Source organism: Ascaphus truei, chromosome 15, assembly GCF_040206685.1.
Source record: "Ascaphus truei isolate aAscTru1 chromosome 15, aAscTru1.hap1, whole genome shotgun sequence".
Taxonomy (NCBI): Eukaryota; Metazoa; Chordata; class Amphibia; order Anura; family Ascaphidae; genus Ascaphus; species Ascaphus truei.
Window position 1 is genome coordinate 3716575 of NC_134497.1, and position 144179 is coordinate 3860753.

The 144179-nt window shown below is 47.1% G+C and overlaps 1 protein-coding gene across 1 annotated transcript; it reads left to right on the forward strand.

Annotated features, from left to right (window-relative positions):
• The first annotated feature begins 60954 nt into the window (after window positions 1–60954).
• On the forward strand, window positions 60955–110829 carry LOC142466415 (thyrotropin-releasing hormone receptor-like). Its single transcript, XM_075571302.1, has 3 exons — window positions 60955–61137; window positions 61656–62554; window positions 109745–110829. The coding sequence occupies exons 2-3, from the start codon at window positions 61751–61753 to the stop codon at window positions 110153–110155; spliced, it is 1215 nt and encodes a 404-aa protein (XP_075427417.1). The 5' UTR covers window positions 60955–61137; window positions 61656–61750; the 3' UTR covers window positions 110156–110829.
• The last annotated feature ends 33350 nt before the right edge of the window (window positions 110830–144179 follow it).

A 144179-nucleotide genomic window follows, 5' to 3' on the forward strand; every position in this document is an offset into this window, starting at 1 on the left:
AGCCTATCCTGGCATTGGGGCCGCATGCGCGCCTTTCCTGCGCAGGCGCGAGCTATCTGGGGCTTCCTCAACCTTTCCCTACTCTGTTCTGGCCCTCGCGCGACTTTCCCTGCCTCTGGCGGCTGTACTGCGCATGCGCGACTCTGTTGGCCTACTCCTAAACTCGCGCGATCACTGCGCATGCGCGAGTGGTTGCGTAATGGCGGCGCTCTCCTCGCCGGCCGCCGGGACCTTAGAGACGCGACCGCGGCCTTAGCAACGGCCCGATCGCGTCCCCGGCAACCGGCCTGCTCGCGGAGACAGCGCACCGCTCCCTGCAACGGCCCCCACCCTTGGGATGGCCGTCGGGTCTGCCGCTGGCCTCCGGCAGTACCCGGCATCGCTTGTGCCCACGGAGGCTCCCGAGGGGGTCGCAGGGGGCAAAGGGTGACCTGGCTACACTAGTATTACCTCTCTGGGCGTGTATGTGTATACCGGTATTACCTCTCTGGGCGTGTATGTGTATACCGGTATTACCTCTCTGGGCGTGGATGTATATACCGGTATTACCTCTCTGGGTGTGTATGTGTATACCGGTATTACCTCTCTGGGCGTGTATGTGTATACTGGTATTACCTCTCTGGGCGTGTATGTGTATACCGGTATTACCTCTCTTGGTATCTATGTGTATACCGGTATTACCTCTCTGGGCGTGTATGTGTATTCCGGTATTACCTCTCTGGGCGTGTATGTGTCCGGTATTACCTTTCTGGGCGTGTATGTGTACCGGTATTACCTCTCTCGGTGTGTATGTGTATACCGGTATTACCTCTCTAGGTGTGTATGTGTATACTGGTATTACCTCTCTGGGCGTGTATGTGTATACCGGTATTACCTCTCTGGGCGTGTATGTGTATATCGGTATTACCTCTCTGGGCGTGTATGTGTATACCGGTATTACCTCTGGGCGTGTATGTGTATACCGGTATTACCTCTCTGGGCGTGTATGTGTATACCGGTATTACCTCTCTGGGCGTGTATGTGTATACCGGTATTACCTCTCTGGGCGTCTATGTGTACACCGGTATTACCTCTCTGGGCGTGTATGTGTATACCGGTATTACCTCTCTGGGTGTGTATGTGTATACCGGTATTACCTCTCTGGGCGTGTATGTGTATACCGGTATTACCTCTCTGGGCGTCTATGTGTACACCGGTATTACCTCTCTGGGCGTGTATGTGTATACCGGTATTACCTCTGTGGGCGTGTATGTGTATACCGGTATTACCTCTCTGGGTGTCTATGTGTATACCGGTGTTACCTCTCTGGGCGTGTATGTGTATACCGGTATTACCTCTCTGGGCGTGTATGTGTATATCGGTATTACCTCTCTGGGCGTGTATGTGTATACCGGTATTACCTCTCTGGGCGTGTATGTATATACCGGTATTACCTCTCTGCACACAGTGACCTGACCGGCTTGGAGGGCTGCAGGATTTCTCCGAGCAGGCAGAGAGCAGGGCTGCTGCTAGGGGGCTGGACAGATTCTTCCATCCTGATTGGCTGCTGCTGGGAGCCAAAGAGAGGAGGAAACAGCATGGAGCGGAGAGAGGTGAGGTGTGTGTTTGTCTCGAGCACGTCGTACCTTTCACCATTGTGTCCAATATTTCTGGGGAAGCCTCCGGGCACCCCTATTATCGATAAGTATATGTTTCCTTGTCTGATCATCCTACCAAACTAACACAACTGAAGAGTCAAATATTCTTCAACCTAATAATTAGCAGCAATTGCAAGTAATCCTAATGCTGACAAAAGGATTGACAGTAAACAATGATCATACATACAAAATCACTAATGGCAGCATTAGTCAAATATATATTCTGAATCCGATTGTTAAGCATGTAAGTTTATGCAGCCTCGACGCCAGTAAAAGATCACAAATGTTACACAGTATTTGATACATCCAATTACAATGTCTGTCACGTAATTTCCACCACCGCTCCTTCCACTGACGTTCCCCTAATTGCAAGGTGACAGGGCAAACGTAGGAGCTTAGAAAGGGAAGAACAACCACACACTCTGCAGCAGATTTGCTCCAAAATTGTCTCTATACATATTCAGCCCCCGTAGAAACGCGACACGCACGAGCTCGGAAAACCGGCACGTTTCATAAAGTCAGCAATATTTGGAAATATTCACGCAATTCGTTTGGATCTCACTTACTCCAGAGAATGGAACCGGGTAACACGGGAATTTAAATGTAGCATTTCTGTGTCATTTTGGCAAAACGTCTGAATATTGCGTGATTTCAATAAAAAAACGGCATACAGGGAAGATTGAAAACACACACACATATCTGAGACAGGTCCACATCCTACCAACCTCCGTAGTCAATCGGCATAGAATGCTTCCACTGCTGCCAGGGATTCTGGGTAATGACATGCAAATGAGCATTCACAGTGTTTCACCTTTTTACTTCTTATCCATTTTAACATGGGACCCCTATAAGCCTATGCCCTGCCGTAATACACAGTTATTCAGCACAGCCTGGGTTAATGAAGTGCAGTGCCAGTAACCTCCTCACAGACAGGTGTTTGAGCCTCTTGGGTCTCTGTGAGGAGGGTTACGGACCTTGAATTGTGAAACTGGCAAAATCACTCGATTCTGAATAGCGCCGCACTAATAAAGTTTTTTTGTTTTATTAAGAAATTTGTTTAAAGCAATTGGTAACCAAAGACTGAGACATTTGCAGATCTCTATTATCAGAGGAAGCGACTGTCACGGGATACATTGTAAAACCACTAGTGGGATCCATGAAAACACTGCACCAGGAGTGGGCAACTGGCATTTCCCAGACGTGCATGTTTGGAGGGCCACTGTCCCCCCCCCCCCTCCTCTCTCACTCACCCTATTCTTTCACTTACTTCCCTCACCCCCTCCAACACCCTCATTCACTCCTCCCTCCCTCCTCCTCTCTAATTCACCCTCCCTTTCTCTCTCTCTCTCTCTCACCCCTTCCCCCTCTCACTCACCCGCTCTCCTCTCTCACTCACCCCCTCCCCTCTTCACCCCCTCCCCTCTCAATCCCCCTGCTTCTACTGTCTCACTCAGTACCCCCCCCCCCCGTCCTCCTCTCTCTCACTTAATTATCCCCTCCTCACTCAATTCCCCCCTCCTTGTCTTTCACTCAATTTCCCACGCTTCTCACTCAATTCGCCGCCCTACTCTTCTCTCTCAACCCCCCCTTTCTTTGTCACTCGATTACCCCCCCCCCCCCCTTCTCTCCTCCACCCTCTAAGAATGATACCTGGGGGGGTGGGGCCTAGCAGGCAAATGCAGAAGTTGGACCCGAAGTTTCAGCCCCCCAAAACGGCTGATCCCCGAGTATCATCACGCTGGGCGCTCTAAATCCCCCCGGGTGGTCCTACCCCACCCCCCTCCTGTAACCCTCCCCCCCTGCACTATATACGGTATTTTAATTATTTTGTCCCCCCTGAATTATACCCGTACTATTTTGTAGATATCTTTTTTTCTTCTTCTTATTGTTCTGAGTAATTATAATCTAAAATCAAAGAGTCAATAAAAAGTTAGTTGCAGACCGACCTTGACCGTTAACTGATTACAAAGCCCGGTGAGCTTAATATAGGCTACTAAAAATAATGTCATTTTATTGATCACAATGCCATTTAATGGAAAAAGTTCACAGCGCAAAACCTGCTAAACAATAAATTAGGGTTTGAGGATTTACATTTTTTTTTACTTTGAATGGTCAGTAACTGACCAGGTTAAAGGTCAGCCACTTGTATAATATATATTCATGAAGCCGCAGATGTGGTGCATATACTTATCGTGGATTTAGTGGGTTGACATTTAGCGTGTTTATTAGATATTGAGAAGCCTTAATCAGTCCCAGAGCACCTGTGCCTGTATATAATTAGTGTATGTATTTTTGCATATCCGAAAAGAAAAAGAGCCAGAAATACCCTGAAAACTAATTACAATAATTACGTATGTTCACATGTAAGAAAAAGATCTCTAAAACTTTGCAAAGAATTTCCCCTTTTTAAAATAAAACTCACACATTTGCAGACACGATCACTTCTATTTTCATGTAGAGGTATCAGTACCGTGTTAGCCGAGCGTAATAATCAAAAATGAATAGATGATACCGTTCTGTGGCTAACTAAATGCTTTTATTTGTGCGAGCTTTCGCGATACACTGATCTCTTCTTCCCGCGATGTTACACTGATCTCTTCTTCCGGCGGTGTTACGCTGATCTCTTCTTCCCACGGTGTTACACTGATCTCTCCTTCCCACGGTGTTACGCTGATCTCTTCTTCCCACGGTGTTACACTGATCTCTCCTTCCCACGGTGTTACGCTGATCTCTTCTTCCCACGGTGTTACACTGATCTCTCCTTCCCACGGTGTTACGCTGATCTCTTCTTCCGGCGGTGTTACGCTGATCTCTTCTTCCCGCGGTGTTACGCTGATCTCTTCTTCCCGCGGTGTTACGCTGATCTCTTCTTCCGGCGGTGTTACACGGATCTTTTCTTCCGGCGGTGTTACGCTGATCTCTTCTTCCGGCGGTGTTACGCTGATCCCTTCTTCCGGCGGTGTTACGCTCATCTCTTCTTCCGGCGGTGTTACACTGATCTCTTCTTCCCGCGGTGTTACACTGATCTCTTCTTCCCGCGGTGTTACACTGATCCCTTCTTCCGGCGGTGTTACACTGATCTCTTCTTCCGGCGGTGTTACACTGATCTCTTCTTCCGGCGGTGTTACACTGATCTCTCCTTCCTGCGGTGTTACGCTGATCTCTTCTTCCCGCGGTGTTACACTGATCTCTTCTTCCCGCGGTGTTACACTGATCTCTTCTTCCCACGGTGTTATACTGATCTCTTCTTCCCGCGGTGTTACGCTGATCTCTTCTTCCCGCGGTGTTACACTAATCTCTTCTTCCGGCGGTGTTACACTGATCTCTTCTTCCCGCGGTGTTACACTGATCTCTTCTTCCGGCGGTGTTACACTGATCTCTTCTTCCCGCGGTGTTACACTGATCTCTTCTTCCCGCGGTGTTACACTGATCTCTTCTTCCCGCGGTGTTACGCTGATCTCTTCTTCCCGCGGTGTTACGCTGATCTCTTCTTCCCGCGGTGTTACGCTGATCTCTTCTTCCCGCGGTGTTACGCTGATCTCTTCTTCCGGCGGTGTTACACGGATCTTTTCTTCCGGCGGTGTTACGCTGATCTCTTCTTCCGGCGGTGTTACGCTGATCTCTTCTTCCCGCGGTGTTACGCTGATCTCTTCTTCCCGCGGTGTTACGCTGATCTCTTCTTCCGGCGGTGTTACACTGATCTCTCCTTCCCGCTGTGTTACGCTCATCTCTTCTTCCGGCGGTGTTACACTGATCTCTTCTTCCGGCGGTGTTACACTGATCTCTTCTTCCGGCGGTGTTACACTGATCTCTTCTTCCCGCGGTGTTACACTGATCTCTCCTTCCTGCTGTGTTACGCTGATCTCTTCTTCCCGCGGTGTTACACTGATCTCTTCTTCCCGCGGTGTTACACTGATCTCTTCTTCCCACGGTGTTACACTGATCTCTTCTTCCCGCGGTGTTACGCTGATCTCTTCTTCCCGCGGTGTTACACTGATCTCTTCTTCCGGCGGTGTTACACTGATCTCTTCTTCCCGCGGTGTTACACTGATCTCTTCTTCCCGCGGTGTTACACTGATCTCTTCTTCCCGCGGTGTTACGCTGATCTCTTCTTCCCGCGGTGTTACGCTGATCTCTTCTTCCCGCGGTGTTACGCTGATCTCTTCTTCCCGCGGTGTTACGCTGATCTCTTCTTCCGGCGGTGTTACACGGATCTTTTCTTCCGGCGGTGTTACGCTGATCTCTTCTTCCGGCGGTGTTACGCTGATCCCTTCTTCCGGCGGTGTTACGCTGATCTCTTCTTCCGGCGTTACGCTGATCTCTTCTTCCGGCGGTGTTACACTGATCTCTTCTTCCGGCGGTGTTACACTGATCTCTTCTTCCGGCGGTGTTACACTGATCTCTTCTTCCCGCAGTGTTACGCTGATCTCTTCTTCCCGCGGTGTTACGCTGATCTCTTCTTCCCGCAGTGTTACGCTGATCCCGTCTTCCGGCGGTGTTACGCTGATCTCTTCTTCCGGCGTTACGCTGATCTCTTCTTCCGGCGGTGTTACGCTGATCCCTTCTTCCGGCGGTGTTACGCTGATCTCTTCTTCCCGCGGTGTTACGCTGATCTCTTCTTCCCGCGGTGTTACGCTGATCTCTTCTTCCCGCGGTGTTACGCTGATCTCTTCTTCCCGCGGTGTTACGCTGATCTCTTATTCCCGCGGTGTTACGCTCATCTCTTCTTCCGGCGGTGTTACACTGATCTCTTCTTCCGGCGGTGTTACGCTGATCTCTTCTTCCGGCGGTGTTACGCTGATCTCTTCTTCCCGCGGTGTTACGCTGATCTCTTCTTCCCGCGGTGTTACACTGATCTCTTCTTCCCGCGGTGTTACGCTGATCTCTTCTTCCCGCGGTGTTACACTGATCTCTTCTTCCCGCGGTGTTACACTGATCTTTTCTTCCCGCGGTGCTACACTGATCTCTTCTTCCCACGGTGTTACACTGATCTCTCCTTCCCGCTGTGTTACGCTGATCTCTCCTTCCCGCGGTGTTACACTGATCTCTTCTTCCGGCGGTGTTACGCTGATCTCTTCTTCCGGCGGTGTTACGCTGATCTCTCCTTCCCGCGGTGTTACACTGATCTCTTCTTCCTGCGGTGTTACACTGATCTCTTCTTCCTGCGGTGTTACACTGATCTCTCCTTCCCGCGGTGTTATACTGATCTCTCCTTCCCGCGGTGTTACACTGATCTCTTCTTCCGGCGGTGTTACGCTGATCTCTCCTTCCTTTCCATTTTAATGCTCAGCGCTGGTATCTTTACCCAGTAATAAAAAATATGCATTATTTTATGCGGCAACAAGGATCTGCCCTCTACAAATAATGCATATGTTTTGCTGATAACTCTGATCATGTCAATTATCAATGTTGGCTGACTTGAGGCCCAAGAGATTACTGATATTAAAAATCGGGGAGACTGGCTCCAAGTCAGGGAGTCTCGCAGAAAATCAGTGAGTGTTGGCATGTCTCGTTAGCTGTTTATCGACTGTAGCCATGATAAATTCCCAAACGTGCCGGTTTATCAGCGTAGAAAATGGTCTGAAGCAGGATATTCAGAGAGGTAATATAAAACGCTGGGATCCATTCGGATCGGGTTGGGATCCATCAAGCAATAAAAAATAACATATTGATTTAGCAGATTGCTTCAATACATTAAACAACACACAGAACCCCAAGAAGCTCATTTTGGGAACCCCTGAGCCCCCACAAAAATATATATATGTATATGTGTCAAAAAGGAGAGCTACTGAGCGTGGCGGATGCATAAAACAAAGAACAAAAAAGCCCAATGCCCCTTCCAATATAACACAAATACACAGTAAAATACGAAGTGGCATTGGGCTTTTTTGTTCTTTGTTTTATGCATCCGCCACGCTCAGTAGCTCTCCTTTTTGACACATATACATATATATATTTGTGAGGGCTCAGGGGTTCCCAAAATGAGCTTCTTGGGGTTCTGTGTGTTGTTTAACTTATTGTCATCTGGTCTCAGCTGTTGGAGGTTAGGGGCGCCTCCATCCCAGGTGTCGGGCTCACCCCTCCCCACTGCCCCAGTCAGCAGGTCTCTTTCATTTTACTGGATATTGGCCCAATGTTGGTCTTTCTCCCTCCTAATAGAGGTAAATGAGAATTTTATTCCTAGTATAGGTGTATTAGTATTTTATCTGTTAGTGTTAGGACCTGTGAGCTGGGTCTGCCTTGATGTGGGTCACAGGCTTACGACACTTTGGCCAAAGGGTTAAACTAAATGACCTTTTTCCAAGAGAATATATACGTATTTTACTTTGTATTTTTGTCACATTGGAAGTGGTGTTGGGCTTTTTTGTTCTTTGCTTAAATACATGTTTGTGTTTTTCCAGAGTTGTATAATCGCTAAATAATTTAGATGTGTGATTGACAAAAAAAACGAAATATAAAGCTTTCAATTACATGTAATTACGCATCTAATGTTGAATTTATCAAGAGCTGTAAACATTGCTTTTAATTAAACGCAGTTGCTCTGGAAACTAAGTAGCAGATGCTGAAGAATTGAATGCAAACAGATAATTATTTGGCAATTGCTAGCGAAAAAGTTCAGTACTAAATCCAACATATCTGCACTATTTCTTCACTAAACCCAACATATCTGCACTATTTCATCACTAAACCCAACATATCTGCACTATTTCATCACTAAACCCAATATATCTGCACTATTTCATCACTAAACCCAACATATCTGCACTATTTCATCACTAAACCCAACATATCTGCTCTATTTCATCACTAAACCCAACATATCTGCACTATTTAATCACTAAACCCAACATATCTGCTCTATTTCATCACTAAACCCACCATATCTGTACTATTTCATCACTAAACCCAACATATCTGCACTATTTCATCACTAAACCCAACATATCTGCACTATTTCATCACTAAACCCAACATATCTGCACTATTTCATCACTAAACCCAACATATCTGCACTATTTCATCACTAAACCCAACATATCTGCACTATTTCATCACTAAACCCAACATATCTGCTCTATTTCATCACTAAACCCAACATATCTGCTCTATTTCATCACTAAACCCAACATATCTGCACTATTTCATCACTAAACCCAACATATCTGCACTATTTCTTCACTAAACCCAACATATCTGCACTATTTCATCACTAAACCCAACATATCTGCACTATTTCTTCACTAAACCCAACATATCTGCATTATTTCATCACTAAACTCAACATATCTGCACTATTTCATCACTAAACCCAACATATCTGCACTATTTCATCACTAAACTCAACATATCTGCACTATTTCATCACTAAACCCAACATATCTGCACTATTTCATCACTAAATCCAACATATCTGCACTATTTCATCACTAAACCCAACATATCTGCACTATTTCATCACTAAACCCAACATATCTGCACTATTTCATCACTAAACCCAACATATCTGCACTATTTCATCACTAAACCCAACATATCTGCACTATTTCATCACTAAACCCAACATATCTGCACTATTTCATCACTAAACCCAACATATCTGCACGATTCCATCACTAAACCCAACATATCTGCACTATTTCATCACCCGGTGAACCTGCTAATGAAAGGAGCGGAGATCTCCACAATAGGAGGTAGAAGGCGTTATTGATATACTGAATATTGACCCCAATTTCTACTATGTATCACTTAATATCTATCTCCTCAAGCCCCCCCACAACAGGACAGGTCGTCAGGATATCCCAGCTTCAGCACAGGTGGCTCAATCAGAGACTCAGATGAAGACTGAGCCTCTGATTGAGTCCCCTGTGCTGAAGCCAGGGTGGATTAACCCACCTGTGCTGAATCAGGGACTGATTGAGCCACATGTGCTGAAGCAGGGGTATCCTGAAAACCTGACCTGTTGGGGGAGGGGGAGGGGGTGCGGTCACGCTACGGGGGTTACCATTCTGAAGCATTTTTCTGCTTTTATTACGTTTTTTCCCATCATTTGGTAAAAATTAGTTTACAATGCACGGCTACATGTAGCATTTATACCCATATCTAGAGCCTTTTGTATTTGTTTGTTAATTTTAAAAAAGGGGGTAGAAGCATTAATGCAGCAAAATGGGTTTCACTTTAAAGTATTTTATTTATTTTTTAATTACAGTATTGAAGCAGGGGGTCTCCGGAGCTGCACGGTGTTAATTTCAGCTCTGGGGACCCCCTGCATCCAGATATACATACCTCCGTAGGGGGTGCCAGTATCTCTGGATTAAGAGGAACTGTGTGCCTAACATAATGGTGGCATTTCCATTTCCCGCAGCACGCTGGCCAATAGGAAGCTGTGATGTCATCCGGTGCGGCTTCCTATTGGCCCGCGTGACCGGGACATTTAAACTGAAAAGGGATACTGGCGCCCCCTACCGAGGTAAGTATCTCTGGATGCTGAGGGTCCCTCGAGAGGAAATGAACCTCAGCTACGGAGACCCCCTGCTTCAGTCCTGTAATAATTACTAATATTTTATTAATAAATGAAACCTGGATGGCTGCTTTAAGTTATTGGCAGAATATTACAGAAGATCATTTTAAATGCATTCTACCGTGATCCATTTCATTAGTCCAATGTTTTAGTGAGTCAATTGGGACTGCTGAAATACACCCCAAAAAGTCACCGATTTCTGGCTGCACCGGGTTAATAATCTCATACAAAGAGGTTCCAGAACACAAATATCTTACACACCATTCGACCACGCTATGCTTATATATGTTCAATATACAGAACACCTACAAGCTCATATTGAACCCCCAAAATACCCACAACATATATATAAGCATATAAGTTTCACAGAGGCATGCTACTGAGCATAGTAATATATATATTTTAAACCAGAGACATAACATAAAACACAGACAAAGCTCAGTGCACATCCAGAAAAACTTATATACGGTACAGTGCCTAAATATACATGTATAAATAACTAATAAATAAAATGGTCTTTTAGTTTAACATTTTTGCCAAATAGTTATTTATACATGTATATTTAGGCACTGTACCGTATATAAGTTTTTATGGATGTGCACTGAGCTTTGTCTGTGTTTTATGTTATGTCTCTGGTTTTAAATATATATATGTTCAATGGCAGAATAGCTGGGTTTGAAAGGGCAGTAGGCATATATTTATATTCAACTAGAGTGCATTCAACCTGCTTAAAAAACATTAACTTGCTGCGGTAGTGTACTACGACCCACCATTTGTATTCTATGTGGAGCAGTAATGGAAATGGTGAATGTCACACTAAAGGATTGCTCTTCTGTAACCCGTTAGTTAGAAAAGACTTGAGAAATAGCTGCTGTGCTCCAGCATAGAACACAGGTGTGTGTGTACTTCGCTCATCAAGCTATATGCCATCATCAGTGGCAGAGCGGTCACATGATCGGAGAACCGGAGGATCCGTGGCACTCCATGCAGGGTTACCCTCTTCAAAGGCAGTGAAATTAGCACTGAAGGAGTACCATATATCCCTACCATATACCCCTTATCATATACCCCTTACCATATACCCCTTACCATATATCCCTTACCATATATCCCTTACCATATATCCTTACCATATACCCCTTACCATATACCCCTTACCATATGCCCCTTACCATATATCCCTTACCATATATCCCTTACCATATATCCTTATCATATACCCCTTACCATATATCCTTACCATATACCCCTTACCATATACTCCTTACCATATACTCCTTACCATATACTCCTTACCATATACTCCTTACCATATACTCCTACCATATATCCTTACCATATACCCCTTACTATATATCCTAACCATATACTCCTACCATATATCCTTACCATATACCCCTTACCATATATCCTAACCATATACTCCTTACCATATAATGAGGCCCCTTGAAGAACGGAACCTTTCCCCCTAACTTGGGAATGAGAATGATATACAAACTAGGATACTACAGGGAACCAGGGAAATAAGAATCTGTAATGAAGGGGTTAAGTCATTGTGTTTTGTACAAATTGACACAGTGACAAACCATGGACAAATCTTGCTTAAGATTTCATTGATAAATCAACGTTATTACGTTCTGTGTGGGCACCTAAACAAGCTTTTGTTCTATATACAGATGCAGCGGCCGTTATTCGAACACTTCACGCGGTGTATACCTCGGAATACCCACGTCATGGCGCGTGATTTCTTCCAGCCGAACCGCCTTAAGACGCAAGTGCGGAGAGTGCGGAAAATGACATTTTAGTGTTCTGGTTTTTAAACACCTGAAATTGACACAGTAGCACAGTAGCACAGTGACACAGTAATACAGTAACACAGTGACACAGTAGCACAGCGCTGTACACATTGCAATTCATTAATTTGATTGCACACAAAGAAAAAGAATCCATGAAATTCAAACAAAGCAACCGCGATAAACACGGGTGCCTGGGGCGATTGGCCGCGTTAATGCTGCGTGGAATACAGCAGCGCACGCGAAAACGGCCGCTGCATCTGTACATGCTGAGTTTTTGTAGAGAGGTAAATTCCTGACTATTTTGTACAAAATCAGATTTGGTTGCAGCTTTGAGCAAAATGGACTGGATTTTCCGATCAAGATTAAAAAATAAAAAATCCTAATATTTGCCAAAGAGCTTTCCATTGAGTCTCCTTTTGGAATATTTAATGAGGGAGGGGGCCGACTTACTAACTTAATAGTATCTCCAGTTGTATATATGTTCCTAAAATATCCCTCCAAATAAATTAGGGGGAGACGCCTGTGCTGAAAAAGGAACATACCTGGAGGTACCTTGGGAGATATGCTAATGTGTATACAAAGTATCTTTAAACGGAGTCACACCTCCTAAAATATATCCTTGTGATGAAGGAGGCAGCCTACAGGTCTCCTTATCTTGGGGGCCCCAAGTTATGTGCCAAGTTGGTAATCCGACCCTGCGCGCGCTATACTGTAATTGTGACGCGGTTAGCGTCCCATTGGGAGAAAAGCGCTATATGAAATAAAGTTATTATGTGTACTGTATATGACATATGAACACACACACAAACCTTAATTCTATTTCCAAAGCACCCTTAATCCCAAAAGGTTATATGTTGCATTAAAAGGGTTAAGGATAATTCTCTATATAACACAAAATCCCTATTATCCCTGTAATACATTCTTCCGAAGTCAATATTACAGCCTTTACGCATCCCATTTTCACCTTCCCAATGGAAACTGGCACGGCTGGTGACAATCTCACTTCCTCCTGTTTTTTTAAGTAGAATACATGATTATTATCTGTACATTTTTCAACAGCGAGTAGACCGGTATCAGTCTGTAATGACTGCCAGAGAAATGCCAACATGTGATGGGAATTGAGTAGGGCAGGTGAGAAATACGGCGTCCCTGATCACATCCAGAGCACTATGTCACACGTGTAGCGGTCAGCGTATAAACAAAGATAGAGAATAGGTCACACCAAAACATTGAACTCTAATAACCCTAGCTAGACGCGAGATATAGTGAAACGCGTTATAAATCTTATTGTACTCTCACTCAAAACAATACAGAAATTAGACAAGTATAATTTTCTTGCTGTATTGTGAATGATAGTGAATATAAGGCGCTAACAACTTAAAATAAAATAGTGGTTGCGTGCAAGTTAATAGTGCAATATACAATAAAATATGTGCTCAATTAATATATCCCTGCTCAAACCCTCTGGCAGAACGTGTTTCCCGGGTTCCAAGTAGAATGATATAATTCAGACAATCCAGGAGGAGCAAAATATGGGGAAATAAAGAAACAAAAAACAATGCAAATTTAAGTGCAGACGTTGAGACTAAAATCCAATCAGATGTCAATATCTTGGCTCTACCGGTCTATCTACTCACAAGATGTTAGTGGTATATATGCAGTTGGCAGATTGGGCTGCCACCCCAGGTGGATGCTGTATACTGTGTAACTCCCTCCAGGCTCGTCTCATCAGTGTGGCAATGATACATGTAGAGGAAGAAACAGAACTACATAGCGCGATCTCTCTTGAAATAGACTTTATAAAAAGTATATAGGCATATAAAATGTGCACTTACAATGTGCCAGAATTAAAATCGCATTTTTCACATTAAGAGTGAATCTAGGGGGTACTCCGCCGTTCTCACCACCTCCTCTCTGGCTCTGGATCTCCTCCGTCTGCAACCTGGGACTCTGAACTCCATGTCTCCTCCGGTGCATGTGACGTCACTGCTCAGTGGATGGTACAGCTACGGATCCCTCACTAGACCAAAACACCACTCAACGCGTTTCGCCCAGCTCTTGCAAGCTGTCTATGGCTTCGTCAGGAGTGTGTGAGTTGTAGGGTTAATAGGTGTCCATATATACCCTCTCTGTTCTTATTAAACAATTAATACAGACAAGTATATCAGCGCTCTGCTTTCGAAACGCGTAGGGTGGCGATTCTAGCACTCCTGCACCTTAGCCTTTGGTGATTTCCCTCCACGCATTGCCGAATCTGTGTTTGCTGCTAATCAGCTAGTCTGCTGTTTCCGACGGAGAGCCGAATCAGCTTTTGCCGTTCCTAACCATCAGGGCGTCCTTCCCAGTGTGCTGCGAGAGATCCTGCATGCAGACCAACACACACGCATCTACGGAGACGCCCGCCAGCAGGAAGCAGCTTACCGAATCGAGAGGGGATACTCTCAAAATTATCCACTGCCTGCTTACTTATCCCATCTGGTGAGTGGGCATTGCAACTGTCACCATCGGTGTTGCGGAGCACTTTAATCAATATTTCATTTTTAATCTGTCCATATCAATATATGTCCATGTATATTATGAATTATTATTAATTGTTATTAAATGCTTTTATTGTGTAATTTCACCCAACTGTTTCTCTGCTGTTATATGTTGTCTTAAGTGTTGTTTGTCTTATTATCAACAGTATTACGCTATGTGTTGTGCTTTCTTTTTCTTTCAAAGCACATCGTGAGGAGCTACGTTCCATCAGCCAACAGGCTTGGTTTTCATATATCCTTTTTGTATTAATTGTCATTCTAGGCGCCTCTAGATACATACCTTTTTCTATGCTAAATTTAGACAACAGATACTTTATCCTATATCTATACTTAATTATTGATCCAGAGGAAGGCAAACAAAAAACCCCATTAAGGGGAAAAATTAATTCCTTCCTGACTCCAATGTGAATTTTTCTCTGTACTGTATGTATGTTTAATCCACACAGCACGTGCAAGGAAGATACATGACTATGGCACATTCTTGATATATTTTTGAGCTCTGGAGATAATTTCTGTATGTACAGTATACATGAGTGCAAGCCCTATCAGGGTCTGTTATGGCCATATAGTGAGCCCATGTCACTGTACAAAGCTCCACTTTGTGGACCCTTGATAAGTCTGACACTTGGTACATTTCCTTGTATACACTGTACCCATTTTGTGAGGTAGGAACGGTGACTCCAAGGTCGATGAAGAAGGATTTTGGGGCAACAGCAACCGCACAAAAACTCCCACTCAAGTCAATGAGACATTCCACCCGGTGCTATCACAGATTATTGAATAAACCCTATTGTGGCATAAAATGGTTATTGACAATGTCATGAATGTAGTATTTGCTTTCCCCTCCCCCCCCCAGGCCGGTACTTTCCCTGTGTGGTTTCTGAGAAACAACATGTTTACTTTTCCGTAATATTAAGGTCAACGAGCTCTGAACGAGGCAGCTTCGGAAAAGCCAACTAATAGCCACGGAGAAAATGCTTGTGTCCTTTCAGGCAGTGAAGTGTTTTCTTTGCGATATAAGATTAATGCGTCAAGTCTGTCTCCTCTTGTTCAAAATCTTCCTCTGGGTTCCTGAATCCTTAAAAGGAGTTCAAAGTTAATTAGAGACAACACTGCTAATATATTATATATAAATCGATACTTATATATAAATCTATACTTTATATATACATATATGTACATATATATATATATATACATACACACACACACACAGACAACCTGTGGTTTATACAAAGAGAGTGACGTTGCTTCAATCCTACGTGAAAACGCGGTGTCCCTTATTCTTTGACTATGCTGGAGTCCTGCACCAGCGCCTTACATACTGCGCTTACATACTGCACCTACATACATACTGCGACCTCTAACTAGGTTAAGAGCTAGCTGGCCTCTTGGGAGAGAGGCCACAGTGGACGCTGTTTGTATCTTGGACCTATACCTAGTGGATACTGGTCCTACAAAATCCTATATAAGCCATCTCCTGTCCAGGGAATGGGTGTAATCTGGGGTTTAAGTGACTTTTGTTGCTAGCTCTGTATACGGGTGGGTTTTGAATATTTTTCAGGCGGTGATTGCTGCATTAAAATGTGCATTTTCCATGGCGCATGCACTGCTTTGCTCCTTTTGTAGATATTTTTTCTGGATCTAGTTGATCCTTTAGAAGCTGCACTGACTCCTGTGAATATCCACTCTCCCTTTGGAAAGCCTAATGGTACTTTTAACACAATTGTGAGAAAATGTATGGTCCAATTACTAATAAGAATGTTTAAATATTTATTCAATCATACATATGTTTTGAGTACTGTATATTGTGTTATATACTGTATATATAGTGGATAGTCAGATGCGGCTTCAGGCGCACACCAGCATGAGAGAGAGGCCCAGCGTGGGAAGCGGGGGCAGCTGGGGAGAGCCGGTGGCAACCAGAGGTAAGTGTACTTGTGGGGGGTGGTAAGTGTATTTGTGGGTTTTGGAGGGGGTGGTAAGTGTCTTTGTGGGGAAGGGGGTAAGTGTCTTTGTGGGGAAGGGGGTAAGTATATTTGTGGGGAAGGGGATAATTGTATTTGTGGGGGGTAATTGTATTTGTGGGGGGTAATTGTATTTGTGGGGGTAATTGTATTTGTGGGGAAGGGGGTTAGTGTATTTGTGGGGGTAATTGTATTTGTGGGGAAGGGGGTAATTGTATTTGTGGGGTAGGGGGTTAGTGTATTTGTGGGGAAGGGGGTAATTGTATTTGTGGGGTAGGGGGTTAGTGTATTTGTGGAGAAGGGGGTTAGTGTATTTGTGGGGAAGGGGGTAATTGTATTTGTGGGGAAGGGGGTTAGTGTATTTGTGGGGAAGGGGGTAAGAGTCTTTGTGGCGAAGGGGGTAAGTATATTTGTGGGGAAGGGGGTAATTGTATTTGTGGGGGGTTAGTGTATTTGTGGGGGTGGTGGGAATTGTATCTGGGCCTGTAGTAGTGTTGATTGCGGGCAGGGGGGGGGGGAGGTTGTTTGTACCTGGCAGTGTGTGTAGTGTGTCTTTATTTAGGGGAGGGTAGTGGTGTCTGTATTATTGGGGGTGGGTAGTTCTTTGTATTGTGTGTGTATTGGGGGGGCTGTGGATGTGTGGGAGGGGGAATTGTATGGTCATTGGGGGAAATAGTGTTTGTGACCTATGGAGGAGGGGGTAAGGGGGGACTGACTGGGTAATTAAGTTATAGTGGAGGGCGGGGGAGAGTGAGGAAAAGGGGGGAAGTGTGAGAGACAGAGGGGGGAAATACAGGTGTGTAAGGGGAGGGCATGCAAGGCTGCCAACATGGGGGGGAGGGTAAGCGTGGGGGCGCCGGGTGAAGCTCTAGTCCTGGGCCCCAGGAAATCTGTCTGCAGCCCTGGGTACAGAATGTAGAAGTCAGGGTGGCAGAGATACACTTTGTATTTAGACACAGAAATATTGAAGTTCAGAATTAGTGTGATAAAATACTGTAGCTTTTGATTGTCTAAACTGTTCTGTTGGACCTTCTTGTGACCGACTCAGTCTATTGTTTTTGTTTCCTCTTTAATCGTTTTGTCTCATCTGATACGGTCTTATCCTTTTTTTTTAGCGATTCCGCCAATTTCTTTTTTTTTGCGCTTTCAATTACAATCGTCACAATTAGCTGTAAAAGTGTCCCGGTGCATTTCCAGCGATCTGAAGTCATGTTCCTGCTCTAGTGGAAATGTTCTGCCTTTATTCTTCAGGTGACGGATGTTGATTGTCTTTGTCTTCTTTTTAATCAGTGTTCTCCTTTCCATCTTTCCGTCTGATATAATTAGCAGCGAACCCATGCGTGATCACTCCTTGTGCCAGAACGGGTGCGGACACGGTGCAGTCTTCAATCACATGTCCTTGTTAGCTAGGATATAGTCAATGTCATTCTTTATTCCATTGAGTCCACTCCATGTTCACGATGTACAAGTTTTCACATTCTGCTGATATTACCAATCTGTCTCCACGTTCACTCCGAGTACCGTAACCGTTCTTACCAACTTATGCTTCGTCTTTCTGCTGGGTACCAATCTCTGCATTAAAATCTCCCATAGTGATCTTATGTTGACAATTCCCTTTGTTAAGTTTAGTTGATTTCGTGGTGGACGTCTTCCACAGCATTGTCCATGTGACTTGATGTTGGGTCACACGCTTGGGTAGTTTGGGTAGTATCTCTTTGTCAAATTTGGCTGCTCTCTCTGATGAGCTTTCCTATTGTACTACATTGTGTCTCCATTTCTTCTTAAAGATGAACCATACTTCACTGATCCTTCTATTTTCTGTACCTCTGTAATAGAATAGAGGTTTTGAACTTAATGAGGCCTTCCTCTTTTCTTCTTACTTCACAAAGGCCAACAATATCCCATTTAATCTTTTCTAGCTCGTGTTCCAGTTCTTCACAGGAGAGAATCCAGCAGTTGTACTGTAGGTAGCCAGACTGAGGTTTGAATAACCTGGTTATTTGGTTACCCTCTGTGGATTCTTGGCACCCCCTGCCTTCATGCCTTCTTCCTGAACGCTGTCAAGCCCATGGACAATCTGGATTCTGACGAGTAAGGGCCATTGTTTTTTCGGAGTATGGAATATTGGGGGTTGAGGTCTTGCTGGCATGGCACATAAGTATCTCTCCCACTTTAGCTGTGTATATTGTTCGAGGTTTCATGGTACGGTTGAACCTACTACCAGAATAAGTGCCACTATGCACCTTCTTGAACACGTGTTGCCTCCCTCCTGCCATTTTGAGTCCATGAGATAAGGATTTGAGATAAGGATTTGAGGGAAGGAAGGTGGGCAAAACCAGGTATGTGAAGTCAGTACAGATATACGCTTGAACCTGGGTTTCAGTTTTGCTAAAACTCGTCAAAGTTTTCGTTTTGAATTACAGGTTAAATGTAAATGTGGTAATCTGTAACCTGGAGCTGTTTTTTGCTTCCAATTTAAAGAATTTACAATCTAGTTCGCACAAATAATGATAAGAAATGATAATGGAGTTTATGCCTATTCTTTCCATTGTCTGGCAAAGAACAGGACGAGGTAAAACAGATAGGACAAGACTAGTTAGAAACAGGAGACCATTTTTGAATTGACTGGGCAATGTTGGTGATGGAGCGCGTGATGCTGTTTCCAAGTAAGACACGACAAGACTACTAGTTGGAGAAAGAGACCATTCAATCAAATTAAGTGGCGACTTGCATGAAGAATGCTGGTCACCTCGTGACCTTGACTCTTGACCACTTCCTCTTTCATGCAGGACTAGACCCCACTGCTGCTGCAGCAGTAAAAATAAATCACAGGTACAATCATGTATATGTCTGTTGTAGGTCAATCCCTCAAACCCTTGTGTCATAGATCAAACAGACTACATCCAGAACAAACCAAACACTGTACCCACATGGATGTTACATCTGTGACTGGCAATGTTATACGTCATCTCAAATGAAATTATGCCACTGGCAAGTTTCCAAATGGCACTGATCATTTTATGGGCAGGTTGGCACTGATGATGAGAGTGGTGGTGGTAGGAGCATGCTATGGGCAGGTTGGCACTGATGATGATGGCAGTGGTGGTGGTAGGGGCATTTTATGGGCAGGTTGGCACTGATGATGGTAGTGGTGGTAGTAGGGACATGCCATGGGCAGGTTGGCACTGATGATGATGGCAGTGGTGATGGTAGGGGCATGCCATGGACAGGTTGGCACTGATGATGATGGCAGTGGTGGTGGTAGGGACATGTCCATAGGTAGGTTGGCATTGATGATGATGGCAGTGGTGGTGGTGGTATGGGGCATTTTATGGGTAGGTTGGCACTGATGATGATGGCAGTGGTGGTAGTAGGGGCATGCTATGGGCAGGTTGGCACTGATGATGGCAGTGGTGGTGGTAGGGGCATTTTACGGACAGGTTGGCACTGATGATGATGGCAGTGGTGGTAGTAGGGGCATGCTATGGACAGGTTGGCACTGATGATGATGGCAGTGGTGGTGGTAAGGGCATGCTATGGGCAGGTTGGCACTGATGATGATTGCAGTGGTGGTAGTAGGGGCATGCTATGGGCAGGTTGGCACTGATGATGATGGCAGTGGTGGTGGTAGGGGCATTTTATAGACAGGTTGGCACTGATGATGATGGAAGTGGTCGCAGTAGGGGCATGCCATGGGCAGGTTGGCACTGATGATGATGGAAGTGGTCGCAGTAGGGGCATGCCATGGGCAGGTTGGCACTGATGATAATGGCAGTGGTGGTAGTAGGGGCATGCCATGGGTAGGTTGGCACTGATGATGATGGCAGTGGTCACAGTAGGGGCATGCCATGGGCAGGTTGGCACTGATGATGATGGCAGTGGTGGTGGTAGGGGCATGCTATGGACAGGTTGGCACTGATGATGATGGCAGTGGTGGTGGTAGGGGCTTGCTATGGGCAGGTTGGCACTGATGATGATGGCAGCGGTGGTGGTAAGGGCATGCTATGGGCAGGTTGGCACTGATGATGATGGCAGTGGTGGTAGTAGGTGCATGCCATGGGCAGGATGGCACAGATGATGATGGCAGTGGTCGCAGTAGGGGCATGCCATGGGCAGGTTGGCACTGATGATGATGGCAGTGGTGGTGGTAGGGGCATGCTATGGACTGGTTGGCACTGATGATGATGGCAGTGGTTGTAGGGACATGCCATGGGCAGGATGGCACTGGCTTGTAAGTCAGCCCCCAGCTCTCACCCACTGCTGTGGCAGAAGTCACAAAACACCGGTCTGTACAGTGTAGAGCACATGAATACATTTCCCACAGGGGGAAAGAGGAGAATGTCCTTGGGCCTCCCACCATTGTGTCAATATGAAGCGATTACCATCCAAGCTTGCCCATACCTTCTCTTTCGCCAATAATTTACAACCATAAATTATTTTCAGTCTAGAGTGTGTGTGTGTGTGCGCTCACTTAGGCTGCGGTCGCAGTCATCACTGTGGCACGCGCGCCCGACAGGGGGGGGGAGGGTGGCACGTGCACAGCGCTAACCGCGATCTTTTGGATGGTCCTCACGCGGCTGGTTTGCCCTCATTGACTGAACCGCCGGCGGGGGTGTGGCCACGCCTCCTTCGCAAGTACCACATACAATTTTTTTGTATGTGAGAAAACATGCAGTACATCGTGGCTGCTACATGCGCACCAACGCTTGTACTTGACCCGGATAGATTGGGAGGTGGTGCTTGAGCGCACAGCACACGCCGAGGCGTGCGCTGTAGAACGCACTGGGACCGCAGCCTTAGGAAGAGGCCCCGGTGTCTGCGCTGCACACACGCCTGCCAGGCGCATGTAGCTGTGATCCCCGGTCTGCGTTGAGCATCAGGGGGAAAGACGGGGGGCTTGACGGAGTGTGGCGGGGTGGCGCGGCCATGACATCACCCGGCAGGTTCGCTCTCATTGGCTGAGCCACCGGGGGCGTGGCCAGCGCTCCGTCGCATGTCCTGAACACAGTCTTCCTGTCTTAAGAGAAATCTGCTTGTGCAAAGCAGCGGCGAAGGCAGGTAGCGGCCCCGGACCAATTGAAGGGCGGTTCTTGTCTCTGCGGCGCCTGCCATAGCGCCCTGCAGCAGGCACCGGGGAGCCAGCCTCACAAGCTTGCTGTGCTAAATACTCCTTTCCTCCCAATAAATAAACAGACTAGCTCTGCTGTCAACTCTTTCCACTAGAATAATCTCCCGCCATTCTAGAAACGCAGCAGGTCGTTTTAATCTTAGCAGCAGGTGTTTTAGGCCTGACCAGATATGGTCTGCCTCTGTATCACTATCTGACAGCTGTGTTCCAGCGGGGTTATAGTTCAGTCTTTGTTGTTGTTGTTGTTGTTGCTTGTTGCTGATTGGCACCAATAAGTTTACGAAGAGCAGATGACACATCAGTTTTAGGAGATGCAGAAGAACGAGGTACAGGTGACTTTTGGGTTGACACCTTAACAACAATGAGCTCTTTGCAGGTCTTTACATACAGTGTAGACAACATAGTTGGCGCTGCTGCCTCTCGCGGTTACGAGACCGCAATGGAATTTGTAACGCTGTATTAGGCCTTGTACATGCTGCCTGCAGGCGCGAGAGAGAGAGCTGCGCGATGAATCACATTGGGGTAATGTGATCATTTAAGGTGCGCGTGTTGGCCGGAGACCTGCTTGCGGAGACAAATTATTTCGTATTTGCGGCGCGACGGCCGGATCATGTGAGGTCGAACTAGCTCTGTGACATCCCGGCCACGCCCCTCCGAAACGCCCCCAAAAAGACCACCCGCGCACAACAGCTCAGTTTTTTACAGTCCAGGAATCGCCTCTGTTGCAAGCAAGCGCAACGTTACGGCGCTCCGTCTCCCGCTCGCAAGCAGGCACCATGGACGCGGCCTAACATAGGTCAACAGATATGGGTGTTACTGTTAATGGTCAACTCAATTGGAAATGATTATGTAGTACAGTAGGAGACAGGTCCTATGACGCCACGGTATATCTCTGATCACCTATATAATTACTCAAGTACCCAAAACTAAGGAAGGATTTTGAGTGCAGATGGTTTTCTTTGTAGTTTTTACGGATGTAGATCTATCTTTGCACTTCTGCGCAATGTAGCTACCGGTAAAGAAAATATGAACACTAGGAAATCTGTCTGATACACTTGAAATAAAGCGAGCTGGTTTGGAGTGTGGTTCTCCTTGATTATTATTAAAATTGCTGCCTCAGAGGATGTCAGGAGAAATGTAAGACGTCCCACAAGGCTCCAGTGTTATAATCTCAACACCATCTGCTATGTTGTACAACTTGATGTATTCAAGGACTGGCTTTGGTGTATGAAGTGCATCACACATGCATACCTTTGCGTTCAGCCTTACGGGAACGTTATATGTATCTGAAATAATGACAAGCTGTTCTTTTGGAAGTCAGCCAAGAGACCATGTCCTTCCCCATTGGCTGATACTGTATAGCCACAAGCTAGTTATTTGCAAAACCCCCGAGAGTTATATGTTGCATATTTTGACAAAGCACCAACGCAGGCGTGAAACTCGTGAGAGATCTACCTGCTTCTGTGTGTCCATTTCTCTATATCTGCTGAATAAATGAACTTTTAACTTTATTTTTCCACTCTAGCCCTTTTTTGATTCTTGCTGTGAACTGCTTTTTTTCCTTGTATAATATACAGCACAAAGATGCACGTGTCTGTATCACGGATCCCACATCCCCTCTTCCTCCTACACATGTGTCTGTATCATGGATCCCACATCCCCTCTTCCACCCACACATGTGTCTGTATCACGGATCCCACATCCCCTCTTCCTCCTACACATGTGTCTGTATCATGGATCATCCCCTCTTCCTCCCACACATGTGTCTTTATCACAGATCCCACATCCCCTCTTCCACCCACACATGTGTCTTTATCACGGATCCCACATCCCCTCTTCCTCCTACACGTGTGTCTGTATCACGGTTCCCACATCCCCTCTTCCTCCTACACGTGTGTCTGTATCACGGTTCCCACATCCCCTCTTCCTCCTACACGTGTGTCTGTATCACGGATCTCACATCCCCTCTTCCTCCTACACATGTGTCTGTATCATGGTTCCCACATCCCCTCTTCCTCCTACACGTGTGTCTGTATCACGGTTCCCACATCCCCTCTGCCTCCTACACGTGTGTCTGTATCACGGATCTCACATCCCCTCTTCCTCCTACACGTGTGTCTGTATCACGGATCCCACATCGCCTCTTCCTCCTACACATGTGTCTGTATCACGGATCTCACATCCCCTCTTCCTCCTACACGTGTGTCTGTATCACGGATCCCACATCCCCTCTTCCTCCTACACATGTGTCTGTATCACGGATCCCACATCCCCTCTTCCTCCTACACATGTGTCTGTATCACGGATCTCACATCCCCTCTTCCTCCTACACGTGTGTCTGTATCACGGATCCCACATCCCCTCTTCCTCATACACATGTGTCTGTATCACGGATCCCACATCCCCTCTTCCTCCTACACATGTGTCTGTATCACGGATCTCACATCCCCTCTTCTTCCTACACATGTGTCTTTATCACGGATCTCACATCCCCTCTTCCTCCTACACATGTCTGTACCACGGATCTCACATCCCCTCTTCCTCCTACACGTGTGTCTGTATCACGGATCTCACATCCCCTCTTCCTCCTACACATGTGTCTGTATCACGGTTCCCACATCCCCTCTGCCTCCTACACATGTGTCTGTATCACGGATCTCACATCCCCTCTGCCTCCTACACATGTGTCTGTATCACAGATCTCACATCCCTTCTGCCTCCTACACATGTGTCTGTATCACGGATCTCACATCCCCTCTTCCTCCTACACATGTGTCTGTATCACGGATCTCACATCCCCTCTGCCTCCTACACATGTCTGTACCACGGATCTCACATCCCCTCTTCCTCCTACACATGTGTCTGTATCACGGATCTCACATCCCCTCTGCCTCCTACACATGTGTCTGTATCACGGATCTCACATCCCCTCTGCCTCCTACACGTGTGTCTGTATCACGGATCTCACATCCCCTCTTCCTCCTACACATGTGTCTGTATCACGGTTCCCACATCCCCTCTGCCTCCTACACATGTGTCTGTATCACGGATCTCACATCCCCTCTGCCTCCTACACATGTGTCTGTATCACGGATCTCACATCCCCTCTGCCTCCTACACGTGTGTCTGTATCACGGATCTCACATCCCCTCTTCTTCCTACACATGTGTCTGTATCACGGATCTCACATCCCCTCTTCCTCCTACACATGTGTCTGTATCACGGATCTCACATCCCCTCTTCCTCCTACACATGTGTCTGTATCACGGATCTCACATCCCCTCTTCCTCCTACACATGTGTCTGTATCACGGTTCCCACATCCCCTCTTCCTCCTACACATGTGTCTGTATCACGGTTCCCACATCCCCTCTTCCTCCTACACATGTGTCTGTATCACGGATCTCACATCCCCTCTTCCTCCTACACATGTGTCTGTATCACGGTTCCCACATCCCCTCTTCCTCCTACACATGTGTCTGTATCACGGTTCCCACATCCCCTCTTCCTCCTACACATGTGTCTGTATCACAGATCTCACATCCCCTCTTCCTCCTACACATGTGTCTGTATCACGGATCTCACATCCCCTCTTCCTCCTACACATGTGTCTGTATCACGGTTCCCACATCCCCTCTTCCTCCTACACATGTGTCTGTATCACAGATCTCACATCCCCTCTGCCTCCTACACATGTGTCTGTATCACGGATCTCACATCCCCTCTTCTTCCTACACATGTGTCTGTATCACGGATCTCACATCCCCTCTGCCTCCTACACATGTGTCTGTATCACAGATCTCACATCCCCTCTGCCTCCTACACATGTGTCTGTATCACAGATCTCACATCCCCTCTTCCTCCTACACGTGTGTCTGTATCACGGATCTCACATCCCCTCTGCCTCCTACACGTGTGTCTGTATCACGGATCTCACATCCCCTCTTCCTCCTACACGTGTGTCTGTATCACGGATCTCACATCCCCTCTGCCTCCTACACATGTGTCTGTACCACGGATCTCACATCCCCTCTGCCTCCTACACATGTGTCTGTATCACGGATCTCACATCCCCTCTGCCTCCTACACGTGTGTCTGTATCACGGATCTCACATCCCCTCTTCCTCCTACACATGTGTCTGTATCACGGATCTCACATCCCCTCTTCCTCCTACACATGTGTCTGTATCACGGATCTCACATCCCCTCTGCCTCCTACACATGTGTCTGTATCACGGATCTCACATCCCCTCTGCCTCCTACACATGTGTCTGTATCACGGATCCCACATCCCCTCTTCCTCCTACACATGTGTCTGTATCACGGATCTCACATCCCCTCTGCCTCCTACACATGTGTCTGTATCACGGATCCCACATCCCCTCTTCCTCCTACACATGTGTCTGTATCACGGAGCTCACATCCCCTCTTCCTCCTACACATGTGTCTGTATCACGGATCTCACATCCCCTCTGCCTCCTACACATGTGTCTGTATCACGGATCTCACATCCCCTCTGCCTCCTACACGTGTGTATGTATGACGGATCCCACATCCCCTCTTCCTCCTACACATGTGTCTGTATCACGGATCCCACATCCCCTCTTCCTCCTACACATGTGTATGTATGACGGATCCCACATCCCCTCTTCCTCCTACACATGTGTCTGTATCACGGATCTCACATCCCCTCTTCCTCCTACACATGTGTCTGTATCACGGATCTCACATCCCCTCTTCCTCCTACACATGTGTCTGTATCACGGATCTCACATCCTCTCTTCCTCCTACACATGTGTCTGTATCACGGATCTCACATCCCCTCTTCCTCCTACACATGTGTCTGTATCACAGATCTCACATCCCCTCTTCCTCCTACACATGTGTCTGTATCACGGATCTCACATCCCCTCTGCCTCCTACACATGTGTCTGTATCACGGATCTCACATCCCCTCTTCTTCCTACACATGTGTCTGTATCACGGATCTCACATCCCCTCTTCCTCCTACACATGTGTCTGTACCACAGATCTCACATCCCCCCTTCCTCCTACACATGTGTCTGTATGTAGGATCTCACATCCCCTCTTCCTCCTACACATGTGTCTGTATCACGGATCTCACATCCCCTCTTCCTCCTACACATGTGTCTGTATCACGGATCTCACATCCCCTCTTCCTCCTACACATGTGTCTGTATCACGGATCCCACATCCCCTCTTCCTCCTACACATGTGTCTGTATCACGGTTCCCACATCCCCTCTGCCTCCTACACATGTGTCTGTATCACGGATCTCACATCCCCTCTTCCTCCTACACATGTGTCTGTATCACGGATCCCACATCCCCTCTTCCTCCTACACATGTGTCTGTATCACGGATCTCACATCCCCTCTGCCTCCTACACATGTGTCTTTATCACGGATCTCACATCCCCTCTTCCTCCTACACATGTGTCTGTATCACGGATCCCACATCCCCTCTTCCTCCTACACATGTGTCTGTATCACGGATCTCACATCCCCTCTGCCTCCTACACATGTGTCTGTATCACGGATCCCACATCCCCTCTTCCTCCTACACATGTGTCTGTATCACGGATCTCACATCCCCTCTTCCTCCTACACATGTGTCTGTATCATGGATCTCACATCCCCTCTGCCTCCTACACGTGTGTATGTATGACGGATCCCACATCCCCTCTGCCTCCTACACATGTGTATGTATGACGGATCCCACATCCCCTCTTCCTCCTACACATGTGTCTGTATCACGGATCCCACATCCCCTCTTCCTCCTACACATGTGTATGTATGACGGATCCCACATCCCCTCTTCCTCCTACACATGTGTCTGTATCACGGATCTCACATCCCCTCTTCCTCCTACACATGTGTCTGTATCACGGATCTCACATCCCCTCTTCCTCCTACACATGTGTCTGTATCACGGATCTCACATCCTCTCTGCCTCCTACACATGTCTGTATCACGGTTCCCACATCCCCTCTGCCTCCTACACATGTGTCTGTATCACGGATCTCACATCCCCTCTTCTTCCTACACATGTGTCTGTATCACGGATCTCACATCCCCTCTTCCTCCTACACGTGTGTCTGTATCACGGATCTCACATCCCCTCTTCCTCCTACACATGTGTCTGTATGTAGGATCTCACATCCCCTCTTCCTCCTACACATGTGTCTGTATCACGGATCTCACATCCCCTCTTCCTCCTACACATGTGTCTGTATCACGGATCCCACATCCCCTCTTCCTCCTACACGTGTGTCTGTATCACGGTTCCCACATCCCCTCTGCCTCCTACACGTGTGTCTGTATCACGGTTCCCACATCCCCTCTGCCTCCTACACATGTGTCTGTATCACGAATCTCACATCCTCTCTTCCTCCTACACATGTGTCTGTATCACGGTTCCCACATCCCCTCTTCCTCCTATACGTGTGTCTGTATCACGGATCTCACATCCCCTCTGCCTCCTACACATGTGTCTGGCTGTAGGATCCTACATCCCCTCTGCCTCCTACACGTGTGTATGTATGACGGATTCCACATCCCCTCTGCCTCCTACACATGTGTATGTATGACAGATCTCACATCCCTTCGTATTCTTTTGAACCGGTTGCTGAATCCGCGGATTGGATTCTACAAATCTGTCCCCGGGCGGCAGAATCCACGGAGCGTATTGGTAATAATAATACAAAATCCGCAAAACGCTAATCGCCCTTTTTGAGGTTGATCCGTGGAAATCCGCGGACCACAAGGAACCGGCCGATCTGCCGCGGATCCAGTATGTCGGTGGCGCAAAGTGACACGGATAAAGATTTCCACTTTGTGGGTTCAAATGGCCCGATCTTGACCCATATCTCCCCCAAATCTCTTGAATCTCCTGCATAGCCAGCGACTGTCACCCTCCTTGGAAATATTATATCACTTTTTTGCACATTACGTTAGTGTTGTTGTGCAGTTCGCACTACTACAGTATCTGTGTGTGATGGTCACGCTTGGCGTTTAGCATTAGTTCTTTATTTTAAAACATGTACTTTTGCGATACTAAAACCATTTTCCTGCAATACTTTTGTATGAATAGCAAAGTACCGTCTTTATCCAGTGTAAGGATATTGTGCGGCACGCTTTTATCGCTGCTGAACAATACCAGGACACTCGGCTGATTACATGCTGGGCTTTTTGTAACACTTGTTTGCTACATTCTTCCCAAGCAAACTTCTGCTCTCTACCATTATATACTGCTGAATATCTTGACGTCACTCTGTTTCTAATCGACGACCACTTTTCTACAGGCAGGAAAATGTCTGTTCCCTAACTGCTTTCCATCAATGCCATAATCTTTGTTTTTGCCCTCAATGAACCATATTATATGAGAAGCCCGGTCTAGTCACAATGTTTCAAACCACCATTTACTGACGTGTCAACACTCCAGCACTTTTAAAAAGACTGACATGTCATTCTCAACAAAACTAATTAATAAATAGACACCTATGGCTAAAGTTGTACTGCAAGGGACCTTATAGCCTATTTAATTGATTGGGCTGGGAGGTGACAATGGTCAGCATCACTAATTTAGTATGGCCATTAAAGTTATAACCTTTAATAAGATTTTTAGCAAATCATATTTCTGTCGTGAAAGCAGTCTGATAAATGCCTAAGATGCCTCCAATTTACCAACTTAAAGTAGCAATCCAGGTTTAATTTAAATGTATTTTTGATAACAGGATTGAAGCAGGGGGTCTCCGTAGCTGCACCGTGTTAATTTCAGATCTGGGGCCCCCCTGAGTCCTGTCATACTTATCTCTGTAGGGGTTCTGGTATCTCTGCAGCCAGGATAAAAGTTGTAGATCTTACCACACTTAGTTTAGATAATTACAGTGGGTGTAGTTTTTCTTTATAAGGTGCAGGCAGTTGAAGAGTGGCCGGGATCCCACTTCTAACACCTGCAAATAAACAGTTTATTATGCTAAAATGTTTTGTCTAAGACTTTGTTAGAATCGTGCGGCAACCGAGATATCAAGCTCCTAGTACCTCTGCAGCCAGGCAATCTGTGTGCCTAATATAATGACGATGTTTAAATATCCCGCGTCACACAGGTCAATGGGAAGCTGTCACATCACATGCTGATTCCCATTGGCCTGCGTGACCAAAACCTTTAAAACTTGCCAGAGATAGCAGCACCCCCTATGGAGGTATGTATCTCAGGAAGCAGAGCTGAAAGGAATGGGGTTCCGCTCCAGAGACCCCCTGCTTCAACCCTGCAATAAAACAAATACAAAAATGAAATCTCCGAGCACTTTTAGCCATGTTAACGGGGATACTTGTCTCCCACTTTCTTTGCCCCATTTAATACACACCCCAGAAAATCTTATTAACGCTATTACTTCACGAAATGCAGGCTCAGCAGCAATGCGTCATCCTTCGTACATCTGTGTTATTGATCAAAAAGTCTATGTGGGTGATTCATTAAACTGCAATAGTGCCAATTGGGGCACGATTGCAGGGAATTCCAAACTCAAGTCAATGGGAGTCATAGTGCCCCGATCGGCACTATCGCAGCTCAATGCATAACCGCCTATGATTAAAAACAGTATCCTCAAACAAAGGTTCGATGGTCATCGCACACATCATGACGAAGTTAAAGTGAGTATTTTATTGTGGATCATTGAGACTGAAGGTTAATTACACAACATTTTGGGGGAGCAACAGACCCCTTCGTCAGAGAGATGACCATCTAATCTTTGTTTATTGACTACATGATGGGTGGTTTGGAGAGTTCCTGCCCCAGTCCTATCGGCACCACTGAGACTTACTCTTTACTACTTATAAGATGTCGGAGTGTAAATTCCTAGCATCATCTTAAACATTTTTTACTTTATTATACACAGCCTTTGATTACCTTTATTTAAAATGAATTACCTAAGCTTCCGATTGATTTGTTCTCCCGTGATCAATCAGCAAAGATACTTCTTCCCAGGGTTCACTAAATGGCTGCCTTTCAGTTTCAATCAATCCGTCAGTCAGTGTAACTCAGCAGCTACAATGTATTCTTATATTACTAAAGTAACATTATCTATTGTTACAGTCTGCAGCTCAAACTGCTGGGAACATTGGCAACAAATCATCACAAACAGGAAAGTGTTACAAATATCTTGCACTGCTGGGGAGATGATCAAAGGATGCTCAGTATATTAAAACTCATTAAAATGGCATTACGAGTTGAATTAAATAAATTGCAGTAAGTATTATCTAATACTACAGAACTATAATGAAGGAACATGCTATTATTAGTATTATTATTATTATTATTATTTTTATTATTATTATATTGCATAGATTTCTCCTTTTTATATGTTTTCATTATTTTATTGATTATTACTTAGGCTTTTCTCTATATACCAAGCACACATAGTTATTACCTTACATGAAAACATTCAAATGATCGTTTTGCCTACGTTGGGTGCAGCCTGGCAATCAGCATAATTACTAACATCTGGATGCTTCTGTAGAGTGAACGTATTGGATATTTTAAGAGTTTAATGGCATTCAAAGTACAGTCAGAAAGCGGACTGCTGATTTCTCTGGCATATAACATGGAGTATTTGATTTGCAAAGCCTCCTATCAGAATTCAATTCCACACTCTGAGAAACAGAGTTGATTTAATATATATCATATCTTTTTTTTCCCATAGAATAGGTTCAATTTCATGCTCTGGAATGAGAATTAAATGAAGTACTAGTTACATCGCAGTTCAAGCAATCGCCTCACAGAGCCCCATAATGCAATTTAATACCAGGAATCTAGCCTGCTATGTTATATATCCGCAAAGTTCTGGATATATTTTCCTATTCATAGGAACACAAATGTGCTTTCTTTTGGATCACTGGGAATTCAATCAGGATATAGTGGTTGAAGATGTCACATATTTTCTGTTTTCTGATAAGAAATAGTGCGACACACAGGGAACCTTATTTGTAGTTTTTCCTACGAGCTCTGTTTTTGCTTTATAGATTACTAGCTGAAAGTATCCCACCGCTGATCAGGAATTCTAAGAAACCAAAAAATAATGAGATTTATAAATGAATAATAATTTTTTTTTCAGTTTCTTAATGATAAATGTTTTATGGATTTTTATTGTAATGCTGTTGGGTAAACTAGAAGTTAGGCGCAAAAACACAGAACATTTTTCCAGTTCCCACTGTGGAACATAAAGTTGAACAATGTGCAAAATATGGATTTTCCACTTACAATCCTGCCGAATCTGGTTAAAATCAGTGCAGTTTTGAAAGGTTCAGTACACCATCTTGATTCAAAATGGCGTCCAGTTGTATTTAAAACAGAGAAAATCCTGCTCCTTGATCTCAGGAACCATCTTGCAAAATGTGGTTACGAGATGTTAAGAGGTGTCCAAATGTACAGCGACCAGACAAACAGTTTTCCAAAATATATAGTAGATTGTCAAATTGAAGAATACATGTCACTATGCGAACTATATATCACTATATCACAACGTCAATTTAAATAAAACGGCCTCTGTTAAAACCTGCATATATTAAGAGGGCCGCCATAAGGCAGTGGTACCAGCTAACTGTCCTGGGCTCAATGGCAAAGGGCGTACTGGCCCGCTGAACCAAGAGATTGGGTCCAACCCTGGAATTACAAAGCCAACTTCCAGTCTCTGCCGGGCCAACCAAGCTGAGCAAGGGGGTATCCCTCCACTCCACAACCTCGCAGCAGGCACCCCACCTCAACAACATTGATGCTCTCAGATAATGGTTCTACCAAAAATGATTTTTATTTAACACTAAAAGAATTAGGACTTCAGGAATAGTTCCCATTATCAGAAAATGAACCATAAGAGATGCTTCCAAAAGGTTTTCGTTTTTTATTTAGGTCCAAATGAAAGAACTGATAATGGTAATGACTAATTAGACTTTGTCATGAAACGGTCTCTGCCCTCAAAGCATTTTACTCTTAGACACAATAGTAATTGCAGGGTGTAGAGCAGGTGGCTGCGTCCAAATGACTGAGTCACCTGTGCTGAAGCAGGGATATCCTTAAAAACTAACCTGTTGGTGGCCTTTGAGGACTGGAGTTGGTCACTCCTTGGGTGTGTGAAATATACTCCCAGATCTCAGGGGGAAAAACTGAAATGCAAATACAGTAATACAGAATAAATGCAAACTGTGTATGTTCTGCACCAAAAGAGGGTTTCATCGCATGTTTTTCCCTCTCTGTGCCAAGCGAACCATATCCTTCTGCGGGAAAGGACTGAGGCACAAATGTTCGCTCATTTGCATTGAATATCGATCAGAATAAATTGTAATGCAGATTTTGACATGTTACACGCTCTTTAAATGCTCGTGGCCAGAACGTGTGCATCTGAAATGTATTCTCTTATTTCTTCACAGCATCTGGTAACATTCGAAATCATCTGTCGTCTTTCATCTTTTCTAGGCGTATGTCCGCCCCATAACTGCGTTACTTCGCTATTGAAGCAGCATTTCTCTTAGTTTACCTTATTGCATCACTAATATAGATGGGCGAATTTTGGGGGCGAATTTGGTTCTACCGCGGTTAGGCCGTTTCCTTTGGTCCACGGATTTCCGCGGATCAATCTCTAAAAGGGGGATTCCACGTTTTGCGGATTTTTTATTATTATTATCAATGCACTCTGCGGATTTGGCAACCTGTGGACAGATTTGTATAATCCAATCCGTGGGTTCAGCAATCCGTGGGTTCAGCAATCCGTGGGTTCAGCAATCCGTTGGCGGATTCTTACAGATCCGTCCACGGGTTGTATCCAATGGCGGTTTTGGATGAGTCCGCGCGGATTAAAACCGACCAAATCAGTTTCCGCATTTTACACCGCAAAATTAATTTGAGGGAAAATGCGAGAAAATCCGTGAAACGGATTTGGGCAGATTCGGACATCTCTAATATGAATATTATTTTCTCTTTAATAGAGCATTATGAGAATTGCTATGGATCATTAAAATGTAAGCGCGCTCTCCTTCATTTTAAAACTGTGGAATATAACTTCAGACTCTTGCTCAGTACAGAAGTGGATTATGGGTAAGAGACCCCGTTACCGCAAATCAATGTATTTCAGTATGCTGGTTAACCTTAGAAACTGCTGTATTGTCAGGTTGCTTATCTAATTATAAACGGTCTTTCTTGCTGGCTGGATTTCTGCTATCACTTCTTTCTCACTATACGGAGGATAAGCCGGGAGCCGCCAGGCACAGCGTTTGCCCTTGGTAGTAGAATAAACATTTTGTCCTGTTTAAGTGTTTAATTTTTATTTAGCTCAGCCTGCAAACCATATGCCAATTTGTGTAGCAAATAACAGTGCCGGAATCGCAAAGTTAATGCCCAGTGCTGTGAGACATTGTGAAATTCTGCATTCACGCCTAGGCTATAGAGTAGATATGTTAAGAATAAAGATTCAGTGCCTATGTTACTCAGGCTCATGACTGACTATTTTATATGTACTCTTGCTGTAGCTACGCAATATGTAATACAACTCTCTGATAGACTGTTACTCTAAAGTATGTGACTGGGGTTTTATTTCTTCCACAGAACAAAGCAAATGAATGAATAAAGAGTCCACTAGGTATAACTGTAATTAGGACATTTATACGGCGTCAATGCAACTTTACTGAAGAAATGCCTCAGTCCATTGAAACATATCATAACCTATTAATAAAAACCTGTATGTTTACAGAAATTAAATGGCTAAGACTGTGTTAATTTTGTAATTAAATTAGTTTTGCTTTAGTAACTCCTTTGGTATAAATGTGTCAGAATAATTGTATGGCTTAATCTCTTAATAACCCAATCTAGATGCATTGAATAGAAAAAGTTTGTTTTTTTGGCTACTCCCACATCACTGAATGAGCGTGCTGATGCATGAAATGAATTCGAAGCATATAACGGGGGTTTCAGCTGCTTCGCTGACTTCAAAGGTTGTTCTGTGTATATAAATAAGCAGGCCAATGAGTCAATAGGTCCTCTGAAAAGTTATAAAAACGGTGTTGCTGGAGAGTCTTTGCTTTATATAATTACTAGCTGAGAGACCCGGCGTTGCCCGGGATGTAAATGCGTAATAGGTAGTATTATTTATAAATCGTGGAACAATAGGTGACTGTTTGTTGTAAAGGTTGGATAATAATATTGAAAAGAAAGATGGAAGAAAATGTAATACGATGTTGTATAAAAATGGTTTATTGTAACCACACCACAGTACAATGTATATTTTGGTGCCATAAGTGATGTAAAAATCTGAGTCGTGTGTCCTGCTAGGGTGTGAGGCGGCGGGTGGCGCGTGGGTTGTGAGTGCTGTCTGCGAGTGGGGGTCCTGCAAGGGTGTGAGGCGGCGGGTGGCGCGTGGGTTGTGAGTGCTGTGTGCGAGTGGGGGTCCTGCTAGGGTGTGAGGCGGCGGGTGGTGCGTGGGCTGTGAGTGCTGTCTGTGAGTGGGGGTCCTGCTAGGGTGTGAGGCGGTGGGTGGCGCGTGGGTTGTGAGTGCTGTCTGTGAGTGGGGGTCCTGCAAGGGTGTGAGGCGGCGGCTGGCGCGTGGGTTGTGAGTGCTGTCTGTGAGTGGGGGTCCTGCTAGGGTGTGAGGCAGTGGGTCAGTGATGTCGGTACGTAGGGGCGGGAGGCAGCAGGTGTGTGTGGCGGCAGGTATGTGTCGAGTGTGGCGGGTGTCTGTTGAGTGCGTGCAGCGGCTGTGAGGCGGTGGGTGAAAGGCAGATTTGGCCGGAGTAAGGGCGGGTGAAAGGCAGAGGCGGGGGTGGGGAGGCGGTAAGGCGGGCATGAAGGCGAAGGGCGGCGGGAAGGGGAGGAGGGGGTGGAGGAGGGGGGCAAGGGGTGGAGGAGGGGGGCAAGGGGTGGAGGAGGGGGGAAGGGTTAGAGGAGAGGGGGGAAGGGTTAGAGGAGGGGGGGAAGGGTTAGAGGAGGGGGGGAAGGGTTAGAGGAGGGGGGGAAGGGTTAGAGGAGGGGGGGAAGGGTTAGAGATGGGGGGGGAAGGGTTAGAGGAGGGGGGGAAGGGTTAGAGGAGGGGGTGGAAGTGTGGGAGGGGGTGGAAGTGTGGGAGGGGGTGGGAGGGGAAAGGGGAAAAAGAGGTGGAGGGGGGGGGAAGAGGAGCGGAGGGGGGGTGGAAAGGGGAGCGGAGGGGGGGAAGGGGAGCGGGGGGGAAGGGGAGCGGGGGGGAAGGGGAGCGGGGGGGGGAAGGGGAGAGGGGGGGGGAAAGGGGAGCGGGGGGGAAGGGGAGCGGGGGGGAAGGGGAGCGGGGGGGGGAAGGGGAGCGGGGGGAAGGGGAGCGGGGGGGGAGGGGAGAAGTGGTGGGAAGGGGGAGGAGGGGGGAGGTGGTGGAAAGGGGGGAGGTGGTGGGAAGGGGGAGAAGGGGGAGGTGGTGGGAAGGGGGGAGGTGGTGGGAAGGGGGGAGGTGGTGGGAAGGAGGAGGAGGGGGAAGGTGGTGGAAAGGGAGAGAAGGGGGGATGTGGTGGGAAGGGGGAGGAGGGGGAAGGTGGTGGGAAGGGGGAGGTGGTGGGAAGGGGGGGAGGTGGTGGGAAGGGGGGGAGGGTGGAGGTGGTGGGAAGGGGGGGAGGTGGTGGGAAGGGGGGGAGGTGGTGGAAAGGGGGGGGAGGTGGTGGGAAGGGGGGGGAGGGGGGAGGTGGTGGGAAGGGGGAGGAGGTGGGAAGGGGGAGGCGGAGGGAAGGCGGGGGGTGGGAGGTGGGAAGGCGGGGGGTGGGAGGCGGTGGGATGGCGGGGGGTGGGAGGCGGTGGGATGGCGGGGGGTGGGAGGCGGTGGGATGGCGGGGGGTGGGAGGCGGTGGGAAGGGGGGGGGAGGCGGTGGGAAGGGGGGGGAGGCGGTGGGAAGGGGGGGGGGAGGCGGTGGGAAGGGGGGGGGAGGCGGTGGGAAGGGGGGGAGGGAGGCGGTGGGAAGGGGGGGGAGGCGGTGGGAAGGGGGGGGGGGAGGCGGTGGGAAGGGGGGGGGGGAGGCGGTGGGAAGGGGGGGTGGGAGGCGGTGGGAAGGGGGGGTGGGAGGCGGTGGGAAGGGGGGGGAGGCGGTGTGAAGGGGGGGAGGCGGTGTGAAAGGGGGGAGGCGGTGGGAAGGGGGGGGAGGCGGTGGGAAGGGGGGGGAGGCGGTGGGAAGGGGGGGGAGGAGGCGGTGGGAAGGGGGGCTGGGAGGCGGGGAAGGGGGGAGGCGGTGGGAAGGGGGGGGGGAGGCGGTGGGAAGGGGGGGGGGGGAGGCGGTGGGAAGGGGGGGAGGCAGTGGGAAGGGGGGGGCGGTGGGAAGGGGGGGAGGCGGTGGGAAGGTGGAGGGGAGGCGGTGGGAAGGGGGGGGAGGCGGTGGGAAGGGGGGGAGGCGGTGGGAAGGGGGGGGAGGCGGTGGGAAGGGGGGGGAGGCGGTGGGAAGGGGGGGAGGAGGCGGTGGGAAGGGGGGCTGGGAGGCGGGGAAGGGGGGAGGCGGTGGGAAGGGGGGGGGAGGCGGTGGGAAGGGAGGGGGGAGGCGGTGGGAAGGGGGGGGGGAGGCGGTGGGAAGGGGGGGGAGGCGGTGGAAAGGGGGGGGGCGGTGGGAAGGGGGTGAGGCGGTGGGAAGGTGGAGGGGAGGCGGTGGGAAGGGGGGGGAGGCGGTGGGAAGGGGGGGGGGAGGCGGTGGGAAGTGGGGGGGGAGGCGGTGGGAAGGGGGGGGGGAGGCGGTGGGAAGGGGGGGGAGGCAGTGGGAAGGGGGGGTGGAGGGGAGGTGAAGGGGGGGTGGAGGGGAGGTGAAGGTGGGGGGGTGGAGGGGAGGTGAAGGGGGGGTGGAGGGAGGTGAAGGGGGGGTGGAGGGAGGTGAAGGGGGGGTGGAGGGAGGTGAAGGGGGGGGTGGAAGGGAGGTGTGAAGGGGGGGGTGGAAGGGAGGTGAAGGGGGGGGGATGGAGGGGAGGTGGTGAAGGGGGGGTGGAGGGGAGGTGAAGGGGGGGTGGAGGTGGGGGAGGTAAATGGGGAGGTGAAGGGGGGTGGAAGGGAGAAGTGGAGTGAGGGGTGGTGAAAGGGGGTGAGGGGAGGTGATGGGGGGTGAGGGGGGGGTGAGGGGTGGGTGAGGGGATGTGAAGGCCGCTCACTCACCCGTCCGGCAGGTCCCACGTGGATCTGAGGCGGGAGGCAGCGTGTTGTGGCCGCTCTCCCGCTGTGTCCCGGGCGCTCGCTCGCTCCCCCGCTGACTGTAGCGGCGCCGGGGGGGGGGCGTATCGGGGAGACACTGACACTGGAGAGGAGGGGTCGTGGAGGAGAGGTGAAGGGGGGGTGGAGGGGAGGTGAAGGCCGCTCACTCACCCATCCGGCAGGTCCCACGTGGATCTGAGGCGGGAGGCAGCGTGTTGTGGCCGCTCCCCCGCTGTGTCCCGGGCACCGCCATCTTGGGCACTCGGCGCCGCGAGGCAGCCTGCCTGGCCACTGGCTGTTCCCCCGCCGGGGAGGGGTGAGTTGTAGCGCCGGGGAGGGGGGGGCATGTATATGTGTGGGGGGGGGGGAGAGGTGGGAGATACAGAGGGGGGGTCTCGCACGGCCGCTGACACTGGGTGGGGGGGGGGGCGCTGAAGGGGTAATAATAGTGTGTGTGTCCCGCTGACAGTAGCGGCGCCGGGGGAGGGGGGGTCGGGGTGAAAGCGCGGGAGACACAGGGAGAGGAGGAGGTGCGCGCGGGTGCTGCTAACTGTGAGCCCCGCTAATGTATGTAACAGTGTGTGTGTGTGTGTGTGTGTGTGTGTGTGTGTGTGTGTGTGTGTGTCACTGTGTGTGTGTGTGTGTGTGTGTGTGTGTGTGTGTGTGTGTGTGTGTGTGTGTGTGTCACTGTGTGTGTGTGTGTCACTGTGTGTGTGTGTGTGTGTGTCACTGTGTGTGTGTCTGTCACTGTGTGTGTGTCCGTGTGTGTGTGTGTGTGTGTGTGTGTGTGTGTGTGTGTGTGTGTGTGTGTGTGTGTGTGTGTGTGTGTGTGTGTGTGTGTGTGTGTGTGTGTGTGTGTGTGTGTGTGTGTCTGTCACTGTGTGTGTGTGTGTGTGTGTGTGTGTGTGTGTGTCCCTGTGTGTGTGTGTGTCCCTGTGTGTGTGTGTGTCCCTGTGTGTGTGTGTGTCCCTGTGTGTGTGTGTGTCCCTGTGTGTGTGTGTGTCCCTGTGTGTGTGTGTGTGTCCCTGTGTGTGTGTGTGTCCCTGTGTGTCCTTTGGCCCGTCACTCCGCCTCAGGCCAATGAGAGGTGTGCGGGGGCGGGCGGGCCAAGGGACCAATGAGATTTCCCCTAGGGACACCGGACATCCAGGCAGGCAGGCAAACATACAGTGCTTTCACTAATATAGTATAAGATCTCTGTGACTCTCACATTGACACAGCATAATACAGTACGTGACCGTTATTTTAATCTAAATTAGTTTTGTAAGCCAACACGTCCTAAACTGATGAACTCTTTATGAATTAAAATGAAATGTACTTCAGAAGATTTCTGCATCAAGTGACATTATAACCGATTCAATGTGGAACTTTGTAAAAATGGTTTAAGATACTTTGGACCTGAAACATTGATGTAAGTGGCACATATCAATTTAATTCTTGCCATAATTTTTCCTCCATAAAATAGTGTTCCTTTTTATTGACATTTATACTAGACCTGTAGTAACAAAAGTAGGAGAGGGAGGACGGGGTATGATACCTTTTATTGGACAACAACTATTTGATATGTTACAAGCTTTCCAACCTCTCAGGGTCCTTCATCAGGTCAAAATGGGACTTAAGAAAAGCAAATGTGTGGTGCTCAGAAAAAAAGCCTCAATATGGTACTTAAAAGAAACCACAATAAAGTTCATATACTTGATTGAAGAGTCCTGCAGTGTGAACTCCCTGGTGGAAGGGTAAGGGATATTAACCCATAACATGTAGAACAATCACAACTCCATTATAATCCGACTAGTGGACTAGGGTCCCCCACAAGCAATGTAGTAAGAGACCTCACAATAAAGTGACCCAACATATTTTGTATTGGAATGGAGAATAAGCAGGTGATATGAATAAATCACTTTGAGTAGTATGTGTCCTCAAGACTGTCCAGTCCTCATCCACAGCAGGGGGTGTGCTTCTGTTTTTTCTGGGGTGCTGGCAAGAGAAACAGTAGGAAAAAGCAGGCACCAGTAACACAGGAAACAAAAAATAAATAAAGGATATCCAAGAGAGCGTGTGCCATTAAAAAATGAATTTAATGGAAACTACAAAAATAACAGCAGCATTACGGGGTACAGGGCCCCCCACCAACGCGTTTCAAGCGCAAGCTCTTTTCCAATGGGACTTAAAACACTTCCCAATTGCAATCTAGTGCGCTATAAATTGTATTGTACAAAGGATTTTTACACACAGTCCCTGCCTTAAAAAAAATCTGGTTTTGGTGCCCGAGGCACGAGGAGATAAAATGACTTGCCCAAAGGTCACAAGGAGCCAACACTGGGAATTGAACCAGGTTCGATCCCAGGGTCAGTTCCTTCACTCAATGAGCTGCTCCTGCAAGCTTATAACATTGGCCCTTATATATGTACTGTACATGATCGATATTAAATAAAAGATCAAAAACAGATGTATCAGTCTTAATTTTTCCCTTCAAGTGGGATATGTTGCCATATTCTGTACCAAAACTGCCATTTAATCCCATTGAAACTATAATGCTCTGCATTGTAAGGGACACAATAGTTTATCTAGTGGAACAATAACATTTGATAATAATAATAATAGCATGTTCTTATATAGCGCTGCTAGTTTTACATAGCGCTTTACAGAGACACTTTACATATATACATTCACACTTGTATATATTGTATTGCTTTTGTCTTGCAAATAATTAGTTTTGGTTCAATGGTTTTGGTTCATTTCTTTAAAACACAAGACGCAGTGGTTTGCTGCAAATGATTTTGTTATTTTGGGCAAATATGTTTATATGCTTCTGCATGCGCCTTTCCTGAATAATACATTCATATATACGGTAATTGGAAGAATTTTTGCCTATTACTATGTTCGTTTTCTTCAGCTTTCTTATGGAACGGGTTGAAAGGTAAAGAATGTATATGTACAGAATGTATATGTACAGAATGTATATGTACACATTGTATACCTTGTGTTCAGGAGACAAGGCGATGGTTTCCTATGATTGTTTTACTGGAGGATTGATGTTTTCTCTTGGCAGGAACTTCTAGCGTTAAGCATGTGTTTTCTATTTTACTGCCCTGATATTTTCATGTAACTTGAAAGAGAAAATGGAATTAATCACAGTGAACAGGAGCCCGACGAGACATTTTCTGGGAATATTCCTGAAATGTTTATCTTTACAAACCTGCTAATTAAATGTAAATTAACTTGTGTATTTGTATTGTTTCATCTGAGCTCTGCTTTTATATTGGGATAACAAAACATTGTGTCCATCTTTTGTTGACAACATTTGGGTTGACTGTGAATTAAAGAAGCAATTTTGTATATTTCGCGAAGAATTGTCAAACCAATATATACAACGGAACCTATTAATTAAAATGTGAGAATGATACGGTATATAGTAATGCTGAACAAAAAGACATCTGGATGTTCTTACAGGTCCAAATAATGAGAAAAGCGGGTTTTGGAGTAGCAGTTTGTTAGTGTTTTGTAATGATAAAGAACTTTTCAGGACATTCACTTTTCTGACAAATCCCAAAACCTGCTTTAACCCGTAATCTCACATCACACAGCGCTTCCACCCCAAACCTGTGTCACCCTGTAATCCCACATCACACAGCGCTTCCACCCCAAACCTGTCACCCTGTAATCCCACATCACACAGCGCTTCCACCCCAAACCTGTCACCCTGTAATCCCACATCACACAGCGCTTCCACCCCAAACCTGTGTCACCCTGTAATCCCACATCACACAGCGCTTCCACCCCAAACCTGTGTCACCCTGTAATCCCACATCACACAGCGCTTCCACCCCAAACCTGTGTCACCCTGTAATCCCACATCACACAGCGCTTCCACCCCAAACCTGTGTCACCCCGTAATCCCACATCACACAGCGCTTCCACCCCAAACCTGTGTCACCCTGTAATCCCACATCACACAGCGCTTCCACCCCAAACCTGTGTCAACCCTGTAATCCCACATCACACAGCACTTCCACCCCAAACCTGTGTCACCCTGTAATCCCACATCACACAGCGCTTCCACCCCAAACCTGTGTCACCCCGTAATCCCACATCACACAGTGCGTCCACCCCAAACCTGTGTCACCCCATAATCCCACATCACACAGCGCTTCCACCCCAAACCTGTGTCACCCCGTAATCCCACATCACACAGCGCTTCCACCCCAACCCTGTCTCACCCCGTAATCCCACATCACACAGCGCTTCCACCCCAAACCTGTGTCACCCCGTAATCCCACATCACACAGCGCTTCCACCCCAAACCTGTGTCACCCCGTAATCCCACATCACACAGCGCTTCCACCCCAAACCTGTCTCACCCCATAATCCCACATCACACAGCGCTTCCACCCCAAACCTGTCACCCCGTAATCCCACATCACACAGCGCTTCCACCCCAAACCTGTGTCACCCTGTAATCCCACATCACACAGTGCTTCCACCCCAAACCTGTGTCACCCCATAATCCCACATCACACAGCGCTTCCACCCCAAACCTGTGTCACCCCGTAATCCCACATCACACAGCGCTTCCACCCCAAACCTGTGTCACCCCGTAATCCCACATCACACAGCGCTTCCACCCCAAACCTGTGTCACCCCGTAATCCCACGTCACACAGCGCTTCCACCCCAAACCTGTCTCACCCCGTAATCTCACATCACACAGCGCTTCCACCCCAAACCTGTGTCACCCCGTAATCCCACATCACACAGCACTTCCACCCCAACCCTGTCTCACCCCGTAATCCCACATCACACAGCGCTTCCACCCCAAACCTGTGTCACCCCGTAATCCCACATCACACAGTGCGGCCACCCCAAACCTGTGTCACCCCGTAATCCCACATCACACAGCGCTTCCACCCCAACCCTGTCTCACCCCGTAATCCCACATCACACAGCGCTTCCACCCCAAACCTGTCTCACCCCATAATCCCACATCACACAGCGCTTCCATCCCAAACCTGTGTCACCCCGTAATCCCACATCACACAGCGCTTCCACCCCAAACCTGTCTCACCCTGTAATCCCACATCACACAGCGCTTCCACTCCAAACCTGTGTCACCCCGTAATCCCACATCACACAGCGCTTCCACCCCAAACCTGTGTCACCCTGTAATCCCACATCACACAGCGCTTCCACCCCAAACCTGTGTCACCCGTAATCCCACATCACACAGCGCTTCCACCCCAAACCTGTCTCACCCTGTAATCCCACATCACACAGCGCTTCCACCCCAAACCTGTCTCACCCTGTAATCCCACATCACACAGCGCTTCCACCCCAAACCTGTGTCACCCCGTAATCCCACATCACACAGCGCTTCCACCCCAACCCTGTCTCACCCTGTAATCCCACATCACACAGCGCTTCCACCCCAAACCTGTGTCCCCCCGTAATCCCACATCACACAGCGCTTCCACCCCAACCCTGTCTCACCCCGTAATCCCACATCACACAGCGCTTCCACCCCAAACCTGTGTCACCCCATAATCCCACATCACACAGTGCGTCCACCCCAACCCTGTCTCACCTGTAACCCCACAGATATATATCTTATACTGTATATAACGTTTTGTGCAAGACAAAGAACAAGTGTGGTTCAAATGTTTTATTGTGTTGGCTGCGATAACCTGGTGGGTTTTCACGGATCTGCTGCCGGCACCCTATGAAGATAAATAGGGACTGTGTTTCTCTATATGAACTTTGCCTATTCTTTTTGAGTGACACACACACACAAACACACACTTTGCCCAACTAGACCTGACTGGTATTTAAGTAAACTATTATAATCTGACAGATAGGAGACGGCAGTGTTCATGTTGGACTTTAATTATACTCTTTTTGTACAATTAATTACTGTGTACTGTATCATCATTTGTCCATAGCTTGGCTTGGGTAATGCAGCGTGTGTGTGTGTGTGTGTGTGTGTGTGTGTGTGTGTGTGTGTGTGTGTGTGTGTGTGTGTGTGTGTGTGTGTGTGTGTGTGTGTGTATTTTATGTTATCTCCTAACACAGATAAGGGTATTAGTTGTTAGCCTGTTATATACAGGGAGGGCAGGTCATATGCTGGTGGTTGTGGTATTAAAAAAAAAACATAGACTCAGTGAACATAAGTCACAAGTAACCAGGTAAGCCAGACATACACAACTGATCTCACTCATGCCTCCCTGCCACCTCTTCCCCTGTAAATGGTGTTAACCTTTTCATTTAACACCGACCTTCCTTACATTTTACCCCACAAATCAAGCATCCCAATAGCCTGCACTCATGGTTACTGTCCCACACTCAGTCACCCCTACCACCCATTGTGACCAAGCACTGCCAACTACAGCACTTACTCCCCCACCTGCTGTCTCTGTGTAAGTTCCCCATTAAACCTCTTAGATTGTAAACTCTTCGGGGCAGGGATTTCATTTCCTATTGTTTGATTTTGCTGCACTTATTGTATAATTATAATTCCCTGTACTGTATTTTTTGTGAAGCGCTGAGTACACTTTTGGCGCTATATAAATTAAGACATACAATACAATACAACCAGGCCCAGATAGGACTGGAACAGATGGAGACAGGGCAGATGGTGGGGGGTCTGTACCTGCCTTACATTTAGACCCTGCTGTATAGTATAAAAGTAGTATAACAATGTAATTAAATGATAAATTAATGAAATGTAGTGTCTGCCTCTGCACCTCTCTCTACACACATTCCACACTCTTCCTTCCCGATGTGAAATAACTGCATGGTAACCGAGTGTCACGTTCCAAAACCAAAATACTAAACTCAAAACCCTTAAGATTTTTAGAACCAAAACTCGATTTAGAACTAAAATAAAAATCAGACCAGACCAAGTGCCCATCTCTACAGGGGAGTTTAACATTCGGGGGGTTTCCTAACATTTCTTTTTTTTAATTCTTTCAAGTTTAAGTTATTTTATTTTCCAGCAGTTTCCGCAGTTTTATACTTATTTGAAGCTTTTTGTCATGCTTGGCCGTACTATTTCTCTGGCTTATTTTGAGGTTTTTTGTCAATGTTTTTGGTAAAATTGAAAAGGCAAACAAGTCAAGTTGTGGCAAAATCAGAAACAAAGCACTAAACCTTTTTTAGAACCAAAACCATGTCCAAAACACGCTTTTTTTTAAAGTACCAAAACACAAGTGAAAGTGTCCACTCCACTTCTCAACTATTTTTGTGAATTTATAAAAATGTGGCGCAGACGCCTGACATTAACGTTAATGTCCGCTAGTGGTAATGATATGCACAAGAGGTGTGGAACATTACAGTTAACGCGGGACTCAACCCTTTAGTTTTTAAGATCATACTAAAGCTGTCTTCTGGTGCTTCCAACACTAATGCCTTGTCATGGGCAATTTTGGGGCCTTGTCCAGGGTGCTGAAGTGGCCAGGCAAGCTGGGTTGACAACATCTGTGATGTCATAACCAATGGTGGTACTCATATAAAAATAAAGGTCAATGACGTCCGGAAGAATACAGATAGGAGACGTCTCCAGGATCAGATGAGAAAATGAATTACAGTATAGCGTGTGGTACGCAGCATATAAAAATGTTTAGAGACAGTCAGACAGACCAAGTGTACAACCTATGTTTTTGGTGCCTGAGGAACCGGGAGATAAAGTGAATTGCTCCTGGAATTGAACCAGGTTCCTCCAATTCAAACTCAGTGTCACTGTTTACACAGTCAGTGTCTTCACTCACTGAGCTGCTCCTTCTCCCTGTAAGAGTCTGCAATAAGAAATACTTACAGATGAACACTATGCAGTCAACTGAAGATCGAAGGTGTTGATGAAGAGGATAATTCCTTGATGCGAGGCCAAGGATGGCCACAGGTTACAAGTAGGCCATTGAGCCCATATAGGTTTAACTTTTTGCTTTTTTTCTGGCCATCGGGCCTTTCATTTAATATTTATAACTTGTTATTGTTAAAAAAGAAAAGTGGGGGCACGAAATTTTCTGGGTGAGCGTGGAACTTACAGAGGTCATGCGCTCTGCCCCATAACATTTAAATAAAATGCTGGGGGAGCGCGTAAGGCATCTGTATGTCAGGGAGTTTACCTGCTCTCCAGCGGCTTCTGGCGACGTGTCGCCATGACAACTCAAGGTCAAATGATGTGACATCAAATGACGCTGCCAATGCTGGAGAGAAGGTAAGGAGGGATGAGCAGTGGGGGAGAGCAGGCAGGGGAGCGCAAAGAAAAACGTTTGCGCACCCCTGCGGTACTGTAAGTGTTAAATGTCTGATTGTGTTTCACTCAAATGCCTGCTTAAAGGGGGAAGTCTTGAGCCTGTTTTTGAAAGATTTTCAGGGCGGGGGCTTCTGACCGTACAAGGGAGAGACTCCCAAAGAGCAGGGGCAGCATAACTAAAAGTTTGTGTCCTCTTTTAGATATACCATCAGCGATGGCATCTTTAATAAATGCTATAGAATCTGTGGTTTGGGAGCAAGTTGAGAAAGAAGTAGAGTGGTAATGTGACTGCCTTTGCAGTGGAATAACCGAGCTCTGTGCCTGCATCTCAGTCCATCTCTATGTTAATGGCTGTGCAAACGCAGCCAGGCTGCCCAAGGCACTTCAAGAAGTGATGCCAATTTTTTCACAGCAACGGAAAATCTTATTGGCGTAATTTGTACTCAACCTAGTTTCCTTCTGTGCCAGGGGGTTGCACGCATAACTGCTATTTAATGCACTTAAACCGTCTAGCAGTGTTAACACTTTCCCTGCCATGCATTGCCCTGGTAGTGACAAGGTTAAGTAACCAACAAGAGTAAATGCATTAATAACACTCACAAATCACAACTTCTTTACAGGTTTTTTTTTTTACAAAATTTGATTATCAGACGGATATTCGTAGGTGGTTTGGACAGTTAAAAATCCGAGTGAATGCCCCTGAGGCTAGGGAGAGAGAGGGCTATTTTAATATAGTCCCAAGTGCCATATACAGTATATATATACTGAGAAACCCTTTTAAACATATGGAGAGACACTGTTCTAGAACACAAATAGGATATGCAAAGTAATGACGCCTATTAGCATATGTTCCAGGTACAGTAACTCAGGTGTGCTCTTTTTAACACAGGTGTCTCTACACAAGTTGTCTGAAGGGATTTAGAATTACAAATACACAAGCTTAGTGCGCTCACAGTATTATTTATTTCCATATTTATTTGTACCAGCCAGAGCGCTACAGGGGAAGGGACCTCAGGTATACAACAGTAAACAAACAAGCTACAATGCATGTACAATGTGGCAAATTATTTAGTTGATATGTATATAAATTTTCTTCTCATATGTATGGGCCATTTAGTTAAATCTTTTGGCCAAAACATGTTACGCTGCATATTGGTTGGAGGAGCCAATAATACAGAGACTACGTCACAATAAAGCCTTTGAGAAGTGATTATGCCTATTTCATTTTTTAGGCTCTAAAGATGACTTGTGTTTTTCATTCCTATAAGATCCTAAATTATTTGCTTTGTTCCTGTCTACCATGTGAATAATAACATAGTAACACAGTAACACAGTAACGTAGTAATACAGTAACATAGTAACACAGTGACACAATAACACAGTAACGTAGTAATACAGTAACATACAGTACAGTAGTAACATAGTAATACAGTAACACAATAACATAGTAACATAGTACACAGTAACATACTGTGGTAACATCATAGAGTTGATGTAACAAAAGGCATCCAGATGTACAGAAGCTGATGCTATTGCCCTCCCTGTCTCACAGTCACACATTTCCGCTGGCTGGACTTTCAATGCGTTATTGTACAAGGTGCTACTGTTTTTGTGCAATTTGGAATACAAACTAATAGAGGGGTAACAAGCCAAGTGGAGCAATTTTGCACACTTATTGCTCAACTTTGCTCATTATCATACAATAATACGTGCAATAATGCATGCCGTTCATCTGTATGTCCATCGAGTTTCACCTTACTAACTTGGAGAGATACCCATTATTTATAGGTATATTGATCCAGAGCAAGGCAAACACCCCCCCCCCCCCCCCCGAATATGTTGCTGAACCTGTACTTAAACACATGGCATGAACATAATGTATCCGTCCACAAAATAAACAAACCCAAATTTGATGGAAAACAATGGTTGCCTGGAGGTAATTGATAGCTTTGTATGTACATAATCAATGAATTGGAATTTAAAGAGAGCTGAATAGGTCAAGATGACGTTAAGAAGATTAGGGAACAAGACATTCTGCGCTAGTGCGTTGGAGCGAAAATGTAATAGGATAATGATGCATAATTTAGAGAGATCAAGGGATGCTTCTGTAGAGCAGATTTGACAAGGGCAGGAAGGAGGATTGGAAGGGCTGGAATAAATGGAATAAACTGGAGCGATGAAACAATTGCTTATGAAAGGAAATGCCACAATTGAGGTCTAAGGGTCATTATATGAATGGATGCAGGATGCTGTAGTTCAGGGGCTTCACAAGCAATCGCAATCCAAACAGGTACAGTATGTACTTGAATTATGTCTCGTGCGATACAATTGGGGAGGTAAATGCTGAAAGACATGTACAAGCACGTTGCACCATCACCAAGTGAAAGCAGAGAACACTCAAGAGTGTATTTCAAGGTCTCGAAGGAACCTAATCCTGTTTCAAGCAATAGAATGACATATGATGCAGCGCGTAGAAAGCAGTTATCATGATTTGGGGTGTCTGGACATGAAAATAAACGTGAACGAAAACCGTCCATCAGCAATGTTATTCTGTAGAGTTACCAATAGCAAAAGGGAAATGGCAGAGCTAGGGGGAAATTATTCAATGATGGAAACTGTTAAATTGCCATTTGGGGTATATTGATGCTACTAGAACCATTTGGAACATACATTGGGCCATATATACTGAGACGTTCAGGTGAATGGGTGAAAAAGGGTCACATTTGAAAACAATGTTACTTCACAGGACACCTTCCGGAGCAGAAGATATTTTACAGGCCATTCCTTGTACAGACTATAAAGAGCCATATTCACTAAGCAGTGACAGAAAGTGTCTTTGTGGAGTAGCGCTGCATAGGAAATATGGCCCAGTATGTCTCTTAGCATCAATGCACTAAAGTATCACCGTAGGTTACCCAACAATTGTGCGCAAAAGCTCCAATATGGGGATTTTCTTTTATACGGTGGATCATTAGTTGGGGTGGAGTGACATAATAATAATACTACGTTTCCTCAGCTGATTTTTATTGTGTTAGGAATATCTAAAAATATACATTTTCTGTCCAGGACCAAAAACCCCACCGAATAACAAATCTACTTCAACCTGAGACAATTGATTGACAGGTCTATTGAGATTTGATTTGGAGGTTTGCGACTGAACACAAATTCATGTATCCCAACACCGTTTTTAGAATGCTAATACAGTACGTAGGGCATCTTACTCTACGCCAGGGGGGCTCAACTGCAGTCCTCAAGCTCCCCAAACAGGTCAGGTCTTCAGCATATCCAAGCTTCAGCAGAAGTGGCTCAATCAGTCCCTGCTTCAGCACAGGTGGCTCGAACAGTCTCCGCTTCACTACATGTGGTTCAATCAGTATCTCCTTCAGCAGTCGAAGACTGAGCCTCTGATTGAGCCACCTGTGCTGAAGCTGGGATATGCTGAAATCCTGACCTGTTGGTGGAGCTTGAGGACTGGAGTTGAGCCCCCCGCATTAATAGCACACTACAGAGCTGGGCTTTAGGGGTCTGGGCATGAAAAGGAGCTATATTGGGCTGAAAAACTTTGCCGAACCTTTACTTTATACGTCTGTCATTGTATTAGTATGTATGATACTATATGTGCTATGCCATTTGCGCCAGCATTATGTAAAGCAGGGGTGAGACACTCCAGTCCTCAATGGCTAACAACAGGTCAGGTTTTCAGGATATCCCTGCTTCAGCACAGGTGGCTCAGTCTTCGAGTGCTCCTGATGTAAGGTATGTGCTTGATTATGTAGCTTGATATATTCAGATTTTTCTACTTGCGTTTGTAAATAACATTTGGCACAGTAACCTTTTTTTTGGCACTATTGACACTGTAGTCTCTTTTTGCCATATGTACGTACTCTATTTTTGCATGGTGCCCCTGGACATCTCTATATTTGTAGATTTTAAGTATTAAATCAATTGGCAGCTGTTCCCCTACGCCCACTAGTTAACTCATCATTTCTATAAACCAAATGATCTTGCACATCCCCTCATGCTGTATAACCTGCATGTTCACACAACATGATGTTTATAAGTGTGTTCCTTGCGGTTAAATTATCGCACTTCTTCCAAACTTGCATTCCACTCACTCAATTCCATAAGTGCCAGAATTTAAAAACACAAAAGTGAGAAATTCAAAGTTCGGGACCATACAGTAAAGCAATGAAGTTTTAAAGGACCCAGTCTGACTTTAATGCCTCAGAATGCTCGTGAATCACCAAGCAACTGTTTTTTATTTGTCAGATGTGTTCTTGCTTCCGAGAAGGGAATTATCATTCATACATTTATTCTCCCTGGTTGTCTAGTGGCCGGGATTCGGCGCTCTCACCGCTGCGACCTGAGTTTGATTCCCGGTCACGGAAAGCGCTTGCTTAGTATGTAATAGGCAGTGGGATAAATTCTCCAAGGTATCCCCTTAAGAGATATCATTACTGTAGATCGGGGGGTTTGCAACCCCCACAAACAAGACAGGTTTTCAGGATATCCCAGTTTCAGCACAGGTGACTCAATCGATCTCTGCTTCAGCACAGGTGCTCACCTGAGCCACCTATGCTGAAGCAGGGATATCCTTAAAACCTGATGTGTTGGGGGATGGGTCTTGAGGGTGGAGTTGAGACCCCCTGAGTTAGCGGCTTTCTTTTGGGGACACAGTGGTGATATTTGTCTTGTTTTGCCAGAAACCTGCACACATTTTTAAAATCTAGTTAACCTGCAATTGGGGGGTCTCTAGAGCAGAATGCATTATGTTAGACCACCCCCCCCCCCCCCCACACACACAAGATCTATTGAGGTTAAAGAGAATTGAGATGTGGGGGAATTGGTGCGTTAATGCTGGTTATCTAACATTTCTTTGTAGGTTTGCTGTTATAGTCTTTGTTTTACATGAATTCTTAGCCCATCCTTTTCAGATCTGTAATTACAGTATGTTTACCTCGTTCTGATGTATTGTGTTACAACAAATAGTTGGCTATTCATCCCTTTCAGAAAAGCTTTTTACTCCATAAGACGCGAGCCCTCTCTGTCATTGCAAACATAGCCCTTGTATTGTCTCTATTTTTACTCGCAGTGATTTCCTCTCAGCAGCAGAAGAGAATTCTACCCATTCTGTATATAATGTGCTGGCTCAGTTTATACATGATCACATGAATATGTAACGCATTTCTTACAGTACAGCAGGCCTGCACAACTCGTAAAGCGAGAAGGGCCGAACTGCTCCAAGGAAAAAAAAATTGGGCCGCACGGATAAAATCATCATCATCATCATCATCATCATCATCATATATCTCCCCCAGAACCCCTCACAACCTTTGCTATACTCCCCATCTATCTCTCATACCCCCATCTCTCCCCCTCACCCACACACATAATACCCCCTCTCCACATCAAACACACAATACACCCCTGCACACCACACACATCCCACCCCCCTGCACCTCACATCCTTCTCCCCCCGTGCACCTCGCATCATTTTCCCCCCCATACACCTCACATCATTTTCCCCCCCTGCACCTCACATCATTCTCCCCCCCTGCACCTCACATCACTCTCCCCCCTGCACCTCACATCACTCTCCCCCCTGCACCTCACATCACTCTCCCCCCCTGCACCTCACATCCTTCTCCCCCCGTGCACCTCACATCCTTCTCCCACCGTGCACCTCACATCATTCTCCCCCCCATGCACCTCACATCATTCTCCCCCCCTGCACCTCACATCACTCTCCCCCCTGCACCTCACATCACATCACTCTCCCCCCTGCACCTCACATCATTCTCCCCCCCCTGCACCTCAAATCAGCACCTCAAATCACCCCCCATGCACCTCAAATCAAAAGAATGTATAATTCCTTGGGAACACATACACACACACACACACGGACTCAGTGAGCAGCGTGGCACTGCAATGGAGGACAGGACAGCACCAGGTGAGGCAGTGACATGTACCTGGCTTCAGTAGAGACTTGGGCTGCAGGCTGGAGGAAGTTGCTCACAGCCGCGCAGTGCGGGAGGGCCGCTTCCAGCAGCGCGGCGGCGCGTACCAGGCTGGGGCCGTGTTCCGAGCCGCGCAGCCCCCAGGTGCACAGCCTGCGGTGTCCTGCAGCACAGCGCCCCCCTAGTACACACGCAGCCCCCTGGTCCACGCAGCAGCTGCCTCTGCCAGCGAAGGAGGGCGAGAGGAAACACAAGAGGGAGCGCCGGGGAAGGACTTGACTTGCGAGTTGGGGGCACTTAAGAGTGCGCGCGCACAGCACGCTCTACCACAGTCTGCCGCAGAGGAGCTGGCTGTTTTACTTCCCCCTCCGTCCCACATTGCGAGCGTGGGAGGGGGAGCAGGGGGGGGCGGGCCCTGCGCATGCGCGCCGGGAGGGGAATCGCCGCCATTTTTTAAACTTTTTTTTTTAAATTTAATTAATTAACTGGCGCCCGACTGGAGTCATCGCGGGCCGCACAGAGAGGCCAGGCGGGCCGCACAGAGAGGCCAGGCGGGCGCACAGAGAGGCCAGGCGGGCCGCACAGAGAGGCCAGGCGGGCGCACAGAGAGGCCAGGCGGGCGCACAGAGAGGCCAGGAGGGCCGCACAGAGAGGCCAGGAGGGCCGCACAGAGAGGCCAGGCGGGCCGCACAGAGAGGCCAGGCGGGCCGCACAGAGAGGCCAGGCGGGCTGCATGTTGTACAGGCCTGCAGTACAGCATACATGCAACTCATCTTTTGAAGCCCCCCTTTTATATATGAAAAAAAGATCTATTGGATAGCTCTAAATGAACGTTATATTTCACACTCTGTACACATTATATTTAATATTCATAGCAACAGGCTCAAGACCGAACTTGATGGATCACATTATATGTGTGTTCCCCCATTGTTTTACTGCAGGGGTGACCAACTCCAATTCTGAAGAGCTGGCAAAAGGTCAGGTTTTCAGGATATCCCTGCTTCAGCACAGGTGGCTGCCAAAATGATGGATCCACCTGTGCTGAAGCAGGGATATCCCTAATACCTGGCCTGTTGGTACAGTAGCTCTTGAGGAGTAGGGTTGCCACGCCTGTAATAGAGCAGAGCTACACATTGTGTATTTAAAGGATAACATTAATAATTCATTGCGTTAACCTATGCAAATGGTAGAATTACCACAAAGTCATGTTGGTTAATAAAATCAGTACATCTCACTAACAAGAAGACAATATTTCGTTTCCCGCAGCAAGGGTTCAGGGACCAGAATAATTCATTGTATTTTGAATTAAAAGCATGGATTTATTATGCTGCTGTGCTGGCCTTCAATATTCTGCTATCCGGAACTAAAAACCTTTTAAAGCAGCAATTTGTGTGGCTTGATTCTTTTCTTGGAGAAAGGGAGTCCTGTATAGCGTCTTTCTGCTGTATTAAACCAATGTATCAACAAACAGAAACGCACTTAACGATGTATCAAGCTTCATCATTTCCTCATGTGCATTAAGATGCAATGTGATAATACGCCCCCGAATCCTACAAACACGAGGTGATATTCCACCAGCTTTGTTGCGTTTTCATGGGGAACAATGCGACTCGCTACATTTGTACAATTAAAATCTACACATTCTATAGATGAATAAGATTTATGTGCACATTGGATGTCCCTTCAGATTCTGCTGAAGCCGTGTTTGCGAAACGCATCCCGGGTACGCAGGGCGCCGCTGCCATTCACAGTGATCCACGTGATGCTCGAGATGGGAGAATTTGCCGCAGAAATGGAAAACCAGCTCCAGTTTGCTGGTTCCTTTCAGCTACAGATTCGTCTATAAAAAAAATGCACAATCGCCTACCTTTATTCAAACGCTTGCGGTACTGCGGGCCACCGCTATGCCACACGTTATGAAATCCACCCACGGATTTTTATATTAAACTCGTTTTGACAAATGTTACGACATTTAATTCACTCAGAACTATCCAACCCTGAAAGATGAATTTTGCTGGAGAGGAGAGAGAAAAAGAAAGAGAGGGGGGTATTTTTATATAGTCCCATGCGCTATATATACCCCCCTCAAACCCACCTTGAGAGAACTTGTGGAGAGACACTTGTGCACAAAAAGGAGCATACCTGGGAGATATGCTAATCGGATATGCAAAGTATATTTAAATGACTCACACCCCACACCTCCGAAAAGATTTTCACAAGGTCAATGCTGACAAGCCAGGTCCTAAGTCATCTTGCAAGCAAGGGGGTACAGTAAGGCCCAACAACCTCTGCTAGTCAGGGCAGCAGCACCAGCATTGAGCTAAACCAGCTGCATGATAGCTCTCAACGCAATGGTGGGTTTATGGACATGGCGCCCCCTGCAGCATGCTGGGTTATGGATATTGCGCCCCCTGCAACATGATGGGTTATGGATATTGTGCCCCCTGCAGCATGGTGGGCTATGGACATGGCGCCCCCTGCAGCATGGTGGGTTATGGACATGGCGCCCCCTGCAGCATGGTGGGTTTATGGATATTGCGCCCCCTGCTGCATGGTGGGATATGGATATTGTGCCCCCTGCAGCATGGTGGGTTATGGACATGGCGCCCCCTGCAGCATGGTGGGTTTATGGATATTGCGCCCCCTGCTGCATGGTGGGATATGGACATGGCGCCCCCTGCAGCATGGTGGGTTATGAACATGGCGCCCCCTGCAGCATGGTGGATTATGGACATGGAGCCCCCTGCAGCATGGTGGGTTTATGGATATTGCGCCCCCTGCAGCATGGTGGGTTATGGATATGGCGCCCCCTGCAGCATGGTGGGTTATGAACATGGCGCCCCCTGCAGCATGGTGGGTTATGAACATGGCGCCCCCTGCTGCATGGTGGGATATGGACATGGCGCCCCCTGCAGCATGGTGGGTTATGAACATGGCGCCCCCTGCAGCATGGTGGATTATGGACATGGCGCCCCCTGCAGCATGGTGGGTTTATGGATATTGCGCCCCCTGCAGCATGGTGGGTTTATGGATATTGCGCCCCCTGCAGCATGGTGGGTTATGGATATGGCGCCCCCTGCAGCATGGTGGGTTATGGATATTGTGCCCCCTGCAGCATGGTGGGTTATGGATATGGCGCCCCCTGCAGCATGGTGGGTTATGGATATGGCGCCCCCTGCAGCATGGTAGGTTTATGGACATGGCGCCCCCTGCAGCATGGTGGGTTATGATATTGCGCCCCCTGCAGCATGGTGGGTTATGGATATTGCGCCCCCTGCAGCATGGTGGGTTATGGATATTGCGCCCCCTGCAGCATGGTGGGTTATGGATATTGCGCCCCCTGCAGCATGGTGGGTTATGGACATTTGACACTTTTTTCTCTGCTGTGTGCTTTATACAATCTTATCTACATACACTTCTATGGTAATGTACTGCTCTGAAGCAATTTTTAACAACTTCGCAGTCCTCTTTTTGTGCCTTGCATAAATTCAGCATTTTCCGACAGTTCTATTGTTCTGCGCCTTTGCTACACATGGCATTGTTTAAATATAGCTTTTTTTGAGTCATTCTGATAGTAGATATTCTGCATATTCTAAAACTCAGTCTGAGTGACAATTGTCTCATGTTGCACCTATTGTGCGTAAAGAGATTGTTCTTTTGAATTATGCTTCAATCATTTATACACAATATGATACATTTAAATACTTACATTCTTTGATTTTGAGTGCTGGGACTCAATATATATATTCATATTATACTGTCCATGAGTGTGGTTAGGTACGAGTGTGAGCAGTAGAGCTCAGAAGTATGCTGCCACAGTGGAGCTATCCAGCAGTTTGTTGCGCTCACACTTCTAGTCTCGCCAGTACCCCCTCGCTTGCACGGTGCATTATGGCCTGGCTTGTCAGCATAGACCTTGTGTAAATCTGGTGTGAGGTGTGGGGTTGTGAGTCAGCTAATTGGATATGCAAATCTGGTATATCTCTCAGGTGTCTCTCCCCAAGTTATTGCAGGGTGGGTTTAACTGCTCCCCGAGTTACAGGCCCCGGTACCCCTCTGCATTGTTTAAATGCCCCCGTCACATGGGCCATGCTGCGAGAGAATTTAAACATGGCGGAGATACTGGCACCCCATACTGGGACCTGTAACTCAGGAAACAGGGGGTCCTCGAGGCTGCAATGAATGCAGTTCAGCTCGTGGGGACCCCCCTGTTTCAATAATACGTTATTAAAATAAAAGCAGCGTGTTCACCTGTTAGAGACGCGCAGGGAGAGAGACGGATTCTGTCTGCTCTCTGCATGTCTCTTACAGACTGATGCAGCCCGGTAGGATTCACACAGCAGGAGTCCCATTCAGAATTAGGGATGCACACTGTGTTAATCCTGATTGTCCAGCAAAAAGCGAAGACATATTTCACGCATGTGCAGTCACGAATGCAGACTGCAAAGTCACGCGCATGACAGCGCATGCGCGAACGGCTAGCACCAACTGCACATGTAGCGAAACGTGATCAGCGCTTGCTGACCACTCATATGCATGCACGATTGGAGTTTTTGCCGGTCACGACGTGCGCATGCGCGGCTGGCAAGCGTCGATCATGCATGCATGGCAGCAAGCAGTCCTAGCATGGTGCGACCTCACAAAGTTTTACAGCAGGCCTACTGTGCATTTATAGGGTTCCATGTTAAAATGCATAAGAAGCAACGGAGTGATACATTGTGAGTGCTCATTTGCATGTCATTACCCAGAATCCCTGGCTGCAGTGTGAGCATTGTATGCTATGAGATAATGGGGAAAGGGCAGGGTTGCAGACCTGTCGGGGACGTGGGAATGTGCACACAATGTGGTATTTTTATTTGATGTTGATAAAAAATACATTTGATACACATGATAAAAATCATTAACAGACGTTATTTTCTCTGAGGTTAATTCCTATCCACAATGCTGATTTATGCATCAACTGCGCCCTGATGTATATTTCATGAGAGAGAGAGAGAGAGAGAGAGAGAGAGAGAGAGAGAGAGAGAGAGAGAGAGAGAGAGAGAGAGAGAGAGAGAGAGAGAGAGAGAGAGAGAGAGAGAGAGAGAGAGAGAGAGAGAGAGAGAGAGAGAGAGAGAGAGAGAGAGAGAGAGAGAGAGAATACATGTGTAATATGCAATGAATATGGCATCATAACACAGAATCGTAAAAGAGCAGTCTGTGCTACTAAAAAGAAACATGTTTCTCTTTGGACTAGTCCTGGTCGCCTGCTTTTGATCAAGGAAATAGGGTTTGAGAATACTGTATAAATTTAGCATTGTTGGGGAGCACTTCAAAAAAAGCTTTAAAAAGAACCTTTATGCAGAATATAGAGCAGATACGTTCCATACTGTGCATATAGTATATTAGGCACAATGCATTACAGGCCTCTCAGGCCCTCAAGCCCCCCCAACAGGGCAGGTTTTCAGGATATCCCAGCTTCAGCACAGGGGGCTCAATCAGAGGCTCTCTGTTTGAGCGACCTGCGCTGAAGCAGAGACTGATTGAGCTACCTGTGCTGAAGCAGGGATATCCTGAAAACCTGACCTGTTGGGGGGCTGAGAATTGGAGTTGAGCACCCCTGAGTTAAGCTTTAGTATCAGCATGCCATAAGAATGTTTATTATATATTATTACAGTGGGCATCCTATAACATATTTCCCTTCAAATCTATTAGTCAATAATCTATTCGATAATATGACATTTTTGCTGCTGCCTTACTTTATCTTCTAACCTAATTTATTTGATGAAGATACAAGTCTGCTTATTATTATTTTTTTTCTTTTCAAATTCCGTGACAACCTTTTCTTTGACATTTGCATGTTACTTATTATAATTCACAAACATGTTCTCTCTTGAGGGCTGTTGACTGAGGTAATAGATTGTATAGCATGTCTGGGTCTTTGATTTAATACATTGCTGCTGTTTTAGTAATTAATATCATCTTACAAAGACAGTGCAATAGAAGCGCTCAACCCTAGCGTGTAGTGTCTCTGCTTTACAGGTTCCTTAATATCATCATTTGGTTTTGTTTAAATGAACATTGGCATTAAAAAAAATGTTTTTAATAAAAGGTGACGACAAATGATGAGATAAAGAAATAGAGATTGTCGGAGAAAGACAGAGAGAGGCCCCTGTTCCTTAAGGAGAGAAGAGGTGCATTATCTTTCAGCCAGATACTTACCCCCTCACCTCCTCTGTTTCCCCCTCTCACCTCCTCTTTTCCCCTATCCTCTTTCCCTCCTCCTCTTTACTGCCCTTTCCCCTGTCTTCCCCCCTCACTCCCCCTCTATTCCCCTTTCATCCCCCTCACACCCCGCTCACTTCCTCCATCCCCCTCCTCTCTTCCCACATCTCCCCCACCCCTCCCCCACCCCTCCCTTCTTCCTCATTCCCCTCCACCCCTCCCTTCCCTTCCCTTCCCCGCCCCGTACCAATTGAACCACCTCTGCTGAAGCATTGAAATCCTTAAAACATAACCTAGGGGGCGGCTCTTGAGGACTGGAGTTGGCCACTCCTGCCTTAATGTCTTTGATGCCACTGCATTGTGTATGTGTGTATGTATGTATGTCTTTTATTATATAGTGCCATTAATGTACATAGCGCTTTACAGCAGTGATACACGTGACAATCATATAAATAACAAATAATACAAATGACAGGTCATGGGAAGAAGTGCTTCAGACATAAAAGTAACATTTAGGTAGAGGAGTCCCTGCGCCGAAGAGCTTACAATCTAATTAGTAGGTAGGGAGAACGTACAGAGACAGTAGGAGGGCGTTCTGGTAAGTGCGACTACAGGGGACCAAGCTTTATGTATCATGTGTCTAGTATTATTCACGGTGCTACTCATATGCTTCTTTAAGCAAGTGTGTCTTAAGGTGGGTCTTAAAGGTGGATAGAGAGGGTGCTAGTCGGGTACTGAGGGGAAGGGCATTCCAGAGGTGTGGGGCAGTCAGTGAAAAAGGTTTAAGGCGGGAGAGGACTTTAGATAGAAGGGGGGTAGAGAGAAGACTCCCTTGAGTAGAACACAAGAGTCAAATGGTGCAGAGCGAGAAATTAGGGCTGAGATGTAAGGAGGGGCAGAAGAATATAAAGCTTTAAAAGTGAGGAGGAGAATTGAGTACGAGATACGTGATTTAATCGGAAGCCAGGAGAGGGATTTCAGCAGGGGAGACGCCGAGACAGATTTAGGAAAGAGTAGAGTGATTCTGGCAGCAGTGTTTAGGAAAGATTGTAGGAGAGACAGGTGAGAAGCAGGAAGGCCGGACAGCAACAGTTGAGCAACAGAGGAAAGGGCGTATCTTTGTGATATTGCGGTGGAAAACACGTCAGGTTTTAGATACGTTCTGAATGTGAGAGGAGAATGTGAGAGAGGAGTCGAGTGTGACCCCTAGGCAGAGTGCTTGGGCTACTGGGTGAATGATCATATTTCCAACAGTAATGTAGAAGGAGGTAGGAGGGCCAGGTTTGGGAGGAAGTCTGAGGAGCTCTGTTTTTGCCATTTTAAGTTTAAGTCGGCGGAGGGGCCATCCAGGATGATATCGCAGAGAGACATTCAGAAACTTTAGCCTGTACAGGTGTAAGGTCAGGGGTTGAAAGGTAAATTTGTGTGTCATCAGCATAGAGGTGATATTTAAACCCAAGTGATGTGGTTAGGTCACCAAGAGAAAGTGTGTACAAAGAAAAGAGAAGAGGTCCCAGGACAGAGCCCTGGGGTACCCCCACTGAGAGATCGATAGAGGAGGAGGAGGTGTTAGCAGAAGAGACACTGAAAGTATGATGGGAGAGTCATGTGTGCTGTCATGTGACTACCTGGTTGCGGCACTGAAGGATTAACACCTCCATCGCGGCTGTCACTGTCCCAGCACCGCAGACTTTTACTTGTTCGGCCACAGCGCTGAGGACAGCAAGTTCTGCTACGTCTGTATGCAACCTGCCACCTTTCCCTTTACTCAAGGGGATGCACCAACACACATCAAGACATATTCATAATATGCAAATATCTGTTTTGGGGTTGTTAACTCACTTGAATATATTTCCACGTGTCTTTAGGGCTCACAGAGGAAAGAACGACCCTTACCTTCGAGGGTGAAAGCAAAGGGACAACCACAAATAATGAACCATTGATACTGTAGTCACAAAGAAAACCACATGAAATTGAGAATAAAACATCGAATTGGGTGTATATTTTTATCACATATAGCAGGGGTGCTCAACTCCAGTCTTCAAGACTCCCCAACAGGTCAAGTTTGCAGGATATCCCTGCTTCAGCATATGTGGATCAATCAGTCAAAGACTGAGCCACTGATTGAGCCACCTGTTCTGAAGCAGGGATATCCTGCAAACCTGACCTGTTGGGGGGTTTTGAGGACTGGATTTGAGAACCACCTGACCTATAGGGAAGCATTGTCTTGCTGTGTGACTACATATTCTAATGATCTTTCAATTAATGACAGATTGTGTATCCATCTATATCTACATTAAAAACACACTCCCCTATAGAGTTACTGGGACATTCATGTATAATCATCGTCTGTACCGTTTGTTGTTACCTTTGCAGTAATAATGAACCATTCGATTTATGTCAGTATGGAAAACCAAAACGAACGCACAATATTAATATTGCATAAAGTAGGTGAATATCTTGTCACAAACAACACCCGTGCTTGTTCTCTCGGTTTTCTCTATCTTCTGCCTATTTAATTATTAAATGCTTACAGTTCAAGTTAAGGACATATTTCACAACTTAAACTCAGTAATTGCTGTCAAGCCAATGGAGCCATACACTCTGTACATAGCAGGGGAAAGCTGTTGGATATTTGCAATTCACTGTGAAGTCTCTAGTGTAATTGATTGGTTAACTTAAATCCAAAGATGTGTTTGCGATGTTATGTGCGGAACTATTTTAATTATCATTGTTACCATCCAGTTACTGTAGAAGAGGTAGGACACTAGCAGCTATGCAGCTGCGCCTTGGGTGCTGTCTGTGGTGCTGAACTGCAGATGCCGCTGAACTGCAATTCCTCTTACACTCACTATAAAGCAGGAGCAGAAGCAGCAGCTCTATACAGCACATCACAGAGCAAGAGAGAAGTAACTATTTATTACAGGACCTACCTGTCACCCCTGCCTGCTGCAACAAGGAGATGGTAACAACTTTAGCTTTTATATTTATTTTCTTATTTTAAACTACGGATGCTAATGCTATTTTGCAGCAGTGTCGATGTTTATCACGGGTTTTCAAATAATAGTATCTTATTTAGTTTTGACACTGACTGCTGTTGGGCTTACTATATCGTTTTAAATAAATCAGAATTTAGGAGGGTGGTCCTGTGGAGCATGGAGGTTAGGATAGATTAGTGGCAGCTGCTCAATTAGATAAAATTCCTACAAACAGATTATAAAGATAAACACACATTACATTATGTTGTTGAGTGTTTTGTTTTTTAACCAGGTTTTGTGGTTAATATATTCTCCGTGTAAGAGTATACTTGCATGAGTATATTTATTAGCTAAAAGGTATTCAAAGTTGACTTTTGTACTGCAGAGCAACTGTATATGCAACATGTTTTCAGTGACATAATTATGAAAGCAGGAGTAGATTTGTAGAGAAAAAGATCGATGGCAATTTTTTTATATAATATTTTTTTTGTTTGTTTCACTACAGGGCACAGCAATTTGAAGAAGGTGTCAAACTTTACAGTTTTATCTAATAGCCACTTCACACAGGGACCTCTGGAAAAGATAGATTGTAGGACAAGCATGGAAAATTACACAGTGTCTTTAGGGATGCCTTTGATTAATGAAACTGGGTTTAATCAAACAATAGGTAATATGACCCAGAATGCCCTAGAGGTACAAGTAGTTACCATCTTCCTTGTCCTCTTGATATGTGGAGTAGGTATTGCTGGGAACATAATGGTAGTGTTAGTGGTCTTAAGGACCAAACACATGATGACCCCAACCAACTGTTACCTAGTTAGCTTAGCCATTGCTGACCTGATTGTCCTACTTGCTGCTGGACTCCCCAATATCTCCGACGTGGTTGCATCTTGGGTGTATGGCTATGTTGGTTGTCTCTGCATCACCTACCTTCAGTATCTTGGCATCAACATTTCAGCTTGCTCAATCACAGCATTTACTATTGAAAGGTACATAGCTATCTGTCACCCAATTAAAGCACAGTTTATCTGCACAGTATCCAGAGCCAAAAAAATCATTGCTTTTGTTTGGATGTTCACTTCAATGTACTGTGTAATGTGGTTCTTTCTGGTGGACACCACAGAAGTCCAGTTTGCCGATGGTGTACAAGTTAACTGTGGTTACAGAGTTTCCAGAAACTTATATACTCCCATCTACTTTTTGGACTTCACCATCTTCTTTGTGATACCTTTGGTACTGGCAACGGTTCTCTATGGATTGATCGCAAGGATATTGTTTATGAATCCATTACCTTCGAATCCCCAGGATCTTAGCCGAATGAGCTCTAGACATCAAGGAAAGCCCTATAATTCTATAAAGCTATCTTGTAAGGGCAACAAGAGCACAATGAGTTCAAGAAAACAAGTAAGTATTAAGGTTATTATTAATAATACATATCTAACCACTATATGTATTCAAGGGTGCACTAGAAATTGATTAGGGTATCCATGATTTATACAGTATCCTATGCACCTTCCATTATTTTTATCCAATCCTTTTCTTTTAAAGAATAGCTAATTACATATATTTTCTCTATATTCGCATACATAATGAACTATAAACATACTCTATATAACATCAACCCCCAACACCGTTCCTGCATAATAAATCTATTTAAACATTGCATTCATTGGATACAATTAAGTTGTTCATTATTATGCTATTAGATATGAACAAAATGTACACATTTTCATTTGAAGAAATGTACAACCGCATGGCTGAAGCTGGCTGTTTTAATAACTTAAATAATATTGGCAGTCATTTCATATAAAGTAAGAATAGTGCTGCTTTGTTTAGTAGTTCTTAAAGTGTACTTCTGCATATTGTGCCTCAAATGGTGACTTAGCCAAGAAGAGGTTGACACAACAATATTGGAGGAATGCTGCAAGCTTCTTCATTTTAGTTTTGTGATGATTTATTCAGTAACGTTGTGCCCATGCTAGATTTAGGGCACAAAAAATTGATGAGTATGACCTAATCCTAATATTAAAAGTAAGCAGTCTTTATTCTGCAGTTATATGTTAAGAAGATGTACTGTACAGTTCTGAATAGTTGCAGTATTTTTGAACCAGCATTTTTCTCAATGTGGAATGTGTGAAATTATATACAGTAAAAACTCTCAACATTTTCCTTAGGCAGATAATGGATGGAATTTTCTAACTATGTCCTAACTTAATAAGCAGTCAGATATTTTGTACTGTGTTTATAAAGCAAGGGTGACCAACTCTAGTCCTCAAGGGCCACCAACAGGTCAGGTTTTCACGATATCCCTGCTCCAGCACAGGTGGCTCAACCAATGGCTGAGTCATTGGCAAACTCCAGTCCTCAAGGGCCACCAACCAGTAGGTCAGGTTTTCAGGATATCCCTGCTTCAGCACAGGCGGCTCAATCAATGACTCAGTCAGGGATATCCTGAAAACCTGACCTGTTGGTGGCCCTTGAGGACTGGAGTTGGCCGCCCCTGTTTTACAGGTTTAATGTTTGTTTAAAGAAAGAAATGACCAACTGAAACGCACATATGCTGCTTATCAGAATGAAGCAGAGTATTACCCAACGTAGCAGGCTTCATTGTTCCCCTAGAAAACACAACTTATCCCATTATAACACATAATGCAACAGCGTTTGTATAGGATTACATGGCAGTGTTAACGCAGAATATCAATGTCACATCATATCCCACCAAAAGTGAACAATGAAGTCTGCTACTGTACATCTCAAGGGCCCCAAGTTCTTTTACAGTAAATAAGCCTTCCATTTTCTAATGTTGGCTGTGGCTTTCAATGTCCATTTTGACTGATTCTCTCTTTCCTATTATTTAACCCCCATTTAATTAATCAGCACAAGAGTCTCTATTGTCAAAAAGGTTTTCTTTATGTGTGCAGATATTTTTATGAGGTATTACTTTGTGCCTTGCAGGTCAGCAGTAATACTTGTATAAAAGCCACAATACTGTGTTCATAGTTTGTGTTTTGTTTAAGTAAAATTATCTATAGATGGATGGAAGTTTTCAGCCTTGATGGATTTTTCATTATATTTATTTATATTTATTTATTATATGTTATTTATCAATGGTACAGAGGTTTATTATAATTTGATAACAGCATATATACATTGTATTTATTATTATTGCTATTATTATTAATTTTAATAATAATATAACACCTCCCTGCATTCTAATTCTACACATTTACCCTCACCCTTCTATCTTTTATACAAGTTGATTTACATGGAAGCAGGAATGAACAGGGCAGGTTTGTGCTGTTCCAGCAGAAGCAAAAACCAGAAGGGTGACCATTGAATCACAACATCCCTCTGCCATAAAATGAACTTATACATTTGTACATTTTAGGGCTAGGCAAAGGAACAGTGCCACCTTTTGTTAAAGCTGCAGGCCCAGCAATATCCTACATATGTTTTTTTTTTAATAAATCAATTCTGTACTATGAGAAAATACTTGTAGCATTTTTTTAAACTCTGAATTCAATTTTTAATGTATTATAATGTAACAAGCATTTTTTTCTATAGCAAACATTTACAAAGTCACACCCCCTTCCTCTTCTGAAACAGGCTCGGGCACACCCCTTTTTGAGCCCTGCCCTCTCTCTAGCAGTGCACCAATTGTATCTAGTGACTGCCTGGTCACATGATCTTCCCCACGGAACTTTGCATCTTTGTTACTCTTCTGCTGCACTGACAGCCATTTAGTGAGCCCCCGCGCTAAATCTTTGCTGATCGGTCACAGGAGAACGGATCGATTGGCAACTTAGCTAATTACTTATCATTGTGAGGAGTGTATTAATGCACATATTAAAGGGAAAAAAGAAAAAAATTAAACGGCAGCTTGGACGGTTGCTTTAAATAGAAGGAGAAGGAGCGGCTCAGTGAGTAAAGACACTGATTGAGTGTGAAGCAGGGGAGCCTGGGAGAAGGAGCGGCTCAGTGAGTAAAGACACTGACTGGCACTGAGAGTGTGAAGTAGGGGAATCCTGGTTCAATCCCCAGTGTCGGCTCCTTGTGACCTTGGGCAAGTCACTTTATCTCCCTGTGCCTCAGGCACCAAAAACATAGATTGTAAGCTCCACGTGGCAGGGACTGTGCCTGCAAAATGTCTCTGTAAAGCGCTACGTAAAACTAGCAGCGCTGTACAAGAACATGCTATTATTAAATATTGATGTGATTGCGTTCATCTCCAAAGACCCCAGAAACAGAATAACCCAAAGTCCTATTGGTGTGTCATAGAATATGTCATTAAATGGGCATGTACCTAGTTTCATAGTCCCCTCCTGTATATATTTATGCCATCCTCTGCACTAACACTACCATTAAATCCTGTGGAAACTCTGCTATTCTGCGTTATCACAGGATACTGTATACAGTGGGTTTTTTTTAATTCTCTGTTTTATTAGTCATTTCTACAGATGAACTTTTGCCCAAGATTGGGAACCAGGTAAAATTTGCCCCTTTTCAGCTGAAAAAAAAAATGTGTGAAAATCTCTAAAATCTCTAAATTCCTTTAATGTGGAAACTATAAATCTGGGCAATACCTTGTATTTAGCTCACTGGCTGGGAATATTCCACTGAAAGCTTGTGAAAGCGTAAAATCTACTTGGTTGTACATGGTGGGCGTATGTCTTTTTTCAACCTCATCAACTATGTAACTATGTAACTATTTACCTGTGTAACTATGTAATTGTGTAACTATGTACCTTTGTAAGTTTGTAATTGTGTAACTATGTACCTATGTACCTACATAACTTGGCAAAACGCAAAGGTAGCTCAAAAAACATTCTACACATTTTGTGACTGCAATTTGGATTCTTTAAATGTTCTTGTTCTTTTCCAGTACAGTAGAAGAATGGTAATTACTGAGGTACTCTTTCTAACCTCCAGTACCTGGGAAGTCTCTCCTCCTGCATCTCACTATGCCCTCCCTTTCGCTTTTTCTGCTTACTGTTCACTCACACCTTTGTAAACTTTTCTGTTCTTTCCAAGTTCCCCACTCCCCTCCTATCCACATTTCTTCATCTCTCCTCCCCTCCACCTACATCTGTGCCCATACACTGCACCATTATTTATACACCTCTTTCCCAACAACTCATTTACCCCTCAATAAAAAGCACCCCCAAAAATCCTCTATTCACACCCTCTATCTACTCCTTCCTGCTGTTGGGGATATCTATCCTAATCCTGGACCCACCCATATACCCACTTGCTCTTACCCACATCTCCCTGCCCCCTCTTCCCCTGCTAATGGTGTTAACCTATATTATTTAATACTGACTAACCTAAAAACTCACCTCAGAAATCAAGCATCCCAATAGCCTGCACTCATGGCTACTGTCCCACACTCACACTCACTCCTACCACCCATTGTGGCCAAGCACTGCCATGAATACTCTGTTAAAGTGTCTGGTTATCATTGAGCACGGTTAAACAAATCAAATAAGTATACGTTAGGCACCGGTCATGTAGATTTAACCCATTGAACTTATCACTTACATTCATTTATTTTTGGTCCTAAGTGTTACTTTAAATCTTTTTGGGCTGCGAGTTCCATCCTGGAGCTGTAATTTACAACTTTATTTCACTGTTCCTATTTTTCATTTCTACGTGTCAGATCTAAACCAGGAGTGGCCAACTCCAGTCCTCAAGAGACACCAACAGGTCAGGTTTTAAGGATATCCCTGCTTCAGCACAGGTGGCTCAATCAGTGACTCAGTCATGGTTGAAGCAAGAATATCCCCAATACCTGGCCTGTTGGTGGCCATTGAGGACTGGAGTTGGCCAGCCCTGGTCTAAACTCATGTCAGTGTAAAGGAAGATTTGCATGACACTTTTCAAGGTCTTTCTAATACCAAGGAATAGATTTAAATACCAGAGGAATTCTGCTTCCCATGGTATGAAAAGGCAACAAGTTATTCTAAGCATTAGAGATGTGCAAACGCACCAGGGTTCACTCTGGTGCCGTTTCAATCGAAGTTTCTTAAACGTTTGAAAGAAACAGTGACAAATTGTTAAAAAGTCACTTTTTTTACATGGCAAAATATCAGCCCTGCGACATTTCCTTTAAAGTTTGATCAAATTTCAAAAGCAAAAGTAATGGGTACGGACAGAACATGCACTGCCCATTGACTCTTGCAAACTTTTGGATCAAACCAAATTTTTTTTACTGAACAAAAAAGGGTGGCAATTGCAAATTTTGCTAAAGCATGCGGAAAAGTATACATCTCTATACTGATCATCACAGTCACATGTTATAGTTTTATTCCCCTCTCACACAATCATATGTTATCTAAATGTTAGTGACACCATCTGGGCAAGATGTACAGTATTAGTTATGTTGGTTAACTGCAGTTATGGTTAGAAATGTCTAGAGATGGGGGAATCCTGCGAAAAAAGATTCCGGATTTTCTCACATTTCCCCCCCAAATACGTTTCGCGGTGTAAAATCCACAGACGGATTTGGTCGGTTTTAATCTGCGCGGATCAAAATCCACCATTGGATACAATCCGTTGGCGGATTCTTAAGAACGGATCACTGAATCCACGGATTGGATTCTGCAAATCCGTCCCCGGGACGCAGAATCCGCAGAGCGTATTGGAAATAATAATAAATCCGCAAAATGCGAATCGTCCTGTTTGAGATCGATCTGCGGACCGAAGAAACTGTCCGATTCGCTGCTGATCCAAATCCGCCCCAAAATTCGCCCATCTCAGTCTGGACTGCTCTAAAAATAGACCATCCTTTTATAAAGTCTATGCTTTATTCTATTAGTCTATTACTCATGTATTAAAAAGTAAACTTTTCGCAAGCCCAGGGTTAAATCTGATAAGACTGGTGTCATTTGCATTGAACAGAGACACCAGTGTCCATAATTGCTTCTCTGTAACCGATCATATTGACACGACTGGACATTTAACAAGGGTGATAAGTTATAAACCAGCATGACGTCTTCACGGGGACACACAAGACTGATTAATAGCTTCCGTGTTTATACTGTCACATACAATTCACGCATAACGGTTGATCTTGTTAACGCTTATGTATACCAATTTCCAGCAGACAGCATTTCTAATGTCAGTGAATCGCTGTAATAGTAAACACAGACATGCATGTATCTGCACTGCTCATTAACAATAAATGCATTTACCATGTTGATTTTTTACAATGTTTTTTTTATTTGTGCTAAATATAGCGGTCAGCCACACCTGTTGTGTGTGTGTGTGTGTGTGTATGTATGTTCAGTATGTATATGTGTATGTGTGTATGTGTGTATGTGTGTGTGTGTGTGTGTGTGTGTGTGTGTGTGTGTGTGTGTGTGTGTGTGTGTGTGTGTGTGTGTGTGTGTGTGTGTGTGTGTGTGTGTGTGTGTGTGTGTATATATTTATTGATATAGCACCGTGTGTATGTGTGTATGTGTGTATGTGTGTATGTGTGTATGTGTGTATGTGTGTATGTATATATTTATTGATATAGCACCCATTGTATGTGGTTGGTAATGTCTATTTTTTAACCACATTGCATCAATTTTGCACCTTGAGGACTTTGATAAATGAGTCTTTTAAAGAGTGAGCCACGGGAATGCGTGGTACGGATCCCGTGGCTTCCCACCCCAGCAATAAATTATCCACGGGTTGTCCCATTCAGCAGCTACGGCTTTATGCTGTCACTGGGGCCGCTGTATTGAGCTTTTCTTCCGGCAGCTCCGGGAACCGTATTTATGGCTTCATCTGTATGTGCTAGGAGAAGGTCTAAGGGAGAGGCAGGGTTCTAGTAGCAGAGGCACAGGCATTTGTAAGCATGTATTTGTAAGCATGTATTTGTAAGCATGTATTTGTAAGCGTGTATTTGTCAGTACAGTATATTCTCTGGATTAAGTGAGAAAATACAGTATGTTCTGATTCTTGCTGCCAGTGGCTAAAGTCAGGTTGATTGGCTAAAAAAGCTGTCACGATGGATACAAATAGTGCAGATGTGAGCTAGGATGGGAGAAAGAACTCTACGGTCAAGGAATTCAAGTGAAAGAGAAGGAGTAATCCTGCGTCACAAACGTGTAAGTGTATACTAGTTTTGAAGCGGATGAGGAGGTGCTGGCTGGAATCTACTGTATACAGGCATACCCCACATTAGCGTACGCAAAGGGACCGGAGCATGTATGTAAAGCGAAAATGTACTTAAAGTGAAGCACTACCTTTTCCCCACTTATCGATGCAGGTACTGTGCTGCAATCGTCATATACGTGCATAACTGATGGAAATAAGGCATTTGTAACAGGCTCTATAGTCTCCCCGCTTGCGCACAGTTTCGGTACAGGTAGGGAGCCGGTATTGCTGTTCAGGATGTGCTGACTGGCGCATGCGTGAGCTGCCGTTTGCCTATTGAGCGAGATGTACTTATTCGCGAGTGTACTTAAAGTGAGCGTCCTTAAACCGGGGTATGCCTGTACCTTCTTTAACCAGCAGTAACACCAACATCTCTTTCCAAGGATTGGATATGCTATACAGACAGTAATCTCGACTACGGTGGGATATTAGCAGCCTGGAAAATTACATCAAGCATGATTTAATACCCCAGGGAGTGAGGATTCATTTACCACCCTCACACACCATTATAAATTAGACTTTCCTTGAAACCTGGGAAAATACACTTTCTGAATGTTCTAAGAAATTTATTTTACTGGGGATTAAATTTGAAGAACAAAAAAGAAGCTAGAAGAAACTAACAAGTAATTTACTAACAACGAACAGAGACTGAAATCTGGAACAAGGTGTAATGTTCACAGAATGTGAAATACAACAAAAAGAGAACATTGACCATTTCCTAAGTGATACTAAAGGTAGAAAATGGAAAAAAATGCTCAAGGGATTTATTTATGAAAATGTGTTACCAGGAAGTAATACATTGAGAGTTACCTCTCGTTTTCACGTATGTTCTGGGCACAGTTATGATGACAAATAATATATGGTTACAAATACATGGTTACATTAACTGAACAGGGTTATGCATTATATATAAAGACATTGCATTACATTAGGAAAACAGGGTTATATATTAAATATGAAGAGATTGCATGAACAGTTAAAGATGAAATAAGTTATAGGCGTATGTAACAGTTACAGACCACGTTAAAATGTGAGACAGCTTTAGTTTTGAAAGAACTTAGACTGGTGGCGGCTGTGAGAGTCTGACTACAAAGAAGGCAGGTTACAGTATATACATTTCACAATAATAAAAAAAACTGGACATGCTACATACAGTGAGTTATCTAGAGAACAGGAGTCTGATCCCAACAACCCAGAGCATTACCAACATAAACAAAACAGAACATCCCAGACTTCTACAAATAGAGGGCTTCATTATGTGCATACACATCCCCAGTTCTCAGTGCATCAACCCCCATCTAGAACCAATTTTTTTTGCGATCATCAACCCCGCACTTTTCCCAGACCTAAGCCGTGGTGAACAAGAAGGGGCAAGGGGAAACAGAAGGAACCTAAGGCCACGCTTATAGTACTGGCGACGGCGACGCTGATGTCACGCTGCGGACGCTGGACAAATCAAATTGAAGTGACTTCCAGCGATCGCGACCAAACCAATACATTTGTTTTGACGCGACGTCGCGCCGCTGTCGCCGTCACCGGCACTATAAGCGCGGCCTAAGAGATCGCAACAAATTGAGTTACTACCCCAGGAACAAGAGAGGAGCACAGGTGTAACTATGAATAGAGAGCAGGATACCTTCATCGTACAGTAAACCTAACAGATACCATACTAAATCAACATCATGAAAACGTTCTATAAAAGGACCTTTCATTTCCCCCCCACTACGCATTTAGATCAAATTGAATGTATAAAAGACACAAATGTATTTGCTAGAAAGCTACTACTTCCACAAGCACAACCCCAAGATTCAACGGTCACGTTCGAAACAATGCGACACACTGCACTTAGATGATCAGGACCTCACAAACTTGGACTCCCTGGTTAGCCTCCTAGAGGAGAAGAATAAAGCACCAATAAACCAAGGTCCATTCACTAATTTAAAAACAAAACGTTGCTTCACGCCAGGCATAGAAATGATCACTAATGTAGATGTTTTTAAACTATTAAATCAACTATCACGGTGGCAAACTGTACATAATATGAGCACTGGAGAGACAGGGCCTTAAAGAACTTAAAAAGATGAAGGATATCACAATAAAACAGAGAAGGGGGGACATATTGTTGTAAAAAAAAAAAACAGAGAAATGTGTACAAGAAAATGTGAGACTACGAAGTGACGTTGTGTGCTATCAACTGCTAGAAAAAGCCCGTACTATTGTGTATCATAAAAGACTGATGGAAATTCTCAAAAAAGGTCTGTCTGAACAAATAATCAGCAGAGAAGAGTTTCCATTCATTCTCACCCCGATCTCCCAGAACAGCCCCCTTCCACAGCCGAGTTCCTTCACTAACTCGCTGGTCTGAATATACCCACCCCCCACTCTTTTAATTTCCTTTAACGGTTGTAGCGATGATATGTGTATGTGCCTATATTTTATTTTGTTTGATTAAAATACTAGGTTTTATCTATATCTAGTACAGCCTAGGGGTGGATATGTAGGAGCGCAGCACGAGGGATCTCCCAGCTTTCTTTGTTGATATTTTCACAATATAGATTCCAGCCAGCACCTCCTCATCCACTTCAAAACTAGTATACACTTATACGTTTGTGACGCAGGATTACTCCTTCTCTTTCACTTGTATTTCTACAAATAGCCTAAAAGCAATGTACTGTCATGCGTATCGGACTTAACCCTTTCATTACAAAAAGTTACACGTGTCATACAACAATATATATTATGGATCAAAAAAATGTCTGAAACACATCATACACTATATTAATGTTTTTTTAGTGATTAAACTGATATATTTGTGTCAACTAATACTGTATGGTATACAATGTAATAATGAGTGTATAACGTTTGGGTGTATCATACTGTACTGTATATACACACATACCTGAACAATATAAATGAATATTTCATTATTAATGTACTGTACAATTAAAATAAATGAAGAATGTACTTCATTCATTTTTTTTTAATTGTGCATTCATATAAATTAAATATTAATTTATATTGTTCGGGTGTGTATGGATATACAGTACATTATTATACACCCAAAGTTTATACAGTCATTATTACATTATATACCATATAATGAAGTGAACACAGTAATAAGTGTAAAAATGATACATTTCTCACTATTAGAACAAACTCTTGTTGATCACACAGTGACATCAAACAAAAGGGAACCGCGGCGGGAGATAAAACCGCTCCCAGAGTCTCCAGCCGCCAGGTTTACAAATTACCTTTTAAAAACATATTTTAAAGTGCTTATGATTTGATCAGATTTAGGTAAAAAAAGCAATCCCCCAGATGTGACCCCTTAAACATGTCACGGCCATTAGTACACTTTCACCCTAGGATGGACTGACCCCTTAAATGTGTCAATGCCATTAGAACACTTAGCCCCTAGGAGGGATTGACCCTTTAATCCTGTCACTGCCATTAGTACACTTTGGCCCTAGGAAAGACCTGACCCCTTAACCATGTCACTGCCATTAGTACACTTTGGCTCTAGGAAAGACGTGACCCCTTAACCATGTCACTACCATTAGTACACTTTGGCCCTAGGAGAGACCTGACCCCTTAACCATGTCACTGCCATTAGTACACTTTAGCCCTAGGAGAGACCTGACCCCTTAACCATGTCACTGCCATTAGTACACTTTGGCTCTAGGAGAGACGTGACCCCTTAACCATGTCACTACCATTAGTACACTTTGGCCCTAGGAGAGACCTGACCCCTTAACCATGTCACTGCCATTAGTACACTTTGGCCCTAGGAGAGACCTGACCCCTTAACCATGTCACTGCCATTAGTTCACTTTGCCCCTAGGAGGGACTGACCCCTTAAACATGTCACTGCCATTAGTACACTTTGCCCCTAGGAGGGACTGACCCCTTAACCATGTCACTGCCATTAGTACACTTTGCTCCTAGGAGAGACTGACCCCTTAACCATGTCACTGCCATTAGTACACTTTGCTCCTAGGAGAGACTGACCCCTTAACCATGTCACTGCCATTAGTACACTTTGCTCCTACTGTATGTAGGAGGCAATGCCCCTTTAAGATCATATATGTATTTTTTTGTATTTCTATTGTATCCAACTATTGATACAATTGGAATATTTTTGAAGTGCCAACTTAACTTTCTTCTTTTATCACACAGAGCTAAGAAGCTGCTGTCAAAGGCAACATAATTTGATCTGAGAAATAGCAGGAATTTCATGAATAAATTGTGTTGGGTAAAAGCCAGCAATGATTTTAACTATTTACTGTTTTGAAGATAGCCGCTTTATGTCTATATTCTCCTCTTCAGAATAAGAAGTAGATCGTACGATTAATGAAACAGTTCAAAGGGATTTACACGTGTGAGCAGGGAATCTCTGAAGTTTCCCGCAGAGAGCCTCGCATTATTACATATTTATACCGATGGCTTCTTAGTGTTACCCAGTCGCCGTATTTCTAGGAGGTTAGGATTTAGCTCGATGCTAAACACAGATGGTACAAACACACCAACAGATGTATCACTAATTATATCCCAATAAGTTGACTAGGACATACTGTACAGACAGAAAATCTGTAACATGGGGGTTTATGATGCCATTCCTACATATTTTGTATTTGGGGGGACAAGGCAGAGAACATCAAAAAAAACTTGCATTTGAAAACACCCTCATGGCCCAGGAAACACATGATAAAGAGGATATCATTCATTAGAATGTTTTTTTCTTATATATCGCTGACAGTAAACGCAGCACTGTATGTATAATTTAGCAGGCATAAAGTGTCCCTAAGAGCTTGCAATCGGAACACGTAGCTTCTCTGCTTCGACACACGTAGCTCTATCAGTCGCTGCTTCAGCACAGGTGGCTAAATCAGAGGCTCAGTCTTTGGCTGAGCCTCTGGTTGAGCCACCTGTGCTGAAGCTGGCATATCCTCAAAACCTGACGCGTTTGGGGGGTGGGAAGGGTTGAGAACCCCTGGCTTACAGAATGGCAGGACATCCCGATCCGATCGGAAAGGGCTCTTTAGATACGGATTGACACGTGAAGGGGCCCCTGGGGGACTTCAGGTGCACACCGGAGGATTACCCCTGCGAGTGGTCCCAGCGGAAGCCCTGGAGGATTACCCCTGCGAGTGGTCCCATCAAAAGCACCGGAGGACTACCCCTGCGAGAGGTCCCATCGGAAGCCCCGGAGGGTTACCCCTGCGAGTGGTCCCATCGGAAGCACTGGAGGATTACCCCTGCGAGAGGTCCCATCGGAAGCCCCAGTGGGTTACCCCTGCGAGTGGTCCCATCGGAAGCCCCGGAGGATTACCCCTGCGACTGGTCCCATCGGAAGCCCCGGAGGATTACCTCTGTGAGTGGTCCCATCGGAAGCCCCGGAGGATTACCCCTGCGAGAGGTCCCATCGGAAGCCCCAGTGGGTTACCCCTGCGAGTGGTCCCATCGGAAGCCCCGGAGGGTTACCCCTGCGACTGGTCCCATCGGAAGCCCCGGAGGATTACCCCTGCGAGTGGTCCCATCGGAAGCACCAGAGGATTACCCCTGCGAGTGGTCCCATCAGAAGCACCGGAGGATTACCCCTGCAAGTGGTCCCATCGGAAGCCCCGGAGGATTACCCCTGCAAGTGGTCCCATCGGAAGCCCCGGAGGATTACCCCTGCGAGTGGTCCCATCGGAAGCACCAGAGGATTACCCCTGCGAGTGGTCCCATCAGAAGCACCGGAGGATTACCCCTGCGAGTGGTCCCATCGGAAGCACCGGAGGATTACCCCTGCGAGTGGTCCCATCGGAAGCGCTGGAGGATTACCCCTGCGAGTGGTCCCATCGGAAGCACCAGAGGATTACCCCTGCGAGTGGTCCCATCAGAAGCACCGGAGGATTACCCCTGCGAGTGGTCCCATCGGAAGCACCGGAGGATTACCCCTGCGAGTGGTCCCATCGGAAGCGCTGGAGGATTACTCCTGCGAGTGGTCCCATCGAAAGCCCCGGAGGATTACCCCTGCGAGTGGTCCCATCGGAAGCACCGGAGGATTACCTCTGCGAGTGGTCCCATCGGAAGCGCTGGAGGATTACCTCAGCGAGTGGTCCCATCGGAAGCGCTGGAGGATTACTCCTGCGAGTGGTCCCATCGGAAGCCCCGGAGGATTACCCTGCGAGTGGTCCCATCGAAAGCCCCGGAGGATTACCCCTGCGAGTGGTCCCATCGGAAGCACCGGAGGATTACCCCTGCGAGTGGTCCCATCGGAAGCGCTGGAGGATTACACCTGCGAGTGGTCCCATCGGAAGCGCTGGAGGATTACTCCTGCGAGTGGTCCCATCGAAAGCCCCGGAGGATTACCCCTGCGAGTGGTCCCATCGGAAGTGCTGGAAGATTACCCCTGCGAGTGGTCCCATCGGAAGCACCGGAGGATTAACCCTGCGAGTGGTCCCATCGGAAGCGCCGGAGGATTACCCCTGCGAGTGGTCCCATCGGAAGCGCCGGAGGATTACCCCTGCGAGTGGTCCCATCGGAAGCACCGGAGGATTACCTCTGTGAGTGGTCCCATCGGAAGCCCCGGAGGATTACCCCTGCGAGTGGTCCCATCGGAAGCGCTGGAGGATTACCCCTGCGAGTGGTCCCATCGGAAGCGCCGGAGGATTACCCCTGCGAGTGGTCCCATCGGAAGCGCTGGAGGATTACCCCTGCGAGTGGTCCCATCGGAAGCGCTGGAGGATTACCCCTGCGAGTGGTCCCATCGGAAGCGCCGGAGGATTACCCATGCGAGTGGTCCCATCGGAAGCACCGGAGGATTACCCATGCGAGTGGTCCCATCGGAAGCGCCGGAGGATTACCCCTGCGAGTGGTCCCATCGGAAGCACCGGAGGATTACCCCTGCGTGTGGTCCCATCGGAAGCCCCGGAGGATTACCCCTGCGAGTGGTCCCATCGGAAGCCCCGGAGGATTACCCCTGCGAGTGGTCCCATCGGAAGCACCGGAGGATTACTCCTGCGAGTGGTCCCATCGGAAGCCCCGGAGGATTACCCCTGCGAGTGGTCCCATCGGAAGCACCGGAGGGTTACCCCTGCGAGTGGTCCCATCAGAAGCACCGGAGGATTACCCCTGCGAGTGGTCCCATCGGAAGCACCGGAGGATTACCCCTGCGAGTGGTCCCATCGGAAGCCCCGGAGGATTACCCCTGCGAGTGGTCCCATCGGAAGCACCGGAGGATTACCCCTGCGAGTGGTCCCATCGGAAGCCCCGGAGGATTACCCCTGCGAGTGGTCCCATCGGAAGCACCGGAGGGTTACCCCTGCGAGTGGTCCCATCAGAAGCACCGGAGGATTACCTCTGTGAGTGGTCCCATCGGAAGCCCCGGAGGATTACCCCTGCGAGTGGTCCCATCGGAAGCGCTGGAGGATTACCCCTGCGAGTGGTCCCATCGGAAGCACCGGAGGATTACCCCTGCGAGTGGTCCCATCGGAAGCCCTGGAGGATTACCTCTGCGAGTGGTCCCATCGGAAGCGCTGGAGGATTACTCCTGCGAGTGGTCCCATCGGAAGCCCCGGAGGATTACCTCTGCGAGTGGTCCCATCGGAAGCGCTGGAGGATTACACCTGCGAGTGGTCCCATCGGAAGCGCTGGAGGATTACCCCTGCGAGTGGTCCCATCGGAAGCCCCGGTGGATTACCTCTGTGAGTGGTCCCATCGGAAGCGCTGGAGGATTACCCCTCCGAGTGGTCCCATCGGAAGTGCTGGAGGATTACCCCTGCGAGTGGTCCCATCAGAAGCGCCGGAGGATTACCCCTGCGAGTGGTCCCATCGGAAGCACCGGAGGATTACCCCTGCGAGTGGTCCCATCGGAAGCCCCGGAGGATTACCCCTGCGAGTGGTCCCATCGGAAGCACCAGAGGATTAACCCTGCGAGTGGTCCCATCGGAAGCGCCGGAGGATTACCCCTGCGAGTGGTCCCATCGGAAGCACCGGAGGATAAACCCTGCGAGTGGTCCCATGGGAAGCACCGGAGGATTACCCCTGCGAGTGGTCCCATGGGAAGCACCGGAGGATTACCCCTGCGAGTGGTCCCATCAGAAGCACCGGAGGATTACCCCTGCGAGTGGTCCCATTGGAAGCACCGGAGGATTACCCCTGCGAGTGGTCCCATCGGAAGCCCCGGAGGATCACCCCTGCGAGTGGTCCCATCAGAAGCACCGGAGGATTACCTCTGCGAGTGGTCCCATCAGAAGCACCGGAGGATTACCCCTGCGAGTGGTCCCATCGGAAGCACCGTAGGATTACCCCATGAGTGGTCCCATCGGAAGCACCGGAGGATTAACCCTGCGAGTGGCCCCATCGGAAGCCCCGGAGGATTACCCCTGCGACTGGTCCCATCGGAAGCCCCGGAGGATTACCCCACGAGTGGTCCCATCGGAAGCACCAGAGGATTAACCCTGCGAGTGGTCCCATCGGAAGCCCCGGAGGGTTACCCCTGCGAGTGGTCCCATCGGAAGCACCGGAGGATTACCCCTGCGAGTGGTCCCATCGGAAGCGCCGGAGGATTACCCCTGCGAGTGGTCCCATCGGAAGCACCGGAGGATTACCCCTGCGAGTGGTCCCATCGCAAGCCCCGGAGGATTACCCCTGCGAGTGGTCCCATCAGAAGCACCGGAGGATTACCCCTGCGAGTGGTCCCATCGGAAGCACCGGAGGATTACCCCTGCGAGTGGTCCCATCGGAAGCCCCGGAGGATTACCCCTGCGAGTGGTCCCATCAGAAGCCCCGGAGGATTACCTCTGCGAGTGGTCCCATCAGAAGCACCGGAGGATTACCCCTGCGAGTGGTCCCATCGGAAGCACCGTAGGATTACCCCACGAGTGGTCCCATCGGAAGCACCGGAGGATTAACCCTGCGAGTGGCCCCATCGGAAGCCCGGAGGATTACCCCTGCGACTGGTCCCATCGGAAGCCCCGGAGGATTACCCCACGAGTGGTCCCATCGGAAGCATCGGAGGATTACCCCTGCGAGTGGTCCCATCAGAAGCGCCGGAGGATTACCCCTGCGAGTGGTCCCATCGGAAGCACCGGAGGATTACCCCTGCGAGTGGTCCCATCGGAAGCGCCGGAGGATTACCCCTGCGAGTGGTCCCATCGGAAGCACCGGAGGATTACCCCTGCGAGTGGTCCCATCGGAAGCCCCGGAGGATTACCCCTGCGAGTGGTCCCATCAGAAGCACCGGAGGATTACCCCTGCGAGTGGTCCCATCAGAAGCACCGGAGGATTACCCCTGCGAGTGGTCCCATCAGAAGCACCGGAGGATTACACCTGCGAGTGGTCCCATCGGAAGCGCCGGAGGATTACCCCTGCGAGTGGTCCCATCAGAAGCACCGGAGGATTACCCCTGCGAGTGGTCCCATCAGAAGCACCGGAGGATTACCCCTGCGAGTGGTCCCATCAGAAGCACCGGAGGATTACCCCTGCGAGTGGTCCCATCAGAAGCACCGGAGGATTACACCTGCGAGTGGTCCCATCGGAAGCACCGGCCTCCCACAGACTTCTCTTTCTTCGGCCGCAGAGCCGGGCACAGCGAGTCCTGCTACATTACACCTGTAAGCAGCATTATACTGAGCATTTAGCAGGCACAATAAGCCCCCGTCCAAAAGAGCTTACAAGCTAAATCTGGTGCCTGATTTTTCCATTTTGTATTTATACAATGTGTTACCCGGAAGTAATACAGTGATATGATGACAGATACAGATACATGGTTACATTAAGTGAACAGAGGTTATATATTCAGTTTAAAGACATTTCATGGACAGTTAGAGATATTATATTTTGGAGGGAATTGTAACAGGCATCTCTAGCATCAGCAAACAGGGGGGGGGGGGGGAGAAGGTAAGGGAGAAGGTAACGAATTCCAGGTTTTTCAAGCTGCGTCAGTTCTTTCTTGATGAAATTAACCTTGCCTACGCTGGTTTTGTTGGCAGGAGCAGGGAAGGGGGAGCATGGAGGGGAGACCCTCTTTGGGAGCCGCCTTTGGAGAGTCTTGTGTGGCCTCATATTAAAGAGAGTCCTGACATGAAGTGATGTAACTGGGGCTAAAGTCATATTCCAACGTCACAAGAAGAACGGAAACAAGGTGACATCGAAAAAATATATTATTTTATATTAAAAAAATTGGAGATATGACCGATATTTGGTGGCTGGGCCCAACAATACAAGAATACTGGCTAACGATTCAAAAACTACAAGATACAGAGAACATCACAATACCTCAAGACCTACTAATATACCTATTAGCTATTAGCTAAGGCTATAGAGACTATAGACCAGCATATTGGAAGATTTATATCGCACATGCTAACAGCAGCTCGATGTGCAATCTCAGCAGCACGGAAGAGTCACTGAACCCCATCCCAACCATTAGTGATGCAGAGAATCGGGGGAAATTCTGACGAAGGAGAAACTCACTGCTTTCCTAAAGCATACAGCTAAGACGTGGGATCCATGGATAGATTTATCAAATTAAGAAAAGTCCATCCCCTGCTCTTAAAAACACAACGGCAGCCAGACATTAAGGAACAAATTAAGAGGGTTGGCACTCTAGAGCCTATACAGAAAAAAGGGTGAGATATTCCAGGTTTCGTTAAGATTATTACTTTCATAAACTAAAGGATAATTTGCAGAATGAGATTTGATTTAATTGTTATGACATATAAACTTTGAAAGTAAAGATTATTATATCACCTCCCCCTCGCCCCTCCTATCCCTTTTCATTTCCGTATCCCGCCCTCTCTCCTGATCCCTTATTTCTTTTTTTATTATTATTTCTTGTTAATATTGAGTACTTCAGTATTATTAGCAGTATCAGTATTTTAATATTTTTTGGTGCGATGGGTTCCCCTGTTCCCCTCCCTTTGCCCCTCCCCCTCTCTTTCCCCCCTTTCCTCTCTCCCCCCATCCGCCTTTTTTCCTTTCCCCCCTCCCTTTCTCCGCCCTCAACCCAATAATAGCTTATTATCATATTCATATTTCTTCTCTCTTGCTGACTCATTCACCTTGAATCAATCATTATATCTGTGGATGATGCTGGTTTATTATACAGTAGGTATATTTTATTTATTAACCAAATGGCACTTTATGGATTAAATTGCTAATATGATGGATTAGTGCAATTAATTCCTGTGGGTTTTTCTATTACCAAAAGGGAAGTGCTTTATGTGTGGGTTTAACTCTTGATTTTTAAAACCAAGTCTTGTGATTATTCTTACATGTTGTATTAATATTACATGTTATGTGGTTTTAAGATAATTGTTGCATCCCGAATGGGATTATTTTATGCTGCCTGTTTGTCCCTTTGTCATGATTGGCTTTCCGGCATGTTGCTGGTTTGTTATGGTTATGAGGTTACCATGGCTTCCCCTGAGCTGTGGATCTGCTTTCTAGTCTTGAATGCTGACATTGTGGGGCGTGTGCGCATGCGACGCCATGATGTCATGACATGTTGCGCTCGAAATTCAAGATTTATAAAAAAAAGGACTTTGGGGATTACTCTTTACGCCATGAAAAATCCCCCAAAGGTGTGAAACGTGTATGAGTGTCTGTGTACCACCTTTTTGGTTATGTCCAACAAATAAATTAATTTTGATCCCTCTTTTCACCCTGATTCCCTTGGCTGGCTCCTTGAGAAAGCGCCACAGGGGGCGTGAAATGCGTGGGAGGAGAGTCTTTCTGTGTTGTCCATGTTTTTTATGTTGACCAATAAATTGGTTTTCATTTTCCTTGCTGGTGAGTTTTTTCCCTTGGTTACTGGAGTGGCGGTCTCTACGATCTATACAACCTTTCTCTTGGTTACTGGAGTGGCGGTCTCTATGATCTATACAACCTTTCCCTTGGTTACTGGAGTGGCGGTCTCTACGATCTATACAACCTTTCTCTTGGTTACTGGAGTGGCGGTCTCTACGATCTATACAACCTTTCCCTTTGTTACTGGAGTGGCGGTCTCTATGATCTGTACAACCTTTCCGTTTGTTACTGGAGTGGCAGTCTCTACGATCTATACAACCTTTCCCCTGGTTACTGGACTGGCGGTCTCTATGATCTATACAACTTTTCCCTTGGTTACTGGAGTGGCGGTCTCTACGATCTATACAACCTTTCCCTTTGTTACTGGAGTGGTGGTTTCTACGATCTATACAACCTTTCTCTTAGTTACTGGAGTGGCGGTCTCTACGATCTGTACAACCTTTCTCTTGGTTACTGAAGTGGCGGTCTCTACGATCTATACAACCTTTCCCTTGGTTGTTCACTGCTGTTACTTTACTTCTTCTGCTCCTAGATCTTGGTAGGAGACTGCTCAGTAAATAGGGTCCAAAATCTTACATTTATCTCAACGCACTACAGCCGGGAGCAGTACATGACTGTCGTAATCTTGGAGAAAGTACCTTCAGCTGTCTCTTTCTTAAATTGAAAAACAAGTAAAAAAATTATTTTAGCTCATAAACTGCTAACAAAATTGTGATGTTTCTGCCCGATCCCGCCACTGTTATATTCAGCTTAACGCAACATAGGGGAATGAATATGAAGGAATCACGCACGAGCTGTTGGAGTGATTGATATGTGTGCGACGCTGTGACAATGAGAAGCGAACGCAACTATGCTGACAAGGTTTGAAGTTGCTATTACCTGTTTATATTTGGCCTTTGAGTGTTATGGCTAACTAGAGATGAATGCATGTTCTGCAATCTGGTTTGTGACATTCCTGTGAGCATCACGAGTCTGACAAACTTGTGCATAAACGCTGCACATCTCCGCTGCTAAACCTATTCCGAACGTTGACACGTTTTCAGAAATCACCAACAACTGGCAATTTCTTAAAATGGTAATTCCATGCCCTTTAACAGGCCAGGTTTTGAGGATATCCCAGCTTCAACACAGGTGGCTCAAGTGGCTCTGAGGTAGAGTGATACGTTCATTCTTGGATGCACCCAACAGGACCTAGACCAGTGGTTCTCAGCTCCAGTCCTCAAGTCCCACCAACAGGTCAGGGTTTAACGATATCCTGGCTTCAGCACAGGTGGCTCAATCAGTGGCTCAGTCATCTCCTGCTCTAAAGCAGGGATTACCCTTAAAACCTGAGCTGTTGGTGGAACTTGACGACTGGAGTTGAGAACCAAGGTGGCATGGAAAAGTGAACGGTCCACATCCCATCCTACAAGACGGACTCTTCAGGTTGATATTCTTTCATGAATATGAGTCATATTGAGCCCAATGCAGAGTAAAAAGCTGAAGCTGCTTGTTAACATTTGGCACCAGTAGGGCACCGAGCCATTATCTGATTGAATACTGAGAAGTTTGTCATTCATTGTGAATCGAAAAGTCACGAAACTGAAAGTCCCGAATTAGTGCTGAAGCAGAACCGATGCAATAACGATATCAATGTGCTGAGTCATGTGGAGAGATGGGGGATGCGGTGTCCCGGCGCAAACTGAGTACAAATGAGTGTGAATCTGGTGACAGTGTACCCTCTACAGTCCAATAAATGAATAAACACAGTCAAGCAATAAATCCAGTGAAAAATGGGGGTTATGCAATAAACACTGCATGGGGGAAGGAGAAGGAGGGAGATATGGTAGAAAGTCGGGACACAGTCCAGTCCAGTCCCTCCACAATCACAATCGCTGATGACCCCTGCTGCACCAGAGAAAGAGCACAAATGCTTCTCAGACATATGAGTTAAACAGTGTATGCTTGTACAGCAATGCCGCTGAGTCCTCTCTGCGCCGCTCTGAGGACCTGCGATCCCGGCTCCGTGGGCGTGCTGTCTCCGGAGAGTTGGTAGAAGATAAAATACCTGGATGACAGGAGAGAGGAGAGCACAGCTCCAAGCGCACAAACACGGGGATCCAGGCGGATGTGCTGATAAAACAGGTGAGTTTATTTTCAGGAAGGAATCACTAGCAACATAGTCACACAAAGACAGTCCTCTTACGCGTTTCACGCTCTAGGCGCTTTTTCAAGGAGTGCCTTTTTGAAAAAGCACCAAGAGTGTGAAACGCGTAAGAGGACAGTCTTTGTGCGACTATGATGTTGCTAGTGATTCCTTCCTGGTGCTCTACTCTCCCCTGTCATCCAGGTCTTCTATTGTCATTCATTGTGGCCTCTCGTGCATTAATAGTAAAATGACTGAAGCTCCTCTTATTCTAGAGCACATCTCCTGTAAGATCTTCGAGCTAACAGACTCTTCTCTAACAAGCTGTGAAGAGAGAGTTTTATGATGTATTATTAGACGTTAAGATTTATATGTAGTACTATAGATTGGTAATATTCATATATTGGATTCAACTTATCCCATTGATATAGAAGTTCAATTCCGGCTCTTGCTAGAACTAACATATTTCGCCAAGGATATTGTAAGTGAGATGGCAACTTGCAGGGAATCAATTAAATTACATTTCTCAGCTCTGAATTAACATATTACAGAGTAAGTCTGTCCAAGGATATGTCTTATTAAAAATGTAATGATTGCAACGGAATTTGTTCAGTGATGTGAATACTCCATTGGTTTTAAACTTTGAAATGCTATGCGTAGCATAACTGCAAAATGTTACCATTACACTCACTTTGCCGCAGTTATTTCTGTTCTATGCCCATTTGGGGAATTTTGCATTATTCATTTTTTTAGATCAGATTTCAGCAATAGTTAGACTTCTACTTATAAAATAACAGATCTATGCAACACACTTAAACATAAAGCAAATGTAATAACCCACCAACGTTTCATAAATTATCCACATCATGATACCCAGATAAATATTAATCACACCAGTCCTAAACAGTACAGTATGTATAACAGATGCATCTGCTGCAGCATAAAACGGTACAGAGAACGGTGGATAAGACAGGAACCTGAAATTCACTTAATTTCGATCACAAGTAACGTGACATTCTCTTGCAGCGTATGAACGCAGGTTCCGCTGTGACCATTGGATCCCCTCATTCTCTCGGGATATTTGGGAGGCAGGTGCCATTTAAAGATTAATGGAAACCGCCTAAGTATACATGCGGCAGACTACTTTGTGAATCCGCTCCCTGTCTCAGCACAGCGGGCATAAAGTTTCCCCTTAATAGGAATCGTGAGCAAAGAAGGGAGACGGGGAGGGAATACAAACAAGCAAGTACAGACAAGTCACCAGGGGACCCGCTTGTGGCTGTTACAGAATTTAGCATAGTATTATAGAGACATTACTCGCTGCATTTTGATATTTGCTGTTGTATTTTTTTGTTTTAATATATGCAGCCATTGATTACCTTTAATGAAAATGAATTACCTAAGCTGCCGATCGATTCGTTCTCCCCGCAGCTAAGGGTAAGAGTCCACAGCAGCAGGTAGTTGAGTCCGCGAGTCAGTAGGATCAGCCTGCAGGTGGGACGCTGGACGTCAGAGCAGCCGGTGGTCACTCCAACAGCATCGGTGTGCAGGGAAAGAGGTGAGATAGCCACGGGAGTACTCAGGAGAACATACAGAGGGAAAGAAAAGCCCCGACGCGCACGTTTCGCCCACCCGCTTCGCTCGGGGTCAGAGTGTGTGAGGCTGATTGCATGCCTTACACCTGTGGCTAGTGTGTTTCTTATAACACATACACGCCGTGTGTTTGCAGAGGTTTTATATTGATTACACTTCTTTAGGTGTTAGCCACACTTATGACTCAGGACTGTTTTACTCTTTGTGATGTTTTGACAATAAATGTGATACTTTAGTACACTTGAGTGCTTTTGGTGGATACTTTTCTCCTCCCAGTACTTCCATTGATACATTATCCCCAGCTTTATATAGCTGATTAAAGTACTACTAATTTTGGGGTCTGTAGTAGGCTTTCTTTCATGATATATATACACACACATACACACACATACACACACATACACACACATACATACATACATACACACATACACACACATACACACACATACACACATACACACACATACACACACACACACACACAGAATGGACTAAGATAAAGAGACCCCAATAGTTTCTGTAGAAATGTTACATCTTATACTATATTAGTGAAAGCACTGTATGTTTGCCTGCCTGGATGTCCGGTGTCCCTAGCGGCAATCTCATTGGTCCATTGGCCCGCCCGCCCCCGCACACCTCTCATTGGGCTCACACACTCACACCACCCCCTTGGCCCGCCCCGCACACCTCTCATTGGCCTGAGGCGGAGTGACGGGCCAAAGGTCCAAAAACCACCCACACACACACACACACACACACACACACACACACACACACACACACACACACACACACACACACACACACACACACACACACACACACACACACACACACACACACACACACACACACACACACACACACACACACACACACACACACACACACACACACACACACACACACACACACACACACACACACATTAGCGGGGCTCACAGTGTTAGCAGCACATCTCCCGCTCTCTTCCCCACCGGTCCCGGAGGCTCCGCCTCTCCCTGTTTCACCTCCCGCTCCCTCCACTCACCTCCCGCTCCCTCCACTCCCCTCACCTCCCGCTCACCTCACCTCCCGCTCATCTCCCTCCCGCTCACCTCCCTGGCGCGGGGACAGGCATTGGCCAGGGCAGCCTACCGCTGCCACGCGGCACCTAAGATGGCGGCGGACAGAAGGACCCCTTCCTCCCTCGCGGACTAACTAACATGGCGGCGGCCAGAAGGAGAGGTGAGTGTGTGTGATTGACTGAGTTAGTGTGTGTGTGTGTGTGTGTGTGTGTGTGTGTGTGTGTGTGTGTGTGTGTGTGTGTGTGTGTGACACTGTGTGTCTGTGTGTGTGCGTGTGTGTGTGTGTGTGTGTGTGTGTTACACTGTGTCTCAGACACTGTAGAGTGGGGACCGGAGCTACACATGGGGGGGGGGGGGGGGTGGGGGGATCAGGAGCGGAGAAAGATACAGGGGGAGTGGAGAGGAGGGACCCGTCAATTTAAAGCAAACCAACCCCCCTCCTGTCCACTGCCCCCCCTCCTGTCCACTGCCCCCCCTCCTGTCCACTGCCCCCCCCTCCTGTCCACTGCCCCCCCTCCTGTCCACTGCCCCCCCCTCCTGTCCACTGCCCCCCCCTCCTGTCCACTGCCCCCCCCCTCCTGTCCACTGCCCCCCCTCCTGTCCACTGTCCCCCCCTCCTGTCCACTGTCCCCCTCCCTCCTTTTCCCCTGTCCCCCTCCCCTCCTTTTCCCCCATCCCCCTCCCCTCCTTTTTCCCCCCCTCTCCCCCCCCCCTTTTCCTAGCGCTAAATGTAACTCACGGCCAACGCCGGCTCCCCCCCCCCCGCTCCCCTTTCTCCCCCCCCGCTCCCCTTTCTCCCCCCCCGCTCCCCTTTCTCCCCCCCCCGCTCCCCTTTCTCCCCCCCCCGCTCCCCTTTCTCCCCCCCCCCCCGCTCCCCTTTCTCCCCCCCCCCCCGCTCCCCTTTCTCCCCCCCCCCCGCTCCCCTTTCTCCCCCCCCGCTCCCCTTTCTCCCCCCCCCCCCCGCTCCCCTTTCTCCCCCCCCGCTCCCCTTTCTCCCCCCCCGCTCCCCTTTCTCCCCCCCCACTCCCCTTGCTTTCTCCCCCCCCCCGCTCCCTTTTCTCCCCCCCTCTCCCCTTTCTCCCCCCCCCGCTCCCCTTTCTCCCCCCCCCCGCTCCCCTTTCTCCCCCCCCCGCTCCCCTTTCTCCCCCCCCCGCTCCCCTTTCTCCCCCCCCCCGCTCCCCTTTCTCCCCCCCCGCTCCCCTTTCTCCCCCCCCCCGCTCCCCTTTCTCCCCCGCTCCCCCTTCTCCCCCCCCCGCTCCCCTTTCTCCCCCATCTCCCCCCCTGCTCCCCTTTCTCCCCCATCTCCCCCCCGCTCCCCTTTCTCCCCCATCTCCCCCCCCGCTCCCCTTTCTCCCCCATCTCCCCCCCGCTCCCCTTTCTCCCCCATCTCCCCCCCCGCTCCCCTTTCTCCCCCTTCTCCCCCCCCCCGCTCCCCCTTCTCCCCCCCCCCCCGCTCCCCCTTCTCCCCCCCCCCGCTCCCCTTTCTCCCCCCCCCCGCTCCCCTTTCTCCCCCTTCTCCCCCCCCCGCTCCCCTTTCTCCACACACACACACACACACACACACACACACTAGCCCCCCCCCCCCTCACATACACCCTCACTCTCCCCCGTCAGTTGGACCGCAGCTCACCTTCCACACACACACCCCCCCCCCTCCTCTCCCGGTGCCCCTCACTCTCTCCCCCCACCTCACCCAAATCCCCACGCTCCGCAACATCCCCAGCCGCACCATCACCCTCACCGTGCGCCGCGGCCCTGCTGCTCAGCAGCAAACACCAGGCTCCTCCCCCCTCGCGGCGCGGCCCGGGCCTCCTGCTCTCCCCCTCACGTGCGCCGCTACCGGAGAGGGGAAGCGCGGCGCGGGACTCCCCATCACGTGCGCCGGCTCCCGGACGGAGGGGAAGCGCGGCGCGGGTCTCCTGCCACTCTTGCCCCCCCCCCCCCATCTTCCCGAACTCACCTCCTGCCCCAGCCAGATGCCTCGGGGTCAAGGTAAGTCACCCACCGTCTCCCACCCACGCACTGTCACCCAGTCACCCACCCAGTCACCCACACACCCACCCAGTCACTTTTACCCAGTCACCCACCCACTCAGTCACCCACCCACTCAGTCACCCACCCAGTCACCACCCACCCACTCAGTCACCCACCCAGACACTTTCACCCAGTCACCCACCCACTCACTCAGTCACCCACCCACTCACTCAGTCACCCACCCACTCACTCAGTCACCCACCCACTCAGTAACCCACCCACCCACTCACTTAGTCACCCAAAAACTCACTTAGTCACCCACCCACTCACTCAAGTCACCCACTCAGTCAAGTCACCCACCCACCCAGTCACCCACCCAAAGTCACCCACCCAGTCACCCACCCACCCAGTCAAGGTCACCCACCCAGTCACCCACCCACCCAGTCACCCACCCACCCGCACACCCACCCAGTCACTTTCACCAAGTCACCCACCCACTCAGTCAACTCAGTCACCCACCCACTCACCCACCCACTCAGTCACCCACCCAGTCACCCACCCAGTCACTCAGTCACCCACCCAGTCACTCAGTCACCCACCCTTTCAGTCACCCATTCAGTCAGTCACCCAGTCACCCACCCATTCAGTCAGTCAGTCAGTCACCCACTCACCCACCCAGTCACCCACTCACCCACCCAGTCAGTCACCCACTCACCCACCCAGTCAGTCACCCACTCACCCACCCAGTCAGTCACCCACTCACCCACCCAGTCAGTTACCCACTCACCCACCCAGTCAGTCACCCACTCACCCACCCAGTCAGTCACCCACTCACCCACCCAGTCAGTCACCCACTCACCCACCCAGTCAGTCACCCACTCACCCACCCAGTCAGTCACCCACTCACCCACCCAGTCAGTCTCCCACTCACCCACCCAGTCAGTCTCCCACTCACCCACCCAGTCAGTCTCCCACTCACCCACCCAGTCAGTCACCCACTCACCCACCCAGTCAGTCTCCCACTCACCCACCCAGTCAGTCTCCCACTCACCCACCCAGTCAGTCTCCCACCCAGTCAGTCTCCCACCCAGTCAGTCTCCCACCCAGTCAGTCTCCCACCCAGTCAGTCTCCCACCCAGTCAGTCTCCCTCCCAGTCAGTCTCCCACCCAGTCAGTCTCCCACCCAGTCAGTCTCCCACCCAGTCAGTCTCCCACCCAGTCTCCCACTCACCCACCCATTCAGTTTCCCACTCACCCACCCATTCAGTTTCCCACTCACCCACCCATTCAGTTTCCCACTCACCCACCCATTCAGTTTCCCACTCACCCACCCATTCAGTTTCCCACTCACCCACCCATTCAGTTTCCCACTCATCCACCCATTCAGTTAACCACTCACCCACCCATTCAGTCTCCCACTCACCCACCCATTCAGTCTCCCACTCACCCACCCATTCAGTCTCCCACTCACCCACCCATTCAGTTTCCCACTCACCCACCCATTCAGTCTCCCACTCACCCACCCATTCAGTCTCACACTCACCCACTCATTCAGTCTCACACTCACCCACTCATTCAGTCTCACACTCACCCACCCATTCAGTCTCACCCAAAACCACCCACCCAGTCACTGACCCACCCACCCACTCACCGACCCCACCCACCCACTCACCGACCCCACCCACCCACTCACCGACCCCACCTACCCACTCACTGACCCACCCAGTCACCGACCCCAGTCACTGACCCACCCACTCACCGACCCTGAAAAAGTCACCCAGTCACCGACCCACCCACCGACCCAAAGTCACCCACCCACCCAAAGTCACCCACCCACCCACCAACCCAGAGTCACCCACCCACCGACCCAAAGTCATCCACCCCCCGACCCAACTCACCCACCCACCCACCGACCCAATTCACCCACCCAACCACCGACCCAAAGTCACCCACCGACCCAAAGTCACCCACCCACCGACCCAAAGTCACCCACCCACCCACCGACCCAAAGTCACCCACCCACCGACCCAAAGTCACCCACCCACCCACCGATCCAAAGTCACCCACCCACCCACCGACCCAAAGTCACCCACCCACCGACCCAAAGTCACACACCCACCGACCCAAAGTCACACACCCACCGACCCAAAGTCACACACCCACCGACCCAAAGTCACACACCCACCGACCCAAAGTCACACACCCACCGACCCAAAGTCACCCACCCACCGACCCAAAGTCAAACCGACCCAAAGTCACCCACCCAGTCACCGACCCAAAGTCACCCACTCAGTCACCAACCCACCCACCCACCCACTCAGTCAAGTGTCACCCACCCACCCACACAGTCACCCACACACTCAGTCAACTCAGTCACCCACCTAGCTGTCAAGGGGGGGGGGGAGCCTAACCCTGTCATACGCCCCCCCCCCCCCCCCAAAAAAATTACATCCCGGGCAACGCCGGGTCTCTCAGCTAGTTTGAAATAAAACATTTAAAACAATGAGAAATATTTGCTGCTTAGTGGGGAGCTGCAGAATGAAACACTAACCCTTACCGCACAACAACACAACTGAATGCTACACCTGAACCGCAATGCTACAAAAAACGATATATATACACACTGCTTATTTGCATGTCATTTCCCAGAATTAATTCCTTGCTGTAGTGGGAGCACTGTATGCTAGGTGATAATGATTGAAAGGCAGGGTTGCAGACCTGTCTAAGAAATTGAATGTGCTGACAAGTGATATTCTTTATTGTGTATATATATATTTTTATATATATATATATATATATATATATATATATATATAACACAACAAAAAGAAAAAATGGCGCCAACCTAAACCACTAAATGAATATAAATGATGAAAAAACCCTATACTATACAAGGTGGAGAAACATAGTACAAACAATACACAAACATATAAATATAACAGATGAAAAGTCCAGAAAAAATATATAATAAAAAATATACAAATCCTAAAAAATGCTCCAATTGCTATCCAAAAGAGTCTCTGCAGCCCGAATGAAGGGAACACCGCTTCCTTGAAGATATCTATAAAAACACAGAAAAAACAGGCGCACTCATAGCGTAAAAGGTATAACAATATATTTATGGAGTCAAGGATTTAAAAATGCACACTCACAAACATAGCTTAATAAAAAGCATTTTTGAGTAAAACTCAGCCAGCCAGACGCAGGAACCCGGTAGCAGATGACTTTGGTATAGTGTCCGGTGTAGGTACACTGCAGCAGCCTCTATGGACACCTCCGGAGCCCGGGGAACACGAGGGACGCCGCCTTCCTCTCAATCCTGCGTCACACAGTGAGTACTCAGCTCCAGATACCGCGAGAACTCAGTGATGTCAGTGGATTCGACCGGAAAAAGTTCCCATGTATGCAACGAGTGGACAGCTGAGAGTAATACTTCCAAAAACGCAATAAATTGCTGTAGCAAGCCAGCGAGTGGAAATATAATAAAACTGGGCAGTAAACCTCCACACAACACTCTCAAAAAGTGAGTGTTGTGTGGAGGTTTACTGCCCAGTTTTATTATATTTCCACTCGCTGGCTTGCTACAGCAATTTATTGCGTTTTTGGAAGTATTACTGTTTATATATATATATACACACACACACTATATATGTATATACTTGTTCTCTGAACTTTCGCTCTGATGTTGTTTGTCCAACAAACAATTGCATTGTTGCATCGAATATAAAAATAATAAATACTGTGTAACTAATAAGATTGAATCATCTCAGGGGGGGCCCCGGGCACATTTACTTTGCACGGCTCTGTTGGAGCGCACATATTCAATTTATCTAGCAGTTGCTACCAGCTAATTAGTATAATTCCTGCTTCAGCGTCTCAGAGCAGCCATCGCTTGTTAGGACTCCCTTCTGGTTTAATCCTTAAAATGGTTTAGTTGTTTTCTGCACTTGGTTTTCCTGCCGTTTTCTATAAGAAGCTTAATATAATTATATCTCAACAATTCCCCAAATTGTACTGCACATCGGACAATCAGCCTAGTCTATTACTTTCAATCATATTGGGCCACATTTAATAAGCCATCTTCAGATACTTACCAACACTGAAAGACCCATTAATGCCCATTGACTTGAATGGGCCGTATATTGTCTTCCAGTGCAAGAAGGTCCTTAATGGCAGAATTAGGCCATTACTGGTTTTGTCCTATTATATGGCAACGTTTTTCCAATAAAGTTAAGTTGAAACGTACATATTCGCCTTATAATCAGGCCACGCCCCTTCTGTGAGCCAATCGGCAGTCGGATGCCTGAGGTAGGCGGGTAAAACGGAGGAAGCTCCACCTTGGGGGGCCTGAAGCAGCCATGTTGCTTGTGGCAGGAAGTTCAAACCGAGAGAGAGGGAGACAGAGGCACAGAGAGAGAGACAGACACAGAGATGGAGAGAGACACGGAGAGAGACAGAGACAGGGAGACAGTGTAGATACAGAGACACAGAGAGAAACACAGAGACAGAGACAATGAGAGACACAGAGAGAGGGTGTGTGTGTGTGTGTGTGTGTGTGTGTGTGTGTGTGTGTGTGTGTGTGTGTGTGTGTGTGTGTGTGTGTGTGTGTGTGTGTGTGTGTGTGTGTGTGTGTGTGTGTGTGTGTTAGTACAGGGTAAGGAGTACTGACACTGCAGTGTGTCTTTTTCTTTTCAGCTACTACTGAAATTAGGGGGTCGCCTTTTATTCAGGGTCACCCTACAATCGGGACAATACGTTATTTTCTAAGTAGGGCTACTCTGTAAGAGACATTCCAGCACGGGCTGGAAAGGTGTTTTCTGGCACGAATGGTCATTTATGGAGTAACACAGCTTAGTAAACATGGCTCTTTATGACCCATTAACTTGAATAACGGGACATATTTACTAAGCAGTCATCTACCGTAAGACATGATCTGGAAGAGACCTAACACCCCACTGAAGTCAATAGGCTGGAAGGCATTTCTTTGACCGGAAGAAGGTGACTTATGAAGATTTATGAATTTGGTCCATTATGTTTGTCACAATTATATTTAACTATTGGACTGACTCCCTCTCACTCCGGCCTCTAATTAATATACTATGAAGATGTCTTCCCTGCGCGGGACAAAAGTTCAGCTTCATTCAAGTGAAAGGTAATAAAATCTTCTCCAACACAGGGAAACTGCTTCACGGCATATTGAATAGGGACCAGTATTTCCATTTCCATCTATAGCACGTGCCCTTGTGTTGATCTTGTGTTGCCCTGTTTAATCAATGAATTTTTAAAGCAGCAAGCCCAAAAGAAACTGCACTCACCAAGGGAACTAATGACCTTCATATTGCCAAATCTCAAGGAAACTACCACATTCTGATTCTTCTTGACCTCTCCTCAGCTTTCGATACTGTTGACCACCCTCTTGTCCTACACATTTTTCCCTTTCATGGTCCTCCTCCTACCTTTCTCATCGTTCCTTCAGTGACTCCTCAACCTCTATGGAACTCTTTGTAGGGGTACCTCAAGGCTTGGGTTTAGTCCCTTTTACTCTTCTCTCTATATACATTCTCACTTGGTGACCTCATTGACTCATGTGGATTCCCCTATCCTCTCTATGCTGATGATACACAACTATATTTATCTACACCTGACCTTTCACCTGCAGTCCATTCCAAAATGATAGGGGGGCCTATCACCAATCTCAGCCTGGATGAACCTTCGTCGCCTCAAGTTTAGCATGGCTAAGTCAGAGCTTCACATATTCCCCCCAAACCAAGTCCCATTGTTCTCTTCTCCATTATAGACAATAACACTACTATCCACCCAGTCCCACTACCTATTGTCTATCATTTATTTCTTTGGTAAAGTGCTCCGTACACTGTTGGCACTGTACAGTATAAATAAAATTATACCGACATACAAAGGTGAAATTGATTTTTTTTTTTAACAAGAGTAGAATCGAGGGGTCTTTAATTCAAATCTCAACTGTGATTTTATCCGCTCCTGGGACACCCGGTTTATGCGACAGTTTTAACTGCTAGTGCACTTCATGTGGCGGTTTTTCTCCAGGTAACATCTGGGATCTTCCAGTAGGAAGTCTCCACGTCATCCCTTGTGGTCTCCTGTTGACCAGTGCTTTGGCAGCCATTTTGTTTCCTCGGCTGGGAGAATATCGACACATTGTCGCAGTTTCATCTCACAAACCAGGTGGTCGAATCCTGTCACGGAAAAAAAAATCAATCAATTATTATTATTTTGAAGCGAGCAGCCAGGATTGCTGCTTTCATTTTGAATAGTTCTGAATACATGTTCCGTTCCATCGGAAAATAAAGAATAATACATAAAATAAATAAAATGGAGGCCTTTTAAAAGACAAAAAAAAAATGTACAACGAATACTAACTTTTACCACCATCTAAAGTATTGGTGTAAAAACATCAAGACTTTCTTTGGTTGTGCCCTAATTTAATTGCAGTCAACACTGATTCTTGCGAAGGTAATGCCCAATGGGCGCCGATCCATTACACCAGGTGGCTTCTGGCTCAATGATCAAGGAATATCAGTATTTACAACTAAAATAAACAGAAGTGGTCAATTATTCAGTGGTTTGAATAGCGAGGGAACAAAGCTCATCCGTGTCCAGAAAAGACGTCACATTTCCGTAATAGTAAGGCTATCCTACATATGGAAGCCGGCAGAGGGTCTGAGCGTCCATACCGGGAAGGAGAATGGGCAGACAAGGTGAACCGAGTGTTTCTTATCTGCCGTCAACGGGGGCAGATTTCAGATAAATGTCGTCCCGGGTGATTTGCCTCATACGTCCCTCCTCCTACGCCGTGACGTCATGTGAAGGCGCGTTGTCATGGCGACGTAATGCCATCTAATGTCGGGTCGCCATGATTATCTGACGCTTCCCCCCCCACCTCGCTCTCTTCTCCACCTAACAGCAGATGTGATAATGCCGTTTCACGCAGCACCGCCCGCCCCACTGAATGCTTCCTTACTTCAGTAATTTACACCACAGGTATTCAAGTACCGCTCAGCAGTTATGGGGTAATTAAACGGGGAAAGCTGCTTTACAGAGATTAGCAATACTTGCTGTAAATAAACCATAATAATCTAGGTCCGTGAGGTCCCAGATCCAATCCCAGCACCAGAGTTTCCCGTTTTTGCCAATGAACACATAATCAACCAATTAACCCAGCTCTAATTATTAACAAATCAACTATGGATTGCCCTGAAGATCTTTCTTTTTGGTGAGCAATTACTGCAGCTTTTAGGATATGAAATGTACATCACGTCAGTGTAGTATGCAAAAGTAATACATCATACCTAATCAATGAAGCGTACCTTTGTATAAAGAGCTTTGTCTTGTATATAATGCCACCTCGTTTGCTTTAATGAACATAACTAATGTTTATACAGTACGTTTTGAGAATGGACACTAGATATTTAATTTCAGCTACCATACAAGGTGATTGCAAGTACAGCGCCTTAAATTTCCATTCCAATTTGTGAAGCTATTCGATTACTGTATATATTCAATTGCCCTTTCTGAATGTCATTATTCTCTGGTCACTGTATTATCTGATTTTCATTTTACAAACGGCTCCGATCGATAATCTCCCTGAAGATCCGTGTAGGTTGGGGAGGCTTCAGGCGGTAATGCAAATTGACAGGCCATGTGGTTTGCAACAATGCCAACTATTTAACAGGGGTCATCTAGAACATGTGATATTCTGGGAGAAGAAGGGTGGCTGGATTCTAATTGTTTCATGCACCAACTTAATACATCAATAAGCAAGGCCTTTATGGGAATGGACAGTGAGTGCAACGCAATTGTTTAAACCCACCTTTGGAGGAAAATAGGGCGTCATATGATGGCCATCAGTAGAATCCGTTCCTATTTACTATGAGGAAAATATTATTATTATGACAAAAATGTGTAGTAAATCAATTATTTAAATGAATGAACAATATATTCTATATTCCCCCTCCTTTCACAGTATGTCCCATTCTGTCATTGTTTATTTACAGTAAATATCATTTGGCTAACTGTTTAAAAAATATACAAAAATGGTAATTTGTACCTTCTTGCATGCGTTTGTACCCGCTCTGGATTTATAACGTAACATTGATTTTGCCTGTTTTGTGGGGAACTCAGGAACAGCGAGAAGCTTCCTAGTGAATATTCTTAGTAATGCTGCCGGAGTATCCTTACTGGGGTGGGAACAATGTCGTCTCTTCTGGCAAGTTTTCATTTTTCAAGATGGACTATTTATGACGGATTAGATATTAATTCACTTGACTTTGCCTAGGGGCTGTTTTGGGGCTTAACCCCCCATTTTTGACAGTTTGGCATATATAGAATAATTTTTCTCTATTAAAACATTGTTGACTTTCCAAGCGTATGCATCAAGGTGACCCGAAGAAAACTTCTATCGCTATCTGAGATAGACAATCCGAATTCTTTGGCCCATTTTCTATTCTGATTTTGTTTGCTGCCCTTATTGTATTATAATATATTGTTGTATTATTATAATTTCCTGTACTGTCTCTTTTGTAAAGAGTGGGGTACATTGTGGGTGCTATATAAATAAAGACAAATATTCATGAAAGGATGAGATAGAGTGAGATAAGCACAGAATGGTGCTACAATGATGCAGGCTGAATTTCAAGTGTTGGGCATAAGTTGGACATCTTTTGAGAAAGGAAAGGTATCCAGGGATAGGATGTTGGGAAGGAATTTATATTTCGCCTTATGAGATATCATTGGATAATGTGTCACTGGGGTTTTTTGTTTGCCTTCCTCCGGATCAATATACTGTAAGTACAAATATTGGACAAGTATCTGTCGTCTAAACTAAGCATAGGTTGAACTTGATGGACATACACATAGTTCTTTTTTAAACCTCATCTACTCTGCAACGATGTAACTATGTAGCTGTGTAACTATGTAACTGTGTAACTATGTAACTTCCTGGTTCAAAACACTTTTTCTTTTATAATCTGCTGCTTCTATCTGCAGCCGAGAGACTCAGACATACAGATGCAGCAGACTTACTGTGTTTGTCACTGGGGGAATACCACAGAACAGCCACCACGACTGCCGTGGTGGCGGGAGGTTGTTACTGTGGAGGGACCGATCCGAAAGCCTGGACCACTCACAGCACGACGCGGCAGTACCATTTCCAGAGCCGCGGCAGTACCATCTCCAGAGCCGCGGCAGTACCATCTCCAGAGCCGCGGCAGTACCATCTCCAGAGCCGCGGAAGTACCATCTCCAGAGCCGCGGCAGTACCATCTCCAGAGCCGCGGCAGTATCATCTCCAGAGCCGCGGCAGTAACATCTCCAGAGCCGCGGCAGTACCATCTCCAGAGCCGCGGCAGTAACATCTCCAGAGCCGCGGCAGTACCATCTCCAGAGCCGCGGCAGTAACATCTCCAGAGCCGCGGCAGTACCATCTCAAGAGCCACGGCAGAACCATCTCCAGAGCCGCGGCAGTACCATCTCCAGAGCCGCGGCAGTACCATCTCCAGAGCCGCGGCAGTTCCATCTCCAGAGCACCGGCAGTACCATCTCCAGAGCCGCGGCAGTAACACCTCCAGAGCCGCGGCAGTACCATCTCCAGAGCCGCGGCAGTACCATCTCCAGAGCCGCGGCAGAACCATCTCCAGAGCCGCGGCAGTACCATCTCCAGAGCCGCGGCAGTACCATCTCCAGAGCCGCGGCAGTTCCATCTCCAGAGCACCGGCACTACCATCTCCAGAGCTGCGGCAGTACCACCTCCAGAGCCGCGGCAGTACCATCTCCAGAGCTGCGGCAGTACCATCTCCAGAGCCGCGGCAGTAACACCTCCAGAGCCGCGGCAGTACCATCTCCAGAGCCGCGGCAGTATCATCTCCAGAGCTGCGGCAGTACCATCTCCAGAGCCGCGGCAGTAACACCTCCAGAGCCGCGGCAGTACCATCTCCAGAGCTGCGGCAGTACCATCTCCAGAGCACCGGCAGTACCATCTCCAGAGCTGCGGCAGTACCATCTCCAGAGCCGCGGCAGTAACACCTCCAGAGCCGCGGCAGTACGCTCGGCAGACAGTAAATCTCGGCACATATGTAACCCCCGATCACTTCTTGTATTAGTGCAGAGAGGGAGCGGCGGAATTCTCCGCAGCAGACTGTATGCAGAAAATAAGTCCCAAATAGGTCAGTCGCACGTTATCACTTGGAGGCATTACCCCAGCGGTGGCCAACGCCAGTCTTCAAGGGCCACCAACAGGTCAGGTCCTCAGGATATCCCTGCTTCAGTATAGGTGGCTCTATCAGTCCGTGCTTCAGCACAGAAGGCTCAATCAGTGGCTCAGTCTTGGATGGGGGGTTCCTAGCCGCAAACCTCCCGCAGCAGCGGAGAATCCTCTCGGCGTGGTCATGTTTGGAAGTAACGGACGGCGCACAGCGATGCCCGCGGCAAGCTGCGGCTTTACACTTTATAATCCGTGGCTCGAACAAAAGTCAGTCTGGCTACATCTGTATTCTCCTTATACAGCACTGACGGTGTACACAGTGATATACGCAGAATTTATGCAGACAAAATGAGTCCCTGCCCTGAAGAGCTCACACTTTAAAGTGACTTGCCCAGGATGACAAGACACTAGGATTATAACCCCAGCTGCCCTTTCCGCAGTAAAGCCCTACACTGTAATAGGCGCTATTAAAGAGCTAGCATTTTAATACAAACTGGTGCACTCCTAATTACACCTGAGCAATGCATGTGAAAGGGCACTCGTTTTAAAGAAAGGCAGATACCGTAATTGACTACAAGGCAAATAGTAATCTACATCTAATTAAGGTAATATAGTTACCATGAAGTTTCCTAACACCTGCCAATTCTCACTCTCAATATTCGTAAAAGATCAAAATAAGAGAGCGCGGTGAAAGTGCCGGAGTAATTTGGGTTGAAATGTGTTGACGGGAGAAGATTTCCCATTTGCACAGCATTATACAAATTAGCACACTGATTACATTTGCAATCTTATCATGCTGGCAAATTCCAATAGCGCTAAAAGTTTATCCAGGTGATTAGCATGTAGAATTATGCATAAACCCCCTTCCGTAGCCGGCAATGAAATATTAGCAGTGAGATTAGCGTTTAGCAAAGAGATGGGAGCAGTTTGTGCAGGGACTTGGGGGGACATGTGAAGCTGATTATTTGGGATTTGCCAACCCCCCAAACCCCCAGATTTGAGGCCGCTATGGATTTTGCTCCAACTTCTTGGTTTATGATCATTCGTCTATTACACGTTTTATGGGTATGTCTAATCCAGGGGTGTCAAACTCAGTCCTCAGGGGCCACCAACAGGCCAGGTTGTATGGATATCCCTGCTTCAGCACAGGTCGTGCAGTCTTCGACTGAGCCACTGATTGAGCCACTTGCGCTGTAGCTGCAGGGCTGCCAACTCCAGTCCTCAAGGGCCACCAACAGGTCAGGTTTCTAAGATATACCTGCTTCAGCGCAGGGGGCGCAGTCAATGACTGAGCTACTGATTGAGCCACCTGTGCTGAAGCAGGGATATCCGTAAAACCTGGCCTGTTGGTGGCCCTTGACTACTGAGCTTGACACCCTTGATCCAATCTATATGGGGCCTAATCTGCCATTTACATGTCCACAATCTGACCATTGTTAGAGTCAGATTTGATTCTGGGCCAAATTTACCCAGCGTTGAGACCCCGTTGGTCACCTTCCATGCCGGAATACGCCTTACAGCCCGTTCTCTTGAATAGACCATATTTAGTTACTAAGCCGGGCTGAAAGTTGTTGTATCCAGTAGCACAGTTTAATAAACATGGCCCTTCGCCTTTTTGTTGGCTGAGCCAGCAATTCATTGACAGGAATTGTTTTCCCGGCTTCACCGGAGCAAAGCGTGCCATCCTGTACACACCCGCAGCGCTGCGTTCTTTGTGACAATTCATCTTCTAACGTTTGCACCGGTAAAATGACTAACGTTTCAGTTTGGGTCCGGCACTTTTTACTGGCGTTTTGGTTCTAAAAATAAAAACATTTGTGTTTTTGGTTTTAGTTCTTTTTCTTCTGCTTTTGCCAAAACTCAATTTGTTTGGTTCTGGATTTCTCATATACAGTATTTTTACACCACGCAAAATAACCAGAAAAAAAGGCTAAAATAGCATCATAACGCACCCAAAATGCAAAAAATGAGTATAAAATCATCAAAAAACACAAATAGGAAGCTAAAATAATATAACTGAAAAACTTAAAATAATTAGAAAAATATGTTGAGAGACACCTAGAGACGGGCACTGGGCCGGGGGTTCTGGTTCTATAACGTTTTGGGGTTTTAGTTCTAAAAATCTTAAGGCATCTCTGTCGTGTTTAAATGTCCCTCGTCACGAGGGTCAATAGGAAGCCGCAAGGGATGACATCACGGCTTTCTATTGGCCCACAAGACATTTAAAGCCACCATTATGTGAGGCCCAACAAGCGACTGGCAAAGATACCGGCACCCCCCCCCCCCCCCCGAGGCAAGTATCTCTGGAAGCAGGGGGTCCCCGGAGCTGAGATGAACGCAGTTCTGCTTCAGAGACCCCCTGCTCCGGAGACCCCCTGCTTCGGAGACCCCCTGCTCCGGAGACCCCCTGCTCCGGAGACCCCCTGTTTCGGAGACCCCCTGCTTCGGAGACCCCCTGCTCCAGAGACCCCCTGCTTCAATCCTGTCACTACAAAAAATGATAATAAACTGCCACGTTTGCTTGTTTTCCATCCACAAAGCAATGAGCCACACATCCTCTCCTACCTTCCTAAATAAGACTCCCTAGAAATACACGGGACTGATCCAGGAATATTGTAACTTTGTTTAAAGTACAGAATTCTATTAACAATTCTGGTCCACAGGAATACTGGATTTATTTTGGGTCTAGTGTCTCTTTTTTTTTTAATTATTATTATTATTGTTTTTTCAGTGGAAGTTTCTTCTAACAATAATTCCATTTTGTAAATGGGATTTTGAAGCCCCTCACGTACCTGTTACAAAGTAATGCAGTGCCAGCAGCCAGTGTGATTGGTATATGTTCCAACAAGTGAACAATGCGCCTGCATCAAAGTTGCGAGCTCACAATACAATACAACCTTCAAAAGAATAGTGTACGTCAGGGGTGGGAAATTTCACTGCTCAAGGGCCACCAACAGGTCAGGTTTTCAGGCTATCCCAGCGCATCTTATACTATATTAGTGAAAGCACTGTATGTTTGCCTGCCTGGATGTCGGTGTCCCTAGGGGAAATCTCATTGGTCCCTTGGCCCGCCCCCGCACACCTCTCATTGGCCTGAGGCGGAGTGACGGGCCAAAGGACACACAGGGACACACACACACAGGGAACACAGGGACACACACACACACACAGGGAACACAGGGACACACACACACAGGGGGGGACACACACACAGACACACACACAGACACACAGACACACAGACACAGACACACACACACACACACACACACACACACACACACACACACACACACAGGGACACAGGGACACACACACACAGTGACACACACACACACAGTGACACACACACACACACACTGTTACATACATTAGCGGGGCTCACAGTGTTAGCAGCACCCGCGCGCACCTCCTCCTCTCCCCGTGTCTCCCGCGCTTTCACCCCGACCCCCCCCTCCCCCGGCGCCGCTACAGTCAGCGGGACACACACACTATTATTACCCCTTCAGCGCCCCCCCCCCCACCTCAGCGGCCGTGCGAGACCCCCCTTCTATATCTCCCACCTCTCCCCCCCCCCACACATATACATGCCCCCCCCTCCCCGGCGCTACAACTCACCCCTCCCCGGCGGGGGAACAGCCAGTGGCCAGGCAGGCTGCCTCGCGGCGCCGAGTGCCCAAGATGGCGGCACCCGGGACACAGCGGGGGAGCGGCCACAACACGCTGCCTCCCGCCTCAGATCCACGTGGGACCTGCCGGACGGGTGAGTGAGCGGCCTTCACCTCCCCTCCACCCCCCCCTCCCCTCCAGTGTCAGTGTCTCCCCGATACCCCCCCCACGGCGCCGCTACAGTCAGCGGGGGAGCGGAGTGAGCGAGCGAGCGCCCGGGACACAGCGGGGGAGCGGACACAACACGCTGCCTCCCGCCTCAGATCCACGTGGGACGTGCCAGATGGGTGAGTGAGCGGCCTTCACCTCCCTTCCACCCCCCTTCACCCCCCCCTTCACCTCCCCTCCACCCCCCCCTCCCCTCCACCCCCCCCTCCCCTCCAGTGTCAGTGTCTCCCCGATACCCCCCCCCCCCCCGGCGCCGCTACAGTCAGCGGGGGAGCGAGCGAGCGTCCGGGACACAGCGGGAGAGCGGCCACAACACGCTGCCTCCCGCCTCAGATCCACGTGGGACCTGCCGGACGGGTGAGTGAGCGGCCTTCACCTCCCCTCACCCCCCATCACCTCCCCTCACCCCCTTTCACCTCCCCTCACTCCCTTTCACCTCCCCTCACTCCACTTCTCCCTTTCACCTCCCCATTTACCTCCCCCCCTTCACCTCCCCTCCACCCCCCCCCTTCACCTCCCCTCCACCCCCCTCCCTTCCACCTCCCCTCCACCCCCCTCCCTTCCACCCCCCCCTCCACCCCCCTCCCTTCCACCCCCCTCCCTTCCACCCCCCTCCCTTCCACCCCCCCCTTCACCTCCCTTCCACCCCTTCACCTCCCTTCCACTCCTTCACCTCCCTTCCACTCCCCCCCTTCACCTCCCCTCCACTCCCCCCCTTCACCTCCCCTCCCCCCCCTTCACCTCCCCTCCACTCCCCTCCACCCCCCCTTCACCTCCCCTCCACCCCCCCACCTTCACCTCCCCTCCACCCCCCCCTTCACCTCCCCTCCACCCCCCCTTCACCTCCCCTCCACCCCCCCTTCACCTCCCCTCCACCCCCCCTTCACCTCCCCTCCACCCCCCCTTCCCACCGCCTCCCCCCCCTTCCCACCACCTCCCCCCCCCCTTCCCACTGCCTCCCCCCTTCCCACCGCCTCCCCCCCTTCCCACCGCCTCCCCCCCTTCCCACCGCCTCCCCCCCCTTCCCACCGCCTCCCCCCCCTTCCCTCCCCTTCCCACCGCCTCCCCCCCCTTCCCACCGCCTCCCCCCCCTTCCCACCGCCTCCCCCCCCCCTTCCCACCGCCTCCCCCCCCTTCCCACCGCCGCCCCCCCCTTCCCACCGCCCCCCCCCCCCTTCCCACCGCCCCCCCCACCCTTCCCACCGCCCCCCCCTTCCCACCGCCTCCCCCCCCTTCCCACCGCCTCCCAGCCCCCCTTCCCACCGCCTCCCCCCACCTCCCCCCCCTTCCCACCGCCTCCCAGCCCCCCTTCCCACCGCCTCCCCCCACCCCTTCCCACCGCCTCCCCCCACCCCTTCCCACCGCCTCCCTTCCCACCGCCTCCCACCCCCCCTTCCCACCGCCTCCCACCCCCCCTTCCCACCGCCTCCCACCCCCCCTTCCCACCGCCTCCCTCCCCCTTCCCACCGCCTCCCCCCCCTTCCCACCGCCTCCCCCCCCCTTCCCACCGCCTCCCCCCCCCTTCCCACCGCCTCCCCCCCCCCCTTCCCACCGCCTCCCTCCCCCCCTTCCCACCGCCTCCCCCCCCCTTCCCACTGCCTCCCACCCCCCGCCTTCCCACCTCCCACCCCCCGCCTTCCCACCGCCTCCCACCCCCCGCCTTCCCTCCGCCTCCCCCTTCCCACCTCCTCCCCCTTCCCACCACCTCACCCCTCCCCCCCCTTCCCACCACCTCCCCCCCCTTTCCACCACCTCCCCCCCCTTCCCACCACCTCCCCCCCTTCCCACCACCTCCACCCTCCCCCCCACCACCTCCCCCCTCCCCCCCACCACCTCCCCCCCCTTCCCACCACCTCCCCCCCTTCCCACCACCTCCACCCTCCCCCCCTTCCCACCACCTCCCCCCCTTCCCACCACCTCCACCCTCCCCCCCTTCCCACCACCTCCCCCCTTCCCACCACCTCCCCCCTCCTCCCCCTTCCCACCACCTTCCCCCTCCTCCCCCTTCCCACCACCTTCCCCCTCCTCCCCCTTCCCACCACATCCCCCCTTCTCTCCCTTTCCACCACCTTCCCCCTCCTCCTCCTTCCCACCACCTCCCCCCTTCTCCCCCTTCCCACCACCTCCCCCCTTCTCCCCCTTTCCACCACCTCCCCCCTTCTCCCCCTTTCCACCACCTCCCCCCTCCTCCCCCTTCCCACCACCTCCCCCCTCCTCCCCCTTCCCACCACTTCTCCCCTTCCCCCCCCCGCTCCCCTTCCCCCCCCGCTCCCCTTCCCCCCCCCCCCCCGCTCCCCTTCCTCCCCCCGCTCCCCTTCCCCCCTCCGCTCCCCTTCCCCCCCTCCGCTCCCCTTCACCCCCCCTCCGCTCCCCTTCACCCCCCCTCCGCTCCCCTTTCCACCCCCCCTCCGCTCCCCTTTCCACCCCCCCTCCGCTCCCCTTTCCACCCCCCCCTCCGCTCCTCTTCCCCCCCCCATCACCTCTTTTTCCCCTTTCCCCTCCCACCCCCTCCCACACTTCCACCCCCTCCTCTAACCCTTCCCCCCCCTCCTCTAACCCTTCCCCCCCCTCCTCTAACCCTTCCCCCCCTCCTCTAACCCTTCCCCCCCGTCCTCTAACCCTTCCCCCCCTCCTCTAACCCTTCCCCCCCTCCTCTAACCCTTCCCCCCCCTCCTCTAACCCTTCCCCCCCCCTCCTCTAACCCTTCCCCCCCCCTCCTCTAACCCTTCCCCCCCCCTCCTCTAACCCTTCCCCCCCCCCTCCTCTAACCCTTCCCCCCTCCTCCACCCCTTGCCCCCCTCCTCCACCCCTTGCCCCCCTCCTCCACCCCTTGCCCCCCTCCTCCACCCCCTCCTCCCCTTCCCGCCGCCCTTCGCCTTCATGCCCGCCTTACCGCCTCCCCACCCCCGCCTCTGCCTTTCACCCGCCCTTACTCCGGCCGCCTCTGCCTTTCACCCACCGCCTCACAGCCGCTGCACGCACTCAACAGACACCCGCCACACTCGACACATATCTGCCGCCACACACACCTGCTGGCTCCCACCCCTACGCACCGACATCACTGACCCACCGCCTCACACCCTAGCAGGACCCCCACTCACAGACAGCACTCACAACCCACGCGCCAGCCGCCGCCTCACACCTTTGCAGGACCCCCACTCACAGACAGCACTCACAACCCACGCACCACCCGCCGCCTCACACCCTAGCAGGACCCCCACTCGCACACAGCACTCACAACCCACGCGCCACCCGCCGCCTCACACCCTAGCAGGACACACGACTCAGATTTTTACATCACTTATGCCACCAAAATATACATTGTACTGTGGTGTGTTTACAATAAACCATTTTTATACAACATCGTATTACATTTTCTTCCATCTTTCTTTTCAACATTATTATCCAACCTTTACAACAAACAGTCACCTATTGTTCCACGATTTATAAATAATACTACCTATTACGCATTTACATCCCGGGCAACGCCGGGTCTCTCAGCTAGTATCCCCTAAAGGCCGGTAAGGTTAATGCAGGAACTTATCATTATGTGAGTGAAGTTATACATGAAGGTGGCGTTACCCCTATCAGACACTGAAATATTGGTTTTGCTGGAGAGGGAGAAGGAGAGAGTCCTATTTTAAAAGGAGGAGCAATTGACTTGTATACCTCCCAAAACACTCCTTTATATAACATGTGGCGAAATACAAGTGAACAAACCTGAGGTGCCTGGGAAATATGCAAATTTTTAATATGCAAAGAATATTGAAATTAGTATTTTTCTCAGGTATCTCAGGTGTGGTCACTAAAATAGGACTCTCTGGCCCAGATCCAGCAAAGGGTGCTAAGCTTCAGCACGACTTAATCCCCATTCACATGCTTTGTGAATCTGGGCCCCTCTCCCTCTCCTTAAAGGGACCCTGCTTGCAGATAATGTCATGCTGCGTTGCAGTAACGTGATGCTGAGCCTATGCGAGTGAGATGTATTTTGACCATTGTGTTGGCATGTAATTATCTTTGTGGAGTCATGTTACCCTCAAGGAAAATAACGATTGTTACTATTTTAGGTCACATCGGATTACGAGCCTTGGTTTCACAGAGGTTTGTGCATCTGGGCCCGTGTTTCAATATGGTACATATAGCATATGTTAGAGCAGGGGGGCTCAACTTCAGCCCTCAAGCCTCCCCCCCACCCCCAAACAAGTCAGGTTTTCAGGATATCCCTGCTTCAGCACAGGTGGAATAGTCAGTCCCTGCTTCAGCACAGGTGGCTCAATCAGAGGCTCAGTCTGATTGAACCACCTGTGCTGAAGCTGGGATATCCAGAAAAACTGACCTGTTGGGGGGGGGGGAGGGGTTGAAGACTGGAGTTGAGCGCCCCCTGTGTTAGAGAAAGAGAAGTGCTATAGCGAGGGGCCATTCTCTGAAATGGAAGGTGCCTGGTTGAGGGGAAATGTAAGATAGTTTTTCTTACCAGAGAGGGGGGTGGATTTAGGAAACAGCTCCACAACAGAGGTGGGAATTCAAATATGCTTGGGACAGACACAACGCTATCCCAAGTATAAAAGAACGCAAAGGCTATAGTCGCATCTGAGGCTTCACAACAGATGGGCAGAAAGATTATCTGGCATCAATCCTATATTTCTTTGCTTCTTGGCCAGCTGAATGTAGCAATGAAGGGAATGCCATGTGTACTATACAGCACCAGAGGAGATTATAACGCGGCGGGCGCAAGGGGGAGCTGCACACGTGTAATAACATCTACAGCTCAACGCCATTATAGCATGATCCGCTACAACAGGGATCCGCTTATAACGCGGTTTGAGCGTGGCTCCTGATCTGATTCTGTGCTTTTGCTGCTAGCGCACCCCCCCCCCCCACCACTTTTTTAGATCTCTTCTCATGCAACACCAAACCAGATTTTAGAAGTAACCAAGGAATTAACAAACATGACACTGCATGTGGAACACGTAAGGCATGCGTGGGGGTGCCGCTGTGCCGCCTCCGGCAGTCGCGGAACCCCTGATCGCAGCCATTTTTTTTCCGCGAACCACTTATAACGCGATCGCATCAGGTGGACCCCGAGAACTGCGTTATAACGGGTTTCAGCTGTATTTATCTATTCATCATCTATATTAATGCATAACCCTTTGCAAACAAGGATCCTTTGCTCTTGAGGTGTATGGGCAAGAAGGACAAAGAAAGACCAGGAAGTCAGTATTTCCACTGACACTGGATGTGAGATTTCACGCAGTCGATGTTTGAGGTTGGTCACATAGTTTATGTTGTAAGAAAAGCTCTGTATGAAGGCTAATCCATAAACAGATGCTTCTGTTTTTATATGTGTTCATGTCTCAGTGCAGCATGTAACTTAAATAAAAAAAATAATGGAACGAACATATTTAGGAATTCAGGTGTCTTGTTTCCAGCATGGCAGGCAAGGTGAGCAAAGCAGTCCTTCTTATCTGCCATCATATTTTAGGTTTCAATGTACTGTGACATCAGTGAAAGAACTGTAAATGTATATGTACAAATGAACCTTCAGATATACACTTTTACACACCAGAGGCAACAGCCATGTTGCAGGAGCGGCTCAGTGAGTAAAAGACTGACTCCGTAAGCCATAACACCGAGCCTGAATCAGGGGTTCAATTTCCGGTGTCTGCTCCTTGTGACGTTGGGCAAGTCACTTTATCTCCCTGTTCCTCAGGCATCAAAATCATAGATTGTAAGCTCACCTGGGCAGGGACTGTGTCTGTAACATTCCTATGTGCTGCGTACCGCGCGCTGTACTGTAATTGTGACGCGCTTTGTGTCCCATGGGGAGAAAACCGCTATATGAAATAAAGTTATTATTAAAACTCCACAAAAGCAAGGTTTTGACATTCTTAGATAAGTGAGCTCATAAAGTAATTTTAATTTCTGGGTAGGTTTTTAAGTCTGCATTTCAGTTTAAATCAATATCCGTGAACCTTATTTGAATTGGGGTTCACGTGCTACAAATATTGGGAGTTATGTATTAAGGTGATTTTGATGCAAACGACATCATTTTTATGTTTCATCTCTATGCGTTAATGTTTCTCAAGCTTTGTTCCACCTTTAGCCCCATTTGCGCCAGCCTGCGACATACATATATCTGTATTGTTATATTAAGAATGGGCACAAAAGTTTGAATTTCATTTGAAAAAATTTAGTTTTTTCCATCATTTCTCTTTAACAAAACCAAAACAATGATATTTTTAGAACCAAAACACACACGTGTGAAAAAGCCCACGTGTGAATATGCCCACGTATGAATATGCCCACATGTGAATATGCCCACGTGTGAATATGCCCACCCATAGTTAATATACAGTCACATCCCCAAATTACAATTGAACTATTGTCCTGGGTGGATATTTTGGGGCTACTGTATAATAAAAATGAATGTAAATCGCAGTTTGGATGTCTGATTTGGTAGAAGAGTAAGCGTTTCTCACAAAAAAGTCATTCTGTTAAATGAATTGATCTATTTAATACCAGAGGGCATCCTGGGCATATTATCTAAGCAGTGCTATGTCAGATAACACCTTGTGTTGCTTATTCAAGTGAAGGTGTCATAGTTGATATAGGCCATAATATTTAGTTTTAAAAAGCAATATCCTACATGTGTGTTTTTTTAAATAAATGTACTATGCGAAAATACTTTTAAAAATGTATTCTAATGTAACAAGCATTTCTGTTTCTATAGCAACCATTTACAAAGTCACATCCCTTTCTTCTTCTGAAACAGGCTCTGGCACACCCATTTTGAGCCCCGCCCTCTCACTAGCAGTGCACCAATTGTATCTAGTTTCTGTCTGGTCACATGATCTTCCCTGCAGAACTTTGCATCTTTGTTCCTCTTCTGCTGCATTGACAGCCATTTAGTGAGCCCCTGAGCCGATTCTTTGCTGATCGATCACAGGAGAACGTATCGATCGTCAATTTAGCTAATTACTTATCATTATGTGGATTGTATTGATGCACAGATTGTATGGAATTTATTTTTTCTTAATGTAAATGTCAGCTTGAACTGCTGCTTTAAGTTAAAGTATGATGTTAGTAGTGAATTTAGGCCCATATTTGCTAAGCAGTGCTATGCCATTAGACAGCTAGAGCCAGAAGACACCTTACAGTCTATTCACCAGCATCAGAATGTGTCCTGTTGAGTAGCATCGACTTGTAAATATGGCCCTCATATGGCCATGCTGTGTACCGTTCTAAGCAGCTCTCTGCAATAAGACGCGTTATAGTCCATTCAAGTCAATGGCTGTATCCTGGAAGGTGTCTCCCAGTAAATATGGGCCATAAGGCGTTAATAAAATGTGTATATAATGTTTGATTAATCTGCAGAAATTGGCCCCAGCAGAACTTTCATTAAAATCAAATGTTATATGCACTTCAGTGAATAATTACCTAGCTCAGGGGGGCTCAACTCCCTCCCCCCCCCCCCCCCAATAAGTCAGGATATCCCAGCTTCGGCAATGGTGGCTCAATCAGTCCCTGCTTCAGCACAGGTGGCTCAATCAGTCCCTGCTTCAGCACAGGTGGCTCAATCGGTCCCTGCTTCAGCACAGGTGGCTCAATCAGTCCCTGCTTCAACATAGGTGGCTCAACCAGAACCTGTGCTGAAGCTGGGATATCCTGAAAACCTGATCCCTTGGGGGAGGCTTGAGGACTGGAGTTGAGCCCCCCTGACCTAGCTGACAATTAACACTTGCAAATATAACTGACTTATGAATACATCTGCAACATATCTCCGTATAATTCAGCTCTGTCTGATTTGTGTTCTTCCCCAACAGGTAACCAAGATGTTGGCCGTTGTGGTAATCCTGTTCGCTCTCCTGTGGATGCCGTATCGCACGCTGGTGGTGGTGAACTCTTTCATGGACCCTCCGTACCTGAACGTGTGGTTCCTGCTGTTCTGCAGAATGTGCATCTACCTTAACAGTGCGATCAACCCCATCATCTACAACCTGATGTCCCAAAAGTTCAGGGCGGCCTTCAAAAACCTATGCAAATGTGAGCAGAAAAGGACAGAGAAGGCCGCCAAGTACAACGTCCCCGTATATTACAGCGTCATGAAGGACAGTTCCCACGACAGCCCCGACCACGATCTCACTGACCAAGAAGACCTCAACGGGTTTCCAGCCAAAAAAGTCAGCTTCACCGAGAAGTGTGTAGCCACCAGAACAACATACAGTGTGGCGTAATGCCCAACACTCAGTACAACACGGAGTGTGTTAGTTGTGTCAGCGTAATGTATTGCCAATCGTGTTGTGCTAATGTTTGAAAAATAATGCCTGAATGGGGGAAAAAAAACATCTGTACGGTAGATAACGGAAACGTAACTGAAACTGATCTCGCGCTGCCAAATACCTGTACAATATTTTGCTCTTATGCTGCATTTAAGTACAATGAGTAATCTTATCACAGAACCACTAGCCACATTACTGCTTGTTGGTGTACCTTCAGAAAGCTGCAGATCAGTGATTCTCAAACTAAGCTCAATGAACCACCAGTGACCCCCAACGTCTTTAATGGGGGTCTCCATACCCAAAGCCTTTCAAAATTAACTTCAGCCAACTCCTCTTTTATATCGTTTGTAAGGCTGCTTTTTAGATAAGGGTTCAGTATTTATCAAATATATTTTAATATATATATCTTATACTATATTAGTGAAAGCACTGTATGTTTGCCTGCCTGCCTGCCTGCATGCATGCCTGCCTGCTGGATGTCCGGTGTCCCTAGCGGCAATCTCATTGGTCCCTTGGCCCGCCCGCCCCCGCACACCTCTCATTGGCCTCACACACTCACACCACCCCCTTGGCCCGCCCCCCACACCTCTCATTGGCCTGAGGCGGAGTGACGGGCCAAAGGTCCAAAAAAATAAATAAAACACACACACACACACCTCTCTCCCCCTCTCCAAATCACCTTTTCCCCCCTCCCCAGCGGCATCACCTCTTCCCCCTCCCCAGCGGCATCACCTCTTCCCCCTCCCCAGCGGCATCACCTCTTCCCCCTCCCCAGCGGCATCACCTCTTCCCCTCCCCAGCGGCATCACCTCTTCCCCCTCCCCAGCGGCATCACCTCTTCCCCCTCCCCAGCGGCATCACCTCTCCCCGCTCCAAATCACCTCTCCCCCTCCCCAGCGGCATCACCTCTTCCCCCTCCCCAGCGGCATCACCTCTTCCCCCTCCCCAGCGGCATCACCTCTTCCCCCCTCCCCAGCGGCATCACCTCTCCCCGCTCCAAATCACCTCTCCCCGCTCCAAATCACCTCTCCCCCCTCCCCGCTCCAAATCACCTCGCTTCCCGCAGCTGCCACGCGGCGCGTAAGATGGCGGACCCCCTTCCTCCCTCGCGGCGCCGAGTCAGACGGTGGCGGCGCCCGGAAGTACAGGTAGGTGTCGCTCCCCACCTCCGGCGCCAAACGGAACTGAGAAAGGGCGCATCAACTGAGGTGTGTGTGTGTGTGTGTGTGTGTGTGTCACTGTCCACTGCCCCCCCCTCCTATCCACTGCCCCCCCCTCCTGTCCACTGCCCCCCCCTCCTGTCCACTGCATCCCCCCTCCTGTCCACTGCGTCCCCCCTCCTGTCCCCCCTCCTGTCCACTGCCCCCCCCTCCTGTCCACTGCCCCCCCTCCTGTCCACTGCCCCCCCCTCCTGTCCACTGCCCCCCCCTCCTGTCCACTGCCCCCCCTCCTGTCCACTGCCCCCCCCTCCTGTCCACTGCCCCCCCCCCTCCTGTCCACTGCCCCCTCCCTCCTGTCCACTGCCCCCCCCCTCCTGTCCACTGCCCCCCCCCTCCTGTCCACTGCCCCCCCCTCCTGTCCACTGCCCCCCCCCTCCTGTCCACCTTGCCCCCCCCCTCCTGTCCACTGCCCCCCCCCTCCTGTCCACTGCCCCCCCCCTCCTGTCCACTGCCCCCCCCCCTCCTGTCCACTGCCCCCCCCCTCCTGTCCACTGCCCCCCCCTCCTGTCCACTGCCCCCCCCCCTCCTGTCCACTGCCCCCCCCCCTCCTGTCCACTGCCCCCCCCCCCTCCTGTCCACTGCCCCCCCCCCCTCCTGTCCACTGCCCCCCCCCTCCTGTCCACTGCCCCCTCCCTCCTGTCCACTGCCCCCCCCTCCTGTCCACTGCCCCCCCCTCCTGTCCACTGCCCCCCCCTCCTGTCCACTGCCCCCCCCCTCCTGTCCACTGCCCCCCCCTCCTGTCCACTGCCCCCCCCCTCCTGTCCACTGCAGGAAATGCAGGGGAGGAATCCATGCCTTTGAGGCGCCCCCCCCCTCCCTTTGACGCCCCCCCCCCTCCCTTTGACGCCCCCCCCCCTCCCTTTGACGCCCCCCCCTCCCTTTGACGCCCCTCCCTTTGACGCCCCCCCTCTCCCTTTGACGCCCCCCCCCTCTCCCTTTGACGCCCCCCCCCCTCTCCCTTTGACGCCCCCCCCCTCCCTTTGACGCCCCCCCCCTCCCTTTGATGCCCCCCCCTCCCTTTGACGCCCCCCCTCCCTTTGACGCCCCCCCCCCTCCCTTTGACGCCCCCCCCTCCCTTTGACGCCCCCCCCTCCCTTTGACGCCCCCCCCCCTCCCTTTGACGCCCCCCCCCTCCCTTTGACGCCCCCCCCCTCCCTTTGACGCCCCCCCCCCTCCCTTTGACGCCCCCCCCCCTCCCTTTGACGCCCCCCCCCCTCCCTTTGCCGCCCCCCCCCCTCCCTTTGACGCCCCCCCCCTCCCTTTGACGCCCCCCCTGCTTTTGACGCCCCCCCCTGCCTTTGACGCCCCGCGCGCACACACTGACTGACTGCCGCACGCACGCACACACTGACTGACGCGCACACAAAGCCTGACTGACGCACGCACACACTGACTGAGGCACACACTGACTGTGTGTGCGTCAGTCAGTCTGTGTGTGTTTGTGTTTCTGCCTCAGACTCACTGACGCGCGAGCAAACACACAGTGACTGACGCACACACGCTACATGAAGCTGTAAAGGAGGGAGGGAGGGGGGGGACTGGATTGATGTGAATGGGGGACAAACAGAGAGAGGGGGGAGGAGAGAGAGGAACGGGAACATTACATCCCGGGCAACGCCGGGTCTCTCAGCTAGTATATATATATATAATCAGTCAGATGAATAGAGAGTAAAGTGTATGCATGGTCAGCCACCAAATGGTTATTTACATTGAAGTGGTCGGATATATGGAATAGTTTGAGGACCCTTACTGTAGATGATCCTAAGAAATTCCCAATGGAGTCTGTTATGAAACATCTGGATGTATATCAGTAGCGAGACACAAGCCGGAGATATTCTCTTCAGTGTCCTCTTCTTAACTCTGCATTAGAGATGTGTAAACTGGTCGCAGCACTTTGCAAATGTAGCTATTTATGGCAAATGGCATCATTCCCCCAAAATATTTGCTGGATCGTGTGACCAATGGGCGGTTGATACTGGTGGTTTGACCAATGGGCGGTTGATACTGGTGGTTTAACCAATGGGCAGTTGATACTAGTGGTTTGACCAATGGGCAGTTGATACTAGTGGTTTGACCAATGGGCAGTTGATATTACTCATGTGACCTATTTAAAAAAAAAAAAAAGAAAGAAAATTGACATAAATGTGGTTGAAATTGCAAAATAAAGGCACATTTTGTAGGGGGGGGGAGGAGGCAACATTTTGCACCCTTTTGTAAGGGTGCTGCTGCCAGAATCACTCTACTCTTTCCTAAATCTGTCTCAGCGTCTCCCCTGCTGAAATCCCTCTCCTGCTTCCTATCAAATCTCGCATCTCGCATTCAATTCTACTCCTCACTTTTAAAGCTTTACACTCTTCTGTCCCTCCTTACATCTCAGCCCTAATTTCTCGCTATGCACCATCCCGACTCTTGCGTTCTGTTCAAGGATGTTTTCTCTCTACCCCCTTTGTATCTAAAGCCCTCTCCCACCTTAATCCTTTCTCACTGACTGCCCCACACCTCTGGAATGCCCTTCCCCTCAATACCCGACTAGCACCCTCTCTATCCACCAAGACTCACCTTAAGATACACCTGCTTAAAGAAGCATATGAGTAGCACAGTGCCTAATAATATACACGATACATAAAGCTTGGTCCCCTGCAGACGTACTTAACTCCCTCCTACTGTCTCTGTACGTTCTTCCTACTAATTAGATTGTAAGCTATTCGGAGCAGGGACTCCTCTTCCTAAATGTTACTTTTATGTCTGAAGCACTTATTCCCATGATCTGTTATTTGTATTATTTGTTATTTATATGATTGTCACGTGTATTACTACTGTGACGCGCTATGTACATTAATGGCGCTATATAAATAAAGATGTACATATATACTATAAAAACCCTGCACAATTTCAACACGTTGCGGGGGGGGGGGGGGGGGGGGGAATGTGCCCGAATCCTGGACAGTATACCTATGGCTAATTCCCAGGGGACGCTGCTGCACGCGTGCGCCGTCCTGGCAGCACGTGCACTGCTTAAAACCGCGGTCTGTAGGGAGCGATCGGAGGTGCAGGGGGCGTGGCCAAAACGGGGAGTGGGCGCTGCCATGACGGGGGGGGGGGGGGAGACAGGGGGCCATGACATCAGGCACAACACAAAGCACAGCCCAGCAGCCCCAAGCACAGAACAGGGAAAATAACGAGGACCAGGGGGCTGTTATACTGTTATCAATGAAGCTGCACAAGTTGGAGGAAGAAAATAATCCATTTGAAAGAAACGTAGTTACCGTTTGTAGATACAGCTGGTACTATTGTTGCCCATAAGTACTTTGCACCAATATTGAGACTTTGATGAATAACCCCTCCGCCCCCCCCCCCCCCCCCCTGGATATAACGTTTTCTGTTTGTTACATTTGCATTGCTTGTTGGAGGCTATTTATCAAAGTTTAATAGCACAAGATGTATCAAAGAAAACATTCCCCAAAAGAAAATAATGTTTTTATTCCCTTTGGTAAATCTGATGCTGTTTTTTTTTTGCTGTAAAGAGACTTTCATAAATAACCCACTTGTTGTTATTAAAAATGCAAACCCCTTATAAATAGTCCTCTTTAATAGGGCAATAATTACAATTAAGACAGCCTAAACGCAGTGTAAATTATTGAGAGGTTACTGAAAAATCCTCTTTAAGAGAATGTGCTCAACTTTCACATAAAAGCCGATATAGACCGAAAATATGGGATTTCCTTTGCACAAAACAAACACAACTGAGAAACTGTACCATGCATCAACCAAAAGGTATCTTCCAAAACCATCAGAAAACACAAGTATTCATATTTCAGATGTCGTTTAATATTTTATCTCCTTTTAAACCATGCCCACTTGTTTCTTTCCTGAATATAATTCTGTCCCACCAAAGCGATCGGCCCTTGTATTGGCTCCCGGCGCAACCACGTGACCGCGTCGCCGCACGGGCACACAATCATCTTGTATCCCCTGCTGGCTAACGCGCCACAGCGCCGCGTGAGCCAACACGCAAGGAGACACTGGGGCCTGCCTCTGCTGAGATGAGTGATTGGCGTACGGCGTGCACGCCATCGCCGCCGTCACCGGTGACCTAGCCCAACTCTACTTGGCATGCTTAAGATTCATCAAGTGGTGAGGCGCAACACGAAGAAGCTCTAAAAGCAAAAGAAAGGAGGAGTACGTTCTCACAAGCGCCTTACACGTTTTGGAATTTTAGTAAAGTCAATAAGAAACACAAAATTGGATCAATATTTAAAAGGTTTGCAATTTCAAGCAAAGAAGGGTGGGGGGCCGTGCTGGTCTTTTCTTCCATGTAGAAACAAAGGAGGGAGAGGGAGTAGGGGGTATGATACCTTATATTGGACCAACAAGTAGAAGATCTGTTACAAGCTTTCCAACTTCTCGGGAGCCTTCGAGTCCTACCCCTATCCTGAGAGGTTGGAAGCTTGTGGTACTGGGGTTACATGATGAAGAACCGATGGGTGAGGCGATGGGGAGGCGATGGAGAGGTGATGATGGGGAGGTGATGATGTGGAGGCAATGGGGAGGTGATGATGGGGAGGTGATGGGGAGGCGATGTGGAGGCAGACTCCGGTTGTGCAAACTCTTGCTGAACACACAATGACATCAAACAAAAGAGACTGGCCAGAGAGATCGGAGAGCGATCAGCTTCCTATGCAAATTCCACCCTTTTTGGTTCGGCAAAAAAGTTTGCACCTTGTTCACTTAACGCTACAAGTTCTGATGTTAAAAACAGCACCAGACAGGTCAAGCAAAAAATATGTTTAAAAGCAATGGAATTTTTTCTTTAGTTATTGTAACTCCATCATTTTACGTAAATGAATTGAAGTGGTTTGCATGAGTTTCGCCTCACTTGTGGCTAGCGAGCATTGTGAGCGGTGGTTATAGCAGGAGATAGCCAATGCAGTAAATCCGCTATTCTTAGGCTGCATTAACCTCTGTTCCTGAGAGATCTGCGCCAAAGGTAAGAACAAGCGTTACACATATGCCCCCAGCGCAAATTGATGCAGATGTGCGTTTTTGTTCCATAATTTGGAGCAAATTGCACCATTTTCCTACATATCCCTGCTTCAGAACAGGTGGCTAAATTGTATTGTATTGTATGTCTTTATTTATATAGCGCCATTAATGTACATAGCGCTTAATCAATGTCAACGACTGCCCCACCTGTGCTGAAGCAGGTACATTCTGAAAACCTGACCTGGTGGTGGCCTTTGAGGACTGGAGTTGGAAACCCCCTGTTCTTCTGCATAAAGAACAGTAAACTTTACACTTCTGTTTCACACAATCGTTATTCCATCCCAATTATAATGATCACTGACTTCCTCTGTTCTCTGGCGTACGGGGGAATACGCCGATCCTGGATTGGTTTAAACCAATGTCATGTTACTTAGAAAATATAAAGAAAACCATCATTAGATCATTGGATTTTGCCTTGGAAAGATAATTACACCGAAACTATTACAAAAATAATCAATCAACGCTCTAGTGACTTGGACAGAGGAAGTAAGGGAGGAACGATCATTGGAGTTTCAGATGCTTGGAAAGTAACGCAGGACTCAGATTAATTTGGCAAAGTTTCAGCATTTGATAGAGCTTGAAATATTTAGTTCCCAACATTGAACAAGAATGTTTATTGTAGATCTTCCTAAATGTTTCAAGATGTAGGGGGTTATCTTCAAATCTGCTGTGTAAAAGGAGTGCTAACACCGCCACATGAAAACATTGGTTTCCCAAATCTTCAAAAACGTTGGAGAAACACATTTTTTTATCGAACTTTTGACACCAAAAGTTCTAGAGAAATTACCCAAATTGTTAACAAAATCGCTATTTTGCTTTTTTAAGCTGCTAAATGTAAGTGACAAAAATAAATCCAACATTGATTGATTTTTAGCGTCAAGTGAAATTTGTTGAGGATTGTTTTTCCAACGCTGGCTGACGCACATTTCTACTAAAGATTTAATCATTAAAAAACTTCTTCGTATTGAAGTACTTTCCAACAAAAACGCTACAATTCAAACGGGATTTTATTGCGATTCACCTACAGTACAATTGTTCCCATTGTGATTAAAAAATACTTAACCCAACGTAAGAGAGTTAAAAAAATTAATCAACTATGCGTGAAAAGAGATGAAAAGAATCAGACTCATCCTTGGAATGGTAAATGGTAAAATTGCTTAAAATTATTTATCACACAGAAAGGTAACGATCAACAGAAATATCATTTTTTTTCTATAGTGTTATATTTAGGCATTTGTAACTATATCACAACATCAGTCTTTCACTCCTAAGGGATGTTTTATCTGAGGTTGACCCAACACCTGAGAAATGGTAGCAGTTTTACTCTCTGCTACTGGCAAGCATTAAATAGCTTTATCTAGCCTATTTAGAAATATTAGTGTAGCTGCTTCACTTCCTCAGATGTTAGGACTCCGAACCTACACGTGTAGATACATTTAACAGTGTGAAGAAAGATATTTGTGTGACCACCTGATGCCCCATTCTCCTTACCCATGTATAGCATATTTACAATCAATATTACAGGTTAACAATTTACCGATGAGAGTTCAGTGGGGGGAATCGTGTAACAAACAGATGATGTGATATTCAGACTTCACTGTTACCATCCTTTGGGTCGATGTATCAGCGCGTTTTTGTAATTCTTTACAATTGAAAGGAGGCCGTTTCATCTTGTGTTGCTGTACAAGGGGCTTCCTGCCAGCCTAATATTGCCCCGCGTGGTAGCTGGTGGTTTGGTTAGCATCCTGTCACAGTGATATATATTAAATTCTAGGTAGAAGAGAAGGGATCCCATGCCCCCTTAGCGACGCTACTTCAATAGCATCCAGGATATGAAAAGTTCACATGTGTCTGTAAGTATTTAAATGCCATTGACTGTCCCATATGAATATAATGTCCCTCGTAGCCACGTTATGATACAGTGGTCTGGTCTCCTCAATAGCCTCTGTCCCGAGGTATATCTTATTATGGGGTAAACCAGCTGTAATGAAAGCAAATAACTCACGGTTTGCACGTGGGACCCGGACAGCGTCGGCGTGCTCCAACCAGGGTACATACGAAAATGTAGAAGGGTGAGGCGGTGCAGCTGCTCGGGGAAAGAGACTGCAGACCGGGACTTCTTAACTAAGTACAAAAAGCGCTTTATTGGCACATAGTAGCAAAGAGACTAACTCTTACGCGTTTCGCACGGAGGTCCGGGCTTTATCAAAGATTACTCCGCCTCACCCTTCTACATTTTCATATATTCAATTCTGCCTGCACATCTCTGCCAGATTTCAAATGGTGTTACTACCTAATAATCTTTAAAACATGCATTGCCAAGTGTTTTGTGTCTCGCCCAACTTCCAGCAAAAGGCCCCTAGATACCCGAGTTATGTATGACATTATTAGCCAATTATCCCACAAAGCTGGAATTTTCTGCGTGAAGAATTGTGGCCATATTTACTCTGCCCTGACCCACCTCCCGACGCCTGGAGACACCCCGATGTTGATTTTGTCTCAGTATAAAAAGCTGAATATAACTTCAGCAATCTGAAATAATTCCACATACTGTACTTTCTATGACACTATGAGGTGGAGTTTGTTTTTTTTAACTGTGTGCAAATGTATGTTTATTTACTCAAATGTAAAAACAAATTGTAAATATCCATGCGTATAGGTACTCTCGGGATAATATTTACTGCATAAAATATGTGACAGAATTGGCTGTGATGTTTCCAAAATCCCATTGAACCCCATGGAAAGTTTGAAATATTCAGATCTTTATTGTGACGCAGGTTACATCTGCACACTGTATATCTAACGCCAACTGCATGTTTTATAGTATACATAGCAAATACTGTATGTGTAGCTGTGCTTACAGCTTACAGCTAACATCTACAGCATAGCATGAACGTACGTGTGAATTAGAGCTGTGATTACCCAACACCTATTTAATTATCCTACCTTAGACATTACTGCACAACTGTAAATTCTTCTCATCGTTTTACTCAATAATTAAAGAGAACTGTTATAAAGTAAGCCTAATAAATGACATTGCACATGACTTTATGTAAACTTTTGTACCGAGTATATGGATAGCATATCTTATCTGTATGTATTTCCTAATTAAAGAATGCTGTTAAAGCACAGATCTGAATGTATCTGGTTTCATATGTGTACAATGAATATGTTATTGCTTATATAGAAATACAGTACCTGCTTTTCTAAACCTCTTCCAAACACTATGGAACCTATTCAGGTAGCATCGATAAGTGACTTAACGCTTGTGCACTTTCCATGCGATTTTGCATGTGTAGCTATTCACAAAGCTGTGATCACATGTTAATATCGCCTGTAAATGGCTTTTTTTTACAAGCGTTATCACTCTGGCTCTGACTAGCCGTCCGGCAGCTCAAAAAATGCAGAAACCCGTCTTTTGTGCCAGTCACTGCTATTCAGGTAATTCCGAGATGCAAATCACGGGATAAATACTCGCTTTTTTTATCATCACCTAAAGGATGGCGAGATCAGATTAGTGATTTGCATCAGACGGAGTAGAATTTATTTTTACTACATAGGATAGAAGCCGGGGGTCTCCGGAGCTGACCCGCATTAATATCAGCTCCGGAGACCCCCTGCGTCAATCCTATGTAATAAAAATAAAATTATTTAGTGGCTAACTGCTAAGATAATGAAGGGGTTAAAGAGCAGTACCTGATTTGTTGGGGGAAGAGGGGTTGGGTGAAGGTTGTAGCTGCCCCAGGGTGGGTGTTTAGGCCTCCAGGGAGGGTTATGGGAAGGATTAAGCCCTTTATTACCTTAGCAGTTACTACCTGAGAATGTGGGCCTAAGAGCCATATCAAAGACTAGAAAACAATAAGGTTCATGAATACACTTAATGTCACAAAGAAAAATTAGCAAAGAAAGTTTTTATGCTGCCAGAAATAATACACAAGTTTTCTGTAAATAATCAACAATTATTTAACAGAAGTTGCATCTATCGCCCCATGAATTAGGATTAAATAATGCAAACCCATTTTGAAATCAAGCATTCATGTCAACATTACCCCACCGATGAGAAGATTGAGCTTATAAATGGATTAGCACAAAGTTGAAACAATTACAGGAACAGAACTGTATTATCTTTCCTATATCTGGTTATCACGCGATCCATGAGTTCCTTTCAACAATGGATCAGCACTGAAGTTCTAAACCCTTATTCATCGTGGCGTGAAGCAGCTTCCGTGTGCTGGAGGTCCGCTCCATTCAAATCAATGGGACTAAAGACCATATTTACCAAGCAGTCTTCAGCCATACGACCTTTCAAAGCTTGAAGACACCCAAGTAAATAGTCCGTGAGCTGTCTCCCAGCGCCGGAAGGTGTCTTTTGACAAAAGACCGCGTAGTAAATATTGCTGTAAATCTCCTTTAGTGCATAAAAGCACTAAGCTCCGGTAAGGGGGATTGGAAATCGATCCTCACATTAGCTGCAGTTGACACTGAATCAAGCTCCATTATCCCTTATCGGAGTTTAGTAATTATTCCCTTAAGTGCAATTATTCCCTTAAGTGCAGTAAACCATTAGGGTGCGTTATTATTGATGTGCATAGCAGCAGGTCAGTAATGCCCTCAACCAGTACTCAAGTGTCACCAACAGGTCAGGTTGTAAGGATATTCCTGCTTCAGCATAGGTGGCGCAATTAGTGGCTCAGCCGTTGACTGGGGTTGGCTCAATCAGTGGTGCTAAAGCAGGGGTGTCCTTAAAACCTGACCTGCTGGTGGCCCCTGAGGACTGGAGTTGGCCACGCCTGTCCTATACCAGTGCTGTAAATTGACAACAGCAAAAATGTATTAGAGAAAGTTCTTGGGAGTTTAAAATAAGGCAACTACAGTGACATTCAGTGCCCCAAAACATGGCAAGTAAGAGAGGAGCGCTCGGATTATCAATAAATTAGAGCTGATAACAATAAAACCCCGGTGTGCACCTCTGGCAGGGAAGAGGTTAATGTGGAATGCCCGTGTCCCGGGGAGGTGTGTACAGTACAACTGAAACGGGCCGAAGTCCCTGTTATGTGCTTAGAAATGTCATACACGGGCACATCCACTCAGCAAATGATAATGTATGGACTGACCGTAATGGGCAGTCATTAACAGCGTGTTCACGTAGGTAACTGCTCCCAAGGGCGAATGATTAGGAGTGAGAATAATTGATCCATTTAAATAAATGACCCAGCACCAGGAAATTAAGTGTTGTGTGTGTGTGTGTGTGTGTGTGTGTAATAACTTACATGTAAAGCTACTGATTCATATAGTGAGGTGCATTTTAAAAGGGTGATACTGTGATCCAATGGTAATAGCACTACTGCCGGAATCCTCCATGGCCTTTAACACCCCAAATATCTCCCCGTGAATCACTCCGATGCTCAAAACGCAATTGTGGGTCAAAATGGCCACATCATTTAATTCACAATCTTACACGTAAATTAAGATGACCTTGCCAGCACCGTGTATATGTAGAGATCAAGATCAACTTGTACCCCAACCACCAGCTGTACCCACTCGCTGGGCTGATCCAAATGTCCTAATCAACATTCCATGAGATGGCACCACCAGGCTGTTCACCGAGGCGTATTAGGAGCAGCAAACTTTGCCATCAGGTATGGGTTCTACCTGCCCTTCACCCACCATGAGAGGACACCCCCATGTTCTGCCACTCACCATTGGGTTGTTGTGCTGTCTCTCACACCACTAAACCCTTTCACCTAGCACAGGCAGTATCAGCGCCTCTCCCAATATATACAGTGGAAGTGGGGGGAGACCCTCATATAATAATAATAGTATGTTCTTGTATAGCGCTGCTAGTTTTACAGAGACATTTTGCAGACACAGGTCCCTGCCCCGTGGAGCTTACAATCTATGTTATTGGTGCCTGAGGCACCGGGAGATAAAGTGACTTGCTCAAGGTCACAAGGAGCCGACACTGGGAATTGAACCAGGTTCCGTGCCAGTCAGTGTCTTTACTCACTGAGCCACTCCTTCTCCTGCTTCACACTCAGTGCCAGTCAGTGTCTTTACTCACTGAGCCGCTCCTTCTCCTGCTTCACACTCCGTGCCAGTCAGTGTCTTTACTCACTGAGCCGCTCCTTCTCCTGCTTCACACTCAGTGCCAGTCAGTGTCTTTACTCACTGAGCCGCTCCTTCTCCTGCTTCACACTCAGTGCCAGTCAGTGTCTTTACTCACTGAGCCGCTCCTTCTCCTGCTTCACACTCAGTGCCAGTCAGTGTCTTTACTCACTGAGCCACTCCTTCTCCTGCTTCACACTCAGTGCCAGTCAGTGTCTTTACTCACTGAGCCACTCCTTCCCTCACCTCAGCTGATGTTGTGTGCGTTCCTCTGGCAAGGCCCGTCCGCTGCTGTGACAAAATATGTGAACATGATTTACCAAACGCCCAGCATTCCTTTTTTACTTTTCTTTGTTTTTCTTTCTTTTTTGCCCAAATTATTATTAATTATTTTAAACATTCAAACACTGCTATTAATACTGAGCTACATATCATCCCACGCAAGTACCATGCTTGCAATAGGCTTCCTTGTTCAGTTCCACTCTCTACCTAACCGTAACCCATTAGTTAACAGGGGAGAGGGGTGTTACCAGCTCCTGACATCCAGAAACAATAAAATATTTCACTTCTTCCCATCTCATCCCCCCCTCGTTGCTCTACCCCTCTTACACAGCCTTCTCCTCACTACCCCATGCTGTCTTCTTCTGACCTGCCATTTATTTCCCCTTAATCCCTTTTTTTGGCCTGGCTACAGGACTTTCGGACCCGCAGTCATGCCGCCTTGTACTAATATATCACAATATCTGGCTTTCAAAGTTCTTGGATCTGAGTTAAATCGGTAATTTAGTGCTGGAAAACAACAAAACGCAGATTCAATCAGAGATGATATCCAACTGTGGGGAGATATTATCTCAGCTGACACGTAGGAGAAATAATTCCGCTCCCTGTTCCAGGTATCCATGTAAACATTTTGCTCAACTATAATCTGCATTTCATTTTTTTTTTACTTTTGTTTTTACGTTTGTTCATCCAAACACTGTCATCTGATCCCTAGGGCATCTCCGGGAAAATGTCTACTTCATTCCAATTGTGTGTGTTTTGTCTGCCTTTGAGAAGCTGGAGGTCAAATCAATTTGTTCAGCACATTGCCTGAACCTTTCATTATAGCTGCATGACTCTGTATGAAGACACGGATATTGCCTCTTGCGAACAATTTTCAAGATATTTATCCCTATTGATAAGAACAACTAGTGTTATTGCAATGTCTGGATGCTATGACACAATGCAACCGGAACCCAAATGGACAAAAAAAATAAATAGACTAGTTGACAATGAATACAGGGCAGACAAACAGAAAAATACTTTTTCACGTGCTGAAAATAAGTGAAATACAATGTTTGCGAGGGAATCACTGCTGAGAATGGATTTTGACCTTCCATATTTGGCAAGTATAATCTATCTAGAAAAATAAGAACTATTAATAAGTGCTAACAAAATAATACATAATGCTGCCAGTATTGGATAAACATACTTTACATCTACTGCAGAAGAGAAAAAAGAATCACAGAAAAACATTATATCTGGTTGGAGAAAAACACTACATTTGATGAATTCCCAAGTGTCACGCTGAACATTTGACTTTAAATCCAGGGAATAAATAAAGACGCGCTCCCAGGTATGGCGGCATTTCAGGCTAAAGTCTACAAATCACTATAAATTATAATTACAATCCCACACAGAAATAATGATTCTAAAAATAAAAAGCTTTGTTGATACCGGTAGCACGAAATGAAAGGCATGCAAAGTACTGTACGTTATGTGACAAATATATTTGAATTGATGGATGAAGAAGCAAATTAAAGAAAGAAGATATACATTTCATTGGATTTCTGTCAGACATTTGAAGTAGCTGCTTGCATCAATTGATGTATGCCAACAGCCTCCTTCTACACTGAGCTACATAACGTTACAATATAACTGCAATGTATGCCAACAGCCTCCTTCTACACCGAGCTACATAACGTTACAATATAACTGCAATGTATTCCAACAACATCCTCCTTCTACACTGAGCTACATAACGTTACAATATAACTGGAAATGTATGCCAACAACAGCCTCCTTCTACACTGAGCTACATAACGTTACAGTATAACTGCAACGTATTCCAACAACAGCCTCCTTCTACACTGAGCTACATAACGTTACAATATAACTGCAATGTATGCCAACAACATCCTCCTTCTACACCGAGCTACATAACGATACAATATAACTGCAATGTATGCCAACAACATCCTCCTTCTACACTGAGCTACATAACGTTACAATATAACTGCAATGTATGCCAACAACAGCCTCCTTCTACACCGAGCTACATAACGTTACAATATAACTGCAATGTATTCCAACAACATCCTCCTTCTACACTGAGCTACATAACGTTACAATATAACTGGAAATGTATGCCAACAACAGCCTCCTTCTACACTGAGCTACATAACGTTACACTATAACTGCAACGTATTCCAACAACAGCCTCCTTCTACACTGAGCTACATAACGTTACAATATAACTGCAATGTATGCCAACAACATCCTCCTTCTACACCGAGCTACATAACGATACAATATAACTGCAATGCATGCCAACAACATCCTCCTTCTACACTGAGCTACACAACGTTACACTATAACTGCAACGTATTCCAACAACAGCCTCCTTCTACACTGAGCTACATAACGTTACAATATAACTGCAACGTATTCCAACAACAGCCTCCTTCTACACTGAGCTACATAACGTTACAATATAACTGCAATGTATGCCAACAACATCCTCCTTCTACACCGAGCTACATAACGATACAATATAACTGCAATGTATGCCAACAACATCCTCCTTCTACACTGAGCTACATAACGTTACAATATAACTGCAATGTATGCCAACAACAGCCTCCTTCTACACTGAGCTACATAACGTTACACTATAACTGCAATGTATGCCAACAACAGCCTCCTTCTACACCGAGCTACATAACGTTACAATATAACTGCAATGTATGCCAACAACAGCCTCCTTCTACACCGAGCTACATAACGTTACAATATAACTGCAATGTATGCCAACAACAGCCTCCTTCTACACCGAGCTACATAACGTTACAATATAACTGCAATGTATGCCAACAACATCCTCCTTCTACACGGAGCTACATAACGTTACACTATAACTGCAACGTATGCCAACAACAGCCTCCTTCTACACTGAGCTACATAACGTTACACTATAACTGCAACGTATTCCAACAACAGCCTCCTTCTACACTGAGCTACATAACGATACAATATAACTGCAATGTATGCCAACAACATCCTCCTTCTACACGGAGCTACATAACGTTACACTATAACTGCAATGTATGCCAACAACAGCCTCCTTCTACACCGAGCTACATAACGTTACACTATAACTGCAATGTATGCCAACAACATCCTCCTTCTACACTGAGCTACATAACGTTACACTATAACTGCAACGTATGCCAACAACAGCCTCCTTCTACACTGAGCTACATAACATTACACTATAACTGCAATGCATGCCAAAAACAGCCTCCTTCTACACTGAGATACATAACATTACAATATAACTGCAACGTATGCCAACAACATCCTCCTTCTACACCGAGCTACATAACGTTACACTATAACTGCAATGTATGCCAACAACATCCTCCTTCTACACTGAGCTACATAACGTTACAATATAACTGCAACGTATGCCAACAACAGCCTCCTTCTACACTGAGCTACATAACGTTACAATATAACTGCAATGTATGCCAACAACAGCCTCCTTCTACACTGAGCTACATAACGTTACAATATAACTGCAATGCATGCCAACAACAGCCTCCTTCTACACTGAGCTACATAACGTTACAATATAACTGCAATGCATGCCAACAACAGCCTCCTTCTACACTGAGCTACATAACGTTACAATATAACTGCAATGCATGCCAACAACAGCCTCCTTCTACACTGAGCTACATAACATTACAATATAACTGCAACGTATGCCAACAACAGCCTCCTTCTACACTGAGCTACATAACGTTACAATATAACTGCAATGCATGCCAACAACAGCCTCCTTCTACACTGAGCTACATAACATTACAATATAACTGCAATGTATGCCAACAACAGCCTCCTTCTACACCGAGCTACATAACGTTACACTATAACAGCAATGTATGCGAACAACAGCCTCCTTCTACACTGAGCTACATAACGTTACACTATAACAGCAATGTATGCCAACAACATCCTCCTTCTACACGGAGCTACATAACGTTACACTATAACTGCAATGTATGCCAACAACATCCTCCTTCTACACTGAGCTACATAACGTTACACTATAACAGCAATGTATGCCAACAACAGCCTCCTTCTACACTGAGCTACATAACGTTACACTATAACAGCAATGTATGCCATCAACAGCCTCCTTCTACACCGAGCTACATAACGATACAATATAACTGCAATGTATGCCAACAACAGCCTCCTTCTACACTGAGCTACATAACGTTACACTATAACAGCAATGTATGCCAACAACATCCTCCTTCTACACTGAGCTACATAACGTTACACTATAACAGCAATGTATGCCAACAACATCCTCCTTCTACACTGAGATACATAACGTTACACTATAACTGCAACGTATGCCAACAACAGCCTCCTTCTACACTGAGCTACATAACGTTACAATATAACTGCAATGTATGCCAACAACATCCTCCTTCTACACGGAGCTACATAACGTTACAATATAACTGCAATGTATGCCAACAACAGCCTCCTTCTACACTGAGCTACATAACGTTACAATATAACTGCAATGTATGCCAACAACAGCCTCCTTCTACACTGAGCTACATAACATTACAATATAACTGCAATGTATGCCAACAACAGCCTCCTTCTACACGGAGCTACATAACGTTACAATATAACTGCAATGCATGCCAACAACAGCCTCCTTCTACACTGAGCTACATAACGTTACAATATAACTGCAATGCATGCCAACAACAGCCTCCTTCTACACTGAGCTACATAACGTTACAATATAACTGCAATGTATGCCAACAACATCCTCCTTCTACACTGAGCTACATAACGTTACACTATAACAGCAATGTATGCCAACAACAGCCTCCTTCTACACGGAGCTACATAACGTTACAATATAACTGCAATGCATGCCAACAACAGCCTCCTTCTACACTGAGCTACATAACGTTACAATATAACTGCAATGCATGCCAACAACAGCCTCCTTCTACACTGAGCTACATAACGTTACAATATAACTGCAATGTATGCCAACAACAGCCTCCTTCTACACTGAGCTACATAACGTTACAATATAACTGCAATGTATGCCAACAACAGCCTCCTTCTACACTGAGCTACATAACGTTACAATATAACTGCAATGCATGCCAACAACAGCCTTCTTCTACACTGAGCTACATAACGTTACAATCTAACTGCAATGTATGCCAAAAACAGCCTCCTTCTACACTGAGCTACATAACGTTACAATATAACTGCAATGTATGCCAACAATAGCCTCCTTCTACACTGAGATACATAACGTTACAATATAACTGCAATGTATGCCAACAACAGCCTCCTTCTACACTGAGATACATAACGTTACAATATAACTGCAATGTATGCCAAAAATAGCCTCCTTCTACACTGAGATACATAACGTTACAATATAACTGCAATGTACGCCAACAACAGCCTCCTTCTACACTGAGCTACATAACGTTACAGTATAACTGCAATGCATGCCAACAACATCCTCCTTCTACACTGAGCTACATAACGTTACAATATAACTCTGCAATGTATGCGAACAACAGCCTCCTTCTACACTGAGCTACATAACGTTACACTATAACTGCAATGTACGCCAACAACAGCCTCCTTCTACACTGAGCTACATAACGTTACAATATAACTGCAATGTATGCCAACAACAGCCTCCTTCTACACTGAGCTACATAACGTTACACTATAACTGCAATGTATGCCAACAACATCCTCCTTCTACACTGAGCTACATAACGTTACACTATAACTGCAACGTATTCCAACAACAGCCTCCTTCTACACTGAGCTACATAACATTACAGTATAACTGCAATGCATGCCAACAACATCCTCCTTCTACACTGAGATACATAACGTTACAATATAACTCTGCAATGTATGCGAACAACAGCCTCCTTCTACACCGAGCTACATAACGTTACAATATAACTGCAATGTATGCCAACAATAGCCTCCTTCTACACTGAGCTACACAATATAACTGCAATGTATGCCAACAACAGCCTCCTTCTACACTGAGCTACATAACGTTACACTATAACTGCAATGTATGCCAACAACATCCTCCTTCTACACTGAGCTACATAACGTTACAATATAACTGCAATGTATGCCAAAAACAGCCTCCTTCTACACTGAGATACATAACGTTACAATATAACTGCAATGTATGCCAAAAACAGCCTCCTTCTACACGGAGCTACATAACGTTACAATATAACTGCAATGCATGCCAACAACAGCCTCCTTCTACACTGAGCTACATAACGTTACAATATAACTGCAATGCATGCCAACAACAGCCTCCTTCTACACTGAGCTACATAACGTTACAATATAACTGCAATGTATGCCAACAACAGCCTCCTTCTACACTGAGCTACATAACGTTACAATATAACTGCAATGTATGCCAACAACAGCCTCCTTCTACACTGAGCTACATAACGTTACAATATAACTGCAATGCATGCCAACAACAGCCTCCTTCTACACTGAGCTACATAATGTTACAATCTAACTGCAATGTATGCCAAAAACAGCCTCCTTCTACACTGAGCTACATAACGTTACAATATAACTGCAATGTATGCCAACAATAGCCTCCTTCTACACTGAGATACATAACGTTACAATATAACTGCAATGTATGCCAACAACAGCCTCCTTCTACACTGAGATACATAACGTTACAATATAACTGCAATGTATGCCAAAAATAGCCTCCTTCTACACTGAGATACATAACGTTACAATATAACTGCAATGTACGCCAACAACAGCCTCCTTCTACACTGAGCTACATAACGTTACAGTATAACTGCAATGCATGCCAACAACATCCTCCTTCTACACTGAGCTACATAACGTAACAATATAACTCTGCAATGTATGCGAACAACAGCCTCCTTCTACACTGAGCTACATAACGTTACACTATAACTGCAATGTACGCCAACAACAGCCTCCTTCTACACTGAGCTACATAACGTTACAGTATAACTGCAATGCATGCCAACAACATCCTCCTTCTACACTGAGCTACATAACGTTACAATATAACTCTGCAATGTATGCGAACAACAGCCTCCTTCTACACTGAGCTACATAACGTTACAATATAACTGCAATGTATGCCAACAATAGCCTCCTTCTACACTGAGCTACACAATATAACTGCAATGTATGCCAACAACAGCCTCCTTCTACACTGAGCTACATAACGTTACACTATAACTGCAACGTATTCCAACAACAGCCTCCTTCTACACTGAGCTACATAACGTTACAATATAACTGCAATGTATGCCAACAACATCCTCCTTCTACACTGAGCTACATAACGTTACACTATAACTGCAATGTATGCCAACAACAACCTCCTTCTACAGTGAGCTACATAACGTTACAATATAACAGCAATGTATGCCAACAACATCCTCCTTCTACACTGAGCTACATAACGTTACAATATAACTGCAATGTATGCCAACAATAGCCTCCTTCTACACTGAGATACATAACGTTACACTATAACTGCAATGTATGCCAACAACAACCTCCTTCTACAGTGAGCTACATAACGTTACAATATAACAGCAATGTATGCCAACAACATCCTCCTTCTACACTGAGCTACATAACGTTACAATATAACTGCAATGTATGCCAACAATAGCCTCCTTCTACACCGAGCTACATAACGTTACAATATAACTGCAACGTATGCCAACAACAGCCTCCTTCTACACCAAGCTACATAACGTTACAATATAACTGCAATGTATGCCAACAACATCCTCCTTCTACACGGAGCTACATAACGTTACAATATAACTGCAATGTATGCCAACAACATCCTCCTTCTACACTGAGCTACATAACGTTACAATATAACTGCAATGTATGCCAACAACATCCTCCTTCTACACTGAGCTACATAACGTTACAATATAACTGCAATGTATGCCAACAACATCCTCCTTCTACACTGAGCTACATAACGTTACACTATAACTGCAATGTATGCCAACAACAACCTCCTTCTACAGTGAGCTACATAACGTTACAATATAACAGCAATGTATGCCAACAACAGCCTCCTTCTACAGTGAGCTACATAACGTTACACTATAACAGCAATGTATGCCAACAACAGCCTCCTTCTACACTGAGCTACATAACGTTACAGTATAACTGCAATGTATGCCAACAACAGCCTCCTTCTACACTGAGCTACATGACGTTACACTATAACAGCAATGTATGCCAACAACAGCCTCCTTCTACACTGAGCTACATAACATTACAATATAACTGCAATGTATGCCAACAACATCCTCCTTCTACACTGAGCTACACAACGTTACACTATAATTGCAATGCATGGCTAGAATTGTGTCAATCTATCAGTAGAGATATGCAAAACGTTCTCCTTGGGACGCCATTAGAGACGGGTGGTCCGGTCCAAATCCATTTCCCTGAATTTCACGGGTTTTTAAGACCAAATCTGCCCCCCCCCCTACCAAAATCCATCTGCGGATTGGGTCCTAAAAAATCCAAGAAGATTCATCCAAATCCGCCATTGGATACAATCCGGGTGTATTTTTAAGCATTACATATTGAATCCAAAATCCGTTAACTGTTAAGAATTCGCACTCCAATCGTTACAGATCTGCTCTCTCCCCCCACTTGGATTTAACCCGAGTGCGGATTTTTAACAATCCGACCTCGGATTATTTCTCCGCCGTGTGAACTGTCGATGATAGAAAACAAAAATCTGAAAAGAGCGGATCCAAATTTGCAACAAAAATAAAAACCGCCCGTCTATGAGCGTCACCAATGTGACATTTGCCCTTTTTTAACAACGAAAAAAAGCTTTGCCCGACTCAGCGCTTGCACGCGGTTTAACGTGCAAATTTGCGAAAACATTCTCTAAAATCGCGACATTCACTTAAATGCTGAGAATAATAAACAGGGCGCACACACCACGTGTAACCTTCTGGTGATAACAAGATGAAAGCTCAATAATTTGGTGACGTGGTGAGTAGCCCTGCGAGGCATTGTGAAATGTCTCACAGGGATTCCAATGTATTGGGGGGAAACACTTAAAATGTGGCCAATGCATTTTGGCCCATTTTAAACATCTCTATTTCTTAGCCAATTTTGGCTCTTTAAAACATCAGCCACTATTTTAGGCTGGGTGTGTCTTAGGCTGGGTGTGTCTTAGGCTGGGTGTGTCTTAGGCTGGGTGTCTAGGTGTGTCTTAGGCTGGGTGTGTCTTAGGCTGGGTGTGTCTTAGGCTGGGTGTGTCTTAGGCTGGGTGTGTCTTAGGCTGAGTGTGTCTTAGGCTGAGTGTGTCTTAGGCAGGGTGTGTCTTAGGCTGGGTGTGTCTTAGGCTGGGTGTGTCTTAGGCTGGGTGTGTCTTAGGCTGGGTGTATCATAGGCTGGGTGTGTCTTAGGCTGGGTGTGTCTTAGGCTGGGTGTGTCTTAGGCTGGGTGTGTCTTAGGCTGGGTGTGTCTTAGGCTGGGTGTGTCTTAGGCTGGGTGTGTCTTAGGCTGGGTGTGTCTTAGGCTGGGTGTGTCTTAGGCTGGATGTGTCTTAGGCTGGGTGTGTCTTAGGCTGGGTGTGTCTTAGGCTGGGTGTGTCTTAGGCTGGGTGTGTCTTAGGCTGGGTGTATCATAGGCTGGGTGTGTCTTAGGCTGGGTGTGTCTTAGGCTGGGTGTGTCTTAGGCTGGGTGTGTCTTAGGCTGGATGTGTCTTAGGCTGGATGTGTCTTCGGCTGGGTGTGTCTTCGGCTGGGTGTGTCTTCGGCTGGGTGTATCTTAGGCTGGGTGTGTCTTAGGCTTTCCCCCTGCAGCTCTGCACAGATCGGGTATAACAGCTGCACGCTCCGCCAGCCTTGCAGGCGCGCGTGCTGCGCCAACACCGGGACCGTAGCCATGGGCTGGGTGTTGGTCTCATGCTGGAAGAACATTCAGACCCTAAAAAATGATCTTCGTGAAATCCACCTGCGAGTCTTTCATTGTGTATATGCTAATACGTGGACTTCGTGATGTTAGCAAAGGGGTGACACAATGAATACATTCTTTGACAGGCAACAGCCCAGATAAGAAAAGTTAATGAGCTCCAGGAAAATCCATACAACATCCTCACTTTTCAATTGTAAACGTCAGGCTCTGCTGACCCGGACAGAAATAACGTACTCATTTTTAAACAATACAGACACTGCCAAGATTAGAAATCTTGCCAGGTCTTTAGTGCTTTTACGTGAACACCAAATACTATTTGAACAACCCTGCATTATACATTAAGAACTATTTTTGTTCAAGCACACAGATACAGAAAAGCAATACAAAAACAATTGATCAAGTATAAGAAGAATTGATTAATCAGACACGGGGGTAATACAGATGTACAGGCCTCAGTTTCCCTTTCGGTAGGATTCGTGGATATTCTGCCTATGCATCTCTATGGAAACATGTGAAATTCTGCGTTGCGACATGATATACCGTGTTATCTGGGGGAATTATTATTGGAGATGGGCACTTTTTAATTTTGCCAATTTGGATCCCAGCGGATGAGCCGGCTGCTTTGGTCCGTGAATTTCGGCGGATCAATGTGAAAAAGGGCGATTTGCGGTGTGTGTATTTTGTAATTGTTATTACCAATACACTCGGCGTATTCCGCCCCCGTGGCCGGATCTGTAAAACCCAATCCGTGGATTCAGCCATCCATTGGCGGATTCTAAAAATCTGCCAACAGATCACCGAATCCACGGATTGGGTGCCACAAATCCGGCCACGGGATGTATCCAACGGATTTTGATGAATCCGAACAGATTAAAACCGTCCTCATCCGTTTTTCGGAATTTACACAGTGAAACGGATTTTGGGGGTAACATCAGCGAAAATTCGGGGAAACGGCATTGGGCAAATTCACCGATCTCTAGGAATAATGTAACACTGCATCGGGACTTCAGGAAGCATTCATTTATTTGTATGTAGTAATCTATACAAAAAAAAATATGCTACATTGATCGTACCCATGAATTTCTCAGATCATATGGTGCTTAAAATAAAGCTGTTAATAATGGGTACATGGAAAATTGTATGCGGGGCCCAAGGGGTTAAAAAAACAGAAGTGCCCTAAGAAATAGTGGAACAAAATGTAAAAAAAAAAGTGCAAGAATATATATATATACTTCCCAGTTTATTGCTACAGCACAGATTATCACCACCTTTCTCCTAGGGGAAGACATGTCTCAATTACCCCTACACCTGTGTGTACTGGGACCTCCTGGGTAAATAGGGGGGAGGGATGGGTGAGCGGAAGCGAAGAGGAGGCACATATACCTCCCAACAATTTACCATTAGAGATACACAATCTTAGCGATCTCAGTATTATATTATATTTATATATTTCATTGCGCGCTACTGGGAAAGTGACCTCAAATATACACCAGGAAAGAGAGGGCGCCCCAGCGCACGCCCAATGTGGCAAGTTATTGGGTTCATTCTGGTTTGTTTTTTCTTCTCATAAGAACAGGCCGTTTGGTTCTATCTCTTGGCCAATACATGTTGGGCGGCAAGGACGGGCTTCCCCCGCCCCCCCCCCCCCCTTCCTCACCCGGCGGCAAAACAGGGGAAATAACAACACCAGATTTATTAAAGAAAAGGAATTCAATTGAAGTCACTGTTGTTTTTTCCCCCTTTGATAAATCCTGTGTAATTACTGGTAACTTGCAATGGTTTTGCCGCCAACATACTTTAGTCAATATACAGTAGCCCCCAGTGCACCCAATGGCGTTACCAACATTAACTATTTCATAGCCAGGACTTTAAAGATACTACAAGAAATCAAAAGACATACAGGCACACCCCGCATTAACGTACGCAATGGGACCGGAGCTTGTACGTAAAGCGAAAATGTACTTAAAGTGAAGCACCTTTTTCCCACTTATTGTATTGTATTGTATGTCTTTATTTATATAGCACCATAAATGTACGTAGCGCTTCACAGTAGTAATACATATCATATAAATAACAAATAATATAAATAACAAATCATGGGAATAAGTGCTTCAGACATACTGTAAAAGTAACATTAAGGAAGGAGTCCCTGCTCCGAGGAGCTTACAATCTAATTGGTAGGTAGGGAGAACGTACAGAGACAGTAGGAGGGAATACTAGTAAGTGCGTCTGCAGGGGGCCAAGCTTTATGTGTCATGTGTCCATGATTATCCAGTGCTACTCATATGTTTCTTTAAGCAGATGTGTCTTAAGGTGGGCCTTAAAGGTGGATAGCGAAGGGGCTAGTCGGGTATTGAGGGGAAGGGCATTCCAGAGGTGTGGGGCAGAAAGTGAGAAAGGTTTAAGGCGGGAGAGAGCTTTAGATACAAAGGGGGTAGAAAGAAAACATGCTTGAGAAGAACGCAAGAGTCGGGATGATGCATAGCGAGAAATTAGGGCTGAGATGTAAGGAGGAGCAGAAGAGTGTAAAGCTTTAAAAGTGAGGAGAAGAATGGAATGTGAGATACGTGATTTAATCGGAAGCCAGGAGAGGGATTTCAGGAGGGGACATGCATGTACTGTACTGCAATCGTCACATACGTGCATAACTGCTGTAAATAACACATTTATAACAGGCTCTATAGTCTCCCCGCTTGCGCACAGCTTCGGTACAGGTAGGGAGCCGGTATTGCTGGTCAGGACGTACTGACAGGCGCATGCGTGAGCTGCCGTTTGCCTATTGGGTGATATGTCCTTACTCGCAAGTGTACTTAAAGGGAGTGTCCTTAAACCGGGGTATGCATGTACAATGTAATTACAGTTGTAACCCTGCTTTCCCCCCCCCAGACTCTATGGTTGTGTCTAGGGTGCATGAGGGCAGATTACATGCGGTGTGGTGCGTACCTGTGAGGAACAGGAGGGCCTGAGCTTCCCGCGATGTTGTGGGGGAGCCAGGACCGGGCTTCTGGGGTGGTAGCCTCCATGATCTCTTAGAGGTGCAGCGCCTCCATCTTCTATACTCCCAGGAATATGGGACAGGACCGGTATAGAAGAACCCCTTGGGTCCCAGGGTTATACTCTCCAAGTCACACACAGTCTTTGATAATAACGAATAGTCTCTTTATTTGACAGAGCAGCACTCTCCTCGCGATAGTGGCTTCCAACAGCCGCAACAACAGTAGTCGAGATGGGTTATCACGACACTCGCCTTCGCCCAAATAATTCCTCCTCTCCTTCCCTCCAAGTCACTCTTCCGGGAGGATGGTCTGAGCTAGGGCTTCAATACCCCGTGGCCCACCCCTGAGGTTGGTCTTGAATTCTCCCCCATCACCCCTGGCAGTGGGGTGAGGGCATTGGTCCACCAAGTCTATAATTCTATCAGCTCTACCTATAGACGCTGCTTCTTGTCCGCTCCTTTCTCTCTCTGATCCGGCACTCTGCGCCGGGGAGACCGCAGCCTCCTGATAATCCTCGGACCGATCCGCAGGACTCGTTGGCTCACGGCATACTAACCGGCAACTCCAGACTCTCGATATCACTGTTCACTCGAACTCTCCCTAACTACTCTCTCGAACGAAGAACCACTACTCACCGGAGTTGGCTGCTAAATATAGAGCTAGCCCCGCCCCTCGTGGTGTCAGCAGAGCCTCCCCTCTTGCTCACGCCTGCAGCAGAGTCCAGGCCTGCGTCTACCACTCAGGATAGGGCTATGAAGGGGGAAACCCATGATGATTACTGGCACCTGATCTTAACAGGGCTTATCACAGTAGAAGGAAGATAGGTATAGCCTGTGCTGTTTACAGGGGGCTACACAGTATATCAGAAACTGGGAGAATGATGTATGCAGTTCAAAAGATGGATTAAGCAAAAATTGGTGAGGTGCTGTTGTTTTTTAATTTGCTTTTCCACTTTGTTTATGAATTACACTATTTTCTCAGCTGCAGAAATTATTTTGTGCAATTAGTAAAATTACCTTTCTCAATGGTCTATAATGGAGTCTTTCTCGTTATCTCTGCCTGCCAAACGTACAGAATGTCTTCGGACCATTCATTAGCTGTCCGGCTGCTCAGATTCTTATGGGCTGATGTTACATGTAAGAATTCTCAGGGCAGATTTGCAGAAGTAATTAGGCCCCGTGTCAGACAGGCAGAGTAATGATTAATCACGTCTTCAATAGACTTACAGAGCCATAATATACTGACCTCCCGGTGTGCAGAGCGCAGAGCAAACCTCTTATCCAGCAGCTAGTAACCTGAGGGACAATGAGTCTCCTTACCTGCCAGAGAGAGACCTGCAGAGCAATGATTAGACCTTCCTGTCAGAGAGAGAGAGACCTGCAGAGCAATGATTAGACCTTCCTGTCAGAGAGAGAGAGACCTGCAGAGCAATGATTAGACTTTCCTGTCAGAGAGAGACCTGCAGAGCAATGATTAGACCTCCCTGTCAGAGAGAGAGAGACCTGCAGAGCAATGATTAGACCTCCCTGACAGAGAGAGACCTGCAGAGCAATGATTAGACCTCCCTGACAGAAAGAGACCTGCAGAGCAATGATTAGACTTCCCTGTCAGAGAGAGAGACCTGCAGAGCAATGATTAGACTTCCCTGCCAGAGAGAGACCTGTAGAACAATGATTAGACCTCCCTGTCAGAGAGAGACCTGCAGAGCAATGATTAGACTTCCCTGCCAGAGAGAGACCTGTAGAACAATGATTAGACCTCCCTGGCAGAGAGAGACCTGCAGAGCAATGATTAGACCTCCCTGTCAGAGAGAGACCTGCAGAGCAATGATTAGACCTCCCTGACAGAGACATGCAGAGCAATGATTAGACCTCCCTGTCAGAGAGAGAGAGACCTGCAGAGCAATGATTAGACCTCCCTGTCAGAGAGAGACCTGCAGAGCAATGATTAGACCTTCCTGTCAGAGAGAGAGAGACCTGCAGAGCAATGATTAGACCTCCCAGTCAGAGAGAGACCTGCAGAGCAATGATTAGACCTCCCTGTCAGAGAGAGACCTGCAGAGCAATGATTAGACCTCCCTGTCAGAGAGAGAGACCTGCAGAGCAATGATTAGACCTCCCTGTCAGAGAGAGAGACCTGCAGAGCAATGATTAGACTTCCCTGCCAGAGAGAGACATGCAGAGCAATGATTAGACCTCCCTGTCAGAGAGAGAGACCTGCAGAGCAATGATTAGACTTCCCTGTCAGAGAGACCTGCAGAGCAATGATTAGACCTCCCTGTCAGAGAGAGAGACCTGCAGAGCAATGATTAGACCTCCCTGACAGAGACCTGCAGAGCAATGATTAGACCTCCCTGTCAGAGAGAGACCTGCAGAGCAATGATTAGACCTCCCTGTCAGAGAGAGACCTGTAGAACAATGATTAGACCTCCCTGTCAGAGAGAGAGACCTGCAGAGCAATGATTAGACCTCCCTGTCAGAGAGAGACCTGTAGAACAATGATTAGACCTCCCTGGCAGAGAGAGACCTGCAGAGCAATGATTAGACCTTCCTGTCAGAGAGAGAGAGACCTGCAGAGCAATGATTAGACCTCCCTGTCAGAGAGAGACCTGTAGAACAATGTTTAGACCTCCCTGTCAGAGAGAGACCTGCAGAGCAATGATTAGACTTCCCTGCCAGAGAGAGACCTGTAGAACAATGATTAGACCTCCCTGTCAGAGAGAGACCTGCAGAGCAATGATTAGACCTCCCTGACAGAGACATGCAGAGCAATGATTAGACCTCCCTGTCAGAGAGAGAGAGACCTGCAGAGCAATGATTAGACCTTCCTGTCAGAGAGAGACATGCAGAGCAATGATTAGACCTTCCTGTCAGAGAGAGAGAGACCTGCAGAGCAATGATTAGACCTCCCAGTCAGAGAGAGACCTGCAGAGCAATGATTAGACCTCCCTGTCAGAGAGAGACCTGCAGAGCAATGATTAGACTTCCCTGTCAGAGAGACCTGCAGAGCAATGATTAGACCTCCCTGTCAGAGAGAGACCTGCAGAGCAATGATTAGACCTCCCTGACAGAGAGAGACCTGCAGAGCAATGATTAGACTTCCCTGTCAGAGAGAGACCTGCAGAGCAATGATTAGACCTCCCTGTCAGAGAGAGAGACCTGCAGAGCAATGATTAGACCTCCCTGTCAGAGAGAGACCTGCAGAGCAATGATTAGACCTCCCTGTCAGAGAGAGAGAGACCTGCAGAGCAATGATTAGACCTCCCTGACAGAGAGAGACCTGCAGAGCAATGATTAGACCTCCCTGACAGAGAGAGAGACATGCAGAGCAATGATTAGACCTCCCTGACAGAGAGAGAGACCTGCAGAGCAATGATTAGACCTCCCTGACAGAGAGAGACCTGCAGAGCAATGATTAGACCTCCCTGACAGAGAGACCTGCAGAGCAATGATTAGACCTCCCTGACAGAGAGAGAGAGACCTGCAGAGCAATGATTAGACTTCCCTGTCAGAGAGAGAGACCTGCAGAGCAATGATTAGACCTCCCTGTCAGAGAGAGACCTGCAGAGCAATGATTAGACCTCCCTGTCAGAGAGAGAGAGACCTGCAGAGCAATGATTAGACCTCCCTGACAGAGAGAGACCTGCAGAGCAATGATTAGACCTCCCTGTCAGAGAGAGAGAGACCTGCAGAGCAATTATTAGACTTCCCTGTCAGAGAGAGAGAGAGACATGCAGAGCAATGATTAGACTTCCCTGTCAGAGAGAGACATGCAGAGCAATGATTAGACCTCCCTGTCAGAGAGAGAGACCTGCAGAGCAATGATTAGACTTCCCTGTCAGAGAGAGACCTGCAGAGCAATGATTAGACCTCCCTGTCAGAGAGAGAGACCTGCAGAGCAATGATTAGACCTCCCTGACAGAGAGACCTGCAGAGCAATGATTAGACCTCCCTGACAGAGAGACCTGCAGAGCAATGATTAGACCTCCCTGTCAGAGAGAGAGACCTGCAGAGCAATGATTAGACCTCCCTGTCAGAGAGAGACCTGCAGAGCAATGATTAGACCTCCCTGTCAGAGAGAGAGAGACCTGCAGAGCAATGATTAGACTTCCCTGGCAGAGAGAGACCTGCAGAGCAATGATTAGACCTCCCTGTCAGAGAGAGAGACCTGCAGAGCAATGATTAGACCTCCCTGACAGAGAGAGAGACATGCAGAGCAATGATTAGACCTCCCTGACAGAGAGAGAGACCTGCAGAGCAATGATTAGACTTCCCTGACAGAGAGAGACCTGCAGAGCAATGATTAGACCTCCCTGACAGAGAGAGAGAGACATGCAGAGCAATGATTAGACCTCCCTGACAGAGAGAGAGACATGCAGAGCAATGATTAGACCTCCCTGTCAGAGAGAGACCTGCAGAGCAATGATTAGACTTCCCTGTCAGAGAGAGAGACCTGCAGAGCAATGATTAGACCTCCCTGACAGAGAGACCTGCAGAGCAATGATTAGACCTCCCTGACAGAGAGAGAGAGACCTGCAGAGCAATGATTAGACCTCCCTGACAGAGAGAGACCTGCAGAGCAATGATTAGACCTCCCTGTCAGAGAGAGAGACCTGCAGAGCAATGATTAGACCTCCCTGTCAGAGAGAGACACCTGCAGAGCAATGATTAGACCTCCCTGTCAGAGAGAGACCTGCAGAGCAATGATTAGACCTCCCTGTCAGAGAGAGAGAGACCTGCAGAGCAATGATTAGACCTCCCTGACAGAGAGAGACCTGCAGAGCAATGATTAGACCTCCCTGTCAGAGAGAGAGACCTGCAGAGCAATTATTAGACTTCCCTGTCAGAGAGAGAGAGACATGCAGAGCAATGATTAGACTTCCCTGTCAGAGAGAGACATGCAGAGCAATGATTAGACCTCCCTGTCAGAGAGAGAGACCTGCAGAGCAATGATTAGACTTCCCTGTCAGAGAGAGACCTGCAGAGCAATGATTAGACCTCCCTGTCAGAGAGAGAGACCTGCAGAGCAATGATTAGACCTCCCTGACAGAGAGACCTGCAGAGCAATGATTAGACCTTCCTGACAGAGAGACCTGCAGAGCAATGATTAGACTTCCCTGACAGAGAGAGACACCTGCAGAGCAATGATTAGACTTCCCTGTCAGAGAGAGACACCTGCAGAGCAATGATTAGACTTCCCTGTCAGAGAGAGACACCTGCAGAGCAATGATTAGACCTCCCTGACAGAGAGACCTGCAGAGCAATGATTAGACCTCCCTGACAGAGAGAGAGAGACCTGCAGAGCAATGATTAGACCTCCCTGACAGAGAGAGAGAGACCTGCAGAGCAATGATTAGACCTCCCTGTCAGAGAGAGACCTGCAGAGCAATGATTAGACCTCCCTGTCAGAGAGAGAGAGACCTGCAGAGCAATGATTAGACTTCCCTGTCAGAGAGACCTGCAGAGCAATGATTAGACTTCCCTGGCAGAGAGAGACATGCAGAGCAATGATTAGACCTCCCTGTCAGAGAGAGACCTGCAGAGCAATGATTAGACTTCCCTGTCAGAGAGAGACCTGCAGAGCAATGATTAGACTTCCCTGGCAGAGAGAGACATGCAGAGCAATGATTAGACCTCCCTGTCAGAGAGAGACACCTGCAGAGCAATGATTAGACCTCCCTGTCAGAGAGAGACCTGCAGAGCAATGATTAGACCTCCCTGTCAGAGAGAGAGAGACCTGCAGAGCAATGATTAGACCTCCCTGACAGAGAGAGACCTGCAGAGCAATGATTAGACCTCCCTGTCAGAGAGAGAGACCTGCAGAGCAATTATTAGACTTCCCTGTCAGAGAGAGAGAGACATGCAGAGCAATGATTAGACTTCCCTGTCAGAGAGAGACATGCAGAGCAATGATTAGACCTCCCTGTCAGAGAGAGAGACCTGCAGAGCAATTATTAGACTTCCCTGTCAGAGAGAGAGAGACATGCAGAGCAATGATTAGACTTCCCTGTCAGAGAGAGACATGCAGAGCAATGATTAGACCTCCCTGTCAGAGAGAGAGACCTGCAGAGCAATGATTAGACTTCCCTGTCAGAGAGAGACCTGCAGAGCAATGATTAGACCTCCCTGTCAGAGAGAGAGACCTGCAGAGCAATGATTAGACCTCCCTGGCAGAGAGAGACACCTGCAGAGCAATGATTAGACCTCCCTGTCAGAGAGAGAGAGACCTGCAGAGCAATGATTAGACTTTCCTGTCAGAGAGAGACCTGCAGAGCAATGATTAGACTTCCCTGTCAGAGAGAGAGAGACATGCAGAGCAATGATTAGACTTCCCTGTCAGAGAGAGACATGCAGAGCAATGATTAGACCTCCCTGTCAGAGAGAGAGACCTGCAGAGCAATGATTAGACTTCCCTGTCAGAGAGAGACCTGCAGAGCAATGATTAGACCTCCCTGTCAGAGAGAGAGACCTGCAGAGCAATGATTAGACCTCCCTGACAGAGAGACCTGCAGAGCAATGATTAGACCTCCCTGTCAGAGAGAGAGACCTGCAGAGCAATGATTAGACCTCCCTGTCAGAGAGAGACCTGCAGAGCAATGATTAGACCTCCCTGTCAGAGAGAGACACCTGCAGAGCAATGATTAGACTTCCCTGGCAGAGAGAGACCTGCAGAGCAATGATTAGACCTCCCTGACAGAGAGAGACCTGCAGAGCAATGATTAGACCTCCCTGACAGAGAGAGACCTGCAGAGCAATGATTAGACTTCCCTGTCAGAGAGAGAGAGACCTGCAGAGCAATGATTAGACCTCCCTGTCAGAGAGAGACCTGCAGAGCAATGATTAGACTTCCCTGGCAGAGAGAGACCTGCAGAGCAATGATTAGACCTCCCTGACAGAGAGAGACCTGCAGAGCAATGATTAGACTTCCCTGACAGAGAGAGACCTGCAGAGCAATGATTAGACTTCCCTGTCAGAGCGAGAGACCTGCAGAGAAATTATTAGACTTCCCTGTCAGAGAGAGAGAGACATGCAGAGCAATGATTAGACTTCTCTGTCAGAGAGAGACATGCAGAGCAATGATTAGACTTCTCTGTCAGAGAGAGACATGCAGAGCAATGATTAGACTTCTCTGTCAGAGAGAGAGAGACATGCAGAGCTTTCCCAGTGCATGTGGAAATGCAACATTTTAGATACATTTCCCCCTCCAGACTGCCATAGCTGGTTGCCTTGACAACCTCTTTAGTACTCCTAGCTGAGATGGTTCGTCTCAACTCCCCTGTCTGTGTTCACAGTTAGCACAGTCCTGTCTTGTTTCCTGTGTGACAGGATTCACATACTTCCTTTCCATCCCACCAGGCTGAGTGAGTACATCTTCTCACCTACCCCTTTGCAAGACATCCGTTTTTGACCTTCCCTTAATACAAAAGCACCTTCACAGAGAAGCCCTCTCTCACCACTCATAACACCTACAAGCAGCCTTTATTTGCTGTGACTTTCTCAATAAAGTTAAGAATATTCTAAATGACCTGGTGTGCTTTCAGAGAGGGATGAGTTCAGCTATCTGGCCATATTTATATCCTGCATATAACCCTTTGGCTCCAGAATACCCAGGGATAAATCCAAAATGCAATTTGTTACTGTACCTTTCCACTTTTGCAATAAGAAATAAACATTCCCTTTGTGATGATTATTTGCAAGAAACACAGAAATATTGAAAATAAAGATGCGTGTCATGGGACCGTTGAATGCTTAAATCTTTCATATAATTAAAGACAGATCAGTCTATTGTGGATTTGTTTATTAATGGTCTTTAAATTGCTTGAATCGAACTGACATAAAGCTGCACCTATTTAAACACAACGATAACACAATACTGACGCTGCGGCCGTTATTCGAACACTTCACGCGTCATGTACATCGGAATCCCGACTTGAAACCGCGGGATGAATTCCAGCCATCCCGCACTAAGATGCGAGCGCGGCGAGAGCAGAAAAACGAATGTTAGTGTTCTGGCTTTTAAAAACATGAAATTGACACAGTAGCACTGTAACACAGTAGCACAGTGACACAGTGACACAGTGACACAGTAGCACAGTAGCACAGTGACACAGTAGCACAGTGACACAGTAGCACAGTGACACAGTAGCACAGTGACACAGTGACACAGTGACACAGTAGCACAGTAGCACAGTGACACAGTAGCACAGTGACACAGTAGCACAGTGACACAGTCGCACAGTAGCACAGTGACACAGTGACACAGTCGCACAGT

Excerpts from the sequence above, each read along its gene's own strand:
- LOC142466415 (XM_075571302.1), top strand. The coding sequence starts at position 61,751 with ATGGAAAATTACACAGTGTCTTTAGGGATGCCTTTGATTAATGAAACT. Across the intron at positions 62,555-109,744 it reads CAATGAGTTCAAGAAAACAA|GTAACCAAGATGTTGGCCGT; the intron begins GTAAGTATTAAG and ends CTTCCCCAACAG.